Source organism: Podarcis bocagei, assembly GCF_964188305.1.
Source record: "Podarcis bocagei genome assembly, chromosome: 5".
In the NCBI taxonomy this organism is placed as follows: Eukaryota; Metazoa; Chordata; class Lepidosauria; order Squamata; family Lacertidae; genus Podarcis; species Podarcis bocagei.
The window spans coordinates 83,881,607-84,019,774 of NC_138129.1; the positions used below are offsets into that span (position 1 = coordinate 83,881,607).

At 43.5% G+C, this 138,168-nt stretch overlaps 2 long non-coding RNA genes across 2 annotated transcripts; one reads left to right on the forward strand and one right to left on the reverse strand.

Annotated features, from left to right (window-relative positions):
- Nucleotides 1–53,404: 53,404 nt before the first annotated feature.
- Nucleotides 53,405–109,312, reverse strand: LOC308587191. Its single transcript, XR_014008282.1, has 3 exons — nucleotides 109,252–109,312; nucleotides 105,680–105,781; nucleotides 53,405–53,419 (listed from the first exon to the last, which is right to left on the reverse strand). It is a non-coding gene; the product is annotated as an uncharacterized lncRNA (long non-coding RNA).
- Nucleotides 108,770–121,596, forward strand: LOC308587159. The gene is made up of 3 exons (XR_014008244.1): nucleotides 108,770–108,894; nucleotides 120,042–120,098; nucleotides 121,536–121,596. It is a non-coding gene; the product is annotated as an uncharacterized lncRNA (long non-coding RNA).
- The last annotated feature ends 16,572 nt before the right edge of the window (nucleotides 121,597–138,168 follow it).

Consider the following 138,168-nt stretch of genomic DNA (forward strand, 5'->3'; position numbering starts at 1 on the left):
AAGGGACCCCTGACCATTAGGTCCAGTCGTGGCTGACTCTGGGGTTGCGGTGCTCATCTCGCTTTATTGGCCTAGGGAGCTGGCGTACAGCTTCCAGGTCATGTGGCCAGCACGACTAAGCCGCTTCTGGCGAACCAGAGTAGCACACGGAAACGCTGTTTACCTTCCCGCCAGGGCGGTACCTATTTATCTACTTGTACTTTGACGTGCTTTCGAACTGCTAGGTTGGCAGGAGCAGGGACTGAACAACAGGAGCTCACCCCATCGTGGGGATTCGAACCACTGACCTTCTGATCGGCAAGTCCTAGGCTCTGTGGTTTAACCCACAGTGCCACCCGCGTCCCTCAGGTATGGATACCCAGGTGCAAAACACACCCTCCGTGCATCGCTTAAAAACAACACTTGTGAAAGGTTTTTATTTTTAACACTACTGAGACATAGGTGAGGTTGGAGGGAGCAGGTCAGCTGTCTGCGGCTGGTGGACTCATAAGAACATAGGAAGAGTCCACTAGGTAGACCAAAGGTCTGCCTAGTTCAGTATCACCCTTTTGGAGTTCCTCATACTGACCAGCCATATGCCTCTTGGAAGCTCATGAGCAGGACAGGATGCCCAGCTAATATTCAGCGGCATGCTGCTTCTAGCCATGGCAATCCTCCGTATCTATTATTGTTATTTCCCTCCATGACTTTGTCTAAGCCCCATTTAGATGCATCTAAACTGGTGGCATTGCCACATCTCAGACTCTACTGGTGATGTGTGATGTCTATCCTGCCAGCCAATTGTCTCAGAGTATCCAAGGTTCTGGGACGCGGGTGGCACTGTGGGTTAAACCACAGAGCCTAGGACTTGCTGATCAGAAGGTCGGCGGTTCGAATCCCTGCGACGGGGTGAGCTCCCATTGCTCAGTCCCTGCTCCTGCCAACCTAGCAGTTCGAAAGCACGTCAAAGTGCAAGTAGATAAATAGGTACCAATCCAGTGGGAAGGTAAACGGCGTTTCCGTGCGCTGCTCTGGTTCACCAGAAGCGGCTTAGTCATGCTGGCCACATGACCCGGAACTGTAAGCCGGCTCCCTCGGCCATTAAAGTGAGATGAGCGTCGCAACCCCAGAGTCGGTCACGACTGGACCTAATGGTCAGGGGTCCCTTTAACTTTACCTATCCAAGGTTCTAGTATTATGAGAAAGGCAGAAAAAAAATCTCTATGCCCACTTCCTCCACATCACATACAATTTTTATAAGCTGCTACCATGCATGCATTTAATGCCCACCCCTATTTGTCGTATTTTCTAAATTCAAAAGGCCCAGTCTCCATGAAGCAGAACTAATAAAACCTTTCAAGTCTGATCCCTTGACTAGTGCTGTTAAAATGCAACAGCTTGAGGCTGTGCTTGGGTTCTAGTGCAGAAAGTAGGAGGTGCGCGGGGAACTGGCTGTAAGAGCAAAAGCTTACAGCTGCCACTGGCAAGACGCTGCTTTGTTCCCCCACCATTCTCCCTTTGGTCAGTGCAATTTGTGAGCGTGGGATGGCTATGGAGGAAACACACACATGCCCATTCCAGGCTCTCATGCCATAGCATGCAAAATGCTGGGTTGCAGCTAAGATCAACCATCTATTTCCTTAAGCATGTGGACAACTCAGCTGAAGCCTGCACATTAGGTGAAAATGATGCGACAGACAAGCCTTTCTTTTCTGATAGGTCAAAAACCCCATGCACACATATTTACAGTCTCAAAAAACACAGAAGGAGCCGTTAAGAAAGGATCAGACCATGGTTTGCGTATGTGTTTTGCTGCAGGTCTTTAAACTTGCATGGGCCATTCTCTATTGATGCATTTAACTGATGACGGAAATTAACTTTATTTCTACCCTTCTTTAGTTTTGAAGAATTTTACAAGGCAGCTTGCATAAAAACAAAATACTATAATGTGGTAATCCTGACAACCATGATCAAAAGTTCCATTTCCACCCGCACTCTCAGTTGTGGTTTGTATGAATAGGGGAATACTGTGTTCTATTTTATTTATTTTTATTTATTTATTCCAGAATTTACAAACCAGAGAATTCCCAAGCAGTGGCAGAAACTGGGTATAAACCATAATGTAGTATCAAAACATAAAAACCCTGCTAGAGATAAAAGAAACTAATTTAGGAAGACTTGGAAGGAAAGCTTTCAACCAATGTCGAAAAACATATGTTGGGGCTTCCTTCACTTTCCTAGGAAAGAGAATTCCAGAGAACTGGCACCATAATGATATAATTGTGTGCTCAAGCCAAGACGCACTTTACTGCAGGAGCATGTGGCACCATCAACCAATCTATATCTAAGGTAAAGGTAAAGGACCCCTGACAGTTACGTCCAGTCACGAACGACTCTGGGGTTGCGGAGCTCATCTCGCTTTACTGGCCGAGGGAGCCGGTGTTTGTCCGTAGACAGTTTTTCCAGGTCATGTGGCCAGCATAACTAAGCCACTTTTGGCAAAACCAGAGCAGCACATGGAAATGCTATTTACCTTTCCGCTGGAGTGGTACCTATTTATCTACTTGCACTTTGACATGCTTTTGAACTGCTAGGTTGGCAGGACCTGGGACCGAGCAATGGGAGCTCACCCCATTGCGGGGATTCGAATCACCGACCTTCGTATCAGCAAGCCCTAGGCTCAGTAGTTTAGACCACATCACCACCCGTGTCCCATAATCTATATCTAGAACTATCTATATTTAGAACCGATCTATATCTACTATTTTTTGCATCTGGCAAAGAGATGGGGGGCACACACGTGCAAAGACTAGGGAAAAGTTGTGTTCTCACTGCCAAAACCTGTCCCCACCAAAGTTTGCTGATGATTCCTGGGACAGTGTGAGTATATGAGCAGACTCTTTGAGCATCCTATGTGGGAGAAACTCAACAGGTCCATGCTTCCCCAACAAGGTAAAGGTTAAATTGTACAGGTGATGGAATCTAGAAACCTTGCTAGCCCAAGGTGGTGGGTGACCTTACTCTAGGTTAATGTTGCATACAGAAAAGACATCAACCCTATGCCTATGCAGGCGTCATAGCTTCCATGTTGAAGATGGGGGTTGCATTGAGCAGTTCCACCCCTTGACATCATATGTTCCTGTTTAGGCCCCTTCCGACACAAATGTCTGCAGGGAGAGGGCCTTCATGTGTATAGTTCTAGTGATTGTCCATACAGAAGATGGGGAAAGAGGTACTTGGTGCGGCCCTGCTTCTTGCTCCCTTTGAGGAAACGCCACAGCTCAGTGGTGGAGCATCAGCTTTACATGCATAAGATCCTGGGTTCAATCCCCAGCATCTCTAGGTAGGGCTGGGTGAGACCCCTGCTTCCAGTCAATTTAGAATCATAATGAGCTAGACTGACCAACATTCTAACTCAGTAAAGGCAGCTTCCAATGTTCATCAATATGGGAGATGCCACAGCCACCTAAGGCTTGATTTTATTCAACAATAGTACAGAGCCTTAAAGTTGGTGCAAGTTTTAATCTATTTTAAGCCTATTGCCATTTTAGCATTTTTGATGTCTTAAATTATTGTTGTTAATTTGCTTAGTGTTACTTTTATTGTTCTATCTTTTTTTGTTGACTTGTTTTTTCCCCTTGCAGTCAAGTGGGGTATACATTTTGTGAAATAAATAAATATTTCTGTTCTAGAGGTTGGATCCAGACTTAGTTTTCCTCAGAGCAGGCCCACAGAAATAAATGGGATTGAAGTTAGTCGAGACATGTCCCATTAATTTCAACCAGTCTACTCTAAGCATGATTAAGTCTGGATGCAACCCCTCGGCTTAATCTGTGCAATTCTACAATAACGCTACAATGAAGTACTGAGCAGCAATCATTACATCATTCTGCATATGAATATTTCAAAATAAGTTTCTGAAAGGCCAAATTAGGCACTTCATGGTGCGAGTGGTAACCTCCTTTAAAACAATAGTCATGCTGAACATTTGGCAAAAGAATTTCTCTAACAACCAAAACAGAAAAAGATGGTGTCTTAAGCCAAACATTTTGTCCACATTTTGAAACACTAGCCAAAGCTAAAAATGGACATAAGCTGGTCACGTTCTACTGACCGAGAAACACATGAATGAAATACTGTTTTTAGAAGTTTTAAACAGACTGGTTTCTGAGCCGCCAGGAGCATAACAGTTCATGCAAACTTGCTCTGCTGCCTATGAAACACGGGGATGGGAAAAACACCAAAACTGCAGGCAGCCAAGAAGAGGCAGTTATAAAAAAACATGAAAATATGGAGAAACAAAAAGAAAATATTCTCTCTCTCGTGTGTGTGTGTGTGTGTGTGTGTGTGTGTGCATCAACCCATGGGAATATGGGGATTCCTTATTGTTTCACAGGAAATTTAATACAAAAAGATATCACTCAGCATGCATTTGTATCGAATACAGTAAATATGCACCGCACAGGACTCTGTTCTTCCGGCAGCTGAATTCAGTAAGGGTGGGAAATTTCGAGGCGAGAAGGAGCTATTTAGTGTAGTTACTCCTTGCAATGTTTTGAATTAGCGTGAGCTATTATTTCCACTGCTCTTCTCTGCAACCCCCACCGCAAAAGCCACGATGGCCAATTCATATAGCGTGGGAGAAGAGAAGCATTGAAACAAAAAAAGAGGAAAGCAAGGGCATGAGAAAAGGCATTGGGAGATAGCTTTGTAATGCTTCCCCCTGCTTTGTGCATTAAAATGTATCCTGCTCTATTGGCCTGCCTGGGCTCTGAAATCTATATGGGAACTCCTTCTCCTTGCACCACGTGGGAGGAAAGGTGGGGAACACGCTGTTGGACTCCAGCCAACAACACAGAGTCCCAACAAGCATGGCCAATGGTCAGGGACGTTTGGACTTGTAATCCAGTACCATCTGTAAGTTCCAAAGTTCCTCATCTCTTCTTTCAAGGAACTATTTTGGTTCAGTTCAAAGATTTATCTTTTCACCCATTTCCTTTGGAGAAAACCGAAAACGCCTGGGTGAGGCCAGTTGGAAATAATCACTTTGCTGCAGTAATAGGGTTTCTTTTAATTGTATAGTAGGATTGTTTTAGGATTGGTTTTATTGGTGTTTTAATATGCCAAATGTAAACTGTGTCAGATGAAGGGCAGGGTTAAAATGCAATAAAGAACTAAACATGCTAAAACTGGATGTTCTGTTTTGCTGCACACATAATAAATAAATGTGTCCTATATTTTATTTTATTTTAATTTAATTTTTATAGATGATAGTTTGCCTCTGTCTAGTCCAGCTGGCATGTTTACTAGGTCTCTAGATCATCTCTGAATTTTGTTTTTGTTTTTTAAAAATAAATCTTGTAAGTTTAGCAAACATATCTTACGTTTCTGCACATTTCTGCCTAAAATTACATTTGAGACAAATTTGGAAGTGCCTACTCAGGTGAAATGAATTTGCAGGATTTCCAACAGAAGGTTGGTGCCAGCTTCTCGTTTAATTAATTTATTATAGCTTTACCACCAGAGGAGTGCCAGGTTTTCCACCTCAGGTGTTGAAATGTCTCTGGCTAGTGCTGTTAGGAAGATATCATCCAACTTCTAAATGTCAATAGGATTAAATATATTCTCTCTCTCCCTCTCTCTCTCTCTCTCCCCCCCCCCCTCAGTCACCAATTGTAAAACTGAGTAAGAGAAGGCAGCAGGGTGTGGGCTGCTTTTCCTCTGCAGAGGTGATGGGACTGAATATTTGCATTCCCCCAGTCTCATTACTTTGTTCCACAAAGAGAGTTTGTAGAAGCGGCAGAAGCTTATAGGACTGCAATACACCTTGAAAAAGGAGGCACTGAAAGTGTTTGGAAGAGGACATTCCCTACTGAGCAGACAGCGGGTGGATCTGCAGGAAGTGACGGAGGAGAAGGAGAAGAGGAGGCAGACCCGACCCCAGTGGCCACAGAGAAAGCCAATGGCAGCGCGTGAAAGCTGACAAAGCTTTTAGAGTTTCTGGTCTGTGGTCTCTCCCAGCTTCAGAGGCACCAATCCAGCTCCTTGCCAAGAGCGCAAGGGAGCCTAGGTATGCTTCTGATTGGTTGGACAATTTTAGACTTTGGATTCTACACGTTGAGGGCGGTGGCTCTTTGGGTGGCAATATGCATTGCTTTACTTACTGATTTCAAAACATTAAAAGTCAGCACTGCCAAATTCCCCTTCCCCCGGCACTCATTTTTCTGAGTTGGACCTCTGCTCCAAAGCTGTGCACTGATGTACTGAATATGAAATCTAACCCAAAATAGAGAGGCCACATTTTTACAGTAGTTATACCCACAATAGGGATGCAGGTGGCGCTGTGGGTTAAACCACAGAGCCTAGGATTTGCCGATCAGAAGGTTGGCGGTTTAAATCCCCGTGACGGGGTGAGCTCCCGTTCCTCGGTCCCTGCTCCTGCCAACCTAGCAGTTCGAAAGCACGTCAAAGTGCAAGTAGATAAATAGGTACCGCTCCAGCGGGAAGGTAAATGGCGTTTCCGTGTGCTGCTCTGGTTCACCAAAAGCAGCTTAGTCATGCTGGCCACATGACCTGGAAGCTGTACGCCGGCTCCCTCGGCCAATAAAGCGAGATGAGCGCCGCAACCCCAGAGTCGGACACGACTGGACCTAATGGTCAGGGGTCCCTTTACCCACAATAGATTACTGAGTTCTGAGCAAACTTTCTCTGCTATTAGCAGAGTTCCAACGGTTTGTAGGCAAGTGGGCTATATATATATATATATATATATATATGTAGGTTTTGGTGTCTTCGGGTGTCTTCCCGTGTAAGAGTTGGGGTGTCTAGGCGACGTTTCGACGAGGTCTCACTCGTCATCTTCAGGCTGGTGCTTTCGGCTTCTTGTTACTGGAACAGAGCAGGATCTCAGTGTTTGAGTTCCTATAAATACTGTTGAGGGGGTGTGGTGCAGAGAAGAAGTTCCCAGGTTATTGTGCCTTTTCTTCTTTTGTTCCTTAATTACTTGGGGGATATCTTGAGTGATATCTTGAGTGATATTCTGAGTACCACTTAGGTGGGTCATTAAGTGTGGATTAGTTGCTATAGCTTTCGTGTCTTGACCTTTTGAGCTTGTGAAGAGATTTTTCTGAGAAGATGGCTGTACTGCACTTAGTTGTGCTCTGGCTTGGCTTCGTGTATAGGGGCGAGCTGTGGTTTTGTGCCCTGTGCCAGCCAGATCTGTGTAGGGATTGCAGGGGGGTGCAGCATCCGGAGGTGCCACTATCTACGAAAGCAAATATATATATATATATATATATATATATGCTAGAATCACCCATCAAGTGCACACTTCTGTAACCCAGAAGATGAAACAGTGCTGCCTCCTAAGCCTGTACATAATTGTAGGGCTTTCTGTAACCAGCCCGACAGACTTTCCAGCATGTTATACCAAAGATTCACATCTGAAATGCCACTACTTATTTTAATTTTGCATGGGCTGATGGCGTAGACCCCGCAGCTCTCCAAGGAATTCATTGAGCCTGGGGCTTGAACCGAATGCCAGCCAAGGCAAGGGGAGCTATTTGTGTATCAAATCCCTGTGATCTAAAATGGCTGAAGAACATTTCATGGGCTTTTAAGAAAAGAAAAATGGGACAGAAAAAACAGTCCTCAACAGTTGTGTTTTGGTTTTTTATTTGGTCAAAGAAGGAAACCTCAAACCCTTAACCCTCAGATCTTTCTTCTGCTCTTCACCTGAAGGTCCCAGGGTGGAGAATACATAAACATTCAAATTAAAGCATTAACAATATATGAAATACAACAGAGTCTCATTAAAATTACAATAAATCTCAAAACAAACAAAAGAAAAAGCAAGAGGCAGCAGAAGCTATATAGATTTTACTGTCCACATTCTTTGTCCTTTCTAGCTTTTTCTGAGTAAACCCTAAATCGGAAGTGTAAGAGCATAACGATTCAGCTTGCCTCTGGTACGTCTTCCTCACAGGTCAGAAGAACAGATGGCTTGAATTCTAGATACCACCCATCAGCCTTTGCTCTGAGACAACCAACCAGCTATGATAACCCAAGTCACAGAAAACTGATTCCCATCCATTATTCTTCCAAAAACAGTAGGATGTCAGAGGGATGCTGTTAGTAAAATTCACTGTATCTGTGTTTTAGTCAGACTATGGATGCAGAATAATTTTTTTAAAACAAACATTGACTGCAATGTTTTCTTACATATCTTCATGTAGCCAGGAACACACTTGTGTTTTTCCTTCTAGAATTCCCCCTTATCTTCTTATGCAGAACAGTATAAGCCGTAAAATATAAAACATAAGAATAGCCCCGCTGTATCAGGTGGCCCAAGGCCTACCTAGTCTAGGATCCTCATTTCACAGTGACCAGTCAGAAACATATGAGAAGTCCAGCAACAGGACTTGACAACTTGTACTTACAGATTGGTTTTCAGAGATACGTTGCCTCCGACAGTGGAGTAAAATAAAGCAATGATGGCTATGAACAGCCATAGCTACTGATTACCTGGGATGAACTACCCAGGGCATTCTGAAATACTTGTTTGGGTCCAAGAGTGGATCTGCCACAAATACCAAAATTAGGATGGAGAAAAAGAAATACTCTTTTCACAAGTGAATCTTCTCATCGAGAAGGAAGGCTTATAATATTTATGCATGCCCTCCAACATTTCTTTGATGAAAATAGGGACATCCCATTCATTATTATTATTATTATTATTATTATTATTATTATTATTATTATTATTATTGCCCCATCCATCTGACTGGGTTGCTCCAGCCACTCTGGGTGGCTTCCAACATATATAAAAACATAATAAAACCTTAAACATTAAAAACTCCCCTATAAAGGGATGCCTTCAGACGTCTTCTAAAGGTTGTATAGTTACTTATCTCCTTGGCTCAGGGGTTGCATAACTCTATACCATCCAACATTTCTCTGACAAAAAAATTGGGACGCTTGGAGGGGCTGTTCTAGGTCTGATCCTACTACTTCTGTTGCAAGGAACTAAAGCACTGCTGCAAATCCCAAAACTTACAAGGTCTCAATTCTGTTTTGTTTATGGAGGGGTGGGGGGACAACAGGATTACCCTGGGGAGTTAGTTCAGTCTACAATATTATTATTAGGTAAAGGGACCCCTGACCATTAGGTCCAGTCATGACCGACTCTGGGGTTGCGGTGCTCATCTCGCTTTATAGGCCGAGGGAGCCTGCGTACAGCTTCCGGGTCATGTGGCCAGCATGACTAAGCCACTTCTGGTGAACCAGAGCAGCGCATGGAAACACCGTTTACCTTCCCGCCGGAGTGGTACCTCTTTATCTACTTGCACTTTAACGTGCTTTTGAACTGCTAGGTTGGCAGGAGCAGGGACCGAGCAACGGGAGCTCACCCCGTTGCAGGGATTCGAACCTCCGACCTTCTGATTGGCAAGTCCTAGCTCTGTGGTTTAACCCACAGCGCCACCCGCGTCCCTTAATATTATTATTAAACTGATATAATTATACAGTATCGTCAACAAAGAGGGTTCTTTACAGGATAAGATGGTGATGGTGTTGTTGATGATAACGCTACTCCCTGTCAAAAGGAGTTTGTGATCTACATTTCAACACATGGAAACACAATGGAAAGACAACGGTAAAGAAAGACAGAAATTCAGCATTTCTATGCACACTTGGGACTGTGTTGTTTTGTCTTTTTGTTGAGGAACAGGAGAATGAGAATACGGCGTAAAATGAATATGTCAAAGATTCTATTGGTAAGTGATGCATTATACTGTTTCACTTTCATTGGAATCCTCACTCCAGACAGTATTGGAAACGTAAAATGGGGGGGGGGGAAAGAAGTAATAGCACTTGTTTTCTAAGGTTCCCTTTGTATTCTTCCAAAGTAAAAGAGAATATGTTTCTTACAATATGAAACATGATCACTTTGAAGAGGGTACGTTGAAGAGCAATTTGAAGCAAGACGTAAATGGATTTCAGAATAAGGAATGTTGGATTTCTTTATGCATGTGAGAAATAGCTTTGGTAAGCTCCTCTTTCATATGGGCTGATGCTGAAGAAGCACAGGGTGCTCACTTCCTTGACCTGCACCACTTCAGACTGAAGGTAAACACACACACACACCACCTCTTGAAACGGCTAAGGGAGCTGGGCATGTTTAGCCTGGAGAAGAGGAGGTTAAGGGGTGATATGATAGCCATGTTCAAATATAGAAAAGGATGTCACATAGAGGAGGGAGAAAGGTTGTTTTCTGCTGCTCCAGAGAAGCGGACACGGAGCAATGGATCCAAACTACAAGAAAGAAGATTCCACCTAAACATTAGGAAGAACTTCCTGACAGTAAGAGCTGTTCGACAGTGGAATTTGCTGCCAAGGAGTGTGGTGGAGTCTCCTGCTTTGGAGGTCTTTAAGCAGAGGCTTGACAACCATATGTCAGGAGTGCTCTGATGGTGTTTCCTGCTTGGCAGGGGGTTGGACTCGATGGCCCTTGTGGTCTCTTCCAACTATGATTCTATGTGGAGAAGTAGGATGTAAGTCATGGGTAGGCAAACTAAGGCCTGGGGGTCGGATGCAACCCAATCGCCTTCTAAATCCAGCCTGCGGATGGTCTGGGAATCAGCATGCTTTTACATGAGTAGAATGTGCCCTTTTATTTAAAATGCATCTCTGTGTTATTTGTGGGGCCTGCCTGGTGTTTTTACATGAGTAGAATGTGTGCTTTTATTTAAAATGCATCTCTGGGTTATTTGTGGGGCACAGGAATTCATTCATTCCCTCCCCCCCAAAAAATATAGTCCAGCCTCCCACAAGGTCTGAGGGACAGTGGACTGGCCCCCTACAGAAAAAGTTTGCTGACCCCTGATGTAAGTCAATCACATTTTACTCAGAGCAGACCCACTGAAATTAAGGAACCTAACTTAATTAAGTTCATTCTTCTCAATGGGTCTGAGTAAAAAGGCTACCCCAACATTTTAGTGAGAAGGCTAACAAACCTTTCCTCTTACATATATGGGACTAGCAACAGAAGTTATATTTAGCAGCTTACATTTAAATTTATAACCTGTTTTCCTACCATACGGTGCTCAGAGAATGCCTCTGACCTACCAAATGCAAATAAATCAAGCTCTTAAGGAAGCAGAGGTCTGCAGGTTTTTTCTTCTTCTTCTCCTCTAAAAAAGGGTGCTTCTGAACAGTCGCTTATTTAAAATGGCAGCCCCTTTTAAAAAGGAAATGTCCTTTTCTTTAAGACCACTACTGCACCATTTGACATTTGGGGATGTTCCTTTTTGGATAAAGCCAAACAATGGGGGTCTTTAATGCGCCATTATTTACAGTAGCGTCAATGTTATTCCTCTTGATAATGGCCTTGGACGCTGACAGGGGCTGGCATGAAAGATTTGGAGAGGGCAATTTGGGCCCTAAAATGTCTCACAGCATTAGCATTTCAATGCCAACCCTTGACAATGTCTGGATCACAGAATAATCCTATGAGCCATTCACTCAGAAAGAGGAAGGAGACGGCCCAGCGCAAGAGGAAACCATTCACATCAGCCTGCATAGTTATAGTACAATATTTCTTTTCTTTCCTGGAAAATCTCTTCACAACTAAAAGTGATAGTCAACAACCACCTCAACACTGAAAGGAAGCCTAAAGAAAATGAGACGCGTTTCTTGATAGCCAGTAAATCTAAACCAATAGTTAATGAACAGTGTCTATTCAGTTTCCAAATTATTAGGGCTACTACTGCCTGGTTAAATAAATCTAACATTGTATTCCTATTGAGTTCCATGGAGCCTATTTGCAGGTGAATTGCATTAGGACTGCAGACTTACTTGATAAGTCTAAGGAGTTTTCATGGACTGATTAATTAACATAATTCTGTGACCTCTTTTGAGACTGTTTGCAGTGAAGTATGAGATATTAAATGCAAACAAGCAAGAGGGGCTGGATTCAGACTTGCCCTTCCTTCCCTTCCCACAGTAGAAACATTGCAGACAACCCCCCTTCCGAGGCACCACGTGCATGTATATTTGAAACACCATTGGAAAAACCTGCAAACACCCCCATCCCATCCTGTCCTACCCTGTTCCTTTTTGATGACATTTTTGGGTCACTTCCAGGTTCGGTGTGATGCATGTGTGTGTACTAGCACACATATTGAATGGGGCTGAATGGGGGGGGGGTTGTCTGTATACATAAAACAATAGTTAGGAATGAATAAACGAAGAAACAAACAAATGAACAATACCATAAAAATAACAGGAACACACCCAATGGGTCAGGGCACAAAACATTTTCTTTGATGGAATGACATATCCTCCTTCACTCTGATGGTGCTGCTGTCAAAGGCCACATCCACACTGTAAATTGAAAGCGCACTTATACTACTTTGAATAATCAGTTAGCGTCCTCCGGGGCTGAGGGTCCTGAGATTTGTTTGGTAACCCCAATCCCCTCACATTCACAGAGTGCTTAAACAAGCAATCCCTCTTTCCAGAGAACTCTGGAAATTGAAGCTCTATGAGGGAAATAGGGGTCTCCTAGCTACTCTTAGCACCCTTAACAAACCACAGTTCCCAGGATTCTTTGGGGGAACCAGTGCTGGATTTACGTGTAAGCTAAACAAGCTATAGCCTAGGGCCCCACTCTTTTGGGTCCCCCCCCCAAAAAAAACTTAAAGAAAAAAAACAACCTGGATGTACATTTCCAAAATATAAGATAAAAAACAAATAAAATAAAACCTACATACAGCAACAGTGTTATGTGTTGTGTAGGCTCCTACAATGTAAGTAATTGCTATATAAAGGCCTGCTATATAAAGGCCCCATTACCTTCAGTAGCTTAGGGCCTTATCAAACCTAAATCTGGCCCTGTGGGGAACCCATGACTGTTAAAACAGTAGGCATTAAAACAAGCAATAGGTACATGTCATATTGGAAGAGCCATTCCTTCATGCCACTGAAACATCAGTGTCAGATATGGGAAACGACCGCTGTGAATAAGTAGGGTGTGTGGGTGTGTGCAAGAGTGAGACGTGGGCTGTCCTTCCCCACACACCCCATGAAAATGGCAGCTTCTGGATCCGAAGGCAAATTTGGCTCAGTGCTAGTCTGCTAAATATTTTAAGAAACAGAAAAGCTAAACCACAATGCCTAAAGTTCCAAAGGAACAGGAATGTCATCACCTGTACTATGTAGATTGTAAATGAGCCAGTAGCACGTGTACCTCTCAACAAGTGGTAATTCAACACTTGTTTCAGCCAGAGATGAAATGCAGGGTAGGTTGCTGCCAGTTGACCAAGGAAGTCCCCATGGATGGGGATATTTTTAATATTACCTTAGTCCCATCTCATGCAGGGTTGTATTTTTTAAAAACTATTATTGTGTTATAAAAAGAATGAAATCACGACTTCCGGGTTAGCGCGATCGACTAATGGCGGATTCCCTCTGAGCTCCGGAGGGAATCGGCTCCGCAGGATCGGGTCTTGCCGCTGCGGCGACGCGGGGACCCTCAAAAATCACAGGCGGTGAAGCCTGTGAACATGGTGACTCGGCGGGCACCATTTGCGCCCCCCCGAGCTGCGAAGGAGCCTTTTTAAAGGCTTCGGAACGGGGACGGGGTGAGCGGCGCGGTGCTGAGAGTCGACTGCTTCTCCTGCGGAGTGAAGCCGCACTGCCGTTGTCGGAGAGCGCTGACTTCTTCTTGTGAGCAATTGGACTTTAAAGTAACAACCCGTGAGTAGTACGGAAATTGGAATTGTAAAATTTTTTTTTAATGAATTAGGCACGATCGGGGAAGGTGTAAACAGGAAGTCCGCCTCCCCTCCTTGTAAATAATTTAAAGCAAGGACCTGCTAACTAAGGTCAAGTGAACCCTTTCCCCCCCTTTTTTTGGTAAAAGATTTTAATTTCACGGTTTGGCAGTTTAAGAAATTTTACTGGAGGATAAAGAGCTAATTTTGGGAGCTGATGTGCCGCCCCCCCCCCGGACCCGGGAGTGCTCCGTGAGAAAGCCTGTTGATGAGGTACTGAAGAGTTTGACAGCTGTCAAATTGGCTGTCAAGACGGAAAAAGAGAACTTTGTTTCTGTTGCTCCTGCTGGTTATACTTGTTATAATTTTCCTATAATTTGTTGAAAACAAGGATGAGCTGATACAAACTAACTTGATTTTTGGATTCGAACTGGAAGGAATATCAAGGAACCAAAATCCCTCTAGAGGGGGTTCTGGGACATTACAAGAATGGCTGGAGGAGGGAAAATTCAGGCTGAACTGGACAGAGTTTTTGTTCTCTTGGGAAAGTTACAAGGCCAAATTGATGTTTTGGCTACAAATGTTACAACTCTGGACTTAACAGTAAATAACATTATTGAATTTGATAAGGATTTGAATCAGGAAGTCTATTCAACTGGACAAAAAGAGAAACTTGAGAGCTTTGAGAATCTGGAGAAGGAGATATATGTTGTCCCTGAAGAAAAGGATGGAGGAGCTGTAATTTTGCAGATGACAAAGGAGAGCTTGAGACCAGACATGATGGCAACAAAGGAAAATAAAAACTTGATGTTGAAAATCTGGCCTTCCCCTCTGTCCCCGGACCTGTTTTAAAGCAAGGGAAGGGGCAGCGGGGAGAATCGCTTCTCCCCGTTGCCGCCCCGGAGATTGCGGGGCTGGCAACGGGGAGAAGCGATCTTCTCCCCGCCGCCCCTTGCTTCAAAAGAGGTCCGGGGTGCGGGGGCAAGCTTCGTTTTGCGAAGCAAGCCCATAGGGAAATTCGTCTTGCGAAGCAACTCGAAAACGAAAAAACCTTTCGTCTTGCGAGTTTTTCGTCTCGCGAGGCGTTCGTCTTGCGGGGCACCACTGTATATTAAAAAGAAAGAAAGAATGAAATCACAAGAAATGATCTTAAACGACACTAATTCTGTTTGCAGCCTTCAATGCCTCCAAGAGAAAGCCCCCAAGACAGCGGTGGGGAACATGTGACCCTCCAGATGTTGCTGGATTCATTTATTTAACATATGCTGTTTGACATAAGAGTATCAAAGTGGTGCACAATGCAGTATAAACACACAAAAAACCACAACTCCCATCATCCCTGACCATTGGCCACATCTGCTTGGGCTGATGGGAGATGGAGTCCAAAAAACACCTGACGACCCAAAGGTTCTTTACCACTGTCTTTGGACCCTGGTGGTTCTCATTTGTTCTCTCTTTGCTACCTCCCTGCTGAGAACTAAAAGAGCAACCCTGATTTCCTGAAAGTAAGTACTTTATTAATTCCTTGGCAGCCTGAAATGTTTTATGGGCATTTTGCTCTAGTTCACTATAAATCTTTGCAAAGTGTTGTTACCACACACACAAAAAAACCTCATGCCATATATATTCAGCATCCCTCTTTCAATGAACCAAAGAGTGCGAGAAAATCAATCACACTCTCCCAAACTGAGCCTAAGGACGTTGCATTTGCCTAATCCTATCTCTAATGTGATGTGCTAATAATATACCTACAAGTGGGTGCTTTTCCAACCAGAGAAACACGTCTGAGTCTAGACATTTTCTTCTTTTGCGCTATAGCCTTGGGAAGAGATATTTACCAAAGTTGTGACAATGTGTGATTTCTTGATCAAAAGTATGCAATAAACCAGTTAAAGTGCTGGGAACATCCAATCACATGTGCTGACTTGTGAAGACGCAGCTAAAATGCAGTATCCTATTGAACTCTCATTTATTTTAAAGGACGAGGGCTACAGAGCATTGTGGAGGGGAGAGAACAGCAATGCTGCTAACGTTCTCCAAAGCCAGGAGCAGAAAAAGGACTCTGGGGGCTCGTAAAATGGCCACCTCAAATGAGAGGCGAGATCTTAAAGCACTTGAATTCTTCTGCAGCTCAAATCAAATTGCAGCGGCCCTTGAGACAAGTATACCTCCAGGAGTGCTATATCTTCTGTGGTTTCCCTCCTTCCTCACGCACCACTGAGCTGTTCCCAAGCATGTCATAGCAAAAGAGAGGAGGGGAAGAAGGAAACCTTTCTCTCCCTAGGGATGAGGGAGAAAACTTACTCAATTTGCATTTAAAGACAAATGTAGCTAATGCACACTTTCAGAAACAATACGCAAATAGAAACTCAGCCATCCTTTGAAATCTACATTTCTCTGAATTTTGCGATGCGGTTCTCTAATCAACTAATGTGTACAAAAATGCACACACCAGGGTAAAGTGTGCATAGAAATACATATATTAGTGAATATAGCTTATATTAGGAAAATGGTCTGGAGGGTGGCAACAGAAGAGCGGGTCTTTTCTGTGGTGGCTCCCAATTTGTGGATTGTTCTCCCCAGGGAAGCTTGCTTGGGGCCTTCGTTTTATATTTTTAGCCACCAGGTGAAAACATTCCTCTTCAACCAGGTCTTCGGCTGCTAATCAATCTATGGCCTTTTAAAGTGTGTGGGGGGGTATTGTCTTCTTCCCCCTTTTACTATTATTATATTCTGTTTTTTGTTTTTTATGTTGTAAACCGCCCCGTTGTCCCATTCTGGGGGGTGGTATATAAATTTAATATTTAATAATAATATAAAAATATAACCCACAACCGTTAAGAGCAGTAGAAAACAATAACTGAAATGCTTGCATAGGCCTCATGGCCTAAGCCCCTCACACAAACATGCTTTTTTCTAGAAAAAAGGGTGCCGGAACTCACCATTAACACTTCCCTCGTTCTCTTAAAATGGCAATGGTACCCACCTGAGAGGTGCCAAAAATGACTACCTCTGAGTTCCCCCTGAAAAAAAGCCCTGCATGTATACCTGTAAAACTGGGATAACAGCAACACTATCCTAGCTAATTCTTAATTTTATGTTTTCCTATAATTATATTCCATATTTTGGAACAGTCAGGTTGTCCTCTTCTCCACTTTCAAGATCTCTCCCAAAACAAAAACAAAAAACCCCCTTTACCTCAGCCACTTCATTTTGCCTTCCTTTCAGTCGCATATGCTGTTGCATCAACTCTACTCATCGTCCATCTTCCACCCACCCCAGAGTTTTCTCTATGCTGTGTTCTCTACCAGCCATGTTCCATGTGTGCAATTTCTGAACCGTTGTTTAGAGCCTCTCTTGAAATGAAAATGCTTGAAACTTTTTAAATCTCTAGTCATTACCCAGCATTAGAAAACAATTTTGTGTTCTCTCAGATGGTGGCTGAGGGGCTGTCAACTTCCCACACCACTTGTGTTTGGAAACCTCGCCGGGGTGCCAACAGAAAGCTCGGCTGCTTTTTTGCCAAGGTCCTCCACCAGCAGTGAAACCAGGAATGGCATCCTTGCTTCCCTGACATCACACACCCCTAAGCAGGTAAAAGGTAAAGGTAAAGGTAAAGGACCCCTGGACGGTTAAGTCCAGTCAAAGGCAACTATGGGGTTGCGGCGCTCATCTCGCTTTCAGGCCAAAGGAGCCGGCTTTTGTCCACAGGCAGGTTTCTGGCTCATGCAGCCAGCATGACTAAACAGTCTCTGGTGCAACGGGACACCGAGATGGAAGTCAGGGCACACAGTAACACCATTTACCTTCCCACCGCAGCGGTACCTATTTATCTACTTGCACTGGTGTGCTTTCGAACTGCTAGGTTGGCAGGAGCTGGGACAGAGCATTGGAGCTCACTCTGTTGCAGGGATTCGAACTGCCAACCTTCCGATCGGCAAGCCCAAGACGCTCAGTGGTTTACACCACAGCGCCACCCGTGTCCCGACTGCAGCTAGTAGCTGCTACAGTAAATTCTCTCTAAGAGTCGAAGGGAGGGGAAATTAAGAAGCTGTGTTGTACTGAGTCAGAGCCACTGGTCCATCTGTGTCGGTAATCTCTATGCTGACTGACAACAGCTCTCCAGGGTTCCTCCCAGCCATTACCTGGAAATTGAACCAATAACCTTTTGCATGCAAAACAGATGCATGGTCCATCCCCTGCCACTTTCTGCTGTGGCCACAGCAAACTAGAAGGGCATTGGATACAGCAGTTGCTCGTCCATGGATTCTCCCTGCCACCATAGGATTGCTCTGTTGATCTGGCCGTCTTTCAGATGTCCATATATTGCGGATCATATGCTATTGTGAAAGCAATGTTGTCTTTCCCCCTGCTCATTGTAATTATTTCTGGATGCTCTCCCCATTAAAGTTCAGCAGCCAATCTCCGGTTTTACTGTTACTAATATCAGTACAGTAGGGGGTTGCTCTCACTGAAATGAAGTGAAACAATTTAAGGTAAATATTTGATAGAGAATCCATTAGTAGTTGCACATTGTAGACCTCACGTATGCTCCTGTTCCTCAGGAAACAATATATTGATTAGCATTTATGGGTAGGTGCATTACTAATTGCCAGTACTTAATAAGAAGCCACACTGGATCTCAGCCACTAGATGGGACATAATGCGAAGGAGGCTTTTTGCAGTGGTAACTACATCTTCATTTTTCTCTTGTTTTTGTTTTATCCTCAGACATATCCTAGGCATAACTAAGGAGAAACATCTGTTTTGAAAAGATCCTCACCAATCTAAGGACATTTCAGAAACAGATTAGACATTTCTAAATCATTCAGTAGAACTACACTTTCCTCATTCATGGAAAAAACCCATTCATTATAGTTCATAAACAAAGACTTTCTAAGATACTATTGTATAATAATGCAGATTAGATATGCTGTGTTTTAGATTATATATATTCATGGTGTTATTGTTTGCTTTATATTCTTTGAGGTTTTATTACGATCAAGTTGTAGATAATTTTTTTTGTATTTTTTGTAAACTGCATACAGACTGTTTTGATATTAAGTGGTATATAAATATTTGAAATAAAATAACATAAAGGCAACATAGTATTGTTAATTGTTAATTGGTACTGTGAAATAGCAAATGGGAATCTCTTTAGAATTCTGCTTTGTTTTTGTTTTAAAAAGAAATATGACAGCTCTCCCAAAAAGAAATTGGTGGTTCATTAAAAATAGCAATGATTTTAAGGTTTCCTTAATCTGCTTTACATAAGTCATGGGATAATAGATAATCATTATAACTGAATAGAAGGTTCCATTCTGTGTTTCCAGATAATCTTCCTCTCTCCCACAGCTCTACCAAAATTGGAGAAAATAAATAACTTAGCTCAACTATCCTTATAATTTCTAAACTAAGTGGTACAATGTGTAGGTATTTCCAGAATGGGAAATAAAGATACGGCCTAGATTGCAAAACAGCAAAGAGTTAAAATGAAGGTTGGTTTTGCCATCTTTCTTGTTTTTATTGAGCTCTCAAGCCAAAGTGAATGTTGGCTTATGATTCAATTACAGGTTTGGTTAACTGTAATTCCCTTTATATTTAAAGACGGAAACTTATTTTCAGGTTGGATGGCTTTTACTGTAAATTAAGGAAAACCACAAAGGAAGTGGGGGAGTCTCTCCGAACTAAAGGAGAAGACATTGGTCTCCCCATATGATTTTTTTCTAACAAAAGATTTGGAGAGGGGGAAAAAGCAATACTCACAATGCTTACTTTAGTAGGAACTGGAAAGTTTTCATTGGGTTGGGTCTACAGCAATTCAAATTCCCTTTGCTGTTGTGGAGTGTGTGTGGATTGGGCAGAGGTGTCCCTCTACCAAGCCCTGACAGCTCTTCCGTAGGCCACCCAAGAGCTTCTGCCTGTGGATTGACACAGCAATGTTCCACTGGTGTGAAACTTCTCAGCTGAATGTGTGGATGGGCAGAATGACCTGCCAGCCTCAAAACAGAGCTTCATGGGAGTGGGGCTGAGACAGACCTGGATCCCTTCGACCTTGAAATGGCCCTGCTGCTGTCACATGATAGCATCAGCCCAGGTCTGGCCCAATTGCTATGCTGTTTCCAGGCTGGTGCAGCAACTTGTCTGCCCATGATCTCCTGCTGCCCCAGCCGCTATGAGCAGTAGGGCTGTGTTTGTGGCAGTGACTCCACTGCTCCACAAAGCCCTGCCAGGATGGAGGAAAAGTCTCCCTAGAAGTGCAATTGGTGAGAAGCTGTGGAGAGCCACTTTCCAGCAACTACAGTTCCCAGAATGCCTTATGAGTAACGTAAGACATCATAAGAGTATTAAACTAGCCCACAGATAAACAGGTGTGCGTATTCCTTAGCAACCAGGCAGAGTGGCATGTTTGCTGAGGTAGCACGTGCCCTGATTGGCTGCATAGTTCTGAGTGTTTCCCCCCCCCCTCTATACAGGACACGGGTGGCGCTGTGGGTTAAACCACAGAGCCTAGGACTTGCTGATCAGAAGGTTGGCGGTTCGAATCCCTGTGACGGGGTGAGCTCCCGTTGCTCGGTCCCTGCTCCTGCCAACCTAGCAGTTCGAAAGCATGTCAAAGTGTAAGTAGATAAATAGAAACCACTCCTGTGGGAAGGTAAACGGCGTTTCCGTGAGCAGCACTGGTTCACCAGAAGCAGCTTTGTCATGCTGGCCACATGAACTGGAAACTGTACGCCGGCTCCCTCAGCCAATAAAGCGAGATGAGCGCCGCAACCCCAGAGTTGGCCACGACTGGACCTAATGGTCAGGGGTCCCTTTACCTTTTATACAGTGGTACCTCGGGTTGTACCTCGTCCTGTAGTGCAGTGTTTCCCAACCTTTTTTGGGCAAAGGCACACTTGTTTGATGAAAAAAATCTCGAGGCACACCACCATTACAGCCCCGTGACGTCAGCGCGCAGCGTCACACCGGGAGGGACGCACGAAAGTGTAAGTTTCAATTTTCCCCCTCCCCCTTGCCGGGGAACCTCCAAGCTTTGGGGGTGGGGGGGGAGGAGGCAGCAAAGCGAGGCAGGAAGGAGAGCGCAGCTTGGCTGGGTGAGCTTTGGCAGGGGCAGGGAATGAGAGCCGCGAGGCGGGTGCTGCGGACGGAGGCGCTGCCCGCCGAGCTCGCAGGCAGCCAGGCAGGCAGACGGCGAGAGCCCCGTGCTGGGCGGCCTCTCCTCGCCGTCGCCGCCCCGCCTCTCGCTGCCCGACTCGCCCGCCTCCCTCCAGGCAACATCTCGCGGCACACCAGGCAACATCTCGCGGCACACTAGTGTGCCGCGGAACAGTGGTTGGGAAACACTGCTGTAGTGGTACCTCGTCCTGTAGGGACGCGGGTGGCACTGTGGGTTAAACCACAGAGCCTAGGACTTGCCAATCAGAAGGTCGGTGGTTCGAATCCCATGACAGGGTGAGCTCCCGTTCCTTGGTCCCTGCTCCTGCCAACCTAGCTGTTCGAAAGCACGTCGAAGTGCAAGTAGATAAATAGGTACCGCTCCGGCGGGAAGGTAAACGGCATTTCTGTGGGCTGCTCTGGTTCGCCAGAAGCAGCTTAGTCATTCTGGCCACATGACACGGAACCTGTACGCCGGCTTCCTTGGCCAATAAAGTGAGATGAGTGCCGCAACCCCAGAGTCGGTCACGACTGGATGGTCAGGGGTCCCTTTACCTTTACCTTGGGTTAAGAATGTAATTTGTTCTGGAGGTCTGTTCTTAACCTGAAACTGTTCTTAACCTGAAGAACCACTTTAGCTAATGGGGCCCCCTTCTGCTGCTGTGCCGCCGCTGCACGATTTCTGTTCTCATCCTGAAGCAAAGTTCTTAACCCGAGGTAATATTTCTGGGTTAGTGGAGTCTGTAACCTGAAGCGTATGTAACCCGAGGTACCACTGTATGTTTTGTTGAATTTCTCCCTGCTGTGCACAAGGCAAACGCTCTGTTATTTTCCCCTTAGATTATACCCTGTTTTTATTCAGTTTCCTCAGCAAAGTGTAATTAAGGATACTTTTCTCTTTGGACTCCTTCTGTATTATTTAAGCAACTTTGCAGACAAAGATGTGACATGGCGTCAGGAAGAACATTCTGACAGTAAGAGCTGTTTGACAGCGGAACAGTCTTCCCTCAGGAGGTGGTGGACTCTCCTTCCTTGGAGGTTTTAAAGCAGAGGTTGGATGGCTATCAGCTATGGATGCTTTAGGTTCCTGCACTGCAGGGGGATTTGGACTAGATGACCCTTGGGATCCCTTCCAACACTACAACTCTATGATTCTGTCTAAATATCGTGTGGATATTTTTCCTAAGGAAACAACGGATGTGTCTGTGAAGTGAGTGTTTGTTTGTTTCTGCAGTCTAGGTAAAATTCTGGAGTTTGTATGTTGCTCGAGCAGACAGACCAATTGGAAGAGCACAACACTGAATCTCACCCATAGTTCCCCCTCATTTCTCAGCAAACTGTTTTGTAAATAATAATAATAATGATGATTTATTTCTACCCTGCCCATCTGGCTTTGAGATTTCTTGGTGATCGATTTTTCCTGCCCCCTGTGGCATATCACTACTGTGCTTGAGATACCTTACGAAGAAAAAAAGTTATTGTGAGCACTGAGAACGACCAAGCTGCATATAACGTCACCTACCTCTCTGTTACCCACCAAATGGTGGAAACTTCTGGAGCCAATACATCTTATGCTGCTTGTAAATTTTTAATGTCGAATGAGGCATTCAAGTTCATGTTTTCCCCAGAACAGCTTTCAGAGTTAATGCACAAGGCAGTTCTAAATTGTGCCGGCATTTCTTTTACTTAAATTATCTTGCTATAGGAAACGGAGAGGGAGGGAGGGGGACACACAATCTGTTCACAGCATCAATACATCATATTGCCCCTGCCGACAATGCGTACAGAAAATGTTCACCTTTCAGTGTTTTAAAAAATGCAACTCTCCTGCAATCGATGGGTCAAGGAAGGAGATCCCAACTAAACACCAGGAAGGACATTCTGACAATAAGAGCAGTTTGGCAGTGGAACAGACTCCCTCAGAAGGTGGTGGAAACCTTCAGAGAAGTTTTTAAGCAGAGGTTGGATGGTCACCTGTCATGTACAGTCATACCTCAGGTTAAAGATGCTTCAAGTTAAATCTTTTCAGGTTGCGTCCCGTGGCGACCTGGAAGCACCGGAAAGGGTTACTTCCGGGTTTCGTCACTCGCGCATGCACAGACAATGACGTCATGTGCATGCGCAGAAGCGGCAAATTGTGACCCCTGCACATGCAGACACAGGTTGCGTTCTACTCAGGTTGCGAGTGGGGCTCCGGAATGGATCCCGTTTGCAACCAGAGGTACAACTGTATGAACTAGTTGAGATTCTTGCATTGCAGAATCTCAACTAGATCATATATGAATTGTCAATCTATTTTTTAAAAAAAGTAATCCCCATCAAAAGAGGTGAGGGGGCGTGACCTAACTGAGTCTAGGAACACAACTCTCAGGTTTTAACCCCTTCATGCACTAACTAGCACTCATGCAGAGTTATGTTTCGCTGCAATTTCCCACATTTTATGAGACAGATAGGACAAGCCTCGTTCCTCAGGGATTTCTCCCTTGGCTTGGCTTTCTAGCTTTACATCATGTAATAAGAATAATAAGGGGGAGTATTCTCACTATGGACCAATGCCAGGGCTGCAAAATTGTATGACCATGACTCTATATTGCGCTTGGCATCATTACAACAGAAAATCCCCAAATATAGCCTACTGTGGTTTGAGTATCTACAGCTACAATAACATCTTAAGAAAAATGAGAATTTAAAACAACAGATTACCCAACAACTTACTGAGATGGACAGACATCTGGAATCAGCATGAGATTTATTGAAGGATAGCACTATAGTAATTCTTGCTCAGTGAGACTCAAGAGCCTATAACAAGTTAACTAGGGAGGGGGAAGAGGAAAAGGAATATTCATTTGGAATAAGATACAGTATTATAGAGGATGAAACTTGGGCTGTTTCGTGGATAAGCCACCTATTAGATCCATTAGCACAGGGATCGCTGATGTGGTTACCCCCAGATGTTGGACAATTCCCATCATCCCTGAGCACTGGTCATGATGGCTGGGGCTGATGGGAGTTGGAGTCCAACAACATCTGGAAGAACCTATGTTGGCTACCCCTATGTTAGTGTTAACTTAAAGCAGAACTGTTTCAAAGTTATGATATTCTGGTGTTAATATTATCTAGCCTTAAGTTGGAGATGGAAAATGATGCAAATGTTCTGGAGATCTTGTGAATAACCTGACCAGTGCTTTTTTTTTTACTGGGGGTACTCAAGGGGATGGAGTACCAGCACCGTTTCCCCCAGAAAAAAAGTATTGGTTAAAGGTTTGGCACTTATTGTAAAAACTTCATGGTGAGTACTGGCACCTGTTTCTCTCTAGAAGGAAAGCACTACATCTGGCTTTCCTGTATACACAACTCCTTATATAACAGTTGGACACCTGAACATTAATAAGCTATTGAGATCATGGGATGTTTATTGGAATTCTAGCCAACATGTGACCTCATTTCAAGAGTGACCAAATCAACACAATAGAGTCTAGAAGGATGCATCAAACATAACTGAATGGATGACTCTGATTATTAGAGGCTAAAATATTTTGGGGGGGGGGAATACAAAAGTGTTGTATCCAGTGCTAACCCTACTCAGAGTAGCTCCACTGAAACTAATGGGCATGACTATATTAGGTCCATTAATATCTGTGAGCCTACTTTGAGTAGGCCTAAAAATCATAGGTTTGAGTGTTTTTTCACTTGCAAGGGTCTGAGTGGTTTTGCCTTAGCCCTGTTGCTTTCCCCTGGAAAACTCACACTTTAGCACTAAATCAGAACAAACAGCAATCTGCAGACAACCTGACTGCCATTTGCTCTGATTCAGCGCTGAACCATGGGTTTTCTCCAGGGAAAGTGGCAGGGAAAATGAAAGTGTAGGAGAGCCCTAAGGTAGAGACAACAACCCAAACTATTTTGCATTTGGTATTTCAGAAGCTGTATGTTGGCTATACAGAACTATAGAGATATCTTTAAATTGTGTTATTTGTGTTCTCTGCCTATCCAATAGCCAACTTGTAGCGGTATTTCATATTTTACCTTTTCATGGTTCACATGCAATATCATTTAGTATTTGTCTGTATTGACAGATGACATGTAATCCTATTTAATGGCATTTGAAAGATGAAGTGTTGTTCATTAGTTATCAACATTTGACCCTATCTGACAGTGCGCAGCCTATGGGATTTCATACTTTTCTGCTAAAACAAACAAGAGACACTGACACTTTTAAAGCAATAAATGAACAAACAGATCATATGCGCACTTTGAAATTGTGCATTCAAAATCTGAGGGGCAACTTTTGAGGGGCAAATGTTCGTGAGCTTCAAGTGTTGGCACATTTTCATTTCAGTTCCAGTAAAGACCAAACACATTGGGGAAGATATGTCTCAACCATGATAACTCCAGCAGTCAGCCAGGAACTGCTAGGCTGCTTTGTGTGGCTAGTGGTCTATGTTGGGCTTAACAGTTGTGTAGCCTTGAGTTCAATCAAACTCTTCTACAAGGCCATCTCACAAGGGGGCAGCGCATCTCATTTCGCTGTTCGAGGCAAAATAAGAATGTGACGTCCAGCCCCGCTGCGGGCCTGATTCTCACATCCTGCGTTGCGCAGCAGCATGAAGCGCTGGCAGCGGTGCCGGCTTCCTGTAAGATCTCATGAGATCTTGAGCGCTCTGCGATCTTGTGCGCTTGTGAGATTTCCCCAGTGCTGCTGCAGCTTCTCTGGAGGAGGTAGGGTGGGCAGGGCACTGCTTGGTAGGCTTCTGCCACTCAAATGGTTGCCTCACCTTGCCTTGTGGGCGCGCCAGCTCTGCACATGCCCATCGTCCCCCTCTTTGTTCTGATGATGCCTTGTGACACTGGTCTTGTGCTGATCACACTCATTTGGACAGGAAAAAGGAACAGGACACATTCCTAGTGGGTTGTTACTTCCTGGTATCTTGTCGAGTATCTTGACAATGCTACAAGGCTGCATGCATCTGCTGTATTAGGATACTGTGTTTATTCCAGAGTTCCATATCCACATGATGCCCTGGCACGTGCCGTTTCCGAAAGCTTACAAAATTAGCCAACCAATCGTTGCTTTGCTCAGATATTTCACAGAAGTGTGCACTCTTACCCCTTTGTCTCCAGGCTAGAGCTCCCTTGTCAAAAGAATCCATTTTTAGAACTAAATATACTGTTGTACAGCAAGTCATGCAGAAGGCTTATCCGTCTGATTTGTGTTCATGCAAGATTTCTTCCCATCGCGTCTGCATGCAAATCCATTTGAAGTCCAGATAAATAACTACATTAAAGCAAAACAAAGGAAATAGCAGTGACACCAAAATGATTTTCTCAGCTTCTTTGAATATCTGCATCGTCTTAAGAGTCTTGCAACCATCGGTGCATTATTGTATTTTTCTCTCCTGACTTCACTCTGTTATAGCTTTTGTGACACAAGCAGCTTCAAGCATCGTAGGGCTGCCATTCTTGTATCTCCAAAAATCCTTTTCTACTCCACCTGTACACTTAGAGACAATGAGTTGTATCCAACTAAATTCCACTTAGAGTAAACACACTGAAATTAATGGACCTAAGTTGGTTATCTCTGTTTATTTCAGTGGGTCGACTCGGAGTATTGTTGGACACAGCCCAAAGTATATATTCAATGGATAGAATTTTCTTTATGTATGCTACTACAGCAGCAAGAATACTCATCGCAAAGTATTGGAAGACTCAAGATCTACCCACTCTGGAAGAATGGCAGATGAAAGTGATAGACTATATGGGACTGGCCGAAATGACTGCCAGAATCCGTGATCAGGGGAAAGAGACGGCGGAAGAAGACTGGAAGAAATTTAAAGTTTATCTTAAGAAATATTGTAAAATTAATGAGTGCTAAAATGTCGAGATTTGAGGGAAAAAAGGGGTTTACAGCTGAAAAAGATAAAATTAAGTGTTAGGATTTGCTGAAATAATTTTGGAAATTGGGATGTAGAAAGGGGAGGTATGGGGAAGTCGATGAAGTAAGGTTTAAGAAAAAAAGGATATGAAATTATACATGTTTGTAAGTGTCTTTGTTTGTTTGTTTGTGTTTATAAAAACCTTGTAAAACCAATAAAAATTTTATTTAAAAAACCAAAAACAAAGTATATATTCAATGTTGTGGTATAGGGTGGTATTCCAGTGAGTTTTACTCAGAGCAAACTCATTAACTTAGTGGACTTTGTTCATTAATTTCAATGGGTCTATTCTGAGTTAAACCTATTACCCATAGTTCGCTGAAATCCTAGTACTCCAGAACTCTATCTTTGACTGCTCCCACATGCACGTTGTAAAATCTTATGTATTTCTAATGTTCCCATTGTTACAGCTGTAAATTTTACAATAAAACAGAAGAGTTGAATCAAATGCTATAACAATAAAGTAAATTAAATAGACAGACGAAAACTGATAATATGAACTAAAAGAGGAAGCAAAACACATTCAGTACTTTAGAATTGGGAACATCTAAAAAATAAAGATAATGCTAAGCCAAACAACAGCATAGCATGAACATGTCCAAAACTCTGTATGAACTCTGCAAATGAGATTGTGGCCATTTTGCATTTTTGGGAGCTAAGTCATCATGCGGTTTAGAATGTTGTCTGAACCCAGGCTGATGGTTTGTCTGACAAACCACAATTTCACACTTGTCTCCAAATTTTGCAATATATATCAAATAACGTACCACAGTAAATTAAAAATTACATATTTTAGGGTGAGATACGTTTATAAATGCATACACAAAGATAAAATGAACATATATTTTGTGATAAAATTAATATTTTAATACATGTTTTTCTGTGTTTTCTTTTAAAACACAGATTGATTTAGAAACGGAATGGACCCATGAAGGAACACATGTAAACTGATGGAAAGATACTAATCCATCCATCTGTGGGCCCACCAGGGGTCACTTGGGCCTGGCCCCCCTCAATCCTGGAGCTGGTTCACACAAGGGCTATGCAGGATTGCCCCTTATCTGATGGACCCTTCCAATTCTGCAAAGAAAAGTTGCTGTGGTAAAACTCCTGTGAAGAAGGGAAGGGGGAGAATCCGCCGACTGATTCCTGTCTCAACTGAACAATTCCTCCTCTTGATGTGTGTGGAGGCCTGATCTCCTTGGAAAGCCAAGTGGAAAATGCTAGGCTGTGATGCAGAGACAAACAGGCAACATTCAAATCGACGGCGCAGCTAACTCTGTCGCTATTCGCCTATAAGAATGGCTTTCTTTCATAGTCGGCAAGTCATCTCGGCAGCAGCATTAGCTCATCAGAAAAGTTCCTTCAGAGACTTCTTGGTTTTCACTCCCCGGCTCCACTTTCCTTGCATGCTTTATTTGTTTCCTCTTCGGTGCTCCCTCTCCCTCTCAGTCTCCTTGCTGCTTTTAACCTTCCTCCAAGGATCTGCCACAGAAATCTCTCCGCTGGCCATTGTACACAGCTCGGGGCCTTGTTGAGTTTATTAGTTCACCGAGGGCCCTAACTTCCAAAGGAATTAGCTTGCTCTTATGTTTCTCAGTCTGCCCAAGCCCTGCACGAGCCTCATCAGAAAGTGTAGGGCTGTGTCTGAGCTGTTTTTAACAGAGCTTTGAGGGGCCACTTGGCGACAGTTCAAATCTCTGGTGAACTGCTCATTATATTTCTAATAAAGACATGTGTCTGTGTTTCTTTTTATTGGGCTGGAGTAGAGCACCAAGAGGAAGCATGCGTTTTCATTCAAAATCACACAGAAAATGCGGAGCAAACCTTTATTTCCCTGTCCGAAAATCGGCGGCTGGGGGGACGGGGGGGGGGACGGGACAGGTTGTAAATTAACCACTCAGGGTTATGAAATCTACTGGCCAGTCGCTGTTTCAGCCACTCATAACCGCTCTTGTCCACAGATCGTGATTTGTTTGAGGGGGTTGTAACAGCATGGACTGGTGCACATCTGATGACTTGTATGTGTGAATGGGCCTTCACGTGTATAACACACTGCAGGCAAACAGTCATCTCAAATATGCAGTGCTTTGCATCAGAGCCTGTTCATACATTTAGTTGCCAGATACCAAAACCTGTTTTTATTTAATTCTTTCATTTGTGTGAATAAAAGGCTCATTCTAGGCACAAAAGGGGTTCAATCCAGTAGATGCTTCCACGGATGGAAGAGAGGGGGAGGGTATTTTTGTTGATTTACCCTTCTACCAGTAGCCCCCATCCTGTACCAACTCCCACACTGTTCCGAAGAGCCAATTAACCCTCTGGAGAAGATGGGGTGACAAAAGGGGTTGCAAGGGAAAGGAGTGATCAGGAAAATAAGTCTGCCCCTTCATTGCGTGGGAGCAAAAAAATCAGTAGAATTTTTCACAATGAGGAATTGTGAAGAAATTCAGTTCAGTTCCCATTTAAAGGTGAGGTTTGCATTTCATGTTTGGAAACAACACCCAAACTAATATTAAACCATTCTTCGAGAATCACACTTGCCCAAATTTTGCAATGCCATTCTCCAGGCAGGCAAAGTGCACAAAACGGCATCATACCAGACTAAAGTGTGCAAAAATATACTGGTGAAACCATTAATCAACTGTCTCTGTGTGCCTTATACAACCATCCACAAGGGATGATGTGTAACAGAAGGCTAGTCTGCAGATGACCGGGGAACGTATAAGGCATTAGTTTGACTGGATGGATTCACACAGTAGCTTTCCAGCTTCCGTGCCTTTCCATAAGAAACAACACTCAATTAAGTCCTATGTGGCTTTAAATACAGGCCAACGCACAATAATGCAAGGATTTGAGAGATCCGCAATTTAACTTCACTGTAAAGTTTTCCTCCTATGTAATCCTGCTTAAATCTGGAACAAGGATAGATCACAGGGAGCACAACGCTCTTTGTTCTCTGCGTATCTCCAAATGACTCTGGCAGCTCCCTGAGGATGTATAAACAATGCACAGAACTGCAGTGGCTGAAGGAGTATGTTTATTTGACATCAAGACTTAAATCTGAAGATCATAATACATGGAAAAGATATACCACGCTAGCCCACCTTTTTTGCAATAAGCAAATAGGGACCTGCCTCATTATCAGATTCCCCCCCCCCACAAAGGGCACAGAGGGCACCTCATTTGGTAACAGATTTGCCCTGCAGTGCCAGAACGTTTGAAGAAACTTAAACTCTGAGGAAACCTAGAGCCTATTTCTATGTCCTGTGACCTCAGGCTGGACTCTACTTTGTTCAAACGCTGTGTTTCATTACATGGTCTGTTTAAACTCCCAGCTTTCTCCATAGTCCACACAGAGGAACATAGTATTGTTTCAGAAGTACCGTAATTGTTCCAGAAAGCCCTGTACAAAGAAAGCTAGATAGCTCTCTCCTTTGCCCCTCAGCTTAAGCGGTGGAAACAGCAGGTAAGGTCACTGGAGTTTTGTTGGAAATGGAACATGGAACATAAAACATTTTGCCACTCAGGAGTTGTCCACAGAGGCAAGGAGACAGTGATGTGATATTTGAAGTTTAAAACAGATTAAGAAAATGGACAGATTAAGAGAACTGACTGTGAGGTTGGAGGGAGAACTTGTTTGTGGTGGGATTTTTCCTGTCCCAATGGGACACTATTTGGGAACTATTCCCCTCATCGTTGTCAATCCCTCTTTCAAGAGAACTCTGGGAATTCTAGCTCTGTAAGGAGAATGGGGGCTTTCCTCTACAACTCAGCACCTGCATAGAATCATAGAACCATAGAGTTGGAAGGGGTCCTGAGGATCATCCGGTCCAACTGCCCCATACGGGGATTGAACCTGCAACCTTGGTATTACCAGCACCATGCTCTGACCAATGGAGCTATCCCTTAGCAAACTGCAGTTCCCATGATTCTTTGGGGTAAGCCATGACTGCTTAAACTGGTGTTATGCAAGTGTTTCCCCCACTTATGCACAACTGACGCACACGTGAACATGTATATGCAAGGCACCAGGAAATGATAGAGATAGATAGATATAGATAGATGATAGATAGATAGATAGATAGATAGATAGATAGATAGATAGATGATAGAATCATAGAATCGTAAGAGGAAATGGAGGGAGAGCAGGAGAGTCCTTCAATACAACTTTTTGGTTCCAGAAACTTATTCTGATTGTGCTGATAAAGTACAGTGGTACCTCAGGTTACAGACGCTTCAGGTCACAGACGCTTCAGGTTACAGACTCCGCTAACCCAGAAATGGTACCTCGGGTTCAGAACTTTGCTTCAGGATGAGAACAGAAATTGCGCGGCGGCAGCGTGGCGGCAACAGGAGGCCCCATTAACTAAAGTGATACCTCAGGTTAAGAACAGTTTCAGGTTAAGAACGAACCTCCGGAATGAATTAAGTTCTTAACCCGAGGTACCACTGTATAACAGATAGAATTCTACAGGATGTGTTGCTAGTGTGTGAAAACACTCAATATCCAAGGATCCTTAGGCATGCACGTCCAGATGGTATAGACATTAGGCACCATCCTGGCATCTTCACTAGGTTGCAAGTGGCCAATAGCCAGGAGCAAAATGCGCCTGGTGAATTTCGAACACTGATGGCCAGCCAAATGTCAACACAGATTTTGAACTCAGAAGCCACTAGTGACACCTTAATTTACACACCTCCTCTTTTATAAAGTTAAGAATTGACATTGCCGAGATCCCACTGACATTTCAGTAAAAGCAAAACAGAATGAATGTGATGGCTCCTCATCAACGAAAACATCAGATAAAATTCCAACACAAGTGTTTCAATGAAAGTAGTTATTCCCCACGCCACCAGAAAGGGCTTTTACATACGCTAGTTTTTTTTTACCAGAGGTAAAAGTCAAATAATATTTGTAGCTGAAATATCCAGGGATTTTAAGTTTTGATAACACTAGCAAATTTGAGACAAGAGGTCTTCATAATTTTATTTCTTAACATGTATATGATATTTTCAGTTTTCCTTGTATTCTTTGGGAATAGGATTGTATCCAGAAGGAGATTCTGATGCAAGACTGTTTAGATAGAAGCAATAGTTCTCCTCTGAATAAAAACTTAATTTTTTAAATAAATTAAATTAAATTTTAGAATGCAATACGGTCAAAATCACTGTTTAAAGTCCACTTTATTATTTTTGAATGAGTTCACTGTAGAAATCAAGCTCTGACTCAGTTCTTCCACCACCTCCTTGCCGTTACTAAAAGAAAAATAAATTCGTCTTCTCATTAGGGAACAAGTGGAATGTTATCCTTTGCCAGGAACCTACAGTTAAGGGGGAGAGTGCATTTTTCTAAGGCAGTGTCTAATCCCATTATAAGGTCTGATACAGCTGCAGCAGAGATAAACTGGGGAGCCATTTAGAAAATTTAGGTTAGTTATAATAGCCTGAGCAAATCTATTTCTAACTTACTGTATTTCCTAATTCCTAGCCTAATCCAGAGCCTTGAGAATTTCATGGTGTGTGTGGGTGTGTGCATATTCGGTACACATATATACACAAACGTGCATGTGTGTTTCTGTGTGTGTTCAGTTGTATAGTAACCCAATGCAAAGGAGAATAGGGTTTTTGCCTTTTCCACAGTTAGTTTCAGCAGGTACAGCAGCTTTCCTCTGAACGACCAACTGCACTTGTCAAAATCCCTTCTCCTTTCCTGTAATTTGCCTCTGGTTCCTCTGTAGTTCAGCATGGTGTATAGTGAAAGACTGGGGTAGGGGTTTTGATACCATAGCTTCCAAAAGCACCTTTCAATGGCCTTTTCATTCCCAACAGAACCCCCTGCACAAGGTGTGTACTGCCTGAGGTTTATTTTCAGTCTCAGGAAGGCAGCAAAACCAGGTGCCCCTGGCAAACATTCCAAAATGGGTTGATGGGCTATAACAGGTCACAAGTTACCGTATATACGCCAGCTCTTGTGTTTTGCTTTCATGATACAGATTCCTGGATTTTGAGAGCCACTTAACACCTTATAGTTCTTGTCATAGATATGGCTTGAGGGAGCACTAGCTTAAATGAAAACCAGCACATATCTTTCCCCCCCTTTTTTCTACTTAGGCAACAGAGATGAGTATGCCTGTTTTCGAATGCACACGGCAAACGCATAAGCCTGCTGCATGTAACAAATTTTGATTTTGAGTAAAACGTGTGGACAAAGCAAGTCAGATATTGCAAGCTGCAAACAAGCTAGAGAGGACCTAATGGTGTCAAAATGGCGGTCAAGTAGCCAGGGGAGCCTTTATCTCAAACCTTCTTTCCACAATAAAAAACACTGTTCAGATCTTTTTCTCCCCTCCTCCAAAGCATGGTGTACCAGCAGGCTCTGGGCACACATAGGAAAGATTTGGAACAAAACACAAACATTTTCTGACACTGTCAAAGCAGATAGAGTCTGATAACGAGATATCCTTGATTCCCTTCTATTGATGTTCCTCCGGCAAAAGCTCGGCTGAAGAGATGAGCCCTGTGCTCTGTCCCTTGAAGGTTAGAGGACCAGCTGTGATGGACCAACAAGTGAAGCAAAGCTGAAAGCATGTCACTGAGAACTATCTGCCTCCAGGACCCAGAAGTGCTAAAACAAGAGTGTCTAATGGAGGGGGGGAGGAAAGGTCCCAACAAATGTACTGCATTCAACAATGGCACGCCGGTGAAGAAAGATGCCATCTCTAGCAAAATCCTAAATCACATATAATGACGGCCGATGATGGCGCTTGCTTAATGATTCCTCCAAAGAGCTGAAGGAAGCTTACAGGATTGTCTGCACCCCCCCCCCCAATTTTATTCTCACAACAACCCATTACTGGGAGAGAGACTGGTTGACCAAAAATAAACCGAGTGGGCTGGCCGTAATTCTAGTCTAATACTAATTTCTATACAATGGTGTCTCGTAAATATCCTGTTGATGTGGAGAAGCCAATTCCCAACATTTCCATCATAACCTAGTACAAAAAAGGAGCTCAGATGTTGGGGCTATTAAAGGGCAAGGACCTCACCTCAATTACATCACGGAGGGCAACTTCCCCCCCCTAAGTTCTTCACCAACAACGAACCTATCATAATAATCTGGGCCTTTTGTGAGCAAATAATAAACAACGCCATGAAGATATATCTAAGCATCTCCTGAATTTTTTAGAAATGCCCAGTCAGCCAGCTAAGCTGAATTATTATCTATAGGGGGTAGTCTAAGAGGCCCAAACCCTCCCTGAGTCTTTTCTGCTGGACCTCTGGATTTCCTATTTCTTCCTCCTCCTTTTTGTTCACTACAGAGAGGGTTCTGCACACTGCAAAGTACAGTAAAAATCAGACCCCACCCACCCACCAATTCCATTAAGCCCTGACAGCAAAATACAAAGTATGTCAGCCCAAAGTCAGCCTAAATTTGCATCTTTACATATAAATTAGCCGGTGCATATTTTAGGCACATTTGTGTCATGGGCCTATGCTTCAAGCCTCTTGAAAACCTAGCAACACAACAAGCTTGCTCAAAGAAGCTTGGCCCATCACTTTTCCTTGAAAGCTCACCACCGCCTTTCCACACTGGACTCTTCTGCCCTTATTTTTCCCTTTCTTATCTAGTTCTTATCACCCTCAGCTGCCTAAAGGTCTTCTGTTCTCTCGACGTGGTGTGTTCCACTATTTTTCTTTTATGCCATAAATCCTTTCCCAAAGTACCTGTGCTGGTACCAGTGGCGTTGCGTGGGGGGTGCAGGGGGGGGTGGCTGCACCGGGCGCAACATCTGGGGGTTAGGGTTAGGGGGCGCAAATCCACGGGTTAGGGGGCGCAAATCCACGGGTTAGGGGGCGCAAATTACTTGCCTTGCCCCGGGTGCTGACAACCCACGGTACGCCACTGGCTGGTACCACTGTTTTGTCCAGCACCCCCTTCTCACTCTATGGCCCATGCAAGATTGAGGTCTATTGCAAAGCTTCCACCAAACCTCACATCCAAAGGGCATTCTGATGCAGTAGACCTATTTTGTAAAGTTCCAAGACTAAAGCTAATTTGAGCCAAGTACTTTGAGGGGTTTTCTGTTACACAGAGGAACAAGAAGTTTCCCATTGTTACCCTTGCTCTTAGCTATTGTTATAGAACCGTTTGCAATCCCAAAAAGAAATGGATGCAATAAGGGGAAACTGTTCCAATGAGCTTCCCCAGTTGGATGAATAAAATTTTGTGTCATCGGTGTTGACTTTGAATTGATTTTAAATCTACCTGCTGTTATTTTCTGCATCACTTTTAACTTCTTTTTAAAAGCTGTTTTTAACGTATCTGTACATTGCCTGAACATGTGTGTGGATGGTGATTAATTAATTAAACAACAACAACAACGAAAACAAAAACAGACTTTAACTGGGCTTTTGGAAGGCAAGATCTTTCCTGCTACCCTCAAATCAGCTGCTTGCTCCTGAAGGCGGGGGGGGGGGGCAGCCAGTCCATTTCCTGCACTCGTGAATCTCCCTCAGGCATCACAGAGAGCCAGATGCTTCACATACCTTGCCTCCCTCGTTCCTTGGGGTAGACCAGATGGTCAGCAGTGATGCACAAAAGGCTTATATGAAAAGAGGAAGGATGCTGCTGTTTTGAGGTATAGAACTTCAGCATCCAAATTAGGCAAATGGCACAGAACTCTGGACTTGGCAATGGCAGGGGGCTGGCGGGGAGAGGAATCCCTTACCGTCTTAGGTCTTATATCTGCAGTGCATCTTGGAAAAGAGTTTGGCACTTCAGGGATACACCCACTGCACTTTCAAAATGTTCTCCTCTCAGTGCATTGCCCTGGATTTTGGGTGCCATATGGCTGCTGCAAATTGATGCGCAACAGCTGAAATTGATTATCATCCAGCAGATGCTCAATGATCCCACATCTGGTTTAGTTAAGGTTCTAGGTGACTCAGTCTCTTTACCTGCATTACATAAGAGGTAACTAAAGCGTTTAAAGCGTACAGGTAAAGAATGAAAATGCCAACTGCTTCAATCGATTCACTATTTCTGTAGGAAGTGGAAAAGTCCTAGCATACCTCTTGCTGACTCTTGCTTATTCAAACTCATGTGTCCCTCTGTGTGCAACACCCTCCTGTCAGATGTCAAAGAGATAAACAACTACACAACTTTTAGAAGACATCTGAAGGCAGCCCTGTATAGAGAAGTTTTTAATGGTGGCTGTTTTTCGGTGGTCTTATATGTATTGTAAGCCACCCAGAGTGGCTGGGGAAACTCAGTCAGATGGGCTGGGTATAATTAAAATAATAATAGCAATTATTATTATTATTATTATTATTATTATTATTATTATTATTATCACCACTGCTTACTCAGTGGGCGTGGGTTGAGGACCTTCACTCTCCACCTCCTTCCCGGCAATCCCCCACAACCATTGCGACCATGGGGGCGTAACTTCCCAGCAAGTAGACAGGTTCAAATGGGCCAATCAGGGCCTAGGTCTTGGGGAATTCCTTTGCTGGCCAGCTGAGCACTGGCCACAGCCACGACTGGCTAAGCAGCAACACATAAAAGTGCTGGCTGAATGTGGCCTCCGCAGCACAGTTGGCTGAAGAAGCAACCCTCACCCTTACCTTTAATCATTATGTCATTTCAGGTTGAAAGTTCAACAATGCAGCTTAAACATATTTCATTTCCAGGTTGCTGACTTAACCATGTTTCTTCCAGGCCTTTTGTTTTCAGACAGGTTTGAGTCCTTATGTTTACTGACCTTGCTATGGGTGCTAATCAGTGCCAGATTTACGTATAAGCTAAACAAGCTATAGCTTAGGGCCCCACTCTCTTGGGGCCCCCAAAAAATTTTAAAGGAAAAAACCCTGGATGTACATTGCCAAAATATAAGATAAAAAACAAATAAAATAAAACCTACATGCAGCAACAGTGTTTTGTGTTGTGTAGACTCCTATGGTGTAAGTAATGGGCCCCGCCTGCTAGCCTGCTCCCTAAAATATTCTGCATGGACTGGTTGCATAGCAGCATTTGCAAATGGCTTTAGATACCTATTAGGTCCATAAATACCTGGGACGTGGGTGGCGCTGTGGGTTAAACCACAGAGCCTAGGACTTGCCAATCAGAAGGTTGGCGGTTCAAATCCCCATGACGAGGTGAGCTCCCATTGCTCGGTCCCTGTTCCTGCCAACCTAGCAGTTCGAAAGCACGTCAAATTGCAAGAAGATAAATAGGGGCAGCCATAAAACGCTAATCGAGGTTCGTAAATCAATTAGCGGGAGTCACGGCTGATAACAAACGTCACAGGTACCACTCTGGTGGGAAGGTAAACGGCATTTCCGTGTGCTGCTCTGGTTCGCCAGAAGCGGCTTAGTCATGCTGGCCACATGACCCGAAAGCTGTACACCGGCTCCCTCAGCCAGTAAAGTGAGATGAGCACCGCAACCCCAGAGTCGGTCACGACTGGACCTAATGGTCAGGGGTCCCTTTACCTTTAGGTCTATAAATTACCATATAGCATATATTCAACACAAAAAATGGTGACAATTTGTTGTTGACAAAGGACAGCTGGGCATATAAAGAGCCTCATTACCTTCAGTAGCTTAGGGCCTCATCAAACCTAAATCCAGTCCTGGTGCTAACAGTTGCCATATTCGGAGCAGGAAGGAATTTCCCTCTAGACAAATTGGCCAGTCAAAAGGTTTTGCCTTCTCCATAGCAAAACATCACAACTTTGGGCGGTTAAGGCATTCGTTGGCATTCTAGTCTTGAAACTTGGGTGAAGTGGGGCATCATCCAGTACTGATCCAGTGGCGTATTCAGGTTACCCTCTTAGAGGAGCCTTGGTAGAAGTCTCTGTACAAAAGCCAAGCATGGGGCAGATGGGTCATAGTGACTCCAGTGATGGCCACATCAATAGATCGAAATCTTGGGGAGGCCATATCCTGGCTCTACCCTGCAGCGGTTTCAGCCCCTCAGCAGGAGGCTGAAATGAATATATACCCAATGCCTGATCCAAAGCTCCACCTACACCTGTAAACAATAAAATTGTGGCCATTTTCAGTCCAAACTTGTTGTCTGCTTCATTCTGTCCTGTCACAGGTTATCTAGGTACTGGCAGGGAGGAGGATGGCAGTGCAACAGGGTCCACAATGTCAGACCCATCTCCTGCAAAAGATGGCTGTTCCCAGGGATCGAATTAAGAGTCCCTAAAGACGTAAAGCATGTGCTCTACCACTGAACTCCGACCTCTGCCAAACCCATAAATATTCCATTTTGAATGTCACCCTGGGTAGGGAGGGATACCAGAAAGTGCTGTTTGCGTCTCCGATAAATCAAGGCATAGGGGAAAGGCCTACAAGGGTCGATTCTACTTCCAGGACCATTGCAACCTTCTTCATTGTGACAAATGAAGACCTTTTTTTATGCCAACAGGTCTATTCAGTTATTTAATTTTCTTTTTTTAGATGAGCCAGTCATTTTTGTGATTGTATTTTACACTATTTTCTGTTGTGCACCAACTTGCTATTTTACGTGAAAGAGCAGTATATAAATACTTGTATAAATAAATAAATAAAAAATAACATAGCCCTAGGGGCCTTTTTCTTCCCCATTAGCCTTTTCTCCATATAAGGCCCATGCACAAAATTAGAAAGTCCATGCATTTACACTAAATTGCTACTGTTTTATGAATGATTCAAGCAATACCATCTGTGCCACATGATTATCGACATTTACTTGTTTAATTTCAGTCATTCTATAGGATTATGTGCTCAACATATACGAGTGTCTTTTAAAGTATTTGTCTAGTGCAGAACACTCACTACTTTTGGACTTTCTCCAGGAAACTCTGTAAAAATCTGTTTTTACAAAGAGAACAAATTTGCAGAACAAAAATGGGAAATTTCACACATTCCAGCAGCCAAGTTACATTTCTTTTTGAAACAGGAAACAGCATCGCCTTTTCCTTGGCAAAGTAGCAGAGAATTAAGTAGCAGAGACCGTAGATATTTTTTTTAAAAAAACAGAACTCCTACACCTCATTGTTAAAACATGTGTGAGATATTACACAAGTTGAGCAATGGGAGGTCTCTGGGCTGCTGGGATTAGTTCATATTCTTTCAATGTAGTTTTTCCCTACGTACCATAGACTGGACCATTAGTTTCTTCTTCAGCACCAGAGATAATCAGGGAGAAAACAGAGGGAGTACTTCTAAGGAATTCTCTCTGCTGAGGAATAGGACATGACCTTTCCACTCCAAATCAGGCGTTCTACTTTGCTAGATTGATGCTAACCAGTTAGCACAATAACATGCTCACCACTAAGGGTGTCAATGATTTGTGCAAGGCCAAGAAATATTTGTCACACCCATGGATTTCACCCACAGGGTCAATTCCCTCGTCTCATCTCATGGGAGTTTAGTTTGGAGAGGTCTTGGTCTTTTACATATATCTCTCCTATGTAGAATCTCATATATGTCTATGAACATATATGCACATACCTCACCCATGTGATCTATCTAAGTAAAGGTAAAGGGACCCCTGACCATTAGGTCCAGTCGTGACCGACTCTGGGATTGCGGCACTCATCTCGCTTTATTGGCCGAAGGAGCCAGTGTACAGCTTCCGGGTCATGTGGCCAGCATGACTAAGCTGCTTCTGGCAAACCAGAGCAGCGCATGGAAACGCCGTTTACCTTCCCACTGGAGTGGTACCTATTTATCTACTTGCACTTTGACGTGCTTTTGAACTGCTAGGTTGGCAGGAGCAGGGACCGAGCTACGGGAGCTCACCCCGTCGCGGGGATTCGACCTGCCGACCTTCTGATCGGCAAGTCCTAGGCTCTGTGGTTTAACCCACAGTGCCACCCGCGTCCTGAGATCTATCTACCCCTTCCTTATTGCAACGGAAGAAGTTACGCATAGAGAGGGACCTAACCACACATGCTGTTCTTCATAACCATGTGTGAATGTGAGGAGATGGGGTGGCAACAATACTCTAAACACACAGCTTTCATTCTGATGTGAAACATGAACCTTCCTTCACTGTTGCTGTTGTTTTACAAGGGTATTCTGGAAAACCATTTCACCTGTGAACATTTAAACTGCTTATTAATTTATTTGAACTCCTAGACCCCCATCTTTCAGTATTTCTGCTCCCAGCCAGACTAAAACACAATGACTAATCATTAGGAACTGCAAGACAACATCTCAGAACAATAAATTAGAGGTCCATTTGCCTCTGAAATTCCTCACTTTGATCTTGTGTTTGTGAGCATAATGTGCATGTGCATGATAGCAAAGGATAGCATTAGGCAAAATGACATTATAGTGGCGGTGGGAGATGCAAATTATTTGGAAACGATGCCTTATGAGGAACGGCTAAGGGAGCTGGGCATGTTCAGCCTGGAGAAGAGGAGGTTAAGGGGTGATATGATAGCCATGTTCAAATATATAAAAGGATGTCATATAGAGGAGGGAGAAAGGTTGTTTTCTGCTGCTCCAGAGAAGCGGACACGGAGCAATGGATCCAAACTACAAGAAAGAAGATTCCACCTAAACATTAGGAAGAACTTCCTGACAGTAAGAGCTGTTCGACAGTGGAATTTGCTGCCAAGGAGTGTGGTGGAGTCTCCTTCTTTGGAGGTCTTTAAGCAGAGGCTTGACAACCATATGTCAGGAGTGCTCTGATGGTGTTTCCTGCTTGGCAGGGGGTTGGACTCGATGGCCCTTGTGATCTATTCCAACTCTATGATTCTATGATTCTATGGAAATGCTAGCAGTGGCATTGTAATATGGCATAACCTCACTGTGGCCCTACTGATGTTGTCGGACTACAACAACCATCATTCACACCCCCGGCTATATCCTGGCTGAGGTTGATTTCTGATTTTTGGTGTGCCATAGGTCTCCCATCTTTGTAATGCAGTGACAGCAATGGTGGGAAACAGGTTGGCACAGCAGGCAGTGGTGAGTCAAAGACTCAAACACAGTTAGATCCAAACCAACTTCAATCATATTCAGTCATTGCAGATTCCTGTATAAAATGTGCAGATCAGAACTTAGCTGTCTTATGCTTTGTAGCACAGTTCTAGGCAGTTTAAATGTATGAAGATATGAATTTATGTATCCATTCAAATATAAAAAATGCACATTTATATACTATTTTTTGAAGAGAAAAAATGCATTTAAATTCATTTTAAAATATGCATTTAAATGCATGTTTGGATAGCTTTTTTTAAAAAAATAAATAAATCACAGATGAATGTAGACATGGAATGGAACAAATTCATGGGCAAAATCATGTGAAAGTGATGCAGACCAGAAACAGGCACATTCAGCCATTCCGCAAATCAAACTGTTGTCATATGCAAATACTTGAGACCTTTAGGAAACCAAAGGTGAGTTTTCCAAACTGTATAAAAAGTGCTTCAGGCACAGTTTAGCAGTGATGATCACTAGTGATTCACAACTAATCCAGACCACTTGCTGCCCATCAGACAGTTACTTAACATTATCAGTTAAACCTGGTGGCATTTGACCAGACTCTCTTAACACAAGTGGCTGGATATTTGAATTGGTTGGCTACTTTATGCATGGGCGGATAGGGATGAGCCAGACATTTTTTTCTCCATTTTTCATGCTGGCTTCAGACAGGTTGACAAATTTATCTTAATAGGGGAAGGACGGCATGTAAAGGAATTTAGCCCTTTCACCCCTGAAGGAAGCCACAACTGTCCCTGACCACTTCATCAAGGATTATTAGTTTCACTCCCTTATGTTATAAAACACTGAGGGAGTGGTCAACCAGTTCACTCCATTATGAGCAAGGTCACTTTCCTGGGCATCTTGCTTGCTTACTTTTGCTTTGTTTCCCATGCTTTGTGCTCCTGGCTGTACTATTGATCACCACCCCCTGCAGTTAGTGTTGGGACAGCTCCATCAGTCTTTGACCCTTTCTGTAACTATTATTCTTCCAGCTCAGGAATCTAAATGTTGCAAATGTCAAGGGGGAAATACTTGCTAAAAGTCCGATTTCCTCTACAAATTAGTAAGCAAGGCAGGAAGCCAATTATTTGGTGATAGATAGATACATAGATAGATTTATTTTCTGGGTCAGTACACTAACCACACTATTTATGAGTTAGCAGAAGCAATTATGAGGCAAGAGAATTTCCTAGCATATACAATATTCACATACTGTTCACTATTAGGGACGAGATTTTCTGAAAATCACGATGTTGCACTTATCTGTGTGAATTCTTTTTTAGTTTCCATGTCACCCCTTGATCTCAACATGAAGCAAGCTATTCCCAGCCCCAGCTGTACTACAAATGCAAACAATTCTCATATACTATACACATTATTCTATTACGTGTAGAATATGATATGCATATGATACACATATAAACTCTAGGTTTTCTGAAATAACCAGCACATAAAAAGAGACATACTAAAGTGCACATAATTATACTGTACAAATGTCTGGCCAAATATCTGACTCTTTTATACACATTTTATAATATAATATGCAATTTTTTTTTAGTTTGCATATAATTAGTCAGGCTTTTTTAAAAAGCCACCCACCCCACCACAAAAGGCTAGAACATAAATGGATGCTCGATGTGAAGTGTCAGCAAAGCTAGGTGGGCCAGAACCACCAAATTCTGTGTATAAATCCATTTGAAATGGATTCCTCCACCACCACTATTTGATATCAAGGGACAGGAAGAGGGACCAGCAACAAAATACTGAAATGTATAATGCTGCTGGTTGAGATTCCAGCCACTCAACTCCATTCCTAAATGTTCCCAGTTAAAGGAGCAATCCAAACTATATTCCTGGTTGAGCAAGTTAGGATCTGGCATATCTCCAGCTCAGCTAGCTGATTCCTGATGCATCCAGGCTCCCCTGGTGTAAACCTCACATCCTGGCTCATCTGGAGATACACTGATGTAACTTCCTCATCCCAGCTCAGCCGGGGTTCAGGTGAGACTGAAAGATCTTATGCCACTGTAAGACCTGGAAAATGGGCATTCTGGGGGAGTGGAAGGGGCAGCATCGAACACTGACTTGTGCTAGAAGAAGCTCTATTCGGCTTGTTCACATAACCAGGCAACCAGGCAGAACTTATGCAAGCAGAAAAGGGTGGTGTAAGTCAAACTAAAGGCTTGCTTTCCCTCTGCTAGGCTGAGGCTAGCTCAGGGAGTAGTAGCCCCACTCCTGAACCCAGTTTGGAACAGGGGTAATTTAAGCCAGCTTCCTATACTGATTGCTCTTCAGCTTCTCCAGTGTCTTAGCTATTTCCATTATTGAAAGCTGTTGTGTGTGGCTTATGTGTTGACATGGTCATCAAAGGAGTTCACTACTCGTGTTGCCATCTTCTTATCAGCAAAAGTAAGAAGATATTTATCTTTGGCTGAGAACATGAATTCTACATTCCCCCCCCCCCTGTGATGGCTCAGTGGTTTTCCTATAGGAATTGAGTCATATAAATAAGGCTTCCATCTTGCTCCCTGTAGCATAGCTACCCCCAACAGATGGTCCAACAGATCAGGGAGCATGCTGCACTGTAGTGCTCTGGGAGCCTTGGAAATGAGTGACAGACAATAAAAGCTTGACAGGCCAAGGCAGATGTCTTGCAGATTACTGTAAAAAAAAAAAAAGTGATTCAACAAATGGATATTTCTCTGTTATACTTGGGAGAAACAAAAAACTGATGATAGATGAGCCTGAAACTGTTACTGAAATTTTATATCAAGAAAAGATGAAAGTTTTTTTTAAAGGAGGAGTGGTCTTTGGTAGGCAATAAACCAAGGCAAAGTTGAGGGAAATGAAATGAGTCTTGATCATAATCACGTTTCTCAAGGGGTTCTGCACACTCACTCCAATGCTGTCACTGGAGTGGATTGTCATTGGAGAAGGACCATGTCCATTTTGTATGAAGATGATAGCAGGTTGAATCCCTAGCAACAAGTGGGATCTGGGAGCAGGTGCACTCAAAAAACTGGGCCAGCAGCCAAGCCCATTGCTTCCTTCAATAGTAATACAAGAATATTTATGCTAGGTGCACAGGGCAACGTTTCATTGCATATTTTTCAGGGTGGATCCTGAAATTCACCAATGGGGGGAGATGGAGAGTCCCCAACATAAAATTCTCAGATAATTTCTCCGAATAACAGCAGCAGCAGCAACAACAACGGTGATAGTTAGCATTTATACTTCACCATTACAGTGTTCAAATGAAGTGTTTCATATGCCTTAACTTGTGCTAAGGATTACAGCAAGCCAGTAGGGTCATGGTTATTGCACGAATACTGCAGACAAGGGGAGCAATTCAGCCTAGATCACAGAGTGGATTCATGGCAGAGCATCAGGGTGGGGCTACGGGCCACAGTCTGGGATAAGTCAGAAGTCAGGTCCAAATAGTAGCTAAGAATAGGTAAAGGTAAAGGGACCCCTGACCATTAGGTCCAGTCGTGACCGACTCTGGGGTTGCGGCGCTCATCTCACTTTATTGGCCGAGGGAGCCGGCGTACAGCTTCCAGGTCATGTGGCCAGCATGACTAAGCCGCTTCTGGCAAACCAGAGCAGCACACGGAAATGCCGTTTACCTTCCCACTGGAGTGGTACCTATTTATCTACTTGCACTTTGACGTGCTTTCGAACTGCTAGGTTGGCAGGAGCTGGGACTGAGCAACGGGAGCTCACCCCGTTGTGGGGATTCGAACCACTGACCTTCTGATCGGCAAGTCCTAGGTTCTTGTGGTTTAACCCACAGCGCCACTTGTGTCCTGTAGCTAAGAATACAGGAACACAAAGAGCACCAAATGAGCCCTGGTTCAAGTAAGACTCAGCTGGAACAGAAAGCCTTCTTATATATATGATCCAAAGGCCAGCCTGGATGGGCAGTCAGACGATAACCTTGGGGAAACTTCACCAAGAAACTGACATTTGCAACTGAGTTGCCTGCCACATGATCCCACAGATCCCGGCAGCTTCTGACATTTGAACAAAGCTACAACATGCCCAGAAGTTCAATTTCGTATGCACAGGCTGGAGGTGTGGCCTGCTGCAGCAATCCTGTCCGTGCCCCCATGCACAGCAGCTCATATTACGACTCAGCCGCTGTGTCTTAGGCTGTGATCCTGCCCAGCTGTGTGTGCTCTGATCCCACTGAAAGAAATAGGATTTATGTATGTGCAACTGAGACTACGACCGCAGCTTCTTATTTTTCTATCTTTTGGAGCTCAGCGCTTGACAGCTTGGATAAAACCTAACCCGTACTGTGACCAATTCTAATTAGAAAATCACCACCAGAATGATAAAGCTCCTCATCATTATGAAACCACTCACTGAAGTATTAACATCTAAAATATTGGTTTTATTTGAATATTTAATAGGCACTTTTCAAATTTTAATTGCTTAGATAAATGCTGCTGCTCATGTGTTAACATAACAAGGAAAATAATGGCAGGGATCCAAAAGGTGTTAATCCAGCCAAGGGAATGATGTCATTCAGTTTGTGTTAGACAGGACTGAACTCCCCTGGAAGGAGAAGATTTGCAGCCTAGAGATGCTCCATGCTCCATCTTTGCTGGTAGAGGCAAAAGTAGCTTCTGTGGCACTGAGCAGCTTTGAGCATCTTAGGCCAGGCAGAGAGAACCTTGGGCACAGTTATCCATGTCTGGTAGGCTCCAGATTAGACTATTGTCATGCCCTCTATATGGGCTTGCCTTTGAAGACTGTTTGGAAAATGCAGTTAGTGCAGAACGCAACTGCTAGATCATGTCTGTGCAATGCTAACTGCAGTGTCTTCCAGTTTGCTGGCTGAGTCCAGACATGAAAGTGCTGGTTTTTCACTATAAAAACTCTCCATAGCTTAGCACTGGGGAGCATGAAGAACAACCTGTCTCCATAGGTACCTACCTATACATTAAGATATTCAGCAGACAGCCACTAGCTGTTGAACTGGTTTCAGTTAGTAAAGGACACTTCTAGCCACTGAGGCTACCTGAGCCTCAAGCGACAAAGCTGGATTCAATAGCACCCCAAACTGTGAACTTGCTCCTTCAGGGGAAGTGCAACCACATTCAGGGTAGGTAAGATGTCCCAATATTTTTATATTTTAGTTAAATTTCTACACCACCCTTTATCCGTAGATCTCAGGGCAGTTCACAACATAAAAATACAAGATTAAAAACACATGATACATAATATAATCAAGAACAAAAAACCCACAAACTGGTACCACCCCTAACTTGGACATGGCGCTCCAGAAGGATAGCATGGTTGATGGTATGGAAAACCACTGAGGGATCAAGGAGAATTAACAGCGACACATTTCTCCCGTCTCTCTCCTGACAGAGGTCATTATACAGGGCAACCAAAGGAGTTTCTGTTCCTCAACCGGGCCCAAACCCCAATTAAAAGTGATTTAGAAAATCAGTTTCCTTCAAGATCTGGTTTGTGAACACTTGCTCAAGAACCTTGCCCAAGGTGGGGAGATTAGTAACTGGCTAGTAGTTACTTAGATGTTCCGACTCTACGGAGAGTTTCTTGAGGAGTGGTTTTACCACTGCCTCCTTCAAGCAGGCAGGAACCAGTCCCTCGTGCTAGGAGGAATAGATCACTTCCCAGGCCCAGACAACTGTCCCCCCCTTTTCTGCCTTCAGCAATTTTTGGGGGGTCAGGGAATTTGACTTGGGTAACTTTTTGGGTACACATTGCTAAAGGTGAATAAACAGAAACCAATATGACTGGATCTTTTGTTGGAAGTGTTTCTCTTAGTAACACTGCCTACATCATAAGTGTTGGCATTTCCATTCCACCTTAAGGAACAGGAATGAGATCGTTGCATGTCGCATGTCTGTTTACATTCCAGCACAGTATGCTGGGAACTTCTGTTTGTGTATTGCTTTTGCTGTTCTCTCCAAGATGACATGAGAGAGAGACGACATGTTTCTTTGTTCTGATTCATGAGTAATAAATCTGTAGTAATAGTATGCTTTCACAGCCTCACGTCTACTTCTGTATGCGCAGTACACTCTGCCAATTGCGTGCCCTGGCTTTTGAAGTCCGGGTCACTGAGTTACGTCGGAGCACGGGCCAATGGATGGAGACGGCACAGCTGGGGCTTATCAGCTGACCTCCCAGCCCTCTGAATGCCAACAACAAGGACATTAGAATGTAAGAAGAGCCTGCTGGATCAGGCCCATCTATTCCAACATCTTGGTCTCACGGTAGTCAAGCAGATGATTTTGGGCAGTCTGCAAGCAGGCCCCAAGCAGAGAAGCCCCCTCTCCACTCGTAGCATCCTGAGTATGTGTGTGAGCACATGCATTTGCAAAATGAACTGAAGTCAAACTATCTGTCTGTTTCTATCTCTACAGAGAACCGAGACTTGTGTCCTTCTCTCACAGAGACAGTAAACCTGTGTCCAGCTTCTACCTCTTCAGCGTGCACATGCAGGATTGCATTATTCCCCGTACAAAAAAAACCCTCCATGCAGGAAATGAGCAAATCAGTTAGACTGCAACCATTCTCTGGGGATAGCTACTTTACAAAGTGCAGGGGGTGTTGCTGTTCCAAGGAGTTCCATAACGTGAGACTCAACCTGCAGCTGTTATGTGGTACAATCCAAACACAGGTTGGCTACATCACTGAGAACTAGGTTCTATAGTAATGAGTGCCTGTTGAGCTTGTGTCTAATTGCGCCATGAGAGTCACCTTGCATTTCAAATCCATCGGTAATAACTGAAGAGATTAAAGAGCAAGGCTGTCTTCTCAGACACAGCCTCTTGAGACTGTTATTATTATCTCAGAGCCTGAAAAGTACAAGGTGCATGCCATCAAGTATGATTTCTTTTTTTGTTTTCATTGGCAAGGGTTAAAAAAAAAAGTATGTAGCTAAGAGTGGATTTCACCTCTTTTGACCTGGTAAAGGGAAAAAGCGGCTGAGAATGAACCGAGCTTTGGAAAGAAGTTGCCCCCTCCACCTCCATTTATTTTAAAAAAGGAAAAAATCTTCAGCCTGTCGAGGAGAAGTGGAAGGCACAGACAAAATACAGAGGGTCATGCATGACAAGCAAATGCAAACAAGGGTGAAAAGGAACCTTTGGCATCTGAGATGATGGAATTAGATAAAGACAAATGGCCATGGAGTGGGGGGTGGCAGTGTCTCACAGAAAGGCAGCCCCACCTATTCGTAAAGTGAAAATGGGAAAATGAAATCTCTCTCTCTCTCTCTCTCTCTCTCTCTCTCTCTCTCTCTCAATACTCAATACTCTTCTCAGAATTAGAGAAAGGCTCAATTCTGTGGTATTTGTTACACATTAGTGAAATGATCCCTATTATCCAAACAAAGCCATACCAAGAAGTTATGCACAGTTTTGTAGCTAAAGACGAGAGAGATTACTGAAGTCTGGGAATGGAGGAGAGATATTTTACAGAGGGCAATCTTAATTTGAGTTGACAATACATGTGAGAGGATGTCTAAGGAATGGGAAAAATAAATTCGGAGGACAGAAGTGAAAGGGGTTCACAGAGAGTACTGCGATGAAAGACTGAATATTACATTTATGTGATACTCTGAGGAAACGTAGAGAAAAATGCCGTACTTAAAAGTTGTATACATGTGCTGCATTCATTATTTAAACCATGACGTTCGAAGATGAGACTGACTGGAACATGAAGAGTAAGAACCAAAAATTGTAATTTATAGCTAAAAATGGGTAAGATATATATTTCAGAGAACACTGGTGATCAAAGATCTGGATATCCATTGTAGATTGTCTAATTTTGAATCAGGGAAGCCTATGTGAAACAGAAGACCTAGTCGAACTTAAGGGCTTTTATAAGCCTCACTGATTTCAGAGAGTGAGATTTATCCATGTTTACTAAACTGCCCTGTTGCAATCACCAGAACACAGAAAAGTTGTTTAACTTTGCCTAGATATCATCCAGTGTTGGATCTATTTTGATGGGTTAAGATGACATTTTTCTCAACACAGACCATATTCCTGTTTTGGACAGGTCTGGAAACTTTAATTTAGCATATTAAAGAGTATGCTGTTCTCTCTTATAATTCTACATAAGCCCCATGAAGCCAATAAGGGAGGTTTGTTAGGTCACGCACAGAAGAAGAACAGCTATGAAATCTCCATCATTCTACATTGCACACCCCCACCCTTCTTAGTGTGGAAATATGTGCTTAAAACTGGCTTGTAAAATAAGGCCACAAGAAAAATAATATTCTGATCAGAACTGCACCCAATCTAGGCAATGAGCATGTGTGCAAAACAAATCACAAGAGGGAACGTGTACAGCTGAGCAGACATATAGCCACAAAAACATGTATCTCCACATCCCCATGCATGTGTCTTCTATATCTCAAGGATTCGTATGACATAAAGGGATTGTAGTCACGCAAGAGAACGAGAAGGGGGGGGGGGAGAGAAATTACATTATTCATGAGGAAAAAGCTCTCCAACATCCACCGCTGCTTTTTTACTCTCTAAAAATAGAACCGTGAAAAGAGAACACACAAGGATGTGGCTTTCTGAACTTCAAACAAGCCTTTCTTAAGAATATTAGGTATAGAATAATCTTATTCTGAAAGAAAGAATTCATGGAAATAATCAGTATATATTTTTACACTATTAAGTAGAGCATCTATGTACTTATTTTTTTGCTTATCAGGCTCTGGCTGAAAGCCATGGATCCCTTCCTCAAATCTTTGCTTTATGTAAATGAGTCAGGAAAGAGTATGCTCACTAACAGGGTTAGACCCGCCCTCTGGTTTGACACTTTCCCTGCTACACCAGAATCTTCTTGCACAGAGTCACAAAATGTGGGTGCAGGAATGTTTAGACTCAATCAGGCTTCTCTCTCCAAAGCTGAACACAGGTCATGTACAAGGCTGTGGGAATCAGCAGAACACGAAAGCCTTCCCAGAAAATTGCTTAGTTATATTTTTGCTTATTCAGGAACAGTTCATCTTTAGAAAGCAGAGTGCAATTTAACTAAAAGAAAGCAATTCAAACACTGTTGGTTGTGCTAGAATGACTGGAGAAACTTGGGGATTTGACAGCCACAGAAAATGTATGGTTAAGGGAAGCAAGATGCTCTTCCGGCAAATCTTTACTATTTGGACCCAAAACCTAAAGCCAACAATATGATGGTTTTCTCAACATACAACTGAATGCATAAACAGCATTTGGAGTAAGTTGGTGTTGGTGACTTGTTCTGTGCTTTATCATTTTATAGCTTTATGATGGTTTAATGATTTTATTGCCCTGATATTTTTTTATGAGTTCGGAGTAAATAAATTTTCTTATAAAGAAACAGACAAAAAAATAACTATTTGTGTATCAAATTATCGGTAGTTGTTAGTTGTAACTATCTGCATTTTCACAAATTAAATAAAGTGGTGTTGCTAGTTCTTCTCCCCCAAATCCCCGCCATTTGGGTGTCGCTTTGGTGTTAAGAGCCTTGTTGGGGAAACCCAAATTGGTCTGTCTTTCAAACATATAATTTGCTCCATTGTATAAGAACCCTTTCTTAAGAACCGTTTTTTTTTTTATTGACTGAAACAAAATACTTCAAAAATTTAAAGATGGAGGAGTACAAAATTGTCATTCATTTTAGAAAATGAACCATGTTAGAAAGCACCCTTCTGCCTGGGCTATAGGTTTATCTGTATTTAATTTAACTGATTAATTTACCTCACTGAACACCCCACAATGAAAACCTTTGCTTAATTGGGCATCACATTGGATCACTCTGTTTAACAGTGTTTAGCTCTGGATTAAAAAACAACAACAGATTTGCATACAAATCTAACCAGAGAAAGGGTTAGAAATACTAACTCTTAAGAAATTCATCAGTATTAAGAAATGCCAATGAATAAGAAACAACAAATGAAACTGTCTAGATGTATACTTTTTCCATCCTCTGTATGGTAACAGAGTATATTTTATTTCCTTTTCATTTCTTGGTTAAAAAACAAAACAAAACCCAAACTCTCATAGAGTAATCAGTTATGTTATATATTTATTTTCATAAGGATTTAGCTATGTCCTTAACACCAGGCTGTCATATATGTGAACACATGAGCTTTGTTGCTACACCCCCGTGGCCATTCAGCAGATTAAGCTCAACAACTGTCAATCTGTATTATTTTCAGAACTGCAATTATTTCACTGACCTACTTTTTCCTCAATGGCCACCATCCTACTGTAGACAAGAACAACGGCACAAAGAATCAAAGTTTACCCTTGCAACAGTAGTTTCCTTCATGCTGCTATTTTGTTTAAAAAGAATATTACAATCCACAATATTCTGAATAGGGGGGAAAATACAATAAAGTTTATTTACAGGTGTTCTGTATCCAATTATTATCAAAGGCGCAGTAATAAGAATTCTGTCTTTGCAATAACTGTGACATAGTCCCTGTTCATGCTTAGGTTTGCAATTACAATGAAATGGGGAGGGGGGGAGCAGATGGCAGATAGTGGGCTGATGTACATCTCAGCAGCCCATTGATTTTAACAGAGGAACATTGATTTGCACATGAGATCTTCTCCACTTTTTCGACTCTTGTTGTAATTGAAAACAGCGCTGTGTGACTTCAAAAATGAGATTTTCCTTGCAGGGAAAAAAGCCGAAATGTTTCAAATACCAATTACACTTCCCTTCGTTTAAAGATAAAACCTTATGCCACAACCAAGTGAAAGGCAGTCATTCAGCCCTACACGGAAACATAATGCTAAACCTGGCTGCTGCTTCGAGAGTGTAAAAAAGGGGTGTGGTTCTCAAGTACTCTACTCGAAAGATTGTAGACCATGATCTATGGCTCGTGTGGGGAGGGAGGGTAGTGTGAGGTTTAGCTTGGTGGACCATACACTATTCAGATCTGTTAAGTCCTTAGGATTGTTGAATGAGCTGCCAATTATTTTTCTGAATTTTTAACTTTTTAATAGGTTTGCATGTCAAGTCATCAACCATTCTTGCCCTTAATTAATACATACTAGATAGACTCATGCCTGTACATGACTGGGCCCCTTGTTTTCTTCCTCCTGTTTTCCACAGGATAAGGTTAAAAATTAGAGCAGAGGGATGCATACGAAACCTGCAGGTTATATGGGTGAGCTGTTGACAACGAAGGACAGAACGGGGACATTCTATTTGGAGCTGCCACTTCGAATCAAGCGAGGACGTAATTGGGCCGCCCAAACAAGGAGAGCAACATGGACAGCAAAAGGAAACGGCAACACTCTGGTATAAGCAAATGCACCCTTCTACACTTGAGTGTCACGAAAGGATGTTGCCCGAAATTTGGAGCAATTGCTGGAGTGTGGAGAAGCAGAAGTAGAACAATGTTTTGTTTAGCTTCTGCTCTTCTGAATCAGGGGTCACCAATATAGCACCTCACAGACACCTGCCCTTGTGCCGAGAGAGTCCCCTCCACCTGCTAAAATTAGGCTTGAAAGAAGCGTTGTTGAGCTTTGTGCTTGGTTGTGGGGTGTGTGCATATGTTGCCCACGACAGTTTCTCCTGTTTACACATATGCTGGTGGGCCCAAAAGATTGGCAACCCTTGCTGTAAATAATTTTCTGCTCGCTAACAAAATAATTAAGATCAACCCACTACTGATCTCAACCAAGCTTAGAACAAAATCCAGGCATATGGAACAACCACTTTTGCCCCATAAGGGTATCAGTATGCTGTAAATACAAGCTACCATAGCAATGTAATTATTTGACGATAATCAATGTCACTATTTACTTATATATTAAAGTCCACTGTTTTTCACAGGAGCCCAGAGTCGCTTTTCTATGGATCCCAAATAGCCTTTTTCGCAATTGAAACCTATTCAAACGTAAGAGAAATCATCATAGGATTTGCTACCATTATTGAAATATATAGATATATTCAAAGATATTCAAATAGTGTTTGTAGAAGAGACCTACATTTACCTAATGGTCAGAATTAGGTAAATGCATGGTAACTTGCATTTAATTCTTTTGGCTTTTCTTAAATGTAGGCTTCATTTTATTTTTAAGTTTTGTCACTTGTCTGAAGGCTTTGGAAAGAGCAGGATAGAAAGTGAACTAATTAGATAGGTGTTGTATTGTCCTGTATCTCAATTTCATACAAAACTCTGGCTGACGAAACGGGAGCATAATTCACTGACCAGCTAACTGTTATTGGGAGGTTAGTTGTGAGAGGCACATATTGATACAAATGTTTTGAAAAGTTAAAAAGTCAGAGAAAAGAAGCACTATTTTATCAGTAACTTTTGTTAACCACAACCTGATGGATCTTTAGTTTTTTTTAAACTGATTTTCAAAATCCTTTTTCTGCCACATTGTAAATCAAATTATATGTTGGTGGTTATATATTGGCTGCTATATGGTTTTTACTTAGAAGATCATTATTCTGTGCTGGAAAACATATTTCCTTCAAAAAGAAGAGAATGGTAGTTTTCCATTACCTGTCATCACGTCTCTCGTGGTACACGATGGGTAACATGCAAGAGATGGCTTGAAAATATCTGTGGCGTCTTGTTTTCTGAAAGGAGTGAAATAGAGCATATAAATGGCAAGAGAAGAGCACCATGGGATAAAAGGGGGACATGGCAACTAAAACGGGTTAATTAGTAAAGCATTTTGTCCAAAAGTAAATTATCATTTTAAAACTTTTTTTTGCTTCAGGATTGTTTTTAAGATTTCAAATCGGGGGAAAATATTCTTAAGTATTTTTCAAATGAGAGTCATGTGATTTTGTTGCCCTTTAAATATATATATATTGTGGGTGCTTTCTTCCCTTCTAAAGGAAACACACTGTAAATATGTTTGTGAATGCCTTATTTCATTACATTCTTAACTGAGCAGAAGAGGCAAGCGACCTAGAAAGCCCCAATGTAACCTAAAGACAATTGTTAAAAGACAAGGGCAAATATTTACAAAGGCAGTTCATCCAATAATGTTTATGGACTATATTGCTCAGTGAGCAGTAGCAAAAGGATAAAAAATAAAATAGCATTAAATTTGAATCAGGTTTGCTCAAAAACGGGCCTCTCCCCTTCTGACAAAAAAAAAAGCCTTCTTGAAAAAAGCACCATAACTTATAACTTTCATTAATTTATAATTTAGAAACAGATATTTTTTTTAATTTTTAAAATGTTGAAAACAAGATTTTCATCTCATATGAAACAACCACTTTCAAAAAAACCCAAAAGATAATATATCTGGAAAGAAAAGTAGTTTACTTTTAATATTTTTTATTAATAGTTTTGACTACCCTGCCCCCTTAAAATTGTGACTGTTATAAGATACGATTAATGCAATCTATGGTAGGCTGATCATCCAAGTTGTCTGCAAGAATCTTTCACAATCATATTGTACCATTATTGGCCTGTTTATGGTATATGTTTTATCTGATATTTTCCAAATGATTGTTTTCTATACAGAAATATAATAATCCATTTTATGGCTGCTTCACTCTTCATATATTGTACTTGGGTAATGGCACAACACAGTGCCCTGCATGCAAAAGATTCGATTCAGTCCCTGGCATTTCTAGTTAAAACGGTCAAGTTAGCAAGGGATAAATCTGGGGGCTTGGAAGAGGCACTGTCTGTGTAGTCTCACCTGGTATAAGGTAGCTTGAGCTTTCTGTGATCTTAATATAAAATACTTGAGTTTTGCATCGACTGTGATGTGGCATAATAATTCTTTTCTTTCCCTGATAGCTGTTTTTGAGCAGTCTGAAGAGATACTTAATTTTTAAAGCAACGGATGCCTTATTCAGAACTGCTGTGATACTCATGTATTTTGTACTCAAAATACCGAGGGCAGCAGATGGGAAAATGGCCTTCAGAGCATTATTTTTCTGCATCTCTTAAGTGTTCACTTTTTGAAACCCGACCAAAAGGACCTGTGCCCAGGTGATTCTAGGATGCTGCAAGTAGCTGTGATCTTCCATACCTTCTGTGGAAACTGCAAATTTCCATATATGGGTAAGTGCCCTAGTTAAGATATAGCACAGGGTGGCACATAGGTATGTTGGAACTGCCAGGAAAGGGGAAAGTAGTTTGTCACACAGTCCCGTCAAATGTGCAACATTGATTTGGGCTGACACATGCAACAACAGTGTACAATAATAAGTGAAAACTGCAGAAAATTATGTATCAGCTTTCGGAGAAAAATGTCTTGAATATTCACAGAAAGGCCCACGGATAGAAATTTAAAGGTTTCCCCTAGTCTATTCCACTGGTATAGTGACACATACAGAACAAACTGATCTACATCTTAAATGGATTTACTACTAGCTGTCTTTTCCAGAATATCAAAAGGAACAGCAGGTGCTTCCTCTTCAAAGGAAGCAAATTATATGTTTGCTACTTGGTCTTTACTGGGATTCACACAACAATCTTTTGCTGCTCCTAGAATTCGCTACATGATTGAATTGGGTCGCTCCAGACATCAGAACCTTTATCAATCACTGGGCTAATTGCAGTGATTATTGCAACACGGCAAAGGAACACGGTCTGAAATTGCTCACAACTTGTCTCCATACATTTCTAAGTTTGTACCAGCTTCTTTAGGCTGTATCCCCCAACACCCTTATGAGTCACTTATCCTTTAAGAAAATCTGTCAGCCACATGCAACTCCTTTTTTGGCATTGACGTCAGATGCTCTGAGCAGCTCCAGGAAGAGGCAGGGAAACGTTCAGCTGGAAGGGACAGATGGGGCAAAGTTTGACACTGTGATCTCATCTGCACTGCTGGGACTCAGTACCACATAACCGTTCACCCAAATGCCTCATTCTGCCCCGGTGAAGCCAACAGGAAGACTTCCATAGATGAAGACAGGTTTTCACTCCACAAAGCAGAAGTTCCAGTATCTCTTTCAGATGAATTTTCTTTATAATAATAAATAATAATAAAAAAATTATTTATACCCTGCCCTCCCCAGCCAAGACCTGGCTCAGGGCGGCTAACAACCAATAATAAAAACAAGTTGATTAAAATACAATTTAAAAAACAAGATTAAAATACAACATTAAAACATTAGGATGCAGCCTCTTCACAGGAGGAGAAAGGAAAAAAGAAAGAGGGGGAGGGAATCAAACTGATTCTAAGCCAAAGGCCAGGCAGAACAGCTCTGTCTTACAGGCCCTGCGGAAAGAAATCAGATACCGCAGGGCCCTGGTCTCATGAGACAGAGCATTGCACCAGGCCAGAGCCAGTGTTGAGAAGGCCCTGGCTCTGGTTGAGGCTAATCTAACTTCCTTAGGGCCCGGGACCTCTAGGGTGTTTTCTATTTATGGACCTTAAGGTCCTCCATGGGGCATACCAGGAGAGGCGGTCCCATAGGTACGAGGGTCTTAGGCCATGAATATTATATTAGGGTCCTGCTGATTATTTTAAACCAGAATGTGAAATCCAGTTTGCTGAACCATTCAGGTCCCCAAGGCAATCACCCCGTTCCCAAAACACCTCCTGTATCTAACTCCTGCATGAGATTTTCTCCCTCTTATCAGCCTACCAACACAAGAAAGGATCTTTCTCCCTCTTGGCTCTGTTGTACTCCCTGTCAAATGAGCTAAGCTCCTGCTCGCCTCACACCAACAGCACTAATATTGTACCCAACTCTACCCCTCAGCAGTTATTGAATGGTTCTGAATTCCCTGTGATTTTGCAGTTCAATTGATAAATGTCAACTATCTGAAAAAAAGGAACTGGGAAATAGGGAGGGATGAGTCTGTCAATTTATCCCATTTGTTCATTTTCACAGTCTTAACTTCAGTTCTCTCTATTTCCCCATCATTTTAATTTTTTAAGATGTTATGAAAATATACCAGCATTTTAGTGGGAATTTCTCCTTATATACAAATCTTGTGTATGCAATGTTGCCCGACATTCTCGTTTTTTGAAAGCCATTTTTGGGGGGTAATATAATGAGTTTCATTAATAGTTTCACTAATATATACATCCTTACACACACTTCCTCCTAATATACACATTTTTTGAACATATGATTCGGATGATGAACTGCACCACAAAATTCATAAAAGTGTGACTTGCAAAAGATAACATTAGGTTGCATGTTGTTTTGGAATAGTGTGAATTAGATAGGATTCCCATTAAAATCTAAACCAAACTGAATTTCTACCCCATCTCCCAATGAAGTGTGTGTGTGTTTTCAGCCTTTTTACTATCAGTGGTATATAATTTTAATGAAATAAATCAATCGATCCCTACTGGGAAGGCACTAGGGCATTAAAGATACAACAAACAGCTCATCAGATTTTTAGATACTGGAAATCTCTATTAATCTACCACTTTGAAAACTAAGTGGTTGTAAAGTAAACCTTTTATGCTTTGCAACAATTCAGTAAACATTCTGACTTGGAAAAGGAAAGAAAGGAAAGGGCAGGAGTTTGTGATATTCCAGCAAATTAGTCACAGAGCTGGTAGCATATATTGCAAGCCGTATCTTTTGCCCTAGAAGAACTATGGTGTCTGCTACAAAAAAAGGAAAAATGTATGGAGATAAAAATAAGTAAAAAAGGAATTTTATGATCTATAACTTTTGTGTAAATGTGTGCTGAAAAGAGACTGAGTTGCAGGAAAACAGGCCTGTTTTGACATTGACTTGGCAGGACAATCAGATCTTGTCTTGACTACATTCATCAAAAGCATCAAGAACAATTCACAGGCATGTACAAGGGCTATACTATGCTTACTGAAGGCAGTGGAGACCACTGGCTTAAAATCCTATCCATTACTTTGGGAATTCAGGGTGAGGTTGGTGCCTGATGTTAATTTTAATTAAAAGAAAACAAAGCTAAACTTTTTCTGTCATATTCCCATCAGTATGGAATGAAGTCACAACAATAGACAGATAATCTTATTTGAATTTTGAGCCTAATCTCCATGGCTAGGCAAAATCTAATGTGCCAGTTCACGATCATGATTTATGCTGGAGGAGATGATCAGTTATATCTTCAGGGCTTTCTCTGTATCCAGAGTGAACTGGATTGAACTCTTAATGTTTTAATGAAATGCAGTCCCTTGTTACCATAACTTCTTACTTCAGTTTATTCACTACATTATTTACAGATTCACATTACATCAAACAGGCTACTGAGACTATCTTAGCTCTGAGTCCTGGGAGACCTGCACCCTGCCTTGCAGGCCTTTTCCACCTGGCCTGGGAGGAGGGGGGCATTACTCACTTCAGCTGCAAAAGCGGAGGCTGCCAAACAGACTCATGGGCTGGGGTGTTGTTTGGGTTTCCCCCTGCTTTTTGTATCTTTATTTTAGTTCTTGTGATTTATGTGGAAATGATTCAGTTTGGTTGTGTGTTGTTATGCTATATTTCTTGTTTATGACTACTTATGTTGCAGTTGTGTATGTTTTCCTGCTGTAAGCAGGACTTTTGAAACTACAATAGGATTCTCAGGAGTAATGAAAACTTAAATTATAATGATGATGATGATGTATTACTTTCATGTCATGAGGTTTCTTTGAAACTGTTAGGCAACACCTTCACACGTGGAAGCACATTTGATTATCTGTAGTTACAGGAAAGCTCAGAAATTATATTACATAAACTACTTTTTGTTAGATACCTCAATTCACCCGCACTGACCTTGAATCCATTAGGAAGAAGTGGCTGGTTGTTGTTGTTTTAAAAAAATAATAATTAGGAGCATCTGTGACATCATCATAAGTGTAGTGTGATGCTAGCAAAATAATGTGAGCTGGCACACAGTCAACCAAGGTAAATAGTGGCATGGGGAAATAAGGCTTATGAATATTAAAGGTAAAGGTAAAGGGACCTCTGACCAATAGGTCCAGTTGTGACCAACTCTGGGGTTGCGGCGCTCATCTTGCTTTATTCCGGGTCATGTGGCCAGCATGACTAATCTGCTTCTGGCGAACCAGAGCAGTGCACGGAAACGCTGTTTACCTTCCCGCCAGAGCGGTACCTATTTATCTACTTGCACTTTGACGTGCTTTCGAACTGCTAGGTTGGCAGGAGCAGGGACTGAGCAATGGGCGCTCACCCCGTCACAGGGATTCGAACTGCTGACCTTCTGATCAGCAATTCCTAGGCTCTGTGGTTTAACTCACAGCGCCACCTGCGTCCCTATTATGAATAATAATAATAATAATAATAATAATAATAATAATAATAATTTATTATTTATACCCCGCCCATCTGGCTGGGCCTCCCCAGCCACTCTGGGCGGCTTCCATAAAAACCAAAAATACAGTAAAATGTCACACGTTAAAAACTTCCCTGAACAGGGCTGCCTTAAGATGTCTCCTGAATGTCAGATAGTTGTTTATCGCTTTGACATCTGCTGGAAGGGCGTTCCACAGGGCGGGCGCCACTACCGAGAAGGCCCTCTGCCTGGTTCCCTGTAGCTTTGCTTCTCGCAGTGAGGGAACCGCCAGAAGGCCCTCGGCGCTGGACCTCAGCGTCCGGGCAGACTGATGGGGGTGGAGACGCTCCTTCAGGTATACTGGACCGAGGCCGTTTAGGGCTTTAAAGGTCAGCACCAACACTTTGAATTGTGCTCGGAAACGTACTGGGAGCCAATGCAGGTCTTTCAAGACCGGTGTTATATGGTCTCGGCGGCCGCTCCCAGTCACCAGTCTAGCTGCCGCATTCTGGATTAGTTGTAGTTTCCGCGTCACCTTCAAAGGTAGCCCCACGTAGAGCGCATTGCAGTAGTCCAAGCGGGAGATAACCAGAGCATGCACCACTCTGGCGAGACAGTCCGCAGGCAGATAGGGTCTCAGCCTACGTACCAGATGGAGCTGGTAAACAGCTGCCCTGGACACAGATTTGACCTGTGCCTCCATGGACAGCTGTGAGTCCAAAATGACTCCCAGGCTGCGCACCTGGTCCTTCAGGGGCACAGTTACCCCATTCAGGACCAGGGAATCCTCCACACCTGCCCGCCTCCTGTCCCCCAAAAACAGTACTTCTGTCTTGTCAGGATTCAACCTCAATCTGTTAGCCGCCATCCATCCTCCAACCGCCTCCAGACACTCACACAGGACCTTCACCGCCTTCACTGGTTCTGATTTAAAAGAGAGGTAGAGCTGGGTGTCATCCGCATACTGATGAACACCCAGCCCAAACCTCCTGATGATCTCTCCCAGCGGCTTCATATAGATGTTAAAAAGCATGGGGGAGAGGACAGAACCCTGAGGCACCCCACAAGTGAGGGCCCAAGGGTCTGAACACTCATCCCCCACCACCACTTTCTGAACACGGCCCAGGAGGAAGGAGCGGAACCACTGTATAACAGTGCCCCCAGCTCCCAGCCCCTCAAGACGGTCCAGAAGGATGCTATGGTCGATGGTATCAAACGCCGCTGAGAGATCCAGCAGAACTAGGAAACAGCTCTCACCTTTGTCCCTAGCCCGCCGGAGATCATCAACCAGTGCGACCAAGGCAGTTTCAGTCCCATGATGAGGCCTGAATCCCGACTGGAAGGGATCCAAATGGTCCGCTTCTTCCAGGCGTGCCTGGAGTTGTTCAGCAACCACTCGCTCAATCACCTTGCCCAGGAATGGAAGATTTGAGACTGGGCGATAGTTGGCCATCGTGGCTGCATCTAAAGATGGTTTTTTAAGAAGCGGTTTAATAACCGCCTCTTTCAGCGGGTCTGGGAAGGCTCCCTCACGGAGGGAAGCATTCACCACCCCACAAAGCCCATCGCCCAGTCCTTCCCGGCTAGCTTTTATAAGCCAGGATGGGCAAGGATCCAGGAGACAGGTGGTTGGTTTCACTCGTCCAAGCAGCCTGTCCACATCCTCGGAGGTAACAGATTGAAATTGATCCCACTCAACTTGACTAGACAGAACTCTAGCACTCTCCCGCCCCGGCCCTGCTCCCACGGTGGAGTCTACTTCTTCCCGAATCTGGGCGATTTTATCTGCAAAAAACTTTGCAAAATCATTGCAGGAGAACATGTGGCCCGTACTGGGCCCCGATGTTGCAGGTGGTTCCGCTAAATTGTGAACCACCTGAAAAAGTATCCTGCTGCTGTTTTCTGCAGATGCAATAGAGGCGGTGAAGAAATTCTTCTTCGCCGTCGCTATCGCCACTTGGTAGGCTCGACGTTGAGCTCTAACCTGTGTCCGGTCAGATTCGGAATGAGTTATCCGCCACCGGCGCTCTAGCCGTCTCAACGATTGTTTCATTGCCCTCAGATCCGTGGAAAACCACGGGGCTGTCCGGGCTCCATGCAATCGGAGAGGGCGCTTCGGAGCCAAACAGTCAATAGCCCTGGTTAACTCCACATTCCAGCGGGCCACCAGGGAATCGGCTGAAAGGCCATCAACATGGGATAAAGCATCCCCTACCACTCTCTGGAAACCATTTGGATCCATTAAGTGGCGGGGGCGGACCATCCGAATTGGTCCCACCTCCCTGCAGAGGGGATGGGTCGCAGAGAAGTCCAGTTGCACCAAGTATTAGGACCAAGTAATAAAATGGCACAGGGAGAGCAGCACTGAAACAACATGAATATGTTCCCAAGCACTGAAAACGGGATGATGTTTTAGACACAGGGTGCTATTAACCTAAGTTACACTCAGAGCCAGGGGCGTAGGAACGGGGGGCGGGTGGGCGGACCGCCCCATGTGCCCTCACTGAGGGGGGTGACATTCGGCGCGCCACCCACCTGCGACTCCGAAGCCTACCCCCCCCCGTTTTGACAGCTTGAGGGAGGCTTAGGAGTTGCGGGCAGGTGGTGTGCCAAATGTCCGCCATGGACGGCTTCCTCCGCCCTCGGCTTCAGGGCATGTGCACCTCTCTGGACACCCGAATGGCTAGTCAGCACCTGGGAGGGCACCCTCCACGCCCCTCTCAGGAGCAAGCCTGCCCTGGGCAGGGCGGGCATACGCTCCACTGCTGCTCAGAGCAGATCCATTTTAATCAATGGACTGAAGTTACTTAAGTTTACTGGGTTGTATCCAAGCAAGTCATTTAATAAGTGCAATGACTTCTGCTTGCACAACCTAACTCCCCACTCTTCTCCCCCCATTTATTACCTGCATCTACTCTAGGAGGTCCCTCAACCCTCTGGAGCAGATTTGAGGGGTGGCACGGACAGAGGAGAGGGAGGGGAAGTTTCATTTTGTGATCAAATGTATTTCCGCTTGAAGAGTTAACCGTGTTGAACTCAGCCCATTGATTTAGACCCATGGGACTACTCTGAATATGACTAATGTTAGATATCGTCCATGCTCTTTCAGAAAAGAGCCCCATGGTCTTGCCATAGACCTAACACATTTCCCCCCAGTACATAGACATACTCCCTCCTGCTTGTCTACTCATATGTATGAAGGCTCTAGTCTTAAAAAATTAGAACAAGACAACCAGTTAATGACAAAGCACAAAGGAAAGGAAGAAAAAGTAAATCTACCATTGAATCTACAATTTAGATTTTTTTTTCCTTGCAGAGAGAACATTGCTGCAGGGTATGTAATTGAAACATTATGCATCCTGACACATGTTTCTATGTTAGATGTGCTGCACGAAAAGGACTTTGGCAAAGGAGGGAAATTCTTGGAATTTATAACCTACATTCAAATAGGGGAAGTTTTTATTTTTTTAAATAGAGGATAGACATGTAATATTTCCAAAGTAGCATTTTCCAATTACAATTAAAAGCGTAACTTTTAGAAGTGTGTTTAAATGCTATTGAGGAATGTAAACAAATGCTTTTCTATTATACAGTAACGGATACCAATACCAATATTCTATACAATGTAAATATAAACACAATATTACAAAGGGATACCATCCAGACTTTCTTTCAAGTAACTATCTCATTCCACACCACTGAACAGCATCCTTTTAACCTTACAGCTTTCCTCTTAAGCTTTTCTTCTCGAGACCTTAACACAAAATGTGGGCGTTTCACAGATATTCTGACTGCATCCTTAATGTACAGAAATGCCCCTGCTTCCATTTTTGAGACAGGCAATTATTCTCCTTAATATCGGTGGATATTAAGTTTTTATCCTAATCTTCCTCCAAGGAGCAAAGGGTCTCCTTCTCTCCTTTATCTTCACAACAACTGTGTGAGGTAGTATAGGCTGAGACAGATTACGCTGAGAGGTAGTCCTAGGTCACTCAATATGCTTTGCACAGATTTGAATCCCGGTGCCTGTCAAACTTTCTACCCATACCAGCACATTGAAATAAACAAACTTAAAATAATTTGGTGGCTTGAAGGGGGGGGGAGGGGCACTACATCTAAATTTCAGAATCACAGACAAGTACGCAGCATTTCCTGTCTCTGAAATGGCACAATCAGGCCTAAGCCTGGGTGATAATGAGATGTTTCTTCTCTGACACCTGCTGTGCCATCCAGTAGGACATTTCGGGGAGTTCAACTTCCCCATGAGGCTTTGGCGAATTTAAAAACATTTCAGCAATGTTTGCTATCCAACAGAAATATAACATGCCTGTGTTGTATGTGATGTACGCTACTGGTAATGTTGATTTTTATACTATGCTGAAATATTTGTGCATCACTGTGGCACTACATTGTAAAGGCGGGTTAAAAAGCTTTATTAAGCAAGTAATGTCAGATAAAACAAGGAGAACTAAAATAGCATGTCAACCCCAACAAAACAAATAGCTTAGGAAAAGGGCACCGAAGTGCTCCCTTTGGGGAGGGAAAAAGCTCCAAATAATTAGGGTTTTGGTCTGTTTCATTTTTGTTACATCTGCATGTACAAAATATGCCAATAAGATGCATATGCACAAAAAGGTTTCAAAAAAAGAAGACTGCCCTTTAGCTTTCTATAAGCAAGGGTACTTTGGTTATTATTCACGCCTGCAGATGTTTCATGCATGTAGGATTCTTCTAATATCAACCAACCTCCATGCAGTAAAATACTTGCACCATCATGAACTGCAGATCCTGTATGCCTGGTGTCAGAGAGATTACTGAGAATCATGTTTCACTCGCTTGAGTGTGGAATAGGAAACAATTAAGTGCCATAGAATATACAGGGTGGTCCAAATACCATGTATTTATAAGGTACATTTCAATGTTTCAATGGCAGCGAGACCCCCAGAGTGCATGGGCACGTGGACCACCCTGCATTTGCTACCTCTCTGGTAATCCCACAAACACATGTTGTGTTTGATATTTTAACCTACAATTCTGTTCCTTTCACAAGTATGGTTATAAGTGCTAAACTACTTCTCAGAAAGCTATTTTGCTATGGGGATCAAAAAGAAGTTTTAAAAAGCGAAAGGTTGTTGATTGAATTTTCATGTCAGTAGAGCATACAACTCTTGACAAATCCTAAACATTCATGATTGGCGGGGGGAGGGCACAAGGCAAGAGCTATAAACAGAGCAAAAACTTCACTATCAGTAAAAACAACAGGTAAAGGCATTTACCCTGGAGAACAGTTCTAACCAACCCGCAAAATGATCAGGTGAGCCTTCCTGAACAAAGTTGCTGTTATGTACAGAGTTGAATAGGATCCAAAATGCAGCAGTCTGATTGGTCCTAGAACAATAGGATCCAAAATGCAGCAGTCTGATTGGTCCTAGAACAATGCAGCAGTATGATTGATCTGCAGGAGCCACCCAATCCAGCTCCAGATGGAAGTGAATCCACAACCTGATTGGCCTACAGGAGAATTCCGGAATTAGCCAATCACGTGCAGCCCATTGTGTAAATAATGTATATAAAGCAGATACTTTAGGGGAACATCCATTTCCTCCTCACCACTATGAGCTGAATAAAGAGCATGAAATCCACTCTCAACTCTGAGTATATTTCAGTTGCATAGTTGGAGTGCCATCATCAAAAAGGGTTTAGATCATATGCCTACCCAGCACCCACTGTACTTCAGAAAGCTGAAGCACACAACAGGTCTTCAGAAAATCTAAACTTGAGTGGTGGAGAAATATATTTTCTCTGAAGTAAGTTCTATTGCTTGTTTGGTTGTGTTTTTGTTTTGATGGAGATAACCTTTATCAAAAGATTCCCCCCCCCCCTGGAGTTAAAATGGAGAAGTGCTATCTCATTTTCATTTTCAGTCCTACAGGAACGCAACAATTTTGAGGAGGCGTCATGGCAGCAAGTGAGGTTGGTGCAGTGTAAATGTGCTAGCAAGTGCCCTGGAAGGGCTCTGCCAGTGCATTTGCACCACTCCAACCTGGCTGCCACATCCACTTCCTCCTCTCCACCCCAGTATGCTGCCAGTGACACATCTGGAGGGAAGTCGGATAAGTGGCAGCCCCACCTTGCCATCTGCTGCTGCTGCTGGGGTCCCAAAATGGAAGAAGGCTGCTTCGGGTGTTGCTTTACCAGCATAAGAGGAACCACAGAAGCAAGAGTGGTAGGAACCATCAAACATGTTTTAAGAGGTCTAAGCAATGGTTCCTGGTTTGTATTTTAACTTAGAACCTTCAATGGGAATTAGAAAGTACATGCCCAAAAGGAGTCTTAGGCCTATTACTGTAGAGAGATCTTTTGTACACAATGGTGGAACCTGTCAGCTCTAAATCTCTTTGCTGAATCTCTTCCTACTGTAAAAAAAAGAAAGGATTGACGAGCTACAGTTTGGCAAAGATCTGAGTATATCCCAAGGGTTTCTAATTTTTGCCCAACTAATTCCATAATAAACAGTAAGAGAGCCTTTTATCTGTATGTTTTGTGTGCAGTGAAGTCACATCAAAGGGCTGAGCAGCTTATTTTCATCTACTTGGAAGCTGCTCTCTATACTTTTTTGGCAATGCTGTATGCTGTTGCTAAAAATATGTCACTCTGCTTGTAAACTTCCATACATAAAAACAAAAACGACTTCAGGAAACTCAAGATTTGGAGGACTGACATACTTCCCCACCCCCTTCATCTGCCTTTGTAACCCCTCTCACCCAATGTAGTTTCCAGCATCCCTTTATGCAGCATAGTAAGCAAATAGGCATGAGTTATGAAATGTTCCAAATCTCCTTGAGAACCTTTTAGGCTGCAATTCTGCTCTCTTTCCATAGAGGGCAGAAACTCTTGTCATATCAGTGGGGTGGGGGTGGGGGTGCTGCTGAATCCAACAGTGGTCCAGCCCACACCTCAATAAGTGGTACGTTGCTTTTGGGGGCACCAGCTCCATGTTAGAGTTGCCAAGTGTTCTACTTTGCACCAGACAGTTCCGTATTTGAAGGAGTCAACCTGTTTGAAAGGCCTTCCAGTTTAAGGAGGGAGCACGGGGACCTTGAATTTGTGGCAATCAACAATTAGCAAACTCAGCATGCACACCCACTGCCTCGTCTCAGTTTCCCCCATAATGGACAGGGCATTTTATTTCTATTTCATTGTGGAATGGTGCTGAGAATGCTGGACCAGGACTTGGGAGACTGGAGTCAAATCCCCACTCAGCCATGACTTTGGACCACACACAATCTCTCAGCCCATTAGGATAAAATGGGTGGGGTACCCTATACACCATCCTGAGCACCAAAATTTACATCTGTTTTATAAATGAGCCTATACAAATCTGATGCTGTGTCCTCTACTGCCCTCTTTTTGGGGGGCACCCTCCTTTTTGGTGATGTGTAATTTGCTACCCTAACCCATCTGCAAGGAGAAGGAATAAATAGCATGTATAGGAAGGCCTGGGTTTCTTATTGGAGAGGTTTCAGGGAGAAGGGAATAGCTAGTCCCAAGTTTCCTTCCATCCTCTCTTGGCATTGACTGACAGCTATCTGTGTAAAAGAGAATAAAAAAATAAATAAAAATCCTTCCAGTAGCACCTTAGAGACCAACTAAGTTTGTTATTGCTATGAGCTTTTGTGTGCATGCACACTTCTTCAGAACACACTTTGAAGAAGTGTGCATGCACACAAAAGCTCGTACCAATAACAAACTTGCTTGGTCTCTAAGGTGCTACTGGAAGGAATTTTTTAATTTTGTTTCGACTACGGCAGACCAACACGGCTACCTACCTGTGTAAAAGAGAGAGAGGGAGGGATAATGTCAGCCATTTTGTTGATTGGAAAGTAAGAGGTCAGGTTTCTGAAGCAACTGCTCCCTCATGTCCACCCCAATTGCTTAGTCAACAAAAAGAATTGCCTGGAGTGATGCATTATGTCCCCTGAGGGTAACCTGCCCTGCACTTAGGGCTTCTTCCTATTGGCACTCTAGCTTGCCTAAACCACATTTTCACCACCACCAGTGCAATAAACAAATAAGCAATAAGTTAAGGTACAGAACCCCAACAAAACACAATTATCAGACTGGACTGTTGTAACAACTTCCAATGGCAAAACCAAAAACAAGGGACAATGTAACAGACTCAAATATAATACCTAACAACATTAATAGTACTTAATTATCAACATAGAAAAATCAAGCGATTTTTTTCTGTTAGCAATTTATGACAACAAATATTAATGTAGTTCTTGTTGACTTGCATTTCTCCACATTCATTATTATTATTTTTTAAAGAAGGAAACCACTTAGTGTTAAAATCTGCCTTGCCTTAGCTTTTTAAAAACTCTCAATTGGCAAATGTAAAGTTTAACAGCCTTCTTAAAATATACAGGTCATAATTGTTACCAGGTTTTGTAAATTAATTAAAATGCAGTCACGAATATGGAGCTTTCGTGGCTATCTGCTCATTAGAGCTCAGCTTGCTAATGGCATATAAAATCCCAGTAAAATGTAATCATGATTCTTTCCCAATGTGCTACTGGGTGAAGAATAAAGTAGCAGGAAGGAGACAAAATGTAAAAAAAAAAAAAAGTAAATACGAAGCTAAAACAAGGCATCAGGGTTGGGTTTTTAAAACTCAGTTTCCTGCCATTGCATGCGTGAGGCACAGATCTGAGTGTTACAGCAGCAACTGTGGTTTTTTTTTCTCATTTTGAAATGCTGTAATCAGCCCAGCTGAAGCACAGCGTCAGAATCACCCAGTGCACCAACAGGGACTTTATTGCACTTGGAATGTATTGACAAAGGGCTCATTATTTGTCACACTGAAAAGAGTGGCTGCTTGAGAAAAAAACAAATTGCTACTATACAAAGTTGTCAGAAGGAGCATGCAAAAATATATATAAATAAAACAGCTGGGTAAGATAATAATTCAAGCAACTTTGTACATGCAGACAGCTGATTTGGAAGTGATGAAAACATACAGATGGGGAAGTCGGGATGGTACAGCTTTGCTTGTACAGAGAGAGAGAAACAGAGATGCTATGTATACAAATTTACTCAGAACTAAATCACATGGAGTTTGGTTAGACTTATTCCCGAGTAGCTGTACACAGCACCACAGCCATCGTTGGGGCAGAAAATTAGGCAACAAACCGTATAGATTCATGATGTGAAACTCTTATGATGATGATGAGTGTTCTGAAGACTTAGCACAGTGGGAAATGTGTCAAATTAAGACGCAAAATGAGAGCCTTGCTTGGTGAAATTCAGCTTGGATTTGTGCATCCAATAAAGAGGTTAACTTGAGTGATGCTCTCTAGATGTTGACGGACTACAACCCCCAACATCCTTGACTACTAGCCATGTTGGCTGAAGCTGAAGGGAACAGTAGTCCAATGACAACTGGAGAAAGTCCTCTTTGCTGTTGTTATCGCCACTTGGTAGGCTCGACGTTGAGCTCTAACCCATGTTCATTCTGACTCAGAACGAGTTTTCCGCTACCAGCACTCTAGCAGTTTCAGCAATTGCTTCATCGCCCTCAGCTCTGGGGGAAACCACGGGGCCATCCAGGTTCCATGATATTGGAGAGGGTGCTTTGGAGCTGGACTGTTGATAGCCCTGGTTAACTCCGCATTCTAGCGGGCCACCAAGAAATCGGCTGAGAGGCCATCAACATGGGGTAAAACACCCCCTACCATTCTCTGGAAACCATTTGGATCCATTAAGTGGACCATCCAAATCAGTCCCATAACCCTGTGGAGGGGAAGGGTCATGGAAATGTCTAGTTGCACCAGGAAGTGATCCGACCATGGCACTTCTTTTGTTTCACTTTTACTTAATGTCAGATCACCCACATCCATAGAGGTGAACACCAGGCCTATGGCATGGGTTGGGCCAAACTTATTCATGGACAGCCCCATGAAGGCCATGCTTTCCACAAAGTCCCGAGCAGCCCCTTGTAAGGTCGTGTTGGCGCAAATGTTAAAATCCCCTAGGACAACCCAACTAGGTGTCTCCAGGAGAACATCCGCCAAGACCTGAACCAGCTCAGGCAGGGAATCTTTGGTGCAGCGGGGAGGTTGGTGCACCAATAAGAATCCTGTACTGCCCCTTTTGCCCAACTTCCAGAACATGCACTCAGAAAACTGGGTCCCCCCATTGTAATTTCCAATATCCCCCTTGGATCCCTTTTTAAACAATCAAGTGTTACATTAAACCATTTTCCAATCCCCAGTATGGAAGCTGATCTTAGGGACAAATGTTTTTGTTCCAGACAGGGAGGGAGGAAGAAATTGAGGATACACTTTTGAGATCTCTAACAAGGCCTCCAGTTAAGCAGAAATGGGAGACATGCCTGAAGTAGTAGGACCATAATAGCACTGCAAATTCTTTACAAGTCACATCCAAAGGATTTAAGTGGGACTCGTAATGATTTGGGAAGTGAGAAATGACTCATTGGTTTGCCTTTATGGACCCACCAATTCTAGATTCTGGTGCCCTCTCACCAAGCTGTATCAGATGTCATCTGAGTCTGCTGTACATACCAGAAATGTAAAATATTACTCTCAAAACTCACACAATATTTTTAAATTCCGTTTTACTATTCTGTGATCTTTGGCTGTACTATGTCTTTCTGACTCAAGGCCCATATCCCAAGGCCACTTCTCTTTTGTGCTCCTAATTGGCTGTTATTGTGAGAATTCAGCAACAGACAGTTAATTCACAAAGTAGATCCTGAATACAGTTTGTGACAGCTGTACACTTGAATCATCCCCTGTGTGAGCAAAAAGGCAAATTTCCCAGACGTGCATCAAACTCTGTTCAGCCTACATGCAAGTCCGAGATGAATGTTAAAACTGGAGCTTCTAAGACATAGAGAAAAATAATGTAATATCGAGGACACCCAAGTACAGAATGGCTTCCAAAAATTTAGTGGCCATTCGGGATGGAATCTCAATATTTGTCCAGAGGCAGATGGCACTGTAACAGGGCTGGGAGCAGGGGAAGCTCATTTCATTCATTCAAACACCAATGCTATTATTGTCCTTCCAATGACCTGAACTGCTCCGAAAGCTCCCATTGACTAAAGAAAAGTTGTTCATGCTCAGCTCCTTTAGAATGGAATCTTTGAGGGTGGAAAGGCCATAGCTCAGTGGCAAAGCATCTGCCTTGCATGCAGAAGGTCCCCGGTTCAATCCCAGCATCTCCACCAAAGACCAGATAATAAAGCAACAGGCAGTGGAGGCATGACTTATTATTATTCATATTTATGGAATTTATATACCGCCCTATACCCAGAGGTCTCAGGGCAGTTAGTTCATGCCAGAAAAACAACAACAAGTGACCCAAGGCTCTGTGTAATAATCAGAAATGCGAACCTCATAAGTGTAAGACTGCACTTAAAAAAATTAATAAATGGAGGTTTCTAGGTCAATAAGCAAACCTAAGGGGCAAGGTTAACTTTCTAACTAATACCACAATCCAAAACATTTGCTCTGGTTGACAGGTTTGCCTGAAATACTGTTCAATGTCAGTCCAACATCATGGTTTCTCCTTTTGTTTTCTTCTACAGGATCAAATCCCTGTCCACCATTCAAACTGCTCACTATACCATGAAATAATATTTTTGCTGTGTGAATTATGGTAACCAGAGCAAAATAAATACATATAATTACCTGTGTTTGGCCCCATCGGCACTTTTAAAGCAGAATTATACCACTTTAAACACTCCCGGCTTCCCCCAAAGAATCCTGGGAAATGTAGTTTGTTAATGGTGCTGAGAATTGGAAGGTGAGAGCTTCCATTGTTGGAGGCTGTGAGGTAACTCTGAGGGGAATAGAGGTCACCTAACAACTCTCAGGAACCTTATCAAGCTACATTTCCCAGGATTCCTTGGGGGAAGCCATGACTGTGTAAAGTGTTATGAGGCGGCTTTAAATGTACACTGCAGATAGGACCTTTGTTAGGCATATTACATTTTATCTCTTCAGAGAAGGCACTGTGGTTATTATTTCTTGACTTAAGCTTTATGTTCATCTACATAAAGGTTTTTTTAAAAAAAGTCATTATCCTCAATGTTGGGGCAGCAAGAGTTTGCACACATACGACAGAATGATACACAATGGAGTAGTCACTAAGTATTACTGCAAATTTTCTCATTGTCCTGCATTTGGAAAAGAAGTGAGAAAGCTTAAGTTACAAGAATGTGTGTTGGATTTTTGTTTGATTTATTAAATGCCTACCTCACCCTTCTTCCACAGAGGTCCACACCTGTGTCCAGTCCAGCAATGACCAAGTCTAGATCCACTTTGAATGGCATAGCACGATGTGCCTTCACAAACCATGCCCTGAGGTCCATTTAAAATGAGGCCAGGCTAAACCAGCCTTGTATCAACAGTGTATGCAACAAACAAGGAGGTGTATTCTTCTGGAAAAACATCCTTCCTTTCCCCCCCTCAAGCTGCACCATTTTCCTCAAGGGTTTGCCCAGGTACCGTCCTCCTAATAAACAGAATGAAGGGTCCTGTCTGTGGTATTGTAGTTGAGAATGCCATAAGAAGGCAATTAATGGTTCACTACATTTTTAAAGCATCAAGGAGTCACACTGTTTGACCTTTCTCCCCTCAGACGCCAAAATTGTCTTCCTTCAGCAGCTGTTGGGTTTCCTCAGCCACAGATTCCATACATGAGATTATGTGAAGAAACACTAATACGGCCTACCTGAGGTAAAATAAACACCTCCCAGAATAGTGCCACATGTTTGAAAATCTCCTGGCAAAATCAGGTTTCTAATGCAACTCTTTCCATGCCTACTCAGAAAGCAAGTTAGATTTGAGTTCGGTAGGGCTTACTCCCAAGTAAATCAGTATAAAACTACAGCCTTATTGGGCCCTCAGTAGATTTCTATAGATGGGCAGCATCAGTGGAGACACAGCCCTCCTCCTGCTGAAATTGCCTAGCAATATTATTATTTTTTTAAAAAAAATTCTCCTCAGAATCTCAAAAGCCACACATTTTCCTGATTCTCATAATCTTATACTTCCTCAAATTTACAGGGGCATTTCTGTCCATTGCCTGTTTTCTGGCTAATCAGCTCTCTGCACCAATCAAAAAGTATAACTATGTGAAAGAGATTCTTCTCAGGTGACTTTAAGCTGGGGAGAAAACATGCGACCAATCCTGCTGGAAAGTCAGCCCTGAAGTGGAAAGCTCTTAGTCCATATGTTGTCATGAGGTCTGCCCAGCACAGCCACTATATGGGAAGAGTCGGAACCGCTTCAGTAACATTCCCATGTGTAAGCACTTAGCCTATCACACACAGATTCTGAGCATGCTCAGAGCTATTTCCTGAAGGTCAGAGAAGCAAAAAGGAAGCGTTTCCTACTTTGACTAGCTGCTTTTTTATGTCTAGTCTTTGTTTTGTGGCTTTCCAAGCAAGCAACAGAGAGCCTCTTTCTATAATTAATACCTATTTCTACTTAATCATCTTGCATTTATTTATTTTTTGAATTGGGGACTTGGGAGGTGGGAGAAATGGTGGGTGGCTGTTGTAGCAGCAAACTCTGCAATAACCATTTCCCCACATTCGTTCATTAAAAGCTGCTGCAGCAGCAGCTGGGTAAGGCAGGACAGATGAGGAAGATCTGGGTTAATTCCAGAAAAGTGTGTGGACCTGATTCCAACAAGCGCCTACCCTCGCAGCGGATGTATCTTGAATGCCTAGGAATGTGGGAAACTGTCACTGTTATTTCTACACTGCCCTTTTGTGAGTTTGTTGGCGAATTTCTAAAATGCAAAAATTGGGCTTCGTGCTTCCTGGAACATCTCCCTTCAAACTTGGAAGATATTCCCTGAAATACATAACAGAGGTTGATTGTGATTAGTCTGGTGGGAGGAACTCTGTGTCAATGAAACAATCAATGGGGCATTTTTTTGCTGGTTTATTTGTTGGAATACTTTGTCCTATAATTTAGAGAAAACAAGTGTTTTGGATAATGAATGGTTAAATTGATTTTGTGGGGAAGGAAAACCGCATGCAACTGGAAGCAAGTTCCCCTCACATTTTAGAAGTTATTTTGTGTTTAGGCCTTTTGGGCAGTGGATGTTTAGGTGTAAACAATACATGACTTCCAAAACGTATGTCCTGTGGTGTGGCTTAATTTCCAAATAGGATGTATGGCATCAATGTTGTCTGAAAACCATACCAGGACCCTCTTATGTGGAAGCTCTTTCCCTATACATAAATGTGCAGAGAATAACTGATGGGTTGGTTTTATTAGAGAGGAAAGGGGAAAGTCTCTCTGCACAGGAATGGTGCACGCTACTAAATAAGCGCTGTCCAAATCCTATTATGATGAATATATCAAGATTAAAAATTGCAGTTCTACCAAGTCAAACTGTTACCATCCTCCACTGGCTGGCATGCTGCATTGAATTTGATAGGTCAGAATTTGTGTGAGTCTGGCCACAAGTTGTACATGAATCCAATTTACATCAGATTATGATGCAAGCACAGTACAATAGGTTGTGATATTGTGGTAAAGTAGCAGTTTGGGCACTTTGTCCAAAACTCATTTATTTTTTATTTCCCCCCACTCCCAGTTACGAGGGGTTACAGAATCAAACAATAATCTGTTAAGCCTTTCCTAAGGATTGTTAGAATTTTTCAGCAAAGGAGGAAGAATGCTTTGTTTTTGTTTTCCTTCCAGTGGATAGTACTTCATTTGCTTTTATTAATGTACTCTGTCAAAAATTATGAAGGGGACCAGATTTTAAAAAAGTATCTTCACAGTATGATGTACATTTCGAATCTAATAGAAAAATTCAGGTAAACGGAATGAAAAATGTCAGGTTAAAAAAAGCTGCCAGCGTGCTCTGTTAATTCTCCTTGGGTGCAGTTAATAAAATGAGGCGATAATTCTGTCTCTTGTTAATGTTCAACCTCACAGTGATTAAAAAAGGGAAAAGATTAAGGTATTGGTGTGACATACTCTAGAAGCAGTTTCTAGGTGAAATTGTATGATATGCATTAAAATGAAAGAGCTTACCTCAGCTCTGAGAACCTGCTTGGTGGGTACTAATTCAATGTAAAGCTGAAATGGAAGTAAAGTTTATCAGATCAATCAGCATTATCAGATTAGGTGTCCCCCCCCCTTCAAAAATCTATATTTCAGGCCAACTCTGTTTTACTAGAAATGATAATAAAACAATAAGCTTGTAATACAATTGATATTTCCAAAAACTGATGCTGTGAAGAGGGCAAGCTGTATGTTCAACTGCATATTATTTATTTGTTTTGAGTTTGTTTTGAAATGCATAGGTGCTTTTAAATGCTCAGAGAAACTTAAAAAAGAAAACAGAGAAAGCTAGATTAACAACATACTATTAGCATTTAAAAAATCAGCTAAAACTGAGAATTAGTATCAGTAGCTGGGAAAAGCTCTTGTACAAGGAGACCCTCCCATCTCTCTCTGCCTCTCTCTGACTCTCTCCTTCTGAATGAGTACTCTGTAGTTCTCTATGAGTACTCTATGGTTCATCTAGCACAATGATTGGGATCCTTAGCTCTGTGAGCCAGATGTGGTCCTCCAGTCCTTCTTATCTTGCCCTTGGATCTCTCCCTGGACGACACCCCTTCCTTAGCTACACCCACTCCCCCCAGGATATGTTCCTCACCAGTCTAACCCTGTTTCACACCCTCCTTGGGTGTGGGTTTTTTTTGCGGGGGAACTGGCTGGAATGTGTCCTTGAGCTCTAATGAAACCTCATTGCTTTGCCTGGTTGGAGGATGGAGACAGATGTGTGTAGATACTATTATTGTTATTTCTGGCCTTGTCCAAGACTTGCCAATAGCAGGTTGCCCAGAAGAGAATGCAGCTTCGCACCAAAAATGGTTCCTCATGCCTGGTCTAGTGCTTCAGTCAAGACAACCGCATAGAAAAATTAAGCACTGGGTTCAAATTATATGGGTCCAGCCCTCAGCCCCTTTGGAGATAGCCTTCATAGTGCTGTTTTAGAAGGCATACTACTTTCTTGAATAGAGTTGTCTCTATACAAGCTCCCCCACCATGCTTCATCATGTTTCTCTGTGCCTATGTGTCTCATGTGGATGGTAACCTGGTCTCTGCATTGCTTTGCTTATTCAAGAAACCCACACATGTTCTGTACATGAATTACACAGAGGTTTGAGCAAAGTGGGCCTGCTCTCTTTATCTTTTGTGATGAGCCCCCTTAGCTACTGGAGAAACATGGCTTGGCTCAAACTGGGAGGAATCAAGGATGGGATATCATTTAGGACCCCCTACCTTCTCTCACTGTATAGTTAAAGCTATGGTTTTCCCAGTAGTGATGTATGGAAGTGAGAGCTGGACCATAAAGAAGGCTGATCGCCGAAGAATTGATGCTTTTGAATGATGGTGCTGGAGGAGACTCTTGAGAGTCCCATGGACTGCAAGAAGATCAAACCTATCCATTCTGAAGGAAATCAGCCCTGAGTGCTCACTGGAAGGACAGGTCCTGAAGCTGAGGCTCCAATACTTTGGCCACCTCATGAGAAGAGAAGACTCCCTGGAAAAGACCCTGATGTTGGGAAAGATGGAGGGCACAAGGAGAAGGGGACATCAGAGGACAAGATGGTTGGACAGTGTTCTTGAAGTTACCAGCATGAGTTTGACCAAGCTGCGGGAGGCAGTGGAAGACAGGAGTGCCTGGCGTGCTCTGGTCCATGGGGTCACGAAGAGTCGGACATGACTAAATGACTAAACAACAACAAAACCTTCTCTCACAGAACGTAAGCACCAGGTAGAAGAGGAGGAGAGACAGAGTTTCAGCTTTTACCAACATGGGAGCAGAAGGCACCTCCAGTGACAAGAGAGCAAGCACTCCTTCCTCGCCACCACCACTGCTTGAATTCCCTCACTTGCTACCCAGAGTGAATTCCTACCTGTTGTACTTAAAGGCATTCAGCTTCACCCCAAATGAGTGTCAACAAGGTAGAGCATGGAGGAAGAGATGAAGAGAACACTTGCAACCTTAATTCATCTTTCTAGGTGGCTGGCAGAAGTGGCTCAGCAGGTGGGGTGCATCTGCTGTGCTAGCTTTGTGGGAGGTTGGTCACTGTTGCTTACTGGAAGCTGGAGAGGTGAGGTGGCAGGGAGCTTGGCACGGTGCAAATGCACTTATAGGAGCACTGCATTGGCTTTGCCATGCCAACCTCCCTGCCACCTTGCCCATATCTCTCCCAATTAGCAACAGTAACCCACCTGCTAGGAAGTTAGCGTAGTCGCTTCACCCCACCTGTAAGCCACTTCTGGTGGCTGAGCATTTTTGGTCGGACTAAGGCTGCCCTCTGACTGGTGGCGTCTGCATCTCACCCCAAACCTACATGGCACTTACTTATTTTCTTACATTTAGATCCTGCCCTTTCCCCATTGTGGAACCCAAGATGGCATACGCATGGTCCCCAGGTGAACTGACCAGATCCTGACCAGCTTAAGCTTTAGCAAGATGGTGTTCTTATGTGCTTTCAAACCACACCATCGACAATATATTAAATAGTACATGCAACGGCCCATACGTGCATCACATCCACACATAGCCGCATCTTTGCCCACAAACACACCCATTTATAAGGTCTAACAAAAATCTAAAAGGGGATGTTGGCACCATCCGAATTCGTATTTCTGTTCCAAGTCATCAATTAAAAACACAGCCTAATGGTTTCTGATCACACGCAGTGAATTTCCTATCATTTTTATTCTCTAACCCTCATTTCAGAGCAGCAGTAGGAATCAAAGATGGAAACTATTGGGAGAGTAATTTAATGTAGCCAAGTGACAGCAAGAATTAAAGATGGAAACTGGCTGTTAAGTAATTTATCAGTTCCCACTGACAATGCCATTTTCTACTGTGTTCGTCTTAAATTGTTTTGCTTATCGTTAAATGACAGAGTCGGCAACGTTTCATCTTGTGCAGGCTGTTCTTCATATCAGAAAGCATACTGAATATCTTGTGGCCTAACTATATGTTTTGTTAATTGTATGGCTTGAGCCACGTCAGGATATAGATTTTGAAAAATTGCATCCTAGGTATGAGGAAGGGAATTTCTGTCCGCAATCAAGGCTGAGTGGGGCAGAAATTCCTTGCCACCACTGCCACAAATGGGAGCGTCTTGTTCTTTTCCATCATTCATTGCAGCACAAGGGAGTAATTTTCATCACGGCTGGGGTGGGGAGGGCTAAACTTCAGCTCCCCATGTGTTGTGGCCCTGATCAAAATCGCCTGCTCCCTTATTGCCTAGGATTAATTATTTTAAATCCTGTGATGCAGTTACAAGCTACACATGTGTCACTCTAAGGCATGTTCTATGACACACGTGCATGTCCTTTGCTACCCCCCCAATGGAAAACGTGGCCTAACCTATGGTTACCAGGTGTCCTTGTTTCCCAGGGACTGTCCCCGGATTTACAAATCTGTTCCCGGACAACATCCGTCCCCGGAATGTCCCCGGATTTCATTTAATGTCCCCGGATTTATATTTTAAGTGTTGTAGATTTATTAGTAGGGAATGAATGTTGCGTGATGGGTTCAACGGGATAAGACACATCATATCGGGACTTCCGGTGAGGCAACATGGTGGGTGCCACGGCAGCGTGCAGCTCCTGAAGCCAGCCAGAGCCAACTGCGCTACCAGGCTGACTCCAGGCTGCTGAGACTGCCGCCGCCGCCGCCACTGCTGATGGGGAACTGGTGATGCCCGGCTCATCAACTGAGGGAACCTCTGTCCCCCTCCAACCCAAATGAAGCTGGGAGCGAGAGCACCCGGCCACCTGGCTGACTGCCCAGCGGCTCTCTGGGGCCAGGAAAACCCCGGAGCCGACGCAGGGAGAAGGAGGAGAGGAGAAGGAGAAGGAGAAGGAGAAGGAGGAGAGAGAAAGAGGAAGGAGAAAAAAGAGGGGAGCCCCGACCTTGCCACGCCGCCGCCGCCGCCGCCAAGGAGTAGAGGTTGGAGAGCACCAGGAGGGCAAGGACACGTGGCCGACCCCAGGCCCGACCTGAGCCTACTCCATGATGGCTAGTGCTCCAAGAGAGCAGGCCGGGACCCAGAGGAAGGCCGTGCAACAGAGGAGACCACAGAAGAGAAGATATTACTCCTTAATTATTATTTTTAAATAACGTTTTTAAAATAACTTTTCTTTCTCTTTTCAAAAAAAAAAAAGTGTCCCCAGATTCTTTGAAAAAAATCTGGTAACCTTAGCCTAACCCACCACACCCCTAGCCGTTTCCTGCAACTGCACTTTGCAAAGGAAGATCAGTAGTTGACTGGAAAGCTATCGATTACGGAAACATATTCGTCTTTATTGATCTTCTCATAGACGTTCCCTTTATAATCAGATTGTTTGTGAAGTCCGCACACCTTTTCGGTGTGGTGGCATTGCGGGCCCACAGAACCAGATGAGGGAGTTCCAGGCACTGGGATCCTACCTGAGCAGGTGAGGGGGGGTGTTGCCCCCTCCGCCTATCAGGTGCTGGATCCAAGCCTGCCTGCCTGATTGGCCAGGCAGGCTTGGACACAGGGATGACCTTGGGGGTGGGGCTGACGAAGCAAGCAGGCTTCCCCCAGGTCCACTCCCAGTGCATTTAAACAGCCTGCACTTGGACCCTCTGCCTGGTTTTCTTCGTAGGCACAAAGCCTTGGCCTGCAAGACATTGCCTTTGGTACCCTCTCTTTTAACTTGGCAAGTATACCTCCTATAACTGTTGAAGTAGTGTGATCACCATCAGTCCTGAGGCAGTCCCTACATGCATGACTATTCTCCGCCAACACCTTTAAATGTGTACTGGATCAATTTCTCCCCAATCCATAATTGCACAGAGTAAAACCACATGCACACACATTTCTTGTCACAGGCTACCAAGTGCAGGTGCATGGTGGAGACAAATTTGTCTGATAGTGTACCTAGTTGTACCTGTTTTCTAACACAGTACCTCAAAAACGTAAGTATCTTCAAGATTAACTTCCTAGAGAGCATTTATCCTGATTTGTTTTCACAAAATTTGTGAGGCGATCATACAACAGTGTCTGTTTTTTTATTTGTGGAGAGGTTATGCAACACCCCATAAAGCAATTGTTTGAATTTCCCTATCACTTTCCTTACCACATCTGATTTTCTGTTTTTGGAGCAGGGAGTGGGCTTGCTGCACAAAAGTGCCAAATCCACTTTAATTCTGCAACCTGGATTTTCTGATATGCAGCTGAATCCCAAAATACCATCAGTTTGGAAGCATCCATAGGAAAAAAAAAAATCCATGTCTTCTAGCCTTTTTGTGTCACTAAATTAAATTATTTATTTGTTTGATATAAAATGCCTTTCAGTAGAAAAATTGACAGAAACTCTATGCACAAAATATCTATAAAGTATGTCTATAACTGTAGTGTCAGGAATTATTTCTCATTTCTATCTTTAAAAATATATTTGCACATGAACCCCCCTATACAGAAGCACATTTTTGGTGAGTCCCATGGGCAGATCACATGAAGTGATTCTACACCATGTAATTTACTGTAATTTACTGGATAATTTCCTGTGTTGCATTATTATTGATAATAAGCAAAATTGGCACACAAGAGGATTCTCATGTGGGGATTAAACAAATGTCTATACACTTATGGGAATGAATATTCTCATGCATGTGAAGCAATCTTTAGAAGTGAAAAGAATTAGTTCACATCATATGAATATGAGAGTCATTTGATAGTTTACAAAGTATTTCCTGTGGGTTCCTCCCCCAATAACATTCCATTAATATTTGGATCCAGAAACAATATGAATGTAGTAAATGAAGTTCTGAATAGGGAAAGTTCTGGTGGCAAGGGGCCACATTGTCAGCCTGTCATTCTCAATCCATATACAGTCATACCTTGGTTGTCAAATGCCTTGGTACACATCCGTTTTGGCTCCCAAACGCTGCAAATCTGGAAGTGAGTGTTTTGGTTTGAGAACATTCTTTGGAAGCCAAACGTCTGACGGGGCTTCCGTGGCTTCCGATTGGCTGCAGGAGCTTCCTGCAGCCAATCGAAAGCTGCGCCTTGGTTTCTGAAGGTTTTGGAAGTCGAACGGAGTTCCGGAATGGATTCTGTTTGACTTCTGAGGTACCACTGTAATATTAAAATGGTGTACAGTGATTTCTACCCCCTGTGAGCCGCACCACTTTGTTACAACCAGGACAGATTATTCAAGGTCCTGTACTTTACCTTTCTAAAAGAAGAAAGTTCCATAATGCAGGGATAGCTAACCTGTGGCCCTCTATCAGGGTTTCCCAAACTTGGGTCTCCAGCTGTTTTGGGACTACAATTCCCATCATCCGTGACCACTGGTCCTGGTAGCTAGAGATGATGGGAGTTGTAGTCCAACAACAGTTGGAGACCCAAGTTTGGGAAACCCTGCTTGAGAACTTGTTGCACTCCAACTCCCATCAGCCCCAGTCAGGCATGGAGTGATGGGAATGATGGGAGTTGTTCTCCAGCAATGTAAGGCCAACCACAGATTACCCTCTACATGCAGCTACCTTTGAAGGTGACCCGGAAACTACAACTAATCCAGAACATGGCAGCTAGACTGGTGACTGGGAGTGGCCGCCGAGACCACATAACACTGGTCTTGAAAGACCTATTGGCTCCCAGTACGTTTCTGAGCACAATTCAAAGTGTTGGTGCTGACCTTTAAAGCCCTAAATGGCCTCAATCCAGTATATCTGAAGGAGCGTCTCCACCCCCATCGTTCTACCCGGACACTGAGGTCCAGCTCCGATGGCCTTCTGGTGGTTTCCTCACTGTGAGAAGCTAAGTTACAAGGAACCAGGCAGAGGGCCTTCTCGGTGGTGGTGCCCTCCCTGTGGAATGCCCTCCCATCAGATGTCAAAGAGAACAACAACTACCAGACTTTTAGAAGACATCTGAAGGCAGCCCTGTTTAGGGAAGCTTTTAATGTTTGATGTATTACAGTATTTTAATGTTTTTTTGGAAGCCGCCCAGAGTGGCTGGGGAAGCCCAGCCAGATGGGCGGGGTATAAATAAATTATTATTATTATTATTATTATTATTATTATTATTATTATTATTATTATTATTATTATTATTATTACTATTACTACTACTACTACTACTACTACTACTACTACTACTACTACTACTACACTCCTGACACCATAATGGTTTGGGCCTCAGCATCTCAAAGACTGCCTCCTTTCCTTTGAACAGTTATGACTATTGAGATAAACTAAGGATATTTTCTTGACATCTGTGTGCCAAGGAAGGCATTCTCTGTGGCTGTCCCACAACTGGGAAGAGCTGTATCTCTCTGGCAGAGCACCTACATAACTGAGAGCTACAATTCTCAGAGTGGTTTCCCAGTCAATCCCTCTTCCAGGGAACTCTGGGAATCATAGCTCTGTGAGGAGAAAAGAGATTTCCTTCCTAATAACTCTTAGCACTCTTAAGAAAACTGCAGCTCCCAATATTCTTTGGGGGCAGCCATGACTGTTTAAAGTGGTATGGCGCTGATTTCAATGTGCACTGCAGGTGCACATTCCAGAACAATACATGACATGCAGCTATTCTTTGAAATTTGTGCTTGTCCATGTTTTATGCTGCTTTTCTCTAAAACCTTGCATAAAAAATGCATATATTAGTGAAGGTAACATTTAAATTCCTTGGTGATAATTCCCTTCAAAAATGTATGTATTACACATTAAAATGCTGACAGACTTTTGTGAGGACTTAAAAAAAAAAGTGCCAGCTGATTTGGAATGTGGCAAACTGAATGCAATACTGGGGAACAAAACCTGTGAGAAATCAAAATAGACAGATGTTCCCATTCTCTGTCTATATGATACTAGACTACATAGCTAATGCTATGTTAGCATCCTGGTATGCTTATGTGAAATCATTTGTGCAACCTGCTTGTGGTAAGTGTCATGTTTCACCATTCACTTCCTGAATAATTCTCCTAATTATTTCCATGAAACACAAGTTGACAGTAGTTAAGACTGCAGAAACTTGCATGCTGACTGTGTTGCATAAACTTCAGAAAGAAAAGAATCCTGTGATGGTTGTGGCTTAAGTAAAAATTGTTAGATGTTCACAAGCACCTCTATTACTTCAGTTTAAATGATGATGGTGTTATAACTTAATACAGGATTGATGAGCCCATCCAACATTTCAGAGAACACCCACCTCCATCTGAAATATTTTCCCTATTTGTAATTGATTATGTTTGCTATATTCTTTGCAATTCTGTTAGGAGATGTGGCTGAAGCAATATGAAATGCAAAATCTCTGTCACAAGGCAAGAGGATATATAATCAGTTTTTAATTCACACTAATGTTTTGAAGGTAAATTGGTTTTACACAGCATTGGAACCAAAGTTAACCCCCCCCCAAAAAAAAAACCCTCCCAGGAGTTCTGCTGTGATCAGGGGAACTCCCTTTTCCAGTGAAGACAGTTACACTGCTTGAGTTAGGAGATTTCTGGCAGGGAAGAAAATTGTACTGGACAACCAGTTCCAGCACAATTGTGTATCTTAGATTGTTTTGACACATACATTAACTGATTCTGTGTTAAAATTTCTCTCTGTGTGTGCACTCCCCCCCTGCAAAGCATTTTAGGCTACACCTACTTTCGGATACATACGAAGAAAGAAGCATGTATACATGAAAAGTTTTTTGAACGGAATCCATTGAATCCCTATCTTTATCTCCATATGATTTCACTTTTATTTGGAAAGGAGGAGGGAAGCAACCTTTTTATCCATAGCTTTAAAATGATGGGTTTAAATGAACTCCAGACAAACTGGAAGCTGGACAACTCTTTCTTCTTTTAATTCCGAAGCAAAACATGGTATGTTTAAAAAGTGTTGATGGATCTGAACTGGCCCAGCATTTGATTCGACTGCCAATATATTTGAAAGTGTTTTTAATCTTCCTGCTTAAAAAAACAACAACCTTTAACTAAAATGTAGCATTCTAAGGGGGAAAAGGTGTGCTCTTTCATCCTTCAAAAGGGCAACTTATTCTGTTAGAGCAGTGGTGGCTAACTCCCAGCCTGGGGGCCTGGTTCAAAGCCCCAGCCCAGCATTTTTTTCCTGGCCCCGCTGCTTTTGGAAAGGATGTTAAAAGGAGGGAAGAATTATTATTTTTTAATGTAGACATAGTGCTGGTGCAGACAGAGAGGTTTAAACCTTTCCCTGCAACCCACTGCCCTGTTTGGGATGTAAATTGCTCCCTCTCAGTTCATAAGATCAATAATTCAATCAGCTGGGGGAGAATGTTGCATGCTTGCAGGTGATTGGCAGGTGAGAGGCTGGGATGGTCCCACCCAGTTTTGGCCCACCCACTACAGCCTCCCTATCCAAAAGTTGGCATGCAGTCCTCAAGTGAGGGTGAACCATTCCTGTGTTGCATCAAAAGTAACAGGATATCTTGTTCAACCTGGTTCACTTATTTAGGTGATGCCGTGGAATAGGCACATGGAATTTACCCCTCACAGAGTTACAATTAGAAAGCTACAGTACGCAGGATTCCTGGAGGGGGAAAACATGTTTTTAAAGTGCTTTAAAGCACTTTAATATAATAATAATAATAATAATAATAATAATAATAATAATAATAATAACAACAACAACAACAACAACAACAACAACAACAACAACAACAACAACAACATAAATTTATTATTTATATCCCGCCCATCTGGCTGGGTCCCCCCAGCCACTCTGGGCAGCTTCCAACAAAACACTAAAATACAATAACTTATTAAACATTAAAAGCTTCCCTAAACAGGGCTGCCTTTAGATGTCTTCTAAAAGTTTGATAGTTATTTTTCTCTTTGACATCTGGTGGGAGGGCGTTCCACAGGGCAGGCACCACTACTGAGAAGGCCCTCTGCCTGGTTCCCTGTAACTTGGCTTCTTGCAGCGATGGAACCGCCAGAAGGCCCTCGGCACTGGACCTCAGTGTCTGGGCAGAACGATGGAGCTGGAGATGCTCTTTCAGGTATACTGGACCGAGGCCGTTTAGGGCTTTAAAGGTCAGCACCAACACTTTGAATTGTGCTCAGAAATGTACTGGGAGCCAGTGTAGGTCTTTCAAGACTGGTGTTATATGGTCTCGGAGGCCGCTCCCAGTCACCAGTCTAGCTGCCGCATTCTGGATTAATTGTAGTTTCCAGGTCACCTTCAAAGGTAGCCCCACACAGAGCGCATTGCAGTAGTCCAAGCGAGAGATAACCAGAGCATGCACCACTCTGGCGAGACAGTCCGCGGGCAGGTAGGGTCTCAGCCTGCATACCAGATGGAGCTGATAAACAGCTGCACAGGTATACTGTGTATGTAGTCTTGGCTCTGGTGTTTCATGTCCCAAAGCAGCTTTCCCCAGTCTGGAGTTCTTCTTCTTGGAACCCCAACTCCCATCAGGCCTAGCTAGTGTGTCCAATTGCCAGGAATTATGGGATCTGTAGTTTAGCAACATCCGAAAGACAACAGGTTGGGAGAGGCTGCTCCAAACTGCATTCTCTGAGATGCAGGCCTTTTGCTTGGCACTTACACCCGACCCATTTTGTATCACCTGAAACATCTGCAGCCACTCTTGCATCCCCAGGCACAGCCCCGCCTTCTTCAACTTTGGCAGTGTCTAATAAATGAGGAAACCTGAAACACCACGAAAAATTCCAAGGCAGCGATAGAGGGGAAGCTGATTGATAAAACTGACTGTTGTGTTTCTCTATAAGTTATCAGCTCATCTGTGCCTCCTGGAATCTTTCCCAGTTTCGTGATGTTTGAATCCTGCAGATATTATTCAGCAATTAGAAACAGCTGGTGTGTGGTAAGGCTGTGTATCGGCACATCTCCGAACGACACTGTTTTCAGAGGTCTCAACGACTTCTTCAAAACATTATCTTAGAGGCTCACAGCTTGGCGCTTACCAGCCTTTTCCACATCAGCAAGCCAACCGCTGCACTGAGCAAGTCTCAATGAGTCTAGCCAGTTCAGCAGTTTCCATGTCTCTATCCACAGGGCTGTGTGTGTAAAGGGCCAGAGGTCACAGTCAAGCCAGCACCTCATCCAGCTATTGACCTGCTCTCTCCTTCTGTTAGACCAAGGGTGGGCAGAGGTTTAATTAGGCCCGCCAAACTTCTCTGCTTGGCCCCCAAGCCAGTTTGGCAAAGCCAGGCTCTACAGCTGAAGTATCAGGTGTGATATCAAGTGTGAGGCAGGGAAAGTAAATAAATAAAGGGCTTGCAGACACCATGGATCAGATAACTGGCAGCGCCCATTAACCCAGTCCTGGCTATCAGCTGATCATTTGGGCTTCAAACTGCAAGCACCGATTGTCTGTGGTTAAAGACAGCTCTGCATGGCTGAAGCCCCAACAATTAACTGGGATCATGATCTCCCGAGTGCAGACCCTCTAAGTGTCCCTATTTACCAGGGACTGTCCTGGATTTACAGAAGCCGTCCTGGTTTCTGATTTAATCCTGGAATGTCCTGCATTTCCTTAGGACGTCCCTATTTTCATTGGAGAAATGTTGGAGGGTATGGAGTTATGCAACCCCTGAGCCAAAGAGATAAATAACTATACAGCCTTTGGAAGACATCTGAAGGCAGCCCTGTATAGGGAAGGTTATTTTTAATGTTTAATGTTTTATTTTGTTTTTATATATGTTTGAAGCCACCCAGCGTGGCTGGGGAAACCCAGATGGGCAGGGTATAAATAATAAAATTATTATTATTATTAATTATTGTTGTTGTTATTGAATAGGACATTCATATTTTCGTCTGAGAAATGTTGGAGGGTCAAGGAGGCTGAAAGTACCAGCTTTGATTCACAGGCCTTCCTTTAGCGCTTGGAATACAAACTACTTCCTCTGGAAAGAAAGAAAAATGTTCCACTGATTCATGATTAGAGGATTGATGTGAAGGCATTACAATTCCCAGTGTACAGAGGGTGGCACCTCTGCTAATTGCCTAGCAGGAGTCAGGAGATATAAAGAACCAATGGGGTTCCTTCCACCTGTCCCTATAAAAATCTCTGATTCTGACCTGGTTTCTCATGCTAAGGGTCATATACTATGTGATGTGGAATCAGAAGCGCTTCAGAAGAATGTAAGAAGCGTGCTGCTGGATCATGCCAATGTTCCATCTAGTCCAATATTTTGGTTTCACAGAGGCTAGACTATGGGGTGCCCACAAGCAGGTCTTGAGTGCAACAGCATTACCCCCACCTGATTCCCATACTAACTGTCACAGTGGAGGCACAACATATCCATTGTGAATTATAGCCATTGATACCTTTACTCTTCATGAATTTGTCTAATTCTTTCTTTAAAAGCCTCCCAACTTGGTAGCCATCACCACAGCTTCATTTTGAACACAGACCTGTTCTAATCACGTAGAAAGCCTTGCAGGGGGGCTGGACTAGATTCTATGATAGAAAGGGAGCAATGGACCAGTTTTAACAGGAAAACAGGCATACCAGTGAGGTACATGAAGCCTTAATGAAATCCATTAGCCCAGTTGCCAGATTCCTTCCCATTTTAACCCAAACAAGCCCCACTTTTAGCTCTCTAAAAGCAGTCATTGACAGGGCTATTAAAAAGATTAAGAAGGCTGCCCCCTACTCTAAAATCCAAACACTCTTTCTTTCTTTCTTTCTTTCTTTCTTTCTTTCTTTCTTTCCTTCCTTCTTTCCTTCTTTCCTTCTTTCCTTCTTTCCTTCTTTCCTTCTTTCCTTCTTTCCTTCCTTCCTGGAGAGCTTTTCTCCCAAACATGCAGATCCAGAGGAGCTTGGATGAGAAGAAAAACAACACAGAAGGGCTTGTAGGGAGGCGGAGGGGAAATGCCTCTTACATCTTTTCTTTTGGAGTTACCCATCCACATTGATCAAAATTAGTCATTTCCTGTTTCACAGTTTGCTCCTCAAAGTCAGTTTTGGGACAGCTCCAGTTTCACAGGGGAATGGCACTACGTAGAAAGCTGTAGAACAAGTTACCGGAAGCATCAACCAAATTCCTTGGCCTTCTGAAACTCTCGGGCCAATTTGATGTAAGCTTCTATTATAGGCAAGGACAGGAATCTTGGGAGTGTGATGCCTGGGGAACAAAAAATTTATTTCTAAACCTAATCATCTCTGTATGGTTCGGGGAGGTGTGGGGTTCTCCCATCAAGTACTTTTTGGAAAGAAGAAGTGAGATTTATTTTTGGATCTATTTTTCTTTTTCCTTAATATAATCCATCAATCATAAGAAAATAGGAACTGGTGCTCTGGCTTGGCAAAGCCATCCTGCTTCAGCACTTAGGCCGCTAGTGGCCTGTTCACATGCTCTCAGCACTTTCACAAGGCTTTCCGTTACCGTCTACCCCAGATATCAGAACCATCCATCAATTTCATTTTTTTCTAATGACATAAGATGCAATGACAGCCTTTGTTCAAACAGGTTCATTAATATCGAGAGAACGTAGAACTCCATCTGGCAACCGCATTCTGAATCCAGTTTGGCTTCGGCTCAACGTTATTGTTGGAAAAGTTTCAGAAGATTCCATGCTTTGCAAGTCTTGGGAACTTGGTGGAGAAATGAGCCTTCACATTCAGTCGGCACACATTTCACAGAACTTTTTAAAATGTGAACAGTGTTACATTTTAAAATAAACTGTATAATGGTGTACACAGGGAGGGCTATTTGTTTACAGGATGGGCAGTTGGAAAGATTTGGCAAAATTCAAATACTACAGCAGTGCTGTGAAAGGGCCTTTCTGTGGGTTCATCCCATGGTACTAGCAACTGCTTTAAGGACCCACAAATACTTGTGGGGGGGGGGCAGATCTTATAGATCTCTCGGAGAGAGGGAGAGAGAGAGAGAGAGAGAGAGAGAGCGCTATTTTTGTGGGACAGGCTCATGTAAGTGTCTCCAAACTTTGAACCTGTGACTCTCCAGATGTTGGGCTCTCAACTCCTGTCATCTCCAACCAGTATGGCCAATTGTCAGGGATTATGGGAGTTTCATTCCAGCAACATCTAGAGTACCACAACCCCCCCCCCAATACTGTGGGATAGAGTCATGCAAGAGAGCAGCATAACATTAAAGAGCACCTAAATATTGCACATAGATGAAAAATTCTCTCTTTCATTGAACTATTTGCCTGCTGTGAAAGAGTGGGAGTCATTCTAAAACGACGGGGTGGGCTCACTATGATAAACACAGCAAAAGAGGGGGCAATATCTAACTAAATAGATCCTTCTTTTCTGCCCTCCATGCATGCCCCTATACCCTTCTCAAATAACAGATTTAGGGGGCATGTGGGGAGAGAAGAGAGAAAAGAATTTCTGCTGCACAATTGGAAATTATTGTATTGTGCAGGGAGGTTAGGCTGGCCTCAACCAGAGCCAGGGCTTTTTCAGCTGTGGCTCCGATCTGGTGCAACGCTCTGTCACAAGAAACTAGGACTCTGCGGGACTTGACATCTTTCCGCAGGGCCTGCAAGACAGAGCTGTTCCACCAGGCCTTTGGCCAAGGCTCAGCCTGACTCCCTCCTTTGGTAATCCTCACAGAACTCTAGCCCAATGGTTGCCATTAATCTGATTTGAACTGATTTTAGAATGAATTGATTTTAGAATGCTGTATTACTTTACTGTTGTTAGCCACTCTGAGCCCGGCTTTGGCTGGGGAGAGCGGGATATAAATAAATTTTTATTCATTATTATTAGCAGGTTTATTCAGTTGAATACTGCCTGGGGTGGCACTGCCTTTTAATTGGGCCATGTTCACATCATACATCCAAAGCATTGCAATGATGCAGTCATGGCTTTCCCCCAAAGAATTCTGGGAGCTGTGCTTGATTAAGCATGTAAGGAGGCCCCTATTCCCCTCCCAGAGCTATAGTTTCCAGAGCTTCCCGTGGAAAACAATTGATTGTTAAACTACTCTTAACAAACCACAGCTCCCAGAATTCTTTGGGGGAAGCCATGCCTGTTTAATGTGGTAAGGACCCTTGACCATTAGGTCCAGTTGTGGCCGACTCTGGGGTTGCGGCACTCATCTCGCTTTATCGGCCGAGGGAGCCGGCATACAGCTTCCGGGTCATGTGGCCAGCATGACTAAGCCACTTCTGGCGAACCAGAGCAACGCACGGAAACGCCATTTACCTTCCCGCCGGAGCGGTACCTATTTATCTACTTGCACTTTGATGTGCTTTCGAACTGCTAGGTATCATTGTGCTTTAAATGTATGGCATGAAGAAGAAGCAGCTTTGCTGGCACTTCAAGCAGCAGACGTATTCCTCATTGCCAGCAGAATAAACCAATGGAAACAATGGTAAATGGTGACCTAGGGGCGTTATGGGAAGACAACTGCCTTTACTGGGTCTTAATGATAAATCAAATAGCTATTTGAGAGACCCAGTGTTGCTTAGTAGCTGGAGAGGTGAACTTCAAAAGCCACCTCTGGATTTCTTGTATGACCTGGTGTGAGTCAGCCTGGCTTTAGTCCTCCTCTCCAGCCTAAGCACGCACATCCTTTGTGATCATTGCTTCTTCCCTGGGTGAAGGCAGCTGTCTCCCCTTTGCCACTGCCAGAAATGTGTCTGGAAATGAAGCTCCGCCATCACATAGAATTCTTTCCAGGGACATTCTCCAGCCCATTTTGAAGATACATGGCAGCAGCTGGGCTTCCTAGCCTCTTGCAGGACTTTCTGTCCTTGAGAAACTTAACAGATCATAAAGAAATTGAAGAAGTCTATGGACTAGCCTGTAATGGACCAATTTCATCAATGCATCCACCCCAAAGTCCCCACCCTCCACGAATATCCCAGAGCTTCCCACCACAGCCTTCACTGAGATGAGGTAGTGCCAACTAAGGTGCTCAGTAAAGGCTGGTTCATTAATGAAAAATAGGGTGTTGGCCCACCAACCTTAGCCTGCCTTCAGCCAGCCCTCGCTTGCCTGTCTTGCCCTGGGGTGACTCTGCCTTTCATTGGCGCCACCTACCAAAAGTCTTCCTGTCTTGCATTCTACCAGTCCCCAGTGGGCACCAACCACCCCTGCAATGATTGATCTCAGGTTGTCAGGGTGAACCCAAAGACTAACAAGTTAGCAATTCAGGCTGCACACTTACTGGGGGCCACACTCCTTGAACTTGGGACTTCTAAGTACTTACCTAGAATCACTTTTCATAAGTGCTATATAAACTGTAATTAGCAACCCCCCCCCCCCATGATATGATACACACCTACATATTGTTCTACTTATTTTAAATCTCATCACAATGATGATAAATATGAGCCTTTGTTTTCTGAAAGCTGCACTGCTGCACTGTATGGAAGGATACCCTCTGCTAGGAATGATCAGTGCATAAGATCTGTGGTTCTCAGGGTCTTCAATGCAAATTACTCTTCCGCTACAGCTGGAGAAAAGGCTTTCAAGAATTTTATGTTACTTCCTGTGTGGTGATGTAGCCTTGCCCTAACGACTCGTTCCCATCAGTACCCACAGAGACCTGCCTTCCTAACCACTGATTTAACGGTTTCTTACCACTTCCACCCGTCTCAACAATGCTTAATTTGGAAGGAGGTTTACAAATATTTAGTTTTTTTGGCTGTTGAGACTACAGATAGAGATCTCTGGGGACCTGCACTTTAAATGCACAAAACAGATCTTTGAACATGTGCAGGCAGGAAGATGCAACAAGGGGGGGGGGAGAGAATGTGTTTTTCTCCATAAAGATGCTTTAATTGAGGTAGTTATTTTTCTCTCTTACATCGCTCCACTGCCTCTATCTTTTGAAAAGAAAAAGGGTAATAAACACAAATGTTGGTGCATCTCAATGTAAAACTCTCTTAAGTCCACCCATTTAATAGGGGAACGTTGAGCCTCCCACCCCAACTGAAATTAAATGAATTTAACAACACCAATCCTATCAATGTTTAATAAAGGTAAAGGGACCCCTGACCGTTAGGTCCAGTTTTGGACGACTCTGGGGTTGTGGCGCTAATCTCGCTTTAGTGGCCAAGGGAGCCGGCGTTTGTCCGCAGACAGTTTTTCTGGGTCATGTGGCCAGCATGACTAAGCCGCTTCTGGCGAACCACAGCAGCACACGGAAACGTCGTTTACCTTCCCGCCAGAGTGGTACCTATTTATCTACTTGCAATGCATGCTTTCCAACTGCTAGGCTGGCAGGAGCAGGGACCAAGCAATGGGAGCTCACCCCGTCGTGGGGATTCAAACCGCCGACCTTCTGATTGGCAAGCCCTAGGCTCTGTGGTTTAACCCACAGCGCCATCTGCGTCCTTTCTATCAATGTTTACCCAGAAGCAAACCGCATTATATTCATAGGAACACAGGATGCAACCTTATACTGAGTCAGTCCAGTGGTCCAGCTTGCTCAGTACTGTCTACAATGACTGGCAGCAGCTCCCAGAGTTTAAGACAGGAATCACTTCCAGTCCTACCTGGAGATGTCAGGGATTGAACCGAAGCTCTTCTGCACTCAAAGCTGATCCTGGGCCACTGAGCTATGGACCTTCAGTGTGACTTATTCCCAAGTATGAGTATATAGAATTCCAGTCTTACTTGGGAATTAATGGGCAAGCCAACCTGTGCCCTGTATCAGGCTCACTGGGAATCAGTCATAGGTCAGTTTATTCCTGGCTTTTGCAGCCTTTCCAAAAGAACACATGAAAAATCCACATGTAATTTGCATGTACTTTGAACAATACGGTCTTCCAGAAAATACACATTTTTCAATGCAGGGTTTCTCCTGTGCATTTTAACAGAATGCATGCGTTATGTGTTCTTTTTGCTTGCAAAAGGTTCCAGGTTCAATGCCTGATATCTCCAGGTAAGGCGAGGAGAAGACACCGACCCGAAAACCTTCTTATAGGAAAAGCCTAAAGACTCTTTTGAGAGCCATTGCGGTGTAGAAATTAGCGTGTCGGACTACAACCTGGGAAACCAGGGTTTAAATCCCTACACTCAACAATGAAGTTTGCTGGATGGCCCATGGCCAGCCAGAGTTCCTAAAACTGACCTATCTCTCAGGGTTGCCGTGAAGATAAGATGGAGAGACATGTATTCTACCTGGAGCTACCTGCAGGAAAGGCGAGAGATAGAACTGTAATAGCAAATAATTTTTTAAAATCCGGAAAAGTGCATTTTTCGACTAACAGTTGCATTCCAATTCACAAGCAAGTTCATGGAACGTCAAATCAGATTGGTCTGCTGTGAAAAGTGCATAGAACACATCCCCCCTCCATCCCCAGACAGAGATCAGCTGCACATCTGAATGTGAATATGAGTGCAGATGTCATTGCGTTCTCAATATTTGTATTTGTACACTCCCGCCCTGGTACAACTAGTGACTCCATCTAGACTGAGGTGATGGGAATCCAGTGGGGCGTCCTTTCTGGACCTAGGCTCACAGCTGTAACTTTGCTGGATGATTTCCTGTATTTACAATGTGAAAAGTGCCTTTACATAGGTGTAGAAAATAGCTTAAGAAGATTGATAATTGAACAACCTCCTGTCTCTAAAGGAGTACTCACACTGCTGAATGTGAGGATTTTTGTTTTTGTTTCTATTTGGCAATGCATTAAATCATGCTAGGATTACAGCAACAATCCAGCAACAGAAATCCATGTCTCCAAGCCAGTTATCTGCTGCAGCAGGACGGCACCAGGTTGCTCTGTGTGGGATAAAGCCTGCACTCCATGGTGATATAATGGATACAGAATTGCATACTTGCCTCATTCAGGTCCTTGTTGACTTGGTTCTTCTCAATCACTGCGAGTGAAGCAAGAGCAACTCAACCAGCTGCTAAATTTGCAGTATTCTGGATCGGATTGAAAAGTGAATCTGTTTAGCACAGGGCTCTTTGTAATTACCGCCATGTGTTATCAAGAGCAGCAACTTATTGTAAGCCTAAGGAAAAATACATTACTCTAGGCTTGTAAAACAGCCACCGTCAAGAATGAAAATCCCCTTCAGGCGACCAGGTAAGGATGATTTGGGAAACCTAAAAAGACCTGTCTGTCTTTTTTTCTCTCTCCCTGTCTTTAAATCACTCTCTCGTGTCCTCAGTGTGCCACAAATTACCAACATTGCTATGGAAGGGCAGATGGCCTAGAACTAATTATGAATAAATAAAATAGGGCTGCACACTTGAGTTCTAATTTGTAAGCTTTGTTACTTGCAAATTTCCCTGCCTCTGCAGTACAGGAGGTGATTAAGGTGATCAAAGAGAAGCTCCAAGCTTCTTTGAATGTATGGATTCCCTTGTTGTTGAGAGAAAAATCACAACTTTCACTCTGGGGCTAGAAACAATACATCATTTACCCCATTTATATGCCACCCAGCAGCCTTATCTGGGTGACTTAAGGTAGCAATAAAATATCAAAATACAATGATCAACCATCAAGTTCGCAAGAGACTTAAGCAGGCCCACTGTGGTCTTGGCATTGCTACCCTCAAGACTGAATTACTGCACTGTGCTGAATGTAGGGCTTCCCTTGATGTTACCGCAGAAGCTGCAGCTGTTGTTGACTGAGGTAACTTATAGAAAAAGTCTGTTGGTTCTGGAAATATTGCTACCCAACCCAACATTATAACCCACATACAAAGGGTCACCGTCAAGCATACACAAATAAGGTGCACTCCCAATATATGAAGCCATGATGTAAGAAATAAGTTCTCTAACTTTTTTTCCTGAATGAATATCCTTAGGATTGCACTGTACAACCTTGCCACAGAAATTTCCCTTGGCATCTCTGACAGATAACACCAGTTTGAATGTTTTTGGGTTAAGCTGTTGATGTCTGGGCACAAGCAAGTTATGGGCTTATAGTAAATCCATGTTCGTTCATGTCTCCAAGACACGGGTTTGTTTTGTCTAGCTGTACAGGAGCTTGGATTAATAATACTCTGATGACACCTGAGACCCTTAGAGCAATATTAGAGGAGGGGGAAAATCAAGCTGTCAAGCTTGGACCGATTTATGAGACGTTTTCTCAATGCTGTTTGGTAATGTATTCTTTTCTTTCTGGCTCTTTGTTCCTTACTAGCGAGGATAATATAAAGCAAGGGGATCAATACGGTGCTCTAAAATGTAAGCGATTTATATAATAACCCAAAGTAGAACTAATTAGAGAAGAATTTTCAGAAGCACACTCAGCTCTTTTTGGTTAAACGTATTATTAAAAAGCCCAGATAGCATCTGACTTTTATGGCTCATCTGAAGAGAGAATTTTCATAAGATAACATCATGTAGGAAAACTAGCAAAGAGAATCACCCATAATGTGTAAAACTATCCCAATGTCTTTTACGCTAAACAATCAATGATCAGCATTTCAGCCTTGTCTGCCCTCATAGAGAGAGTTCAGGCTTGGGGGACTTGCAAGCTCAATATCTTCAAATTCTCCATTATGTGCAAAATGTACAATAAAATGTTTTCAGGTGGATTTACAAACTGAATCTTAGGAGTTCTCTTCTTTTAAAGAGAACACATTTTGGTTTTGATTCATAAACGAATAAAGCACAGCACTTAAAACTCAGTTTCAAATATACAGTGGTACCTCAGGTTACATATGCTTCAGGTTACATACGCTTCAGGTTAAAGACTCCGCTAATCCAGAAAGGTTAAGAACTTTGCTTCAGGATGAGAACAGAAATCAGGCTCCAGTGGCGTGGCAGCAGCAGGAGGCCCCATTAGCTAAAGTGGTGCTTCGGTTAAGAACAGTTTCAGGTTAAGTACGGACCTCCGGAACGAATTAAGTACTTAACCTGAGGTACCACTGTAGTTGAATCCTCTCTTTTGACCTGGGATGGCACTTAAAAAAATCTGGGCAGGGCGTCTGATGGATTTCCAAGTTTGGCTTATGTAGGCCATTCATCACCACCCAAGCATCCTGATCCAAGCATACCAGTGGGGTTCGGGGACCCCAACTGTGATGGCCTGGGAATCCGATTCAGAGGGTGAACCGGAGGAATCCCAGCCTGCACAGGAGTCCCCACCTCCAGGGCCGGCTGAACTGGGGCAGGACCTTGATTCTGAGGTGCCTGCACCTGTGCCGGATCCTCAGGAGCAGGCACCAGGTGAATCCACTCTGGCTCCAGAGGTGGTTGAGGACTCAGTGCCTACAGGTGAGACTCCCCCTGGGCCCAGTAACCCTTCAGACTCTCCTGAACTGCAGAGGCTCAGGGCAGAGAGGCGAAGGGAACTGGTTTCTCCCAGGAGGAGTGCTCGCCTTAAGGCCAGGAGAGGCGGGTCTCCTGGGGGCCGGGACCGCCCCTGGCCTCAGAGAAGATAAAGGCCAGTCAGCCCGGTCCCAGGTTGCGGGAGCAACGTCATTGTTGAGTACCTGTTCCTGCCCGGACCCAGACCTGACCCTCCAGTATTCCTGTCCCTGCCTGGCTTCCTGCTTCGGACCTCGCCCCGCTCCTTGTGTACTGTTTCCAGGCTAGTGACCCAGGACCAGACTTTGACTACGCCAACGGTAACCTTCCCCCCGGGACCAGCATACCAACATTTAGAGAAGTACAAAGCAATATTTGGAGGCAGAACCTAAGGAAGAGTCCTCTCCCCGCTCACCACCAGCTTAATAACATCTGAGTTTGCACAGTAGTCTTGAAATGCTGGCTGACCATTGAGGGGAGGGAAATCAGCTGGGAGGGGGGAAATGGAATGGCGTACCCCGGAAGACTGATTGGCTGGCACCTTGAACTCTATGCTGCATCACTTGGTTGCAGCCCCTGCCTGTACACTTTAGAAGTCATTTCGACATTAAAGGCTCTCCTTAGCAGCCTTTTCTCTGGCTGGCTGCCAACCAGCTGTGGATAAGCCACCCTCTTCTATTGACATTGGAGGGTTCCTTGATCATGCTCAATAAAGACGCTTTGATGTTATCACTCTTCGACAATATCTTATTACAAGGTCCTGGGGAGTGCGGAAGGAAACAAAGTAACAAAACAGAGGTGTGTGTGTGTGTGTGTTTGAAAAGCTGCAAATCCGGGACCACAAATGGGAGGTGCTATAGGAACAGGTTTCTCTGTTCTATGGATCCAGTTATTCCTAGAATGTGTGCTATACACACAAGTGTGCTCTTAAAGCACAGTCCCCTTGTGAGCCCAAAATGAACCTGCAGCATCTCTGCATAAACTGCTGGCCTCCCCACCAACCTCCGCTGGATCTGGACCATTCTGTTGGGTGCACCAGATGGTTGGAACCTCCAGCAAAATGTCCCATCCTCATAGGATGTTGCCCAGCTGTTGCAGGTCTACTTAAATTACTGCTCTGGTCTTGCCTCTTTTCAATGAAGATTCACACCTAGCTCAAGGCCACATGCCAAGAGAAAGTTCACAAGTGCAAGTTTTTTCTTTCACAATTTGCCAACGAGAGAGAGAGAGAGAGAGAGAGAGAGAGAGAGAGAGAGAGAGAGAGATATCCTGGGGACAGGGGGCTTCAGTTATTTGCCCCCCACATCTGCAAATTGCACTGGAAATTCCACTCCTCTCCACCAATGTAAATCATAAGTGCAGGGGATCCAGTCAAATTCTCAGGGAGGCAGTGTTAAAGCCCACCTGCCCCTCACACCAGAGTACTAATTGGCCAGAGTGCTAAGTTTCATTTCTCTAAATAGGCATCACGGGTCACAGCCAATCAGGAAAGGGGTGGGGGCGTTTAAGGGTTTATATAAGCATCAGCGCAAGAGTGCCCTAGGCAGTGGCGTAGCGTGGGGGGTGCAGGGGGGCCGGCCGCACCGGGCGCAACATCTGGGGGTTAGGGTTAGGGGGCGCAAATCCACGGGTTAGGGGGCGCAAATTACTTGCCTTGCCCCGGGTGCTGACAACCCACGCTACGCCACTGGCCCTAGGCACTTGATTGGCACTGCTGAACACCTGCCCTCCTGCTCTTAGTGTAGGTTCTTGGCCTTGCTTTGGACTTTGTGTGAGTCGCCTGTCTTGGGACGGGGGCCTGGTAGGAATTTTTATCCATTTGGCAAATTGGCACAGGCCACTTGGTTTTTTTGCCTACTCCCTTAGCAATCGTCACAATTTTCCAGGTTTGGCGGTTAGGCATTGGCTTAATTTTGTGTGTGGCGGGGAGGTGTGGCCATCTCCTGCCCCTCAATGATCAAAAGGTATTCTGTTAAAGGAATCTGGGGGTCCTGGATCTTGTCTGAAGTCTGCTTGATGGGCTAGGGCCATGCTGGGATCATAGGAACCTCGCGGTAAGCTTCTGTCGGGCAAAACCCTGATGTTGCTGCCCTGATGGGTTTAACTACATAGACTCTGTCAATTGGGGCAGTAGTCCGTTATAGCCTTCAGCCAATGCCTATGCCAATACCTCTCACATTTAATTTGCAATCAATAAAGTTGTGGCCTTAATGTTACCCATCAACCTTAATTCTGTGTCCGTGTGTAGTTTATTTCATGGGGGGGGGGCCTGGCTTGGGGCCTCAAGACGCAAAAGTGTTTCACTCTGTGGCTCCATCCAGTAAAGGGTGGGGGGAGCTCAGTGCAACAGCAAATTGGCAGTTTTCTTTCTTTCAGTCACTGCCTCTTGTTCTCTCTCACCTTCTTTTCTCTCCAAGAGATTACAGTGGTGCTGTTTTGACTTAATATGGCGAGGGGGGGGGGGAGAGAATGACAAGGTATCATTTCAGGGAGAGGAAACTGGCCTTAGTTTATGAACTAAAACACAGGAGGCGAAATGGACAGAAACTATAGGTGAAAGAGATCCGCTGGATAAGGCCAGAACGTGCATGCTGAGCTGTAAATGGGCATATTGAGGGAAAGAGGCTGATCCTCATTGGCTGGCGATCTTGCTTGCAAAGAGGGGCTTCAACTGACTCAACAGCCCTTGTTCCTATGGGAGATTGAAGAGGCATGAGTGGACTTCTTCATCCTTCTGTAGTCCAAGATTAATTGGACCAGAAAGTTTTCTCAGATGTGGGATGGAGAGGAGAAGCAAGCTGCCGGCAGCTGGCCAATGGATGAGACCTGGTTTTTCTTTCGCTTGGTGTGATGTTCCTCCTGGGAGACAGAAGGTACCATGTCCAAATGGTCCTGTATGCCCCAGCCAGCAGCAGAAACCAGCATGTGCTCTGCTCTTGCTCTGCAGTCCCAGGACCACTACAACATGCCAACTAACTGTTGGACTAGTACTCCTATCATAGCAATGAATATACGTAAACATTTTGCCAGAATGCCATCATATTTTGGTGATGACGATCCCTGCAACTTATTAAAGTTTACTTTTTCTAGAGACCACATAGTATTCTTTCTAGGAAGCCTCTTGTTATTTATGAGGAAACTGTCGCCTTCCTGGCCAATTAGGTAGTGTTTCGTAAATTGCAGAAGAGTCAACCAGCCCGTGCGTCTTCAAAATTGAGTTTCTGACATCAAGATAATCTGATCATGGTAATGCCAACACACTGAATCAACCTTGTTGCAGAAATACACATTTCCATTAACGTGGGCTCTTTATGGAGAGATTTGCATCTGAGTTATTTATTTATCCCATCAATTGTGGGGAATGCTACCAGGTGTAATAAAACAAAAAGTGGAAAACCAAGATCTTTCCTTAAACTAAAAAAAAAAAGGGGGGGAGGTAAGAGGTCCTTGTAGTAACATGTAGCAAAGAGTGGCTATGCAGGAATGACTGTTTATAGTAACTCTGTTGATAGAGTCTCACTGAGGTACCTGTAAATAATAATCAGCATCATATTTCCTTCAGTAGTTAAATCTTGCTAACATTAATGATAGATGAATGAAAAATATAATTTTCATTAAATATGCCTTGATGTTCACTTAGGCTTTGGGGATAATAAAAGAACATATATATGGTTAAGATGTTGTTGCCACCAATGCCCACATTTCTTGTATTTCTGTTTTCAAAGCTAAGGAAACATCCCATATTACCCCTAACTTCTCCTTTTCCTTCTTTCCCTCTCCCTCTACCTGATTTCTGAATTTCCAGACATGCTTTCCATTGGACATTCATGATGTTTTTGTCTCGTGGTGGTCAAATGTGATTTTTCTTTCAATTTCTTGTCCAGTGAGTATATCTCCTGCAACTTTCTGTAGACCACCCCCCCGCCCCAAATATATACCTTGAATGTTCTGGTTTACTTTTGTCCCACTTTTGTTGTGCTACAGCCCTGCCAGACAGCAGCAACGTGGCAGCATTGGGGAAGCATTGCAAAACAACTAACCAAGCGGAATAAACCCACTGATAATGCACCATTATTGTGCTAAAAGCATGTTCTAAAATATACCAACAATTAAACACTAGTCATGAGGGATAGTAGACATATCTGGTCACATACACGTATGAATTTCTTATAGCTAATAATAATAATAATTTATTTATACCCCGCCCATCTGGCTGGGTTTCCACAGCCACTCTGGGCGGCTTCCAACAGAATATTAAAATACAATAGTCTATTAAACATTAAAATCTTCCCTAAACAGGGCTGCCTTCAGGTGTCTTCTAAAAGTCTGGTAGTTGTTTCTCTGCCACTGTTGGAAGCACCGTGTGAGATCTAGACCAGGCTTGAGGGACCTGAGGCCCTACACATGTTGTCAGATTCCAACTCCCATCAGCTCCAGCCAAGATGGTCAATGGGTGAGAGGCATGATGGGAGGTTGAATCTGACAATGTCAGCCCCTCCAAGAGTCCCCATTTTCCAGGGACGGTCCTGGATTTACAGAAGCTGTCCCAGTTTCTGATTTGATCCCAGAATGTCCTGCTTTTCCTTAGGATGTCAACAGAGAAATGCTGGAGGGTGTGGTAGGATGTCCCTATTTCCATTGGAGAAATGTTGGAGTGTACAGAATTATGCGATCCCTGAGCCAAGGAAATACCTGAAAGGTCAGAGGTTCCCCAGCCCAGCTCTAAGCCATACTTCAGTGGTAGAGCACATGTTCTGCTTGCCAAATCCCCACATTTAATCCTAATTTGGGCTGGGAAAGACTCACATCTGAAAACCATGGAGCGACACTGCCAGGCAAATAATATGGAGTCAAACCGGTCAACAACCTGATGGTGGCTTCCTAGATTTCTAATCACAGTTAGGCACCAGACAGTACCAGGAGGAATGATAATTCAGTCTGAAAACTGTTTCAGGAAACAACTGGAATGAAACAGTGGCGATCCTTCATGCAAACCTGGCCGCAAGTCAGAAAAGGCTTCAAAGGTTAAAACCAGGACTTTGAATTGAGCGCAGAAATGGAGGGGCAGCCATTGCAGATGGTCAAGTACCGGTATGACATGATCAGAGCAACCGGTCCCAGTTTGTAATCTTTGGACTATCTGAAGGTTCTGGATCATTTTCAACAGCAGCTCTGCGTATGATGCATTGCAGTAAATCTAAACTTGAGATAATAAGAACATGGATAACCGTAGCAAGGCTATCTTGGACGATTTTCTCTCCCAGCACACTCCAGTGCCTGGCAGAGTTTTGGAATTACTGAGTTAACTGCTGTGAAGGCTACACTTGCATCTCTGTGTTGCCCGGGATTCAGGAGCAGGACAAACAGAAGATACAGATCAAGATAAACTCCTGCCCTCAATAATCTCCACGTTCATTTTATGAGGGGGGGGAGGTCTAAATTCCTCCACTGGTTTCAGCAAAAACACAGATGTCACAAACAGGACCAAACCCTGAGTGCAATAATTACAGTACTATCAGGGCTGCTGTGTAATAAATGTCTTAACTGAGAAACTGCCATCTCTGCAAAGCTTTTTGAATATATTGTTTGCTAGGTAATACTGTTGCCTGCAATGTTTTGTTTTTTTTTAATGAGGTGTCAAACATGTGTTTAGCTGAAACCACTCCTTTAAAAGGCACAAGCCTGAGCTTCACAAATGAAAGGACACCCCTTCATGTCACATCATAAAAAGCAAAGGCCGAATTAGTGTGGGTTCTCTTTCTGTGGCCTACCATATATTTTTCCTCAAACGTTAAGAGGTCTGCGCGCTACAAAGAAACCAGTCAGTCAATTGATGGTTTGTGTTTCTGCTTTTAGACACATTGCTCTATATTTTGCACAGAACACAGGGCCACACTAGATATTTTTAAACTCTAATGACTCTTAACGTTTTCATGTAGCCCTCCTCCCGAATCCTCAGACTGTCTGGTGACTTGTCTAAACTTCTCCTACTTCCTGTGTTAAGTGTTGCTGTCCTGAGTCAATATCTCAACAATGTTCTAATGCTGCCACAACATACATTGGCTTGGAAGCAGTCAAGTAATTTCACTGTAAGTACATTGTGTTCAATGCTCAATAGAAACTATTTGGCAACCTTCCCACCCCCCACAACAACTGGTTTCCATGAGACATATTTATTTATGACATTTATATTCCACTTCCCCACACACACACCCAGAACTCAAGGTGGCGTATGTGGTACCTCCCATCCCTCATTTAATCCCCACAGAAACCAGTGAGCTAGGTTAGGCTGAGAGGCAGTGACTGGCCCAAGGTCACCCAGTGAGCTTCCTGGCTGAGTGGGGATTTGAACCTACGTCCTAGTCCGATACTCTAACCACTACACCACACTGGCTCTCACTAGTAGGCAGGAAGCTATAGGACTGATGCACTGCCACAGGTTTAAGGCCTACCATGGCTTTCCCAAGCAGGGATGGGGCTGTGTGGCCCTCCAGATATTCTTGCACTCTAACCCCATCAGTCCCAGCCAGCGTGGTCAATGGTCAGGACAGCAGCTGCTGGTGGAGTGGAACAGGCAGGGTAGTGTTGCTCACCTGACTTCCCCATGCTGTTACCAAGAGGGAGAGGGCTGCATCAGCTAAGCCCCATTAACCACTCCTGGGAGTTTTGTGTATTATCAGCAAATACAAAACATATTTTAAACACTTCATATTATGAATCTACAAAGCGTGGGTACAACAACATTTGCAAGCTTCCCAATGTTTGCCAATATAATTCAGTTTAACACTTGAGGTTTAGCCAATGGGTTATGGTCAATGAAAACAATGGAATGCAATAATTTGCTTGTTTCAGAACAGTATATTACATATGAACAACACACACACACACACACACACACACACACACACACATTAAAGGTAAAGGGACCCCTGACCATTAGGTCCAGTCATGGACGACTTTGTGGTTGCGGCGCTCATCTTGCTTTATTGGCCGAGGGAGCCGGTGTACAGCTTCCAGGTCATGTGGCCAGCATGACTAAGCCGCTTCTGGTGAACCAGAACAGCACACGGAAACGCAGTTTACCTTCCCACCAGAGTGGTACCTATTTATTTACTTGCACTTTGACGTGTTTTCGAACTGCTAGGTTGGCAGGAGTAGGGACCGAGCAATGGGAGCTCACCCCATCGTGGGGATTCGAACCACCGACCTTCTGATTGGCAAGCCCTAGGTTCTGTGGTTTAGACCACAGCACTACCCGTGTGTGTGTGTGTGTGTATGTGTGTGTGTGTATACACACACCACCACCACCACCACCACAACAACAACAACAACAACTTCACCCATCTTTTATTAAATACTGTTCAATTGCCAAGTAGTTTTCCCACCACCACAAAAGAAACCCAACTTGGGAAATGTTTGAAAGATTTAAAAATGCCCACACAGATCATAGAACAGAAGAGTTTGGGTGGTTATTAGAAACTTATTATCATACACACTGAGAGTGAACTCTACTTTTTAGGCGCCAGTTCTTATGCAACCAGAACATCACCACCCACCCACCCACCAGAGGGAGATTTCATCAGCATGCTCTCTGTCTCTCTCGGTGTGTGATCAAGTATGCAGCAGTACAAAAAACTGTGGCCTGTTTTTCGTACTTCCTAAGCTGATTATTTGGCCTGTGCATATGTGTATGAGAGAAAGCATGTAACCCAGTTTAGTGGTACCTCGGGTTAAGAACTTAATTCGTTCTGGAGGTCTGTTCTTAACCTGAAACTGTTCTTAACCTGAAGCACCACTTTAGCTAATGGGGCCTCCCACTGCCGCCGTGCCACTGCTGTGCGATTTCTGTTCTCATCCTGAAGCAAAGTTCTTAACCCGAGGTAATATTTCTGGATTAGCGGAGTCTGTAACCTGAAGCGTATGTAACCCGAGGTACCACTGTATGGAGATAGCTCTTGAAGCCTCTTCGCCTGGCCTTCAAACACTTTCCCAGTGCACACCCTGGGTGTTTTTGCCTGGCTGGAATGTGTCTGAACTCTGACCATGCCTTTTGCCTGTCTGGATACAGGATAGAGAAGAGTGAGTATGTGCAGAAACCAGCCTGGTGTACAAAAGTAAAATTAACACTCATTGCTACACCCATTTCAGTGCTGATTCCCTGCCCACCATCAACATTTGATCCTCAGAAGAGAATTTGGTTCCCCACAAAGGAATACATCTGCTAGGCTGAAAAAGGTTCCCCACCCCTGCCTTTCAGTCTCATAGGTCAGTACTTTTATTCACTTGGGGGGGTGGAGGTGCAAGAATGGGGCAAGCGGGAGGCGGCAGAAGCGGACTGTTCAAGTATTGTTCTTTCAAGCAGTGTTGAATATGGAATATTTGTTATATTTGTGATTAGAACATTTCAGTAGATTTTTTTTTTTACTTTGTTATTAACCTCTTATCTAATTTATTTATTTATTAATACAGAAAAGTGCAATCCCCAGTGCCACATTTTGCGTTTCCCCCACCCCCCCTGCCCACCATATACCTCATACATTTTGGAATGTAATCACTGGGTGCCAATGTCACAGAAATGCAACCTAGATACTCTAAAAAATAACAACGGTGCAAAAATAAATATATAAATAGCCGTGGATACTTATCAGATGCAATCACCTCAGAGGTTCTCACGTGCCACATTATATACAGACACTGCATACCATCTGCTGATGTTTATTTTTCCCCCTTCCCAGCCAGTAAAAGCCTTTGTTGAAGTCAAAATTCAAGTGACAGAATCAGAACAAAAGGAAAAAAGGGCAGCAGATCCACATCTGAATAAATTCCAAATATGACTTCTAAAGGCAGACAATATAAAAGCTATAATCTTACTTTAACCCCCACACTTTTTAAACACTGTAATTACTCGACATCTGCTGGTAACTCTGCTTTGCTATTGGATAACCTTAATTACCCTGTAATATTTCCTGACACTCCCCAAAATATGCCCCACGGATAATAATTCATTCACAGTTCGGCCCCATTATTAGCTACTAATTCAAACAATTGAGACAAAGACAACGAACAGATGACCTTGAGCGATTACCCACTTGGTAAGTGGGATTTATTTTGTGCCTTTCTAAAGACACTACTGCTTTTTTCTAGCCACACAAAGGCAGCTCTGAAATTAGTTAAAAAGGCAGGCAGGCAAAAGAGATATTTGACAAATGCAAGAGGATTGTTCTCTCTTCAATACTCATCTTGAATTACACTACTGAAGATGCTTTTTTCAGATACTTTCTGTTTCTATGGTTAGAAAGCAAATGATCTCCTCCACCCCACCATATTAATCCAGGGGAACAGACCAAGGTCAAGTGTCTGGTGCTGTTGCCTAATTTATCTTTGGCTATGGTGGGGACCTAGAAGATGGCTTCCATGGAAACTTGCCTTAGCTCTTATATGTTTAGAGCATCTTGCCTGGCTAAGGTTTTTAAAAGAGGCGGAGCTACATATAACAGCTCATTGCTTCTATTTGATAATGGTCAAAGGAGAACCACCAATCGGCTGGTTGGCAACATACTGTATTTTTTGCTCTATAGGACACACTTTTCCCCCTCCAAAAATTAAGGGGAAATGTGTGTGCGTCCTATGGAGCGAGTGCAGGCTCCTTGGCTTCAGTGACAGAAACGCGAAGCCTCCGAAACGCAGAGGGAGCGCTCCCTCCGCGCTCCAGAGGCTTCACGTTGCTTTCGCTGAAGCCTGGCGAGTGAGAGGGGTCAGTGCGCACCAACCCTCTCACTCTCCAGGCTTCAGGGATGGCCGCCTGAAGCCTTCGGAGTGCAGTGCGAGTTCCCGCTGCGCTCTGGAGGATTCGGGTTCCTTTTGCTGAAGCCAGGAGAGCAAAACTCTCCTGGCTTCAGCAGAGAGGGAGAGTTGCGCAGCGCCCCTTCAGCCAAGTGGGAGGAGAAGTGGGAGGGGCTCCATTTCTCCTGCCACTTCGCTGAAGGGGCGCTGAGCAGAGTGGGGGAGAATTTTTTTTCTTGTTCTCCCCCTCTAAAACAAGGTGCGTCCTATGGTCGGGTGCGTCCTAGAGAGTGAAAAATACGGTATGATTTGATATCTGTATGCCCCTTTTCCAATACCAAAGCTGGGCTCAAAGTAGCTCATGTCAAAAACAAAGCATTAGAAAATAACATTATTCTTATTATTACTATTAAAGATCTCCAGCAAGAACACCATATGACCAGCTTTTGAAAATACGCACTACGATATCAGAAAAACAAAATAAACAGCAAACAATAAACGCAGGTCAACACAAACACAAAATGGCAGCATTCGCATATAACACTAAGCCAAACCATAGTTTAATGTGAATGTGAAGGCTCCTTGGGGAGAAACCACAACTGCTGTACTTACCCACAATCCTTGTAGCTCTGTACAGTGTGGCAGCTTAGGTTTGGCTTCACATGTTGTCTGAATCTGAGACTGTGGGTAAGCTCTCTCTTCCATAGCCATGATCTGTAATCAAGAGCAAAATAAAACTAGGATTTTTTCATATTCAATAAAATATTAGACTTAGGTTTCATGCACCTCAACATCAGCAAGCTACCTCATGTTTCTACAAGTTAGGCATACACACTAGTGTGTTATAATATGGAGTCAAGCTATTTAATACAAATTGGAAAAAAATCTGAAGCCAGAAATTTACATGCTAAAGCATTCTTGGTAAGACATGACAAAGGCAAAAATCACTATTTTTCAGACATGTTTGCATTACTGTAGAATATTCAGCATCTTTGACCAAATCTTCAGGAGGTCATAAGAAATTCATCCTTCTGAAATGGAAGCACAAATCTGCTTATTAATCAGACGCAAGCAAGGCCACATAATATGAAAAAGACAAAAGGTTACCCTATTACTGATACTGTGGCCAAGACCCAACCACACCCATGAACTTGCCTGGCCTCTCACAGTTTCTTTCAGTCTCTATTGCTCAGCAAGTTCAGGACCGTAATCAGGATCAAAAAAGAAGAAACAAACTTATGGAAGAATCCCTCACAGCAGCCCATCTGCCTTTTCCATGTTTATAGGCCCAAGAGGCAATCACCATACTCTTGTTCAATCCGAGAGCAAAAACCATTCTACATGAGATGCCTTCGTACCTGTTCAGTCCGAAAGCTCTGTGCTTAGCACATATAAGATGCCCCGAGTGCCTTGGAGGAAGAGTTCAGGTGCAATAATTCACCCAGAATTCAGAATAGGTACCTGACCTGTAGTCTTAGCCTTGGTAGAAAATGTTACAGAAATGAATGGGAATAAGACTGGGATGTTAGACGTTGGAACATCAGCTTGAGTTATTGTTCCAGCTTTCCCCTCACGTTCTTCAGAACTTAATATATCTACCTGTAGTTATCACCTCTAGCTTTGTCAACCAGCTGGGGTTCATGGGAGGTGAGGACAAGCAACCTTTGTGAAGGCTGCTGTAACAGAATGATTCTACATACAAGATATGCGTTTACACAATCTTTGGAAGTCCATTATCTGAAACTGAGTCTTCATCATAAAACACAGACATACATAGAAGAGAGATGCCATACAAACAGCACTGTCAGTTATATTTACATGTGATGTTATCTTTATGTTGCCAAATGCATACCCATCAACATTTCTTTGATGAAAATAGGGAGAAAATAGGCTGTGGTTCGCCAGAAGCAGCTTAGTCATCCTGGCCACATGACCCGGAAGCTGTCTGCAGACAAACGCTGGCTCTCTTGGCCAGTAAAGTGAGATGAGCACTGCAACCCCAGAGTCGTCTGCGACTGGACTTAACTTAACTGTCAGGGGTCCTTTACCTTTATTCCATAATGATGGTGGTGGTGGTGGTGTTATTTATACCTACCGCTCACTCTGGGCAGCTTCCAGCATATATAAAAACATAGTAAAACATTGAACATTTAAAAACTTTCCTACAAAGGGCTGCTTTCAGATGTCTTCTAAAGGTTGTATAGTTACTTATCTCCTTGGTTTGGGGGGGGGGGGTGTTGCATAATGCAGCAGTTAAGGTAGCCAGAAACGGTGATATGTTGCTTCAGAGACAAAAGTGTTCTAGATTAACTAATCTAGGATAGAGACCACTTAATCTGGAATGAAGACCACTCTACTTCATTTTTCTTTACCATGATTACCTCAGATTAGAATTCCTAGTCCTACGCAAGCCTACTTTGATGTAAGACACACTGGATTTGATGGGGTTACTCTCAAATAAGCATGCAAAGGTGTGTTTTTAGTTCAGCAGGCTACGAGCTTCTGAATAGCATATGAAAGCAATTCCTTCCTGAAGTCTATCAATTTGTTCTCAGACAGCTGGGAGAAAAACTTCTTGTTCCCCAAGCCACGCAATCAGGAAAACAAAACTATAAAAACATGACATTATTTTTTGTCAACTAAAATACTGTCTCTGCCAAATGTTCTGAAATTACTTAGAGAGCCATGAGGAGGAGGAAATAAGCAGAAAGAAAGTGAGACAGAAGAATGAGGCAACTTCTGGAGTGTCAATGGCTGCATAGAATGGGATTGGGGCTTCAAGAAATCCACTTGTGGATTAACCAAGGTGGATTAGCAAGTAATATCTAAAGTGTGTGCCAGGACACACTAGTGTGACCACAAAATAACTGTTAGCCATCAGTTAAGGTCTAGTGGTGTGCATATGCACAAAAGAGGCTGCCCAACACTCTCCTGCATGATTCACGGCTCTGCCCAGTTTCACATCAGCTTCTCTCTGAATGCTTTGTTGTGCACTGCAATGTTGTGTCATGTATCACCATCAGACAATGACTCTTGAGAAGATCAGTAACATAGAGAGAGACCAAGTCTTTGAGTCTGTTGCATCTTTGTATGAGTCACCGTCCTGGGCCTATCCCCTTCCAGTCCAGAGATAACATACTGTACATATCAGTGAAAGGGATCCATACAGAAAATACATCTGGATGAAATCCCCACCTGTTTCATGGCCTCACACATCACAAAATGTGGAGAGTCTTAAGGAGAGTTTCAGTAGAGTGGAATAATCTTAGCAGAGCTCTTCAGACTGTCATTCAACTGGAGACCATTTTAGACTTCTAAGAATGCCCCCTTCTAAATGACATTTTAGGGGAGAAATTGTGCCCTGGCTGAGGGGCCACCATTATGGTGACAAATGCCACTTCTAACTCTCACACACTGTAATTCAGAAGAGGACACTCTGGGGAAATCAAAAGGGCAAAAAAATTTGTAAAATCAATAAAAAATTTATAAAAAAAAGGAAATCAAAAGGGCAGTTTGACTCTGGCAGAGCTTTGAAGCCAGCCCCTCAAAGTACAAAACGCAAGCCGAATTTTCAGTCCTTAAGAAGTTCAATCCAGTTCTAAGAAAAAGAGAGGGGCGGGCTGTCTTACTCTATATGCTCTAAAACAGTGGTTCCCAGCCCAGAGGACTCCCAAAGCAGCAACTCTATGGCAGGGACAGCAACCAATGGCAGCCAGAGAGGCAGCATCAGTGACTTCAGAGTAAATTCCCAGAGGGCACTCTGTGCCTTGCGCTGCCCTCCCCTGGTCCAGAAACTCCGAGCCTACCAAGCAATAAATGCCAGCCAGGTAATGCAGTCTTGCTCACCCTATCTCTCATAGCTATATATCTATTTTATTTATTAAATTTGCACACTGCCCTATACCCACAGGTCTCTGAGCGGTCACAACATAAAAGCACAAAATAAAAACAAAAATACATAATAAAAATAAAAGACAAGGACAACACAATAATCCCCCCAACACATTTTAAAGGGGGATTAGATGTCAATTAGCCAAAGGTCTGGTTAAAGAGGAAAGGTTTTGCCTGGCACCTATCTCTATCTCTATCATCACTCTGTATATATTTATCTCTCTCACACACACTTCTCTGAACAATGACTATAAGATCTATATGGCTAACACTACAAACGTGCCCCAATTTACCTAGGGGCAAGCCCTGTTGAATTCAATAGGACTTGTAAGCAGACATGATTTGTTGTTGTTTAGTCATTTAGTCGTGTCTGACTCTTTGTGACCCCATGGACCAGAGCACGCCAGACACTCCTGAATTCCACTGCCTCCCGCAGTTTGGTCAAACTCATGCTGGTAGCTTCGAGAACACTGTCCAACCACCTCGTCCTCTGTCATCCTCTTCTCCTTGTGCCCTCAATCTTTCCCAACACCAGGGTCTTTTCCAGGGAGTCTTCTCTTCTCATGAGGTGGCCGAAGTATTGGAGCCTCAGCTTCAGGATCTGTCCTTCCAGTGAGCACTCAGGGCTGATTTCCTTCAGAATGGGTAGGTTTGATCTTCTTGCAGTCCATGGGACTCTCAGCCTGTTAGTTGCTTTCTCCTTAACACCTTTTAACACGTCTCACACATAATCAGTGTGAAGAAAGGTTGTCTGACCTTTCCCCAATATCAGATTATGAGCAAAGTGGGGCCCTTTCCCTCAAGGAGTTTGAGCCCGCTTCATTTTGGGCACAATCCCAGGACATGTGGCAGGCAGATGACTAGGTGTACTATGTATAATGACACTGTAGTTACCACAGCAACAGTCCCAAACCACAGCACAAAGCACTCAAATGCTCACTCACACACCATGGTAACAGTGGTTCACCTTCTGCCCTTTGTCCCAATTTCTCCCTGATGACAATTGCAGCCAATGCAGACACGTTTCTTTTTTATCATTTTTTTTATTGATTTTCCAAATTTTTAACAAGCATAAAAGAAAACATTACACTATTAAAAAGACAAACAAAAAAAACATGTATCCTAACTGTTAAAGTCTCAATTTAGTTATCATTGTTAGGTGACTTCCTTGGATCCCCCAAACTGAGTTTCCATAGATCACATTGTAGCAGTTTTCCAATATCCACGTTCAAATAAATTTAACTTATTTGAGCCATCTTACTTTCTTTTCATAATGTTTTAAATCCATAATGTTATACAATTCCACATATTTTACTCCTAGGCCAGTTTGGTACTTACAAATAATTCTACTTATGTTATATAAGTAATTCTACTTATGTTATATTAGAATATCTAGCTAAATAGTCCTTACATTTCTTCCAATCTTCTTGATGTCCCTCCTCTTTCTGATCACGGATTCTTCCAGTCAGGTCGGCCAGCTCCAAAAAGAATGCAGACACGTTTCTGGGGCTATGGCTAACCCTGTGCACAAGTCTAACATACACACAGACTCCAGGAAACATCCCTTGTCTGCCAGGAGGAAGATCTGCATCTCACACAATATTGGCCCCTACGAAAACAAGAGCCGTAGCCATGGGGAAATGTACCCTATGGAAATAATCAAGGGAAATGCATAAAAGAGCTCCAAACCCTCCACAGAATTTCCTTGTGTGCAGTTGTTTAAATTGTAATATAAGTTGTGTCAGGGCACAGAATTAGAGAACAAGGTGCCCCTGGGCACATACAGGAATTTGTTTCCAGTACCAGAACTGAATGGAGGTCATGGTCCTTTTGCAGAAAAGTCCTCTCCTGGTTATAGGGTTGGCTGAAGATACCGTATTTTTTGCTCTATAAGACTCACTTTTTCCCTCCTAAAAAGTAAGGGGAAATGTGTGTGCTTCTTATGGAGCGAATGCAGGCTGCGCAGCTATCCCAGAAGCCAGAACAGCAAGAGGGATTGCTGCTTTCACTGCACAGCGTTCCCTCTTGCTGTTCTGGCTTCTGAGATTCAGAATATTTTTTTTCTTGTTTTCCTCCTCCAAAAACTAGGTGCGTCTTGTGGTCTGGTGCGACTTATAAAGCGAAAAATACGGTATTTTGCTGCCTCAGGCAAAGAACAAAATGGCGTCTGCAGCACCCAGCTCCACCTTCAGAAGCCTGACATACTGACAGATAGTTGAGTTTTATTCCAACGCTGGTGATGGGACAATACCCTTCTTCTGTAGACTGACTGAAATAAATAATATGTCTTGGACATATAGGTACAACTATTTTTCAGATGTATGCATTTTCACAGTTTGTTGCTGTGATTAATAAAAAACAAGTTCATTTAAAATTGCCACTGAGCTCGTAATGGGTTCCCCTCCCTTCTGTATTTTCTCAGTTAGCAGAGCCTAAAATTGCAACAATTAGCATGTGGGAGTCTGCAAAAACATTTGTGTTTAAAAAGGTTTCCTTGTACTTGTAAAGATTGGAAACCACTGCTTTAAAAGTAAAAATTAGGAGATGTAAAAGTAAAGAGCACCTCCGATTACTTCAGAAAGAAGTGTTCCTCAGCTAACAGATATTTGGGAAATAGTGGATTAATCATTGTTTACTAAGAGGGCAGTTCACATTGCTTCCATGGCCTAATTTTTAAGTAGCCAAACAACCTGAAGAACTTGTCCCTACCTTTCTACAGGCATTAAGACTACTGTAGAATTCCCCACAACTTAGACAGCAGTGTCCTTCCCAAATCATGACAACAGAGCTTTCGCTATGTTTCATGATGCGAGGAAATTCAGAACACTGCTAAAATCTTCTGTATGAGAATTAATTGACTGAAGAAAGCTGGGCTTGGTTGGTGTTTCTTACATAACTGTTCGCAGTATAGCATCTCCCTTGGATATTGAGCTGTTCGTCGTACAACTGGACTGTGCAACACAATGTTATGGGCTCAGCCAACCTTTTCTAGACATTTCTTTCCATTCTACTACCTCACTTCCTGCCACAACAGCCCATCAGCATACCATGGTCACTGAGCATGCTCAGTCCTCACTGGACTGCTTTTGAGGTTCCCTCCTCACCTAGGATGGGTGAAGGTTGGTTGTGGGGGGGTTTTGCAGGATTTTTTGTGGTAATCTTAGAAACCTTTGAACTTTCCCATGTTTGCTTGTATCTCTTGTTCTTGGGTGCAGCCATTTTAGCTACATCCACATCCACACAATGAGATCGCTATTAGAATATAGAGTATATATTCAGGACACAAGTCAGTGTTTTAAGCCCAAATGCCAACCCAGCCCTCCACACCTCCTTTCACAGGTCAGGAAAATGTGTACAACACACACAGTGATGTCCCTTGTAAAGAGAGCATCATGTCATTTACCACAGATTTCTCCATTTGGAATTGAGCACCTTGCTTCCATATACAAGAAGAGAAGGAAAAAATGCAAAATGTTATATAAGGTTCAATCTTACCATGAAGGCTCTGGAATATTACTAGTAGAAAACTGGCAGATACTACGGGGAGAAGATACCTCAGCAAAAGAGTGTGTGCCTTCGAACACCTACCAAAGCCTGGACAAAGGTACTTTGGTTTGTTCGCCGCCATCCCAACTCCCTGGCTCTTCTCTAATGTGGTATGGGCTTGATGCTAGCGAGAAAGGGTTCGTTTGGCAGCCAGTCAGTACTGCTCAACTGTCTCCCAACTGGATTGACTCTGACCCCTGTCCAAGCCATTTGAGTCTGAGCTGTGTGATGTGGCTTGTCAGATCAAACTAGGTTAGCGTTTCTGGAAGCTTATTTGGAGCGCGGAAGAAGCGGGAGGTGGGGGGCCTTAATCCAGCAAAAGGAACGTGGGCCGGGGGGGGGGAGAAAAGCAACCAAAATGGAATCCTCAAAAACAGTGATAGATTGGGGAAGAGAGTGTATCTGTGGGGTGTGGGGGTGTCTTTCTTTCCCCCTCCCTTTGGGGAGCATGGATGGGGGGGATAGAGAGCATAATCTTCTAGAGGGCTAAAAGCAGAGGCGCAGAATTTGCATGGAAGCATGGGAGACAGAGACACACACAAGAGGGAAACTGGACAACATCATACAGGGCATGTCTGACTCAAGCAAATGCTTATTATTTAACAGTTACATAAATGAGATGCCAGAATCAGAGGGCCCTTCTCCACATTCCCCCTGTGGAGTTGCTTCTTTTTGTAGCTTTACAGAGTGCAGCATACATTTAAAACACACGACTTCCCACAAAGAGTACTGGGAGGGGTGAACTTCAGTTCCCAGCATTCTTTAGAGGAAGCCATGAACTTTATATGTGGTTTGAATGTACGATGGGTGCACAGCCCTCTTTAGGGCATGCACCTTGGGACCTACCTTGGGACGCGGGTGGCACTGTGGGTTAAACCACAGAGCCTAGGACTTGCCGATCAGAAGGTTGGCAGTTCGAATCCCCATGACAGGGTGAGCTCCCGTTGCTCGGTCCCTGCTCCTGCCAACCTAGCAGTTCGAAAGCACATCAAGTGCAAGTAGATAAATAGGTACCGCTCTGGCGGGAAGGTAAACGGCGTTTCCGTGCACTGCTCTGGTTCGCCAGAAGTAGCTTAGTCATGCTGGCCACATGACCCGGAAGCTGTACGCCAGCTCCCTTGGCCAATAAAGCGAGATGAGTGGCGCAACCCCAGAGTCAGTCACAACTGGACCTAATGGTCAGGGGTCCCTTTACCTTTAAGACCTACTAGCAGGAAGGGAGGAAGAAACAACATCTCTTGCAGAGTAAGTCAGAAGATCTATCCAGACCTAAGATGCAGAAAACTCAGTCAGAAACACAGAGAACGGGCTCAGCTGCAGACAAGTAACCATGATCCTTACACTTACATGATTCTACAACAAAATCTTTTCAGGTACAAGAATGCATCTCCCATTTAACTGAAGACTGGAAGTGTGTCTCGGTTATCAGAAATCTAAGAAGAGCTGGTTTTTAGATCTGCTTGCAAAGTTGCAAAGAATTGTGCAGAGCTTACTTGACTACATATCAAGCAGTTTACATTGACTGTTTCCTATTGTCACGGTGAATAAGTGCTGGGGAATGAAATGTTCTCTGATTCCAATCAATTGCTCCCCTTTTTTGTTTCTCTCTTAGTGAAAACCATTCAGCAGCTGCTCCGGTGTATTTTCAAAACAAAGCCATTATAGAAAGGAAGGAGTTCTTCATCGTTCTTTGTTTCAGCCAATTAGGGATCAAGTAATTAGAAGTATGATATCATAATGTCGTCACATAATCAGACAGCTTTGTGATGGCATCATGATGTCAGTTCAATTAAGTGAGGGAAATCCTCGCTGCACTTGCTCTGAATAGGTAAACACTTAATCCTCTGTTGATAGCTCCCCCTAGAATATTCGAAGCTACAAAAACTTATGGAAAAGTACTCCTTCATTCCTGCTCAGCTTTGATATGAAAGCTTAGCAGCCAGTACAACATGCCAGTTCAGATGCAACAATCCTAGGATGCGAAACAAGCCATGAATGAGTGGCAGGCCCATTCTAACCCAAAATATCATCCATTTGAACACTGGCTTCAGCTGTTCAGTCACACAGTGTTCTCCATGATATCTAAGTCAGGAAATGGTAGTTTAATGTCAGTTACTTAACCAGGATCTCAGTCACATTTGTTTCTCATTTAAGATCATGAACTGTAAATGGACATTAGAGCTCCCATTTTGTACATAACAGGGAACTCTAGTTTTAAAAATATCAGGACTGAAATGCCAAAGCTGGAACAAGAAATGAGAAGGCAAGAAGAAGGTCAAGGGAAGAATTAGAGATATAGGAGAAATATGATTTCATGAACCTACCTAATTCACTCTTCCTGAAATTATACATGAACTGAATTGTACCTGTGCTTTGAAGAATTCACACTTCTCCAAAAATTGTGATGCAGTTTTGCAAACGCATAACTGTATGGAAAAATGCATGTATTGTATGAGATCAAAGAGTACATAAAGTGCACGTATTGGTGAATACAGAATTCAAATGCATTATTATATATATTTTTTGTTTGCAAAACAGTATACATTGGGGGAAATGTGTGTTAGCATCCCAGTGATTTTTTATTTTTTTGTGATTACTTTTTCCTACAAAAATAAATAAACCTCAAACTGAGGCAGAAAATAGGTTAACCAAATTTAAGGATGGGAAATGAGAGATAAAGGGGAAACCAACACAGATAGATGAGTAGGGATTGTTATGTTTTCTTTTCACCATGATTTTCTTTTAAAATTACTGGGAACTGCCATGTGTTTTTACAGGTGTAAAAATTCCTAGCCTCTTCAGAGCCCTGGATATTATGTGTGCAGTAATGGCTATAAAAATGTGCTGGGGAACAGGCATCTTAGTCCTTCAGGGCTGCAGATACAGAAGCACATCTACAAGATACCCAGTAAATGCCCAACCAGTCATTGTGCTCTGCAGGGATCCTGCAGATACCATCTTACCAGAAGGGCAATTCCATCCCTTTGGAACTCCCTCCATCATTAGACAGGCACCACCTCTATTGTCTTTTTGGCGTCTGTTGAACATTTCCTTTTTCTGTAAACCTTTTAAGTGAAGATCTTTATTAGGACTGTGCGCAGCCCCCCAATCTGACCTGGGCTCTGATCTGGTGCTTCAGAGCAACCACTATCTGGCATGGGATGATCTTGTTGTTGTTGTTGTTTAGTCGTTTAGTCATGTCTGACTCTTCATGACCCCATGGACCAGAGCACGCCAGGCACTCCTGTCTTCCACTGCTTCCCCCAGTTAGGTCAAACTCATGCTGGTAGCTCCAAGCACACTGTCCAACCACCTCGTCCTCTGTCGTCCCCTTCTCCTTGTGCCCTCCATCTTTCCCAACATCTTTTCCAGGGAGTCTTCTCTTCACATGAGGTGGTCAAAGTATTGGAGCTTCAGCTTCAGGATCTGTCCTTCCAGTGAGCACTCAGGGCTGATTTCCTTAAGAATGGATAGATTTGCAGTCCATGGGACTCTCAAGAGTCTCCTCCAGCACCATAATTCAAAAGCATCAATTCTTTGGTGATCAGCCTTATTTATGGTCCCGCTCTCACTTCCATACATCACTACTGGGAAAACCATAGCTTTAACTATACGGACCTGGGATGATCTAGGTCCAACTCAATGCAGATTGGCTCTGAACCAAATTGGGGGCCTTGCATAGTGATTAATTAGGGTTTTAACCCCCCCCCACCAACCACATGTGTTGGTGGGGATGCATGCAGGCAGCCTGTATCTCTTCCCACTCCTTACCAGCTGATCACCCCTTTTGACAGCCTTGGATCACTCCGGGTGAACCCCATCTGACTCAGGGCGATGCTACAGCTGCCTTTACCACACTCCATCTGAATCTTGCGTTGACTCAGATTTGGTCAGAGTGGTTGCATGGCTCTGACATTTTATCCCAGTCTTTGGATTTGAAATAGTGCTGATACAGAGAATGGTTTTTAATTGTGTTTTTGTTGTTGATGATGATGTCCTTAATGTGACATGGCTTTGAGGGATTTTATGGGAAGCAATTCGTAAATGGAATATAAATAAATAAATGGCATTCGGCCTCAGTATCCTGATGTTGATCCAGAAATCACTTGATACACATGTCTCTAGATACAAAAGTTTCAATTAAAAAAATAAAATCCCAGGCTAATAAATAAGAAGGACAATTTCTTCTCAAAAAGCCAGATTCCTATCTACAGGACACTGGGGATCTAGCAAAGAATTGCCTACTGTTTGCCCTCAAAGCACTTGATTGGTTTCTCCTTCATTCAATGTATGATTCAAGGACAGAAAGTCTTGTGGATGCCCCATATTCATTTTACCAGTGTTTTCTCATAGAATTCATTAAGTATGAAATGTCTTAGGAGTCAAATAAGTCCAAGGTGCCATAAGATAAACGTTAATCATATAATATTAGTGCAGAGAAAAAGCCTTCTGATGGAAACCATATATCTTTTTCCTCTCGGAGCTATGTTAAGTGTTACCCCTAGAAACACAATTGTGTTTGGCATCTAAGCTGGGCAGAGGGGGGTGAGGAGCGAAGGTCTGAAGCTGGTCCCTTGCCACTGGAACAGATGGGCACAACAGGCCGGTAGCCAAAAGATCCTATATGTGCAATAAGTGTGAAAGTTTAGGGCACAGTTCCCAGCTTGCACTGCCATATGGCTTTTGCAGCCTCAATTGTCATTGCCTTCACTTAAGGGGACCTCACTGGACTAAAAATACTTATCAAACACAACCAGTGACTAAAAAAAATAAGGGAGGAAACTAGTCATGAAATAATCAATGGGGAAACAGAATTAGGTAAGAAGTGGAAGGAGAAAGTGTGTGTTTGTGTGTTCAGTGAGGCTGGATCAGCCCCCCGACTCCAGCATTCCATTCTTGGAAGGGCTAACAACTTCAAGTTGCTGCCCAAAACTGTGGCCTCGAACCATGGGGGGAAAAGGACTTGATCCCTATTGAAATCAATGGGATTCCTATTATCTCAACCAACTTTTAATTGCCCCATGAATTCAGTGGGCACTGAGTGTGATTTTTCTCTGGATTGCTACCAACGGGCATAATGCCTTCAAAGGCAGAGGCTCAACTGCAATCCTTTTTGTGCAGGGGGTGGCATGTGGGTGGGTTTCTGGAATGTCGAAGGATGAATGTCTCTCTCCCTCCCCATCCCCATTTTCTGACGTCATTTGCCACAAAATAGGGTGGAGCCAATCTGATGCTCCTGCAATGACATGTTGCACAGTGCCAAGCTCCCCACATCTCCCTCTCCCTCTTGGTAAATGCCAGTACACTGCTGTGTTGGGAAGCCAGGAGAGCAATGTTGCCCCAGCTGCTCTACCTAGGGGCATAGCATGGGTTGCTGGTGCCTGGGACCAAGCAAGTGTTGCGCCCCACTGGTGGACTGGGTAGTGGTCAGTCCCTTCGCCAATCAACATCTAATCAAGGGAGTCTCTCCTTGTAAACTAGCCCCAACCTAGAAGCAGATAAATCAGAGAATCACGAAGCCAGGAGCACTGCTGTGTCGCCTCACCATCCTGTCCTTGCAGTGTGGCACTCTGAGCAATACATGTGGCCCCAGAAGTGCTTTCCTGCCTTCCCCTCTCTCCTTGGTGGGAGGCAGCTGCAGCACCTGTTGGGAGATTCCATTCCACCTTTTGTTGCAGATATGTGGGATTGTTACATGCCACAAGTCTTTTAACATTCCAGCACGGACTGCTGGGTCCCATGAGCGGAACTTCCGCTCTGTGTATTGCTTGTGTTTTGAGTCTCTCTCCGAGAAGATGGCCAGGAGAGATGACATGTTTCTTTGTCCTGATTTATGTAAAATAAATCCGTAGTTTTAGTATGTATCCACAGCCTCAAGCCTCTTCTGTTGTGCAGTTTTCTCTGCTAAGTAAAGTGTGCTCAAGTCAGCAGGATTGAGTCACTGATTTACGTGGGAGCTAGAGGTCGATGCATCTCCGCAGCGCGAAGGCTGAGATGGAGACAATCCAGCTGGACTGTCGATCACCAGATGCTGACAGTACCCTCCCTACCTCTCAGCCAGCACAAGGGTGGGGTGTGCTCCAATGTCCCTTCACCAACCACAAGGAGGAGGAGGTGGCCCTGCTGCCCCAGCCCCGAAGGCCCAGCCCAGGCATGGCTTGCCTCCCCCAGGCTTTGGCCTTGATGAGGAAGTCTGTCGTGGGGGCAGAAATTTGCTCCCGGGGCCATGCTCACCCCAGCCTCCATGCTACACCACTGGCTCCACCTCACTGGTAGCTGCTGATTGCCACCAAAACTGGTAGTTGCCAATGTGTGCTTTGACTTTTTCGTGGCAGCCACATTAATTAGCTGTACTAGCTAACAGTTTAGGTTAGCAAACAGTTTACAGGTAGCCGTGTTGGTCTGACGCAGTCAAAATAAATGAAAAATTGTTCAGTAGCACCTTAGAGACCAACTAAGTTTGTTCTGGGTATAAGCTGTCGTGTGCATGTACACTGTGTATCTTAAGAAGTGTGCATACACATGAAAGCTTACAGCCAGAACAAACTTAGTTGGTCTTTAAGGTGCTACTGGACAATTTTTTATTTAAACAGTTTACAGCCACCCATCCTTCAATATTGTTGTTGTTGTTGTTGTTAACCCATTTTTCATTCTTAGGTCCTAGAACAGGTTGCAACAATTTAAAATACAGCATTAAAATAACTTAAAACAGCTTACAATCACAAAAATGGGAGGTTCAAAATGGAAAAAAAAATGAAGCTGAGGCCAGTGGGACCCTCAAATAATTTCTGGTGGTAGCATTTTGATATGGTTCCCCTCCCCATCAAACAAAAGGCCAAACATAAAGAGTATCTGTTGCTTTTGATTGGGGGGGGGGGACGACTATTTTGAAAGGATGAGACACTAATTGCCTTTCAACACTGTGTGCTGAGCAGAGTTTTGATCGCTGTCTGCAAAATCGTGAGTTGAAAATGTATTTTTTTAAAAGGAGTAAAAAGCACAGCGAAACTTTTATGAATCTAATTCCAGGCGTTTGTATTTGCAGCTTTGAGTCTTTTATTGTAGCTCTCTTCCCTCTTGTACTCCGAGATGAAGGAAAACATAATAGGTGCTTTCTTCAGAAAATAGATAACAATCTTCAAATGTTCCCTCTTAAAGATGGATTAATGAATGGATGCTTGTTTTAATCCCTCTTACATTTCATTCAAGTATGCTGCTTTGTTTTAAAAAATAAAATAAAATAAAAACCACTGTAAACAGGGAAGCCAGGAATGGGGGTCAGGCATGACTCTGCACCCACTTGCAATTAATTGAGCAATTACTGCACTATAGGTCTGTTTCCACTTTGCATATATGTAGCAAGTCAGCAAGTGTTTTATGGGGTGTTCAGGTTTCATACAGGCAGAATGTTTCACTCTCGAGCTAAAGTAAGCTGTGGCTTATTCATCAGTGGCCAAACTACTAGCATAGGTCTTCAGCCTGAGCTAAGTTCATGATCAAAGCCCATTGTTTCCAAGAATATGGTCTCTCGTTGCAGCTTCAGGGCCCTTTCCAGTATAGACTTCCATAAAGGGAAATGGAGGACCATAATAGCGTAAGAAAAGTCCTGGTTTCACAGTGGCCAGCCAGGTGATGGTGAAAAAAGTCTGCAAACTGCACCTAAGGAGAAGAGCCAGCAACGAACATTCAGCAGCCTACTGCCATAATTTGACCCTGCAGATAGAATCAAAAGCTGCCTTTGAATTTATGAAGGCAGTAAACCGTTTCCCTTGCAAGTGTCTTGTAGGTGGGAAAGGACTAGAGAGTGATCAAGGGTGCAATGATTCTCTCAAAATGCCACATGAGAATCTGTAAGCATATTCTCAGAACCCAAGAAACAAAGACATCTATTGCTGAAGAACTGAATATACAACTTCCCCACAACTGATAGCAGGCTAATACATCTATAGTTTCCTGGTTCACCAGCCTGACCTTTTCTAAAAAATGGTACAAGATGAGATCATACCAGAATTATTTATTGTAGTAAGAAAGCGTAGCCAACAATGCGGCTACAAGTGTTGTTTTACTTTTTGTAAGCTCTGTGGGTATATAATCAATCGCTGGAGTCTAAATTATAGATCAGACTTCTGTTACGGAAACTGGGTTCCATTTTGGTGTTGCTGATAGCACAGCATAAAGGGGGAAATGGTTTGACTGGAGCTATATAAACGTTAATAATCAGGAGATGGCTAGATTCAGATGAATCTCAGCGGCCAATGAAGTTGAAGTTCAAACTCCAAGGCCTGGACTAGGATGGCCCTTCATATTTGTCCGGATTGCTCTCAGAGAGAGGGAGGACGGCAAATCCATTCAAGGCAATGCTTTCTATGGCCCAGGCTTCCTGTAACAGTCTTTAGTCAAAAGGACATAAAAACGATTCCTCCCGGCCTCCAATATTCCAGGAAATTATCCTTAAACAAGGGTTTTCTGGGGCAGTAGGCATTGGTCTGCAAAATGTGCCAGGGTAAGTATTTCTGCCTCATCCTTCAGAATCGGGGCAGACTTCGGTCTTTCACTTTACAGCAGCGCCCTGTGCGAGCCCAAAATTTGGCACCCCGCCTCTCTCCTTCCGTTCTGCGCAAGCACTACATCATCGTTGCAGTGCCCTGTGGCACCGCCTTGGCTTGGTGCCCAGTGTGGGGAAATTGGCTGAGCTGCCCTAAATTTAGGGTGCTCCCATTCCCACTTGTTCCCACTTGAAAAGGAAACGTAACTGGCCTAGGGTCATGTGGGTTGGCAGGGAAGCCTTGTTCTTGTGGCTTCCTGTTAAACTGAATCCAGATTAATCATCATCATCATCATCACCTCAACCTGGGGCTCAATCCCACAACCTTGAGATTATGAGTCTCGTGAGATTTTACCATAGATAGACAGACAGATAGATAACACTATCAAATATGTATTTTTTTCTTTTTCTTTTCTCTTTCCTTTTCTTTCAAGCAATTGTTACTTGTGATTTTCTCTTTCTTTTTTCTATATTAAATGCATGAAGAGGATGAACATCTTGGAGACAAGCCTCCTTAGTCAAGCGTTCCCCTGAACTGAACTAACTTACTGAACTAACGTTCAGATTTTTGGGCATTGAATTACAAGAGGATCTGTCCTGGAGTGTCAACACAAGGGGGCTTGTGAAGAAGGCGCAGGAGAGACTGTACTTTTTGAGAATACTAAGGAAAAACCATCCTCCGCAGAAACTGCTGCTTGCCTTCTATCACTGTGCGGAGAGAGCGGGCTCACTTATGGCTTATGTGTGTGGTACGGAAGCTGTACTGCCCAGGACAGGATGGGGTTGTGCAGGGTTGTTAAGGCAGCAGAGAGCATTGTTGGCTGCCCACTCTCCACCTTAGAGCAGATTTATGCCACAAGGTGCCATAGGAAGGCACTGGACATAGTAAAAGATCCATCGCATCCTGGTCACTGTCTCTTCGAGCTCTTGCCGTCGGGACGGAGATACAGGACGATGAAGACAAGAACGAGTCGTCTTAAGAACAGCTTCTTCTCCAGAGCGATCTCGGCCCTGAATGGGAAGCCCGGACTTTGAAAGTCATCTAATCTCCCTTGCTGTATTATACTGTATTGTTTAATTAGTGTTTTTATGGAGCAGTCAAGTAATTTCGTTGTCCCCGAAGGGGGCAATGACAATAAAGATATTATTATATTATTTATTTATTTTTTAACTAAGCCGGTGTGTGTATGTTTTAAGATGGTGTATCTGTTTTAATTGCCACGCTTTTTAATTGCTTGTTTTATTGTATATATCAGTTAAAGGTGTTTTGGTGCCCCGACGCAATTGTTATTGTATATTTTTTAATTGTGTATTGATTTTATAGCTGTGAACCACTTTGAAGCTGTTTGGGGGGTGTAAGTGGTATATAAATAAATAATGAATAAATAAATAAATAAACAAATGCCATGTGGGTAAACCCTAAGTGATCTGATTCTGCCTGTATTGAGTCCTAGGGGGAAAGAGTTTCCATTTTGAGAAAGAAGACCTCCTGGTCCAGTTGCAAAATAAAAGGATCTATTTTCAGTGCGAGCCCCTATGTCTGTCATTTGTAATTAAATGCACTCCTAAAACTCTTTTTAAAGGGGAGCCTCAGAAGCTTAAATGCAGACTTGGCAACAAGAGTTTAGAGCCCTGTGATTAATTATATGGTGCATACGGATGGTACCTCAAGCAGCACTGGAAATATGAGAGACCCTAAGCCATAGTTTACAGTAGGAAGTGTGTGATCTTGGCCTTTTAAGTCTTGATTAAAGGGAAAAAAATTAATTGCATAAATTGCACGTTTTCAGCTGGGTTTTTGTTATCTCAAGGTTTGCAAGATTCGTAGCGCAGCCGAGGTGATTTATGGCCAAGAAGACATCTATGTATTTTGGGCGAACTGAAGTACCTCAGTGTGCTGAAGTTCTGTGGCATTTATTTGACATCTCAGCCATTTAGTGACGGTTGGATGAAAGCTTCCCCATGGTATCATTACAGCTGCCGAGTGCACATTCTCCTCAAGCTCCAGTTTAAATAATCCTTTCCATTTATTTTTTTAAAAAAGAGAACCTAAAAATAAACAGCACCTGTACAACAAAGATAAACTTTAATCTTCAGCTTTAGCAAATTATAATATCGAGGCAGAAACAGCATTATAAACAAGACATAACAACGAAATGTTACTGTGTGGAATGCTCCTGCTCAAGAGACTCCATTCCCACTCACTTCTCTCAAGTAGTCAATTACTATTCCGTCCCCAGTGAGCATGCCCAGTCCTGCAGAAAGGCAAACCAGTCAGTTTTGGTAAATCTCCACTTACCATTCTTCCAATATTAAATTCAGTTCTCCACATTCCCACTTTCATGTGCAATTTTAAAAAGAATTCTTCACGAAAATTCACCAATATTTTCATGTCAATTTCTCCTGTTTGTGTGCAATTGTGCCTACTATACACCATACACATTTTTGCAAAGCAATTTCCCCTAATGCAATGCATGTATTTTCATCAGTATTATGCACACTTTACCCTGGTACATGCATTTTTGTACATAATACCTTGCTGTCAAACTCCCTTGAAAAATTCGGGAGAGTGCAACTTTTGAAGGATGGCTGTTTCAGTTCCTGCATTATTTTGGAAGGTGCTAATTAGGCAGGTTCACCTTTAAATGTGAATTGAATCAAATTCCTCCCCTATTCCTATGCAGTCTTCACTGGTCTGTTTGGGGTTCACATGCAAAAACTTTCCCCCATTCTTTTCTTGCTGGGCTGATTCTACCTGTTTGCATCTGGATGGTGCCATTCTGGCAAAATAATGACTGGTGCTCAAAGAATAGTGATTGCTGTATACAAGGGGAGCTCTTAAGACAATGTTGCTTTAAAGCTCTCCTTTCCCAGAGCTCCTTCCTCTATGTGTCTCTTTGTGATGGCCTGGGATTCAGACTGCACAGGAGTCCCCGCCTCCAGAACCAGCTGAGCTGGGGCTGGGGCTTGAGCCTGAAGGGTCCTCACCTGGGCTGGATCCTCAGGTGCAGGCACCAGCTGAGTCTGCTCTGGCTCCTGAGGGGGTGGAGGACTCATTGCCCGCAGGTGCTCCCCTCTCAGCCCCATCAGGGAAGCTGAGGTTGCCTCTGGGTCCGGTAACCCTCCAGCCTCCCCTGAGCTGCAGAGGCTCAGGGCAGAGAGGCAGAGGGAACTAAGTTCCCGCAGGAGGAGTGCTCGCCTCCAGGCCAGAAGAGGTGAGTCACCTGAGGATCGGGGCCGCCCTGTGCCTCGGGGCAGATAAAAGCCAGCCAACCCCAGTCCCAAGTTGCGGGAGCAACGTTGTTGGTAGCCAGTTCCTGCCTCCACCCTGTCCTGCCGGATCTCCTGACCTCACCCGACTCCCTGCCTTGGACCCAGCTTCAGCTTTGACGGGCGGCCTCAATACTGCTCCCTCGACCTCGGATTGGACTCGGACACCGCCTCACGGAAACCCACGGGACCAGCACACTCTTCCTTCATTCTCATCTTCCCACCAATCCTTCTCCGTTCCTCCTTCTACTTGGTTTTCAGTTTTCTCTCTCTCTTAACAATTAGTTATAATTCTGTGGGTATCAAGCATTCTCAGTCCTCATTGAGCTGTTTTCAGCCCCCCCCTTACATCCTTATTTTGGTCACTGACCAGAGTGCCCCTCCCTTACAGATTCTCATCCACCCCGTCATCTCTCCAAAAGTCTATTTGTATTACGGCAAAACTCAGGGTTACCCAGACTCTGCTCATACCTCCCTCTTGGGTACGGCTATTGGCGTTTTGGTTACATAAGCACTAGGTTGATGGAATCAAAATTTAAATGTAGGATGATTACCCTGATCTAAGAGGAGAGACTCACATGTAGAAATAGGCTTCGTTGTGCACAGCTGATGCGGAAGGGAATGCAAACGTGGTGCTTATCCAAGCTCCACTGAAAAGGATGGGTGCATATTTTAATGCAGATGGGGAATGATGCAAATCTTCATACGGATCCGCTAGCTGTTGCACATGACTAGTCAGCTGCAATTAGAGCCGGATTGTGGAAAATATGTGTTTCTGAGATGCGGTACGTTAGGGCAGGCAGTAGACCCACAAAGTTTTCTGACTCCCAAATGTTCAACAATAGCAACACCAAAAAAAATTGCTGCTGAAACAAAGGAAGTTGGGTGTGGGGATAAACCAGGACTAGATTTTTGAGTGAAAGAATGGTGAGCTCAGTTATGATACTGGAAATGAATTCTCACACAAAGCATGTGTTTGGAAAAACTCGGTTCCTAATTCTGAGTGTAAATCCTTACACAATTTTGTACCGAACTGCTGTTGGTGTGACTCAAAATTCTAGTCCTCAAGCTTATTCATTACCATTAGGTTCATCACAGGGATCTGTAACATGGCCATTGACCATAGTTTCTCTGCCACTGGCCATATGATTTCGCACTAGTCACTGGTAAATCCTAGCCAATCCACATTGCCCCCCACATATAGCTGACTACGCCATATTGTGACCAGTAGGATTGTAACTTACTGGTAGAGCACACATTCAAAAGGTCCCTGATTCAATTTCTGGCTTCTCTAGGTATGGCTGGGTGAGGTCTCTTCCTGAAACCATGGAAAGTTGCTGGCAGTCAGTGTAGACATTCCTGAGTTAGACTAGTGGTCTGACTCAGTTCCTATGCATATGCCCTTCCACAGAGCTATGGTCCCTGTAGCTTTGTGTCTCCTCATTTCACAACTCTGTTCCATTGCTCAGATGCACATGCAACACATTCAGAAACAGTTACAGACTATACAGCTCACAGAGCAGTAATTTACTAAAAAACTTATTTATCTCCCTAAATTAGTAGCCAACCAACTGAATCGAAAATTGTCAGTATGGGGAAAACATTCCCCCCCTCCCCCCAAAATGCTTCCACCTTGAGAAGTAATCTAAAAATAAATTCATTTAGATAAATTAGGCCATGAAAAATGAAATTTGCTTTCTCAAGCCAGATGACCTAAATGGCGAATTCTGACAGCGGCCAAGAAAACAACGTAGCAAGGAAAGGCTTTGCAGAATATTGATTTAATGCATCACTTAAGCAACAGAATATCTCAAACCAACATTATCCATGCTCTATTTCCCTATAACTTGGACAGTTTATCTATTCACTTCTCTCAAAGGAACACACACATATTTCTACATGAATTGATTCTATCTGAGGCATTGCTCTTTGCCACAGAGACAAAATGGAGTTCCTGTTCAGCTCACCCTCTGTAAGACAGATGCACTTTCTCAAATCCTAAATTAAGGCATAGGGATGGGAGAAGTATTTGATTCAGTTCACATTTAAAAGCAAACCTGCCTGATTTGCACTTTCTGAAACATTACGTGAACCGAAACACAGAATTCTTTGAAATTTGCAGTTCTCTGAACTTTGCAAGGGACGAGTAATGTGTACAACAATGTATATACTAGGGCAAAGTGTGCTTAGGGGAAATGATGCACAAAAATACATTGTATTAGAGGGAAACCTCCCTTGCCAGAGAGAAGCACACTTTAAGAACCCCAATTGTGCATTAGCTGTCATGTTCCCACCTGCTCATATGATGATAGGTGTAGCGAGGGGTGGAAGTTTTGTAGAAACAGCCTCATGGGACACATTTATGCCCATGGGCCAGAGGTTCCTCACCCCTGCCTTACTGCTGATGCATAAATGCCAACTATTCACCCCAAGGGCAAAACAAAGTGGCACTTGGGGACACCAACGAGGTGGGATTAGAAAGTCCCTGCCCTGTGTGACCCCAACCACTGAGAGCCAACCAACTCCACAGGGCTGCACCTCAGCAACAGAAGGAAGACGATGTCAGTGAGGACAGAGGAAGCCCCGAAGAGACCTGAGGCAGATCAGGGCTTTGCTTAGGCTCCTCAGCCTCCCCACCTAACAGCTGATGTGTGGGGTAGCGCAGCAGCTGCTGCCACTTTCCCCTTTGGTCTTCCACCCACCAGCTGACGCTGGGGCTGCAACTGTAGCTGAAGAGAGAGTTATATGGAGAGAGAGTGGGTGAGAGTGAGCTGGAGAGCAGGGCAAAATAGGCATTTAGAGGCTTTTTAGAGGCTGCTCCCCACTTACGCGATTTCACTTACATGAGGGGGCCCATAAGGGGAGGGGGAGATGCCTGTATAGAACAATTCTCTGACACAGTATAAGGTAGATTCCCATTTCAACTTATTGTTTCCTGATCATCTGTGAATGTGAGTAGACTTAGGGAACTGACTTATGCACTGATGACCCCCTTTTGTGCAGACTGCTTTGGCGGGCTGGGCTTTCACCATGCATGCTATCCACTTGTACTGTGCCATAATGGTTAGTGGGCAGGGCACTTTATGCTGGAGTACCGTTTAAGATGCTCTCAGGTCTTGTCCCACCCCTGCAATTCTAGGATTCTATAAATTACCAAGGACAGCCACTTATAGCAGCAAAGAATCAACAGCCTCTTAGAAAACTGTTTCATATTTAAGCCATCTTGAAAACATCTGAATTCTAGCGTGTGCTTGCTAGGCAGCTACCTTAAATGATTAAAACTGTGCAATTTGCAGCTTCATGCGCTTTCAAAATAATGCATCTATGATGAGGCCATGCACTGGGCTTTGCTTCCCACAAAGAAAGCCAGTGATGTGGGCAGAAATATCTTTATGGTATTAATATCTCATATATAAAGTTTAAAGCCATTTCTTTCGCAGTAAGCTATGGGTGGAGTGTGAAAGAAATCTGCAGGGCAGATGGGATTCAGATGGATGTTTTAATGAACACCTTGTTGATCTGAGACCACCCAAAAAGTGGAACAAGAGTGGAGAAGGGCCAACTACCTAAGCTCATTAGTAAGACTACTCCCCCCCCCCCCGCACCAAAATTTAAATGTTGGAAATAAAAGGGGCACTTATCGTATTGGGGCATCAGTTTTGTACTATTGAAATATGATATTATGAAGAAAAGAAGACTGATCCAAGAAAGGTCTGCCAATGTCAAAATATGGACAGGAAACTGTAAGAGCTTAAATTATCAAAGAAATATGCATTTCTCTCCCAGCTTGGTACCCTCAACAAGGGAACAGAAAGATACTTCAGTTTTTGCGTATCTGAAACTGGGATTCAGTGTAATAACTAGAGATGTATGGACCACCCTCCCAAGAATGCTCGCTAATTTCACTGAAAGCATTTTAGATGCTTCCTCAAAATCCTTTGATAGTTTGCCCAAGCACCAGCCACTTAAATTACTCCCATGATTTACTGTTGGTCAGGGTTGGAGGATCTGTGGCCTTTCAGATGTTGTTGTACTCCAACTCCCATTGGGGCATGGCTAGTGGTGAGGGATTATGGGAGTTGTAGTCCAGCAACATCAGAAGGGTCACAGGTTCTCTGCTCCTGTCTTATGTGAAATTCAATGGCATATGAACAATGAAGACTTAAACTGTGGGAGTCATTCTAAGCCCCCTATGAATCCCAGAGACTGTAGTTTTGTGAGATGTAATTATAGCCTTGGGCTGATAAATACATTGCAACCTTTTAAATGTGTCTGTGGGAAGCGGGGTTATTGCTCTGCTGTTTTGTTTTACTTATTTTCATGTTTTTATCCTGTACTTTATTCTGTGAACTGCACTGAGATCTTATGATGAAGGGCAGTGTATCTATCAATCTATCAATCAATCAATCAATCAATCAATCAACCAACCAATCAATCAAATAAACAGTGGAATCCAACAACATCTGGAGCAGTGTTCCCCAACCTTGGGCCTCCAGCTGTTTTTGGACTACAACTCCCATCATCCCTCGCTAGCAAGACCAGTGGTCAAGGATGATGGGAATTGTAGTCCAAAAACAGCTGGAGGCCCAAGGTTGGGGAACACTGATCTGGAGGACTCACAGGTTTCCCATTCCTAAACAAGAGTAAGGTCACATACACACAATGCAGTAAAAGCACATGCATCCCTGCAAAGAATCTTGGCAATTTAAGAGACCCTGTTTAGTTCTAGACAGAATATGTGACAGCAGGAAAAAAAATTATGGACAGGGTGTGTGGAGGGAGAAAAATATGACTTAGAAGTCTCCAGAAGCCCAAAGCAGAACTAGAAGGACAATCATATATTATGATGGGACAAAAGGAACTTTGAAAACAGAATTACTTGAAATTTAACTAAATTTAACTAAATAGTTCAATTTAAAACCAACATTTGAAGAATTCCCAGATTTCAGGTCAGGAGGTACACCAGAAGGCACTAAACTTCCACTACACTTTTTTAAAAACAGCAGCAGATATAACTTAACGTCTGTAACAGAGTCTGATGCTAAAGTGTTGGCTCTGCAGCCTTGCTGACTGAAGCTTAAACAGGATATAAACAGTACAGGAAAGCTCTTAAATAGCCAGTGCAGGGTATTATTTCCTATGGCTGAACTTTCCCTAAGCAGCCTGCCATACCAAGAGAGTCTACCTTGACTTGAGAAAATGACTTTAAGCTGGTTTCCAGGTGATTTCAATTTCCTACCTACATGTTATTTGGAAAATCTTTTTAACAGATGCTGACCGTGTAAAGTAGGGGCAGCCAAAGTCTCTAAGCCACACACCAAACTCTTCATATGTACAAGATGCTTTTATTCTCCCCATATCTCATACTGTCTGTTCCTCTCCTAACATCATGAATGGGCTATATATGGCTGGGTGGGAGAGAACGAGAGACAGGGAAGGGGGAGGGAGGTCAATACAGTACTGTACAGTGAGCAGAGACTCTTAATCTCAGGGTAATCATATTGGGCAAAAGATTTCCCCATTGCAGTGGGTTGGACTAGATCAGTGTTTCCCAACCTTTTTTGGGCAAAGGCACACTTGTTTGATGAAAAAAATCTTGAGGCACACCACCATTACAGCCCCGTGACGTCAGCGCGCAGCGTCACGCCGGGAGGGACGCACGAAAGTGTAAGTTTCAATTTTTTTCCCTCCCCCTTGCCGGGGAACCTCCAAGCTTTGGGGGTGGGGGGGGGAGGAGGCAGCAAAGCGAGGCAGGAAGGAGAGCGCGGCTTGGCTGGGTGAGCTTTGGCAGGGGCAGGGAATGAGAGCCGCGAGGCGGGCGCTGCGGACGGAGGCGCTGCCCGCAAAGCTCGCAGGCAGCCAGGCAGGCAGACGGCGAGAGCCCCGCGCTGGGCGGCCTCTCCTCGCTGCCGCCGCCCCGCCTCTCGCCGCCCGACTCGCCCGCCTCCCTCCAGGCAACATCTCGCGGCACACCAGGCAACATCTCGCGGTACACTAGTGTGCCGCGGAACAGTGGTTGGGAAACACTGGACTAGATGACACTAGTTGTCCCTTAAAGGGTAAAGGGGACCCCTGACCATTAGGTCCAGTCGTGGCCGACTCTGGGGTTGCGGCACTCATCTCGCTTTATTGGTCGAGGGAGCCGGCGTACAGCTTCCGGGTCATGTGGCCAGCATGACTAGGCCGCTTCTGGCGAACCAGAGCAGCGCATGGAAACGCTGTTTACCTTCCCGCCAGAGTGGTACCTATTTATCTACTTGCACTTTGACGTGCTTTCGAACTGCTTGGTTGGCAGTAGCTGGGACCGAGCAACGGGAGCTCACCCCGTCGCGGGGATTCGAACCACCGACCTTCTGATCTGCAAGCCCTAGGCTCTGTGGTTTAACCCATAGCACCACCCGCGTCCCAGTTGTCCCTTCCAACTCTACAATTGGATGATTCTATGATAAGTTCCATCCATGGCCTTTGTACTTTCACTAGAACCTGTGCACAGAGTCTCACCACATGCACAGGTGCATTTGCATTAGGCTCTCAATGTATGTTCCAATGGATGTACATAAATCAGAGGCAGAATTCCACCCTACAGAATGCACATCCTGCACATCTGTGTTCATTTGGCCATTTTAAAAACAGAATGCAGAAATGTGACCTCCATATCTATCCAGTTTGCAGGCCCCATTTGCAGACCTGGTTTGGACTTTTGAAAGCCTTTCATGGCTTAAGCTCTGAGGACTTGAAGGACTGTCTTCAAATGTTCCTACTTGTGCATTAGGGTCTTCTGTAACTGGCCTCCTGTGGGTGCCTCTGCTATCCACACCATAAATTTAAGGTGCATGGCTCACACCTCAAAGAATCTCAGGAACTGCAGTTTACCCCTCACAGAGCTAAACTTCTCCACACCCTTAACAAGCCACAGCTCCTAGGGTTCTTTGGGCGAAGCCATTGCTTTAAATGTGCTTTAGATGTCTGGATGGCGAGGAGAGACTTCGGTTGGTCACCTGTTTTTGGAATGGGGGCCAGGTAGGAATATTTCCCAATGTGGCAGATTGGCTGTGGCCACTTGGTTTTTGCCTACCTCTTGGCAATCGTCACAACTTTGTAAGGTTTGGCGGTTAGGCATTGGTTTAGGGGAATGTGGGGAGGGGAGGTGCGGCCATCACCTGCCCCTCCAATGAACAGGGTATTCCGTTAAAGGAATATGGGGGTCTGGATCTAGTCCAAAGCACAGAGAGGGACTAGGGCCATGCCAGGACCCCCAGGAACCCCAGGGGTGAGCACCAGTCAATATACACTGCAGGGTGGGGCAGGAGCCAGATATAGTTTGATACCAATCCCTAAGCCAATACCAGTCACATTTGTGTATTTTAATAAAGTTGTGGCCAAAATTTGCCCATTAACATTTAAACTAAATTCTGTCTCCACTGTGTCTTCATTTCCATTCGGGATGGGTTTTGGGGCTCAAAGCACAACTCCCTGTTGTGTAACGCTACCCTCAGAGAGCATTTACATCATTCTCCTTTCGGTCTCAGGCAAAGACATTTATTATTATGAGCTTCTTTGAAGTCGTTTTAATCCTGGTGTCTGTTCTATGATGTTTTACTTTTTTGTATCTTTCAGATTATTGTATTTTGTGTATTTACATTTTAATTGTTTTATTATTCTTGTAAACTGCCCTGGGAATATGACTGAAGGGTGGAATAAAATATGTCTACTACTACAAGTAGTTAAATTTGTCTCCTCCTCTTCCTCCTTATTTCATTGAAAGAGGGAGTGTGGCTTTCATTTCTCCACCAGTGGAGTGCATGTTCTCTAAATAAAAGTATGTGGCAAATTTAACCAGAGAGAGCTTTAAAAAGGGGGGAGGGAGAGCCTCAAGGGAAAGTCTTGTAAGTTTTTCAGGTGCCACAAATTGAGTATGGCATTCAGTTTTGGTGGGCTACATCCTGCTACATCAAAGTGTTATCCTGAGTTACCTGGGTGTGTTTCTTCTTGAGATTGATAAGTTTCCATTCCATACAGCAAACTCAGGACAACACTTCATGCATCTGATGAAGTGGATTTTAGTCACCAAAGGCTTATGCCATAATAATTTTCTTTTTTTTAAAAAAAATATTTTTTATTGCATTTTTTCCAGATACAACTGAATCAGATATACAAAGAAATAACAGAAAAGAAAAGAGAAAAAGAAAAAGAGAATCATCTTTCCAAAACATTTTTCCATAACCAACCGGACTTCCCCACGTCTCCCTCACCATGCGTTCTTTACAATAAAAATATCAGCAAATTATAACCTTGTTTCATGTATTCTTTTGTTCTTTCAAATAATTATATTTTGGGTTTAAAATACTTATTGTCAATTTACTTTAAAAACAAATGTAATATTGTTTTAAACATTAGTCCTTTCATTAATATAACTTAAATTCCCCTAACATCGTATCTTATTGCTGAAGCTGGATTTTCCAAATCATGCAAATTCTTAACATTCATATAACTTATAAAATTTTTGTAGATAATCCTTAAATTTTTTCCAATCCTCCTCCATTGTTTCTTCTCCCAAATCTCGGATTCTGCCAGTCATTTCAGCCAGTTCCATATAGTCCATCAATTGCGTCTGCCATTCTTCCAGTGTGGGTAGATCTTGTGTCTTCCAATATTTTGCGATGAGCATTCTTGCTGCTGTAGTTGCATACATAAAAAAAGTTCTATCCTTCTTTAACACCTTCTGGCCGACAATGCCCAGGAGGAAGGCCTCTGGTTTCTTAGGAAAGGTGTACTTAAACACCTTTTTTAGCTCATATGCCATAATAATTTTCTAAGTGTTTAAGGTTCCTCAGGACTCTTTGTTTTGCTGCGACAGACTAACACGGCTACACAGCTGAAAATCAGGGCTAAGATACTGCTTATATACTGTTGGAAACAAATGAATACCCACAGGATTTCTTCATTGTAAACCAACTTCTTGGGCTCTTGACAATGAATAGTGTTTCCTCAAAAATATCACAAAGGGGTACATTTTGCTGTCTTTGGCACTTCGAAAGTATTTGTACACAGAACCTTTTCAACTCCCATTCAGGACTGCAAGTGTTTGTTAAATGCAATCTAAATTACTGCGTTAAAGACAAAACATCTGACCTAGAATTCCAGGTAGTAGATAAAAATATACTGCTCTAAGGGTCAAATTTGATACAAAGAATTAATTTTAAGAAAGTGTCCTTGCAGATGACAGAGCTATGCTACAAGGCTTCCTAGAGAACAAGCATAAATCTGCAAGTCTCACTCACCTATAATGTATGTACCTCAGGTGAGTATAGGAACACTAAGAGATAGGCTTCAAAAGGAACCACATTGTATAGAAAAGGAGAGTTTTTCTCCTGTGGACATGTGTGGACAAGGACACATGGTAATGGTACTTGTAGTCTGTGATATCAGTAGCAGATATTGGCAGATTCAGGTGGATGACAAGAGTTCCAAGCTCTGTACACTCAAATTGTATAAGATTACCATTTAGTACCTCCTTGGCTTTGGAGGTGTTCCAAAGGGAGATCCAAAGGACATTTCAACATCTGCTGTCACATGCTAGATGGGTATCCTAGTGTGGGGGAAGACCAAGAAGGAACATAATAAGAAGCTGACGCTACTTGAGGGATATTTGAGAGAATGCTGCAAGGGTAGCCAACATGGTATTGCTGTACTCCAGCTCCTATCCTCCCTGACCATTGGCTATACTGGCTGAGGCTAATGGGATTTGTAGTCCCGGATATGTGGAAGAAGTCTTGTTGGCCGTAATCTAAAGGAGAAGGAAAAATCTGATCCTAAACCTCCACTGCCTTGCTGGATATTTTTGAGAGAAGAAAAGACAAAGGAGCAAACCACACACAGATCCAGTGTGGAGTTCCTAAGACGGTTGAATGGCGCCTCGTATAACTCCTTCCAGCAACTCCTGCAGCCAAGCTGGTGCCAAACATGTTTCTCTGCTTTCCTTTCAACCATATCAGCGAGGCTGAGAGGGGGAGTCTTTTCATGTGAACAGCCCAGGACCTCCATACACACTGCCCAGCCTTGTGCCTGGGGGAGGTTGCTTTGGTGATGCTAATGCAATGGTTTGACTTCACCCCCAGAGGTGCACTCCATTGTCCCTTGAGACAGATGGGTGCCAACTATTTTCCTGTTTTGTTGTATTTCTGTTTTGTTCTCTTCATTTGTCAAAAACTTCCATAAAGCTGGGACCGTCCCTGGAAAATCAGGACATTTGGCGGGTACGATGTATTCATGGAGACCATAAGAAAGTGGAGGGTGTGGTGGGCCAGAATTGTCTAGGGCAGGAGTGGGGAACCTTTGAGGCTCTTAAAGTTGCTGAGCTACAACTCCCATCATACTTGGAAATTGGCCATTCTTGCTAGGAAAACAACCCCCATCACCTCATACAGGTGTATGATAGGCTGTTGTTCTGAACCATGATGGAAGCTGTAATCCAAATCATCTGGAGGGCACCAGGTTGGGGAAGCCTAATGGACATTATTTAAGAGTAAACAGCCTAGTGGAAATTTTCAGGCAGATTTTTAATGTATTTGGTAAAGTTTGCCTGAATTTGACAACAGGAAACCATATCCCAAGAAGCTATGTTTTCCCAAGCTTCAATTGGAAAAATCATGTTGGCAGGTACAAGGTGCTGAATTTCTTTTTAAAAACACACACAAAACCCCCAAAACCCACAGCTGTAGAAATGTCTCGAAGTAACGAGTGACTTCCCTCCAGGCAAGAATCAACAAAATTTCTCATTTTCATGCAAGTGATCCATAAAATGACAATATTAGCATGATGAAATATTTGCTTAAACGTATGGAAACAGTCTGTGTATCCGCTGAAGGGTAAGCATGTCAAAACAGGGTGATGCACACAGTTTAACAAGTAACAGGCTTTCAAAAGACAGAAGCATGAATGCTTTTAAAATGTGCAGAGGCTTTTTCTAAACGCAGCACATGCAATCCTAACCGACCTTAGGGTCACTCGTGCATTTCAATTAGAAGTGAGATATTATAAACAAAAGCAAGATAGCTCCAGATTCTGTTAGATTTGCCCCCTTTTGTTTTGCAGAATTCTGATACTTTGAATCAAGTGCCTCTGACCATATCCAACATTCTTTCTATCCTAGGGGTGTATTTTCCCCTTCCTTTTTTTTTAAAGTAGAAGACCAAAGTTCCTTGATCGTGTAAGTCTCTTGTGCGGGAATTATTTGCTAGGAGATCAGTTCATTATCCTCAGCAAACCACTGGCCCTGGCCTAAAACAACTATGCATAAACTCTATGAAATAGCTTTTATCATGGGAACAGCAAAATCGAAAACCACCATTACAACAACAGAACAAATAAAACTATTGAAGACATCAGTAACGGAAGGGAAACCTTCCTGATAACAATTCTTCCTATAGCCATAGAGGTTTTTTGTGTTGTTGTTTTTTTTGGATTTGATATCCCGCTTTATCACTACCCTAAGGAGTCTCAAAGCAACTAACAATCTCCTTTCCCTTCCTCCCCCACAACAAACACTCTGTGAGGTGAGTGAGTGAGGCTGAGAGACTTCAGAGAAGTGTGACTACCCCAGGGTCACCCAGCAGCTGCATGTGGAGGAGTGGGGAATGGAACCCAGTTCGCCAGATTACGAGCCTACCTCTCTTAACCACTACACCACACTGGCTCTGTAGAGCACATGCTTCCTACCACTGGTATGTCTTACAGCCCCTGAAAGCCAGAGAAGATGTGGTCCAGCAAACCTCCTCTGGAAGGCCCTACCCACGGTGCCACCACTGCTAAGCTCCTGCTGAGCATAACCTTTAATTTACACAGTATGTCCCTTCCATAATATTTTGCTATGTTCTGGCATAAACTTTAGCTAGAAAATCACATGGTGCATCAGCAATGGCACAGGGGCTGAGCCACACCATTCCTCAGCTCTTTGCAATGAGACACAAACTACTTCGTTTTGAAGGCAGCTTGCTTCGTAGGGGAAGATGCTGAATGTGTACCACTTTCATTCACAGCCCCCCCTTGCACTGGGAAAAATATAATATACACATATCTCCTTACCTATATAATATTTTTAAAACACTATACCCAGTTTGTTCCTAATCCTGGCAAATGCTGACATTCAGACTGGCGATTTAGAATGAGATCACACATTTAAAAAAACAGCAGCAAGAAAATAAAACAGAAATGACTGTTCTTTAGAGTGAGGTTTCTTTTATTACGATTTCTTTCCACTTTAATTGAATGAAAGAGAGAAGAAAAATTAAAGACCACCAGCCATGACCAAAAGAGAAAGCGAACACTTCTCAGACTTTGTAATTCTGCTCCCTCTGTGTTCTGGAGCCCAGATGTGGAAAGCCCATTAGATCAGGATACAGTGACAGGGAGGGATGAGAAAGTCTGCTTGCTACTGACCCATCTATACTTCATTGTAACCATACCAGCAACTGCCCATGCAATAGGACCATCCCAGAGCTTGTAAGAAAGGGGAAATGTTTTATTATGTAAAGCTGCCTTCAAGTTTGACCTATGGCAAGGTTCTGTTAGATAGTCAGGTCCAACGATACAAACAGCAGGCAGGAAGAGGACAATGCAAAGAGAGAACTCAGAGGCTTCTTTCCATCAAGCAAGTTGCCCAGACAGACAGAGCTCAGCAAATGTGAGGATATTTTTCACATGGTGGCCTGGGATTGGCCATCTGGCATCATGTAATTACCTGGACATGGAGGATTCTGGGCCTGTATGTGTCTCCACAATTCCATCTTCTGCCTGGTGGCTCATGAAGCGGAAGACCAGTGCTTCCACTGGCTTGAGCCTCACAATGGCTGATAAGGTGGAGGCAAAGCTGGAGGAAGATTCAGCTCATCTGAAACACCTGTTGGAATTTTGAGAGGACTAAGCTGAGCTGAACATTTTCACCAGAGAACCCTGGGCTTGAAATTAGAAAGGAGAGAAGAGAATGGGACAAAAAGATTAGAGAGGTCCGTGGGCAGTTATTCAGGTGCCATTCATTTTGATAGTGGCACTTTTTTCTTTCTTAACTTTTTTTTCACTGACCCCACCAGAGTTGCAGGTGGTGGGGCTTTTGTGGGTCATTGATAGACAGGCTCCATTACACACACACACACACACACACACACACACACACACACCGGATTCCCTAAACATAGCCTCATTTCAAGGCAATTTTTTTTTTTTTGGAGGGGGGAAATGAGAGCTGCCAGTTTCCAACTTTTTAGGTGCTGGGAACCTGCCTCCCTGTGATTCTGTAAGTCTCTTGCTTTTCAACCCCTCAATATTTTTTGGAAGTCATCTGTTCTGCCCCCCACTGCAAAACTCACTGAAAACAAAATCGATTCCATCCTGGACTGCTTCATCCATTCTTCTTGCCACCACCAGCTTCTTAATAAGGTATCACAGAATCAATTGATTCACTGCCCACCCAAATGTTCATTTTATCAAAATTAATAACAGAAGCAATTTACATCCCCTACCAAAGCTAAAAATCAGTGACATACTTCCCATGCCCACCCCCTTACGTTCTCCCTCTTTCCCCTCCACCAAAGGCTCAGAGAGGCATATGGTGATTGGCTCAAATTGCTGTTCTAAGCCGCTCTCCTGGCAAAGTGAAGAGAAACAGTGGGAAGGCCAGCTTTGTTTTCCATATGGAAAGTACGTTGCTAGAGTGGCAGAGAGTGCAACCACACACACACACACACACACACACACACACACACACACACACACACAACATGTAGGAAGAGAACGAGTTTCCCAGATACAAAAGCTATAGTATGGTGGAAGAGTTGCAGGCTGAGAATTTGGG